The sequence below is a fragment of the Pteronotus mesoamericanus genome, unplaced genomic scaffold (genome assembly GCF_021234165.1).
Source record: "Pteronotus mesoamericanus isolate MK-2021 breed Mesoamerican mustached bat unplaced genomic scaffold, CSHL_Meso_final contig_46, whole genome shotgun sequence".
Taxonomy (NCBI): domain Eukaryota; kingdom Metazoa; phylum Chordata; class Mammalia; order Chiroptera; family Mormoopidae; genus Pteronotus; species Pteronotus mesoamericanus.
The window spans coordinates 4,525,010-4,669,188 of NW_026555170.1; positions in this window are offsets into that span (position 1 = coordinate 4,525,010).

A 144,179-nucleotide genomic window follows, 5' to 3' on the forward strand; every position below is an offset into this window, starting at 1 on the left:
ACATTTGGACATATTTTGTTTTCATTTTTGTTCAGTATAAAATATTTTCTAATTTCTTTCATAATTTCTTCTTTGGACCATGAGTTATTTTAACTTGTGTTTTAAGATTTCCAGATATTAGGGATTTCCTATATATATTTTCTGTTACTGACTTTTAATTTCAATCTTGTAAGAAAATATGCTCTTACGATTTAAATCTTTTTAAATTTGTTGAGACATTTATGGTTTCTCTTTATGAATGTCTCATAGGTTCTTGGAAATAATGTATGTTCTGATGATGTTAAAATGGAGTATTCTCTCATGTCAGTCAGATCAGCTTGGTAGGCAGTGCTGTGTGGATCTTCTGTATGTTCCTTGTTTCCTGTCAAGTGTTCAAGTCTCCAACTGCAATGTGGGTGTTTATTTCTTTTCAGTATTGTTATATTTTGTTTCAAATATTTTGAATATTTGTTACTGGGCACATACACACTTTGTATTTTAGGGTTCTTTTAATGAGTTGACTCTGCATTATGAGTTATTTTTTTATCCTCATAATATCTCTTCTTTTGAAGTCTACTTTTTCTTATATTTACAGAATCTTTCTAACTTTCTTATGAGTAATATTTGCAAGGACTATCTCTTTTCTAGATTTTACTTTTAAGTTACCTATTTATTCATATTAAAATGGGTTTCTTATAGAGAAAAAAATAGATCTTGCTCATTTTATTCAGTGTTCATCTCCCCTCTTTAATTAGGATGCTTATATCATTTACATTTAATGCAATTAACTAATTTGTTAAGTAGCTATGAATAGTTACACTGTTGTTAAAAAAAATTTTTCTATCTGTTATTTTACCTTTTTTCCTAACTTATTTTGCATTAATTAAGGAAATTTGGATTTTCCCATTCTTAGTCCTTGTTTGGTTTATTTATCATTCCTGTTTGTTTTATTTTTTTAAAGAGCTGCATACGTATTATAATATACATCTTTAACTTATAACAGTCTACCTCTAAATGATATTATACCATTTTACATATAAGAACAATTTTGTTTTCTAATTTAAAAAATGAGTTGACATTCACAAAAAGAAAAGTTTACTATAAGGTAAAGTTCAAGTTTTGTGTGACAAGTCCATAACGTATCTGAACTGAAATTTACATCTCAGCTTATTGGTACTGGCCTCATTTTCCTACTTGTCTTTTTTTTTAAATTTGTTCTATTATACTTTTTATTGAAATTTATTATGGTGACATTGTTCACAAAACCATACAGGTTTGAAATGTACAACTCAATACAACATCATCTGCATAGGTAACACATTATTGCTATCCTGTATGGATATACTTTTTGTCATATGGGTACTGGGATAAGGCAGTAATGATGTAATGACATAGACTTTTCAGTACCATAAGACAATTAATTAGACAGTAGGGTAGGAAAATAAGGATTCTGTTTAATATATTCATGTATCTACACAGCACAGTACAGGGTCAGGTGAGGTTCATCTGGAGTTCTGAAAATATATTTAACCAAAAGGTTAATGTATGACTGAAAGAGTGGCTTAGCATAACCTGAACAAACAACCAAGAGCTGTAGTACAGCATTAAATTGTCTGGATTGCCTTTGCTATATCTTTTTTGGGCAGGATCATTAAACTTACTATAATTTTATTTAAACATTTTCATATGTCTGGAAATATTTTATGAGAAGGGAGGTTAAACTTCTCAGGTAAAGAGTTTTAAAAGCTTCTTATATAAAACTATAAAATATGCTTCTTTGAGCTTAGATTTATTTATTCTCCCGTAATGCTGGAAGGAATCATCATGATCCTGAGCAATTTTGGGGAGACATGGTAAGTCATAGTGGCAAGCAAAAAGGGATGGAGTGCTAAGGCAAGGTTTAGAGGTAGAAGAGATCCCAAAGGCAGAAAGATGAGTTAGAACATTCTAAAGTGTTTTATACCGTATCTATGTATTTTCATCCAAAATGTTTTTACATTAGTTGCTATTTTTAATACAATTTTGTGAAGCTTGTTTTGTTCTGTGTTCGATTGGTTGTTGTTAAATGTAATGTTCAATTTCTTAATCTTTTTGGGGAGGTAGGTGGGCAAAACACATTTTTAAATGAAATACATGTGCTTTAATGAATGCCACTACATATATTTTTAAGTCTTAAAATTGAATTATCATAAGGAGAAGTCTGTTAACGTTCTAAGAAATACATTTGACCCTTAAAAATATTTTCTTTTCAAGGTCTTATTGATGAGTTTATTCAATATGATTTCTTTAGAGTTTTTATTTGCTCCAAAAGAATTGTTTTGATGAAACAGATAAGTCGCCTAGACATTTTTTTCCTTTCTACGACTAAGCTGCTTGTGACCCTCCATAAATTTGGGGTCCAAATTGTAGGTAAGCTTTCTTATGAAACTTCATCAAAGCATATTAATTTCATTGGACATGAGTAGCAAAAATTTAAATCTTTTATTGCTTGATTTTCATATTATATAATTTAGTGATTCATTTCATTTATTGAAGACCTAAAATGAACAATGTCCTATTGAGATAAAAGGATGAAAGAAACACAGTTCCTGACCACTCAATGCTTAATTTGAATAAAGCATTTAATTTGCTGCAGACTGAATATTTGTGCCCTGTCCCAAATCTGTATGTTGACACCCTAGTATGATAGTATTTGGGTATGAGACCTTTGGCATACCATTAGGCCATTAGTGTAAGGCCTTATAAAGGGATTAGGGCCATTAAAAAAAGACACATGAGAGCAAAAAACATATGACAGCATCTTCTCTCTCTCCTTCCCTCCTTCCTTCCCTCACTTTCTCTCTCCTTCCTTCCTACGTTCTCTCTTTCTGATGTGAGAATACAATGAGAAGATGGCCATCTACAAGCCAGAAAGTGGGCTCTCATCAGACACCAGATCTACTAGCACCTTGATCTTGGACTTCCCACCCTCCAAAACTATGAGATATAAATATCTGTTGTTGAAGCACCTAATCTATGGTATCTATCATAGCAGCCATAACTGACTAAGGCAGCAGCTAAGACATAAATGTGGAGAATGCAGTGGTTTTTGTAAGAGACTTGGAGACAGGAGAGAGGCCTTTAGGATTGTATCTTGAACAGAATACTAATGAAGGTCAGGGTTTTGATGACAATTTGCCTGTAAAGACAGTTTATTATGAGTTATAGCTTTATGAATAGAAGCAGGCCAGTAGAAATACAAATCATATTCTAGCAATAGCCAGTTGTTTGATTCTTCTTTGGTGATATTAAGTGTCTGAAATAAAGAAGTGAGGGTTAAAGCTAAAAAGCTATATTCACAAAATACTGGTTTTAGAAGGAGACCACAAGATTATGTAATCTATGCTAAATTTATAAATGAAGAAATTGAGAGACACAGTCGTTCGATGTCCAGTGCATAGCTCAGATTTTCTTGAATTCCATTTTGCCTCTGAAGAGTATGATGTTTAGGGGTCCTACTCTAGAGAGCCCTAATCATTTTTCCATGTGTTCACATTTGATTTGGTAAAAAATGGCCATCTCTGAAGGTTTTCTAGGAGGGAAGTAACATGATCAGAGTCACACTGAGAAAGATTTCCTCTGAAAGCTCTCAGAAAAATGGATTTGAGTATAGAGAGTTTGAGGAAAGAAAATAAGTTATGAGTTGATTTAACAGCTCAGGAGAGTACTAAGAATCCATACTATAATGATGACAACTGTAATGAGAAAGAGGAGATGGGAATATGTATACACATACACATATATATGCACACACATATATAAACACACATGTATATACATATATACACACACACACACGCAAGTGTTGCTTAGTACTATTAATTGAATGTGTGTCTAAAATCTTATTTGAAAACCCTAATCCCTAATGTGATGGTATTTGGAGGTGGGGCCTTTTTGTCCACAATGTAAAGATACCGAAAGAAGGCTGTTGTCTACCAACCATGAACAGGCCCTCACTGAATTTGTAGGCACCTTGATCCTGGACTTCCCAGTCTCCATAACTGCAAGAAATAAATGTTTGCTGTTTAAGTTACCCAGTATATGATAGTTTGTTTCAGCAACCCAAGCTGTCTTCTACTTAGGGTATAAGTGGGTAGATTAATTGTCTGAATGTGGGATACTAGAATGAAGAACCAGTAGACAATGACTTGGAAATTTGAAGTCATGGTGATCTACAGTAAGGCAGCATTATTGACAGAAATAGGCCAAGCCATCTCTCTCTCTCTCTCTCTCTCTGTCTCACACATACACACACACAAACACATACACGCACAATCACTCCCAAAAGCATTTTTTTCTACTATGGGGAAAGCATCTTTCAAAGAGCTGGATTAGCTGGTCAGGTTAGAAATTGGGACATGGAAACAATTCCTCTGGATCCATCACTCATGAGGGCCAGCCTGTGTGGAGGAGATATATCAGAGCAGTCAGGCACTCAGAGAAGGAAAGGCTGTCTCTCCCAAGCTATAGCACATAGCAAAATGAATGAGTGGAAAAGAGCCTATGCTGTATTCATATGTGTTAGGTTATAATTATTTTAAAAATTAGAGCTGAAAGAGACCTTGTAATCCAACCTTATATTTTCTATATTGGGAAGCAATACAAATATACCATTATATATACACACACACACACACACACACACACACACACATATATAAATGTATATATATGTATATATATATATACATTTATACATTAAAATGTTTGAGTTTGACTAGTCAATAGGGTGAAGAAAACTCACTTTAGAATTCGTGTATCCTGACTCTTTGGCCAGTTTTTTTTTTTTCCCATTCCTTTAAGGATTTTGGCTACAAACATACCAAAGTAAAAATTGTAAAATTTTAAAAACATGTTACAGGTTTAGGAAAGGATTTAAGAATTATGTTAGCTACTTGTGAACTGATTTCTAAGGGTACATTGTGAAACACATGCCTAACTCCCTTTTTCTATGGTTCAGGCCACTACTTTCTATTCACTGATCCTAGGAGCCTCTAGTTATTTTTGCTAAACTTCTTATTCTCTTAATTGAAAAGGATGAAAATAAATCATGGCTATAGTCAAAGAGGCTTGTATGTTCTCCTCATTCTTTCTACCTTAGAGACCAAAACTGATAAGAGATTCATTTTGCAATAAGGCTTTTCACTTCCTAGTTGTATGACTGTAGGCAAGTTACTCAACACACCCTGCCTGATTTTTCTTCAATTATAAAACTCATATGGTAATAGTAAGACCAAATTATGGGGTTGCTTTAAGACTGAAGTGAGTATTATATGTAAAACACTTAGAAAAATACATGGCACATAAAAAGCGTTCACTGTTTTTCTCAAAGTTAGCAAGTTGTTCTGATTTGAACAAAGCATGGCTCTCTCCTCATAGTGAACTATGCGTTATTTCTTATAGCTTTATGTATTATGTAGTTTCTTCATGAAACCTTTTTACCATTTTGATACCCATTCTTTCATCATTTTACTACTCATAGTCAACATTATCTGATAAAATACAAGTGCAAGCAAGAGGGGTAAAACTATATTTGCCATAATTATAATGTCCCTTTAAAAAAAATTCTCACCTGAGGATATGTTTATTTTTCAGAAAGGGGAAAAAGAGAGAGAGAGAGCGAGAGAGAGAGAGAAACATTGACATGAGAAAGAACCACAAGAGGATGCCCCAACCAACTGAGCCACCCAGCCAGGGCAATGGCCCTTTTTAAAGCTTTGTAAATGACAGAGTGAGGAAGCAGGGTAAATTGAATATATAGCAAATAAATATTGTCGCATTGGTGTGATTGCTCGTGTATGTTAGTCAATATAATTAAGACATATTTTCTAATTTTTTTTTCTTTTTCTTGGATTTTTGAGTTCACATAATTGAGACCTGGGAATATATTTAGTCTTCTAAATTCTAATGAGACCTGAATGTCTGATGTAATTATAAAATGAACTAGAGAGCTAGACCTCTTATGTGACTCACAATCCAAACTCTGCACTGATTGAGAACTAATGTTTCTTGAGTGGCATTCTAAAGATTTATTTATTTAATACTTATTTAATTAGCATGTCCCAATATGTAAAGATGAATGAATGGGTCTCCATTGAAAAAGCTGCAATAGTCTCCATTTACTATATGCAATGTTATTTTTCCATTTAGTCTGCATATGATTTAAATCTAAGTCAATATTACGGAGGCAAAACCTAGTAAACAGTAGAAGGTGGTTTAATGGTAGATTAATTGTATAGGGAAAACAAGCAAAATTATGCCTTGTTGTGTTCTTGTGTTCTTTGGGAATAACTGTGGGAGATTAATTAATATAAAGACTTGAGTTTCCTAGTGGTATATTGACCATAGCTAAGAATAATGACCTGTGACAGAAAATAATTGAAAATGATTGCAAAACCCATAAAACTGAGAAAAGTGAAGTTTCTGGTCCGGAGTTAGGACTACGGAGGAGGGTGGAACCAGGTGGATCATGCTTTTCAACTTTCAAAACCCAGTGATTTGATGGAGTTAATTATTCAGGAGAAAAACAAAATGATGGTATGTGAAAAGAACAAACGACAGAAAAAAAGCTCCTTTTTTGCAGGGGACGGTGTTTACCAATAGTTGCACATTTTGGAGGTAGAGTTGGATAGAACTAGTTTCTATTTATGTTGGCCTTGGGCAGCTGAACAGCAAGCCGTTTATGTACTAGTAAAACACACCATATACGTGTGTGCGCGCATGCAACATCCCGTCTCAAAAACTAACAAAAACAGATGTGCTTTAAAAAGTACTTGCATTTCTTTATCTTTTATACTTCTTGGAATACCTACCTTCTTCTACTCTCCCCACTTCATATCCCTTCTTCCTTCCCTTTCTTCCTTTTTGATATTCAGGTTGGAAACTAGTCTTTGTAAAATGAAAAGCCACTATGGTAATCATTCCACATGCATCGTCTCAGATCAATAGATTCAGACAATCTGCTGCCCTCTCGTGGCTACATAATCCACCTACCAATGCCCCAGTTTTAAGTCATTAATGGTTTTTGTCAGTTGAAAGGGTTTTGTCAGTCAGGCAAAATTGACATATCAAAATAAAAGTAACCTATTTTTTTACTACCTTATATTATTACACCATTACCTTCTAATTCAATTTGGTTCTAAAATATGTAAAAAATTATATAGTGTTTATAGTGTTAGTGATCAATCTAAAGACAATATGCCTTAATAGATTATGGAGTGATTACGTCTCCTGAAGAAATTTGGAAGTAATGGCTTTCACTTTCTCATGTGGGGTATTGGATAAGCTATTTTATGTTAAATGTTCAAACATAGAAATAAACATCACTTATCACATAGTAAAATAAGTAAAGTTATAAAAATAAGAAAGACATCAGGCAAAGTTTTGATCGAGGTGAGTTGTTTAAAAGCTTATCTTAATATAACACAATAATTGCAAAAAGAAGTTGTTTCAGGTAGAATTATTAATTATATCTTTTTAAATAGGTTTTAGAAATTTGGTTTTCTAAGAGATTCTAAATTTCAATACCAAGTAGTACATAAACCAATACATTCCTCTCTAAAGTCATTACACTATGTTTTATAGCCTTCTCTTTTATATCAAGATTCCGATGTTCATTTTGGTCAAAATAATAAAGCAAAAGCTAAAGCAAGGATAAAGAATCCTTTTATTAAATGTGACATGCATGCCTCTGATATTCCTCATTGGCACTGCCTTTTATTTTCAGTTTCTCATTACCATTTTAAATTAGGAGGAGAGATATTTAACTTACTCAATATAATGTTTAATGAAAACCAAAGAGCTAATTCAGAGTTGCACCATATACTCAGCTACTCTGAATGCTCAGCAAAGTTGATGTTTCCATTTAAGGGGAACATTTTTTTTTTTCTTTATTTGGGCTGTTGTTTAAAGACTACATTATGTAATTCAAATGTCTCTATTAAAATGATTCCTAATTAAAATATTTAAGAAGATGAGGAGACAGGAAAGAGGGATTAAATGTTAAAGTCCAGTGCTACTACAATGATGTTTGAGACATTGTCACCTGCAACACCCAAGGGACAGGTCAGGTTGTCCTTAAGGCCCAGCAAACAAGAACATTAAATCTTTGGAAAATGATTTGGTGTATGACTTTTTAAAAAAAAATCAAAGTCTTAATGAGAAAAATCAAAAACGAAGCAATTCCTAATACTTGAGTACCAGTCACAGTTTGAGCAGTATGGGTACCTTCTATTTACGTTATTTAGGATTTCCAAGGGTCTTAAACTAGCTGTCGGCCTAACGACAGCATATGATTAAACTGATTCTTTGGAGACAGAATACAGAATAATGACGGAGTAAGGAGAACATGGGCTGTTGCAAATATTTCTAAGCTAATGGCTATGATGTTTACTTAAGCATGAGTCACTGATTATTGATCACTGCATACAGCTCTTAACCAAAAATAAATGCCCTTTCACTTTGGGCCTTATTATTCTCACCTCTGGAATGTGAAAGATAACTGTCATAATATCTGAAAATGTGATTTTTTAAAATATTTCTAAATAAACCTAAAGTCTTCTTCAGAAATGAGTGAATATGGAAGACATCGTTTATCTAGATTAAAGTTATGTTACTATTCAATTACCATTTTAAGTTCTCTTACGACCTCTCTTCTTTACCATCTGAGGATACTTTAACCTAGAGGATAGAACAAAGGGGGTTGTCTTACGTTGTTTTGGAGAAAGATTAATTCTCTTTATTATATATCACACACACAGAAGTCCTCTTTATTAAATAAATAGATATGACTAGCCTTATATATGCAAAAACTAAGCTTTTCCTATCTGAAAGATGATTAGTCTGTGTGTAGTATATAAAATCTGATCCAACTGTTCACATAAAATAAGCTTATCTATTTTTTTAAGATTGTATTCATTTATTACATTAGCATTCAATTTCACTAACTGGATCTAAGTCCATTCCCAAACTAAAAGAAAATATTTTTCTTCACCAAGTATTTGTCTTGAAGAAACAAGCAAACAAAAAGACACTAAATTGGGAAAACTCTGGCCTGTAAACTCTATTCTCCCTCAGTAGACACCCCCAGTTCAAATCCGAACATAATACCAAAGATTCAAGCTTTGTATCTCTAAAATGAACTACATATATTTTTCCTCCACTACAAAGAAAATATTATTTCTGACCTCCTTTCCTCAGAGGTTCATGGGGCAAGAAAACAAGCAATTAAAAACAATCACATATGTAAAGTAGATGTTATATGAGTTGTCTCAGGTTAAGCAAGACACTAAATAACTGAAACTGGGAAGGTAGTTGCATTATAAAATTAAAACTTCCTCATTGCGTTGCTCACTTTTTAAATCTGTGAAATAAGAAAGATGGTTGGCCTTCATTACAAATTTACTGTGATTATTTGGAAATAAAAATTTAAATTATGAATCATGAAATACCTCCAATGCAAATATTTTAAAGTTACAGTATCGGGGAGCACTTTATGCAGCAAATCAGAATGAGTGTCTCAAAGGCAATATTTTTAAAAAAGCAATTAATTTGGAATAATTAGAAATATATATCAGTAGAAATATTGGACATGTTTATTATTCAATATGCATTGGAAATTAGTTATCAGATTTTTATTACTATTCCTTTATATGTTTGACTGATGTTATTTTCTATGAAATCATGAAAGAATGATGATTTGGTATCCAAAAGATTTAGCTGTAACTGTGCCATAGTAAGAAAACAAACAAGATCATCACTCTGCATTCCTCCCACCCCTTTCCTCCATCCCTTCTTCCTTTTTCTCCTTCCTGCTTCCCTCCATTTCAACCTTCTTTCCTTCTCTCATCCATTCTCTCTCCTTTTTTCCCTGTTATTTTCCTATCTCATGAAAAGCCATGTGCACAAGCGTGATGGATGCCTTCGTCCTGTGAATAAACTGGCAGCGTTGATGTACAGCTGTATGCAGACCACATCTTTCTTCTAAAGCTGCAAGGTACACATTTAAGCTCAAATCTCAGAGATTGCAGCACCTGGATTGCAGTACAAATTGGTATGACCAACCAGACCCAGCAACCATCGATCTTCATTCTTCCTGCCACGCTGTAAACTGAAACCTTTTGTAGTGAGAGGTAACTAAAATTCTGAAGTCGACTTGCAATAAAGGGAAGCAGCAAGTTTAAGACTGGACTGAAATATCTGACAGTTCTCTGAAACAAAACAAAAACAAAATGTACCCAGGTTTCTGTTACGCTGTATTTTGTTTCTTTTCTTGTTAAATAAGCACTGGCATATAACTCATTAGACACCTTATAGGCAGCCGCACAAAGAAGTGGGCAGTTCAATTTAGAGTAAGTGGGAGGTATATAATTCAGATTTTATGCTTCAGGATAAATCAGGCTTTAGCATATGAGATTTTTGCCATATACTTCAAGTATTCTTACTTCTCTAGCTGCTGGTTCAAATTTGAATTTAAACAGGCACATAAACAATAGGTGGAGGGGGGGAACTCTACGTTTTCTGTAGCAATTTTCATTAATAACAAAGCCTTGTTTGGGGCAGTAAACTGAGAGAACTTGTTTCCCTGATTCATTGCTTCAGTTTTGATGTGGACAGGAGGCTGAAATCAGAATATCCTCTGTTTAGACCCTTCCTAGGTAGTTCTAAAATATTTTTACTTATCTTTGGAGACAATAACTGTTGCTCAGAGAATGCATTTTTAAGAGAGAGGACTTCAACAGATTTTATCAGGCTTGGTATCTCATCATTTCTGCCCTGCCTGTGGCCTTTCCTAACACAGACAATATGCCCGAACCACACGATTGCATGTCTCCAAGAGAAAATTGACCTACGTCTGTTAAATGGGCAGACAGGGGATTAGAGATGGTTGTGGATTTTCCTTCTATCAGGAAAAACAAACCAACAAAAACTGGAGTGTTTCTTATTTGAGAATTACCTCTTCTCCTCTGAAGACGAGTAGAATGTTGTAGAATGTGGTTTCTACAGTTACCAAAATGAGGCTTACCACTAAGCATCAACAAGCAAAATAAAATAGCAACATACTATTTTTTGCCAACAAAATTTTGTAAAAAATTTACAAATGAATACCTAATTTACTCAGTGCTAATAATGATACGATGGTACTAGTGTTGCTATTAGCAGTTGACTACAGGCAAAAAGTGGTAGGGGCTGTTCTGCTATCTAAATACACACCTTTGGACTTGACACTTTGCAAGGCCTCTTATTAAGAGGTAGAGTATAGAGGATGGCCTTGAGACTTACTTTGACGAACAGAATGCAGTAGAAGTGATATTTGTGCGAAACATAAATGTAATTTTATTTCTTCATAGAAAATCCTGGAAGGCTTTCTCTCTCCCTCCCTGGGCACAGTAGAACATCACCTGCTACTACTTTCTCAGCTCACTAGTCATTCCCTTACTGAGGAATGAAGTCTTTCATTAAACTTCTCGTCATCTTTTTAATCTTGGTTAAGAATATTTGTTTCTCCCCTCAGAGAGGCTGATTTCTACAGCTTAATTTTATATATACCTTCCTTTCAGAACAAACATTTTGACCACACTTTATAATTTGTTCAGGGCCAGACAAGGATGGGGTAAGATAAGTGAGGTAATTGCCTGAGGTGCAAAATTTAAGGTGTGCCAAAAACACATTAGCAGGAAAAAGAATTTGATGCAATATTTTTTAAAATTAAAATTAATGCAAAAATTTATGATGAACCAAATATCAAATTCTTTTAAAAAGGCAGGATGAGTATGAGACCACATAACGTAGACTTTGGGCTAAGTACATTCCAGTCTTTTTTTTTTTTAAACTTTATTCTCACTCAAGGAAATTTTTTATTGCTTTTAGAGAAAGAGAAAGGGAGACAGAAAAGGAGAGAGAGAAGCACAGAAAGTTTGCCTCCTGGATATGCCCTGACCTGGGATGAACTCACAACCCTTCAGCTACAGGATGATGCTCCAACCAACTAAGCCACACTGGCTAGGGCTAAATCCTATGTCTTGATTTTGCCACTTTTACTTTTATTACCTTAAAAATTTTATTCTCCTCTCCAAATATTAGTTTCATTACCTATATAATGGAACTACTACTATTTTCATTTGGTCACTTAAAAGATGTTTTTGGAATTGTAATATAATGGTAATAAAAACAGGTATGGGCCTGGACACCAGGGAGCATACATTCCCATAGGAAAGATAGACATTAATCAAATAATCACAAACCCACATTTAAAAACACAACTGTGGTAAGTATATAATAGAGAAATTATACTTAAGCCATATTTTCCTGTGTACGTACCAATCTGAGATATACACACTAATATTTAAGTGAAATGGAGAGAAAAATAGCATCCCTAAAGAATTTCTTGACAAATAGTTGGATAAAGGTATATTTGAAGACATTGGGAGAGGTCAGCAATGTCGATTGCTCCATTGGATTTGGTGGCATAGAGGTCATTGGTTACTTTTTAGTGAGCTATGACTCTAGGTTTGACTTTAGAAAAAGGAGATGACAAATGGACTCATGATGTAGCAGTTCTTCTATTACGGAGAACATTTTTTCCTAAGGTACTAGATGGAGATAGGGTAGAAGACAGAAAGGAGGGAATTTTGTTGTTGTTTGCTGAAGAAAGAGACTTGATAATGTTTAAAAACCACTGCAGAAAATTTTTGATTTTGAGGGGAGGGATTAAACACACAACAGAGAGGAAAAATAATCAATGCAGTCAAGTGCCTCTACAGGTAGAAGAGAATGGGATGACAATGATCATCTGTAGATAGATAGAGAGGTAGTAAATCCCCAGTTATGATACAGAGAAAGATAGGATGGGTGCAAATATAGGTGATTTGAGTGTTGGGAAATGTTGAGACAGAACAAATTTCCTTTATAAAATTAGGTGTCTTTACCTCACTATGACTATCCTGTGATTGTGTGGAGAGGGAGCTCCGTTTCACTCCCTGCCCCCACCCCGTACAAGTATGGGATCCTCTGTATACTTTCTGCTAAGTGACTAGGGACTTCCTTTGTTCTTAGACTTGGTTTATGTGGAACTAGAAAAAATTCTCCCTATGAAGTAATCATGGTGGCAAAGGAAAATTCCTGGCATTTGTAATTGTACAATATTAGTTTCCAATTGCTGCTATAGTAATGTACTGCAGGCTTAAGACATTTATTATCCTATTGTTCTATAGAACAGAAGACTAACACATATCTCATTAGGCTAAGATCAAGGTGCTGGTGGGGTGTGTTTCTTTCTGGAGGCTCTGGGGAAGAATCTGTTTCCGTGCCTTTTCCAGCTTCTACAGATTGACTACTCTGCTTGTCTCATGGTTCCCTGTCCCCGTCTTCAAAACCAAGGAGTATTGACCTGGGATGTTTGAACACTTCCATATCTCTGGTTCTTCTACTAATTGTCTCATCTACTTTTAAGCATTCTTGTGATTACTTTGGGCCCACCTGAGTAATTCAGGATAATATTTCTACTTTAAGGTCAGACAATTAGTAACCGTAAACTTTTCTGCAACCTGAATTCTCCTTTTCCATGTAACATAACTTATTCATAGGTTTTGGGGATTAATATTTGACAATGCTTTTGGGCGTAGGGGTAGCAGTATACCTACTACAGTATCAAAATGGTAGATAGCCTGAGACTGGGTTCAGAATGTACAGTGCTCCCTTAGTGAGGTCTCCTAACCCAGGAGCTATGAAGACAGGATAGTCCCCAAATCCAAACTCTGATCCAATATTTATGAGCTTTTAAATGGCAACAATTGCAGCCTCCCTTTGGGTCTCTTAGGGAGCACTTCTTAAACCACATTCCTAACTTGAAATTCTAGTCTCCCACCACACTAATTTCAGAACTTCCAACCCTTCTATTTTACTCCAGAAGAAATCTTTGCCTTCTCAGGCGATGTCCATAGATTACAAATCAGACTAAATGGTACTTAAGTGATTAAAAAAAAACAAAACAAATACAAACAAACCAACAAATAAAAAAAAAAAATCTGTCCTTATTGCTTGAAATCTGGTGAGCACAGTCTTTGGAAAACCTGTGATTTGGGTGTCCAGAGCTTGTAAAAGAATAAGTAGGGGTAAGACATTGGCATTCTGATTCTCTCCTGGAAAAGTCATCATTTCTGACCCACATTGCTGGAATAAGTTAGATAGAATAGAATGAATAACTTCTGAAATAGCAAAAACAAACAAAACCCCAAATATAATCTGATCGATCCTCTGTTAAGGGCCTTTCCTCTCTTTTTGACATATATATGTAATATAAAAGATTTTTGAGGAAAGATTACAGACACCAGGAGGCTACTCAAAGTCATACTAAGGCTGAAATGACATTTTTTACAAATGCCAAAGACAAATTATAAGTAATTGAAGCAATGCTGTGCTCTAAAACTTACAATTCCCTTACAGGAAACAGGAACACTGGCAAATACTTCAACCTCTTGTGGAGTGTTAGACTAAATTATCCTTAGAAATCATTGATACATCACATTGAGGGAGAAGCGACATTTGCTCATCTACCTATTAAGCCACAGGCCTTGGACTAATGTTCCCTACATCCTGTGAAGCAGGACAGAGGGCTGATATGCTTGACTTTTAAATTAAAGAGATTCTTTAAAAGGAGAGACTATATAATGGAAAGAAGTTAGACTTGAGAATAGAACAAAAAAATGAGCTGTTAGCTTCTGGAAGCAACAACTGGAGACTGTCAGTGCTTGGCATTTGTGTATATGTTTCTGTTTAGAGTTTGAGAAACAAACGTGGCCAATAGACATCGGAATTGCCATCCAGGGCCAGAAGACAAGGTTTATTCATAGCTCTGTTATATTAAACATTAATTTTTAATATGAAAGAAATAATAATTTACTGAAAAACATTTCTTTAGGTTTAGTCTGATTCAGGTTTTGTGTCAAGAACCTAGAGATATAAAAAGACTGAAATATGTCTATGAAAGTTAAGAACCAGGGAGGATAAATTTGAAAATATAAAACATCATTGTAGGGAGATGTATATCAATGGATTTAAAAGATGAGGAGACACTGGTCAGGATGGATAAATAAGGATGGAGGTGATTCATTAGAAAAGGCAGAAGGGGGGTGCACTATACCCGTGTGCAACGAATTATGATAATGATGAGTGCATAAGATTCAAGGAGAATAGTGAAAGGAAGTATTGAACATGGAAAGACAGCAGGGACCAGAATGTGGAGAATATTCTAAGGCTTGTCATTTGTGTATCACTTTTTCCAACTTTAACTTATATGCATACTCATAAGGATATATGACTTATATGGATTGTTTGCTTTTATACAGAGTGGGCAAAAGTAGGTTTACAGTTGTGAGTATGCAAAACAGAGTTTATTCTTGTATTATTTATTTAGCTATTTCTGTATTATTTATTATTAACCTATTTGTGCCCACCCCTGTATTTTCTTTAAGCCAAACCAATTTTCAATTGCATAAATCTCATATTAGAACAATAAATAGAAAATGAGTACCTCTTTTTGTAAATGATAGATGGAAAGTAATATCTCAAAACTTAAAAAAAAATTGCTGTTAAAGGCTAACCAATACAGTTATCTGTTGATTAGAGTCTTAGGATTGTAGATGCCAATTCACTTAATTAGTGTAGGATTGTAAGAGGAGCCAATATTGTGGAGAGGATAATGAGGTCAATTTATAGTGTGATACTTTTGAAAGGACATTCAGAAACAAAGAAAAAGTTCAGAATGAAGGACCGGCCTAGACATTTAGGTCAGAATCATATCAATTTATAAGAGGAAGTTGACACTCCAAGAGTGAGTGACCATAAAGTTTTCTGAGATCCTAATTACTCAATGAGCAAATTAATAGATTTGTCTAGGTAATCAATATTATTGTATGGAGTAGAAAAAGCTAAGTATATTAGTTTTTCTTTTTTGCTTTTCTTCTTCTATTTTTCTTCCTTTGTTCTAATTCAGCAAGAACCAAAATTGTCTTTCATCATCCAAGGACAGAATGGATAAGATTTTTTTCCTTTGGGGTATGCCCTTCTAATTTTAAACTTGGACTTCATGCTGATAACTGTCTTTTCTCCTTTTCTTTCTTCCTTGATGCCCCAGTGTACATGGCTGGACTCTGGCCTTGTACTGTCATGAGCTCCCTGAGTTGCTCTGCCTTACCTACATGTGGTAATTGCAATGGATGTGCAGTTTCTACCCCCGCTTACTTCTGTAGGAACATCCTTGTATCTCCTTTGGGATGACCTTTGCCTGAATTACACTTATGGCCTCACACTCTCTGATAAATGTACTGATGCTAGATGGGATAAATATTAAAAAGTAATGGAATATGATAATATGATAAGGTAAATAATATTTTGTAGATTAGCAAAAGCAAGGATATTTTAACAGTGACTTCCTGGAGGCAGTATCTTTACTACTCTGATCTAACCTACCTTTGACACTAAATGCTAATGAATTTCAGTGAAATGTGTGAGAGGTCATGTTCTGTTCTTACAGTCCATGGTGGCAGAGAATTTTGGCCCAATTTGATACCCTTCTGAGGTTTAAGATTTTTCTGTTTGTTGAAGATAGACATTGGTGAGTGTGCCAGATCTGCTCGTGATACCCATCAACAGCTTGAGACCCACAACATAACAATGACAATGGAATGAAAGCTTGGTAAGTTGAGAAGGACAATTCAGGGAATGAATCTTTCAGGCTAAAGTCAAGATAACCAAAGAATGAATAAGGAGTATCATCAAGCATTCCAGAGGGCTTATAGCAGAGTAAGCATGCAACACACATTAGTATTTAGTAAATTATAGACCACTCTTATGGTAATAAAAGAGCTTGATACTGTAAGAATAGTCCAGATAAGAGTGCTAACATATATGAACTCTCCTTTACACTATTTCTTTTTTATACTCTGTATTACTTTAATTTTGAATTTGTTTTGCCCTCAGTTATAGTTTGCACTGTAAATGCTTCCAAACACTTTCCTTACCCTCAGTGAGAAGGCTCAATTGGTTGAGCATTGTCCTGTGGAGCGAAAGATACACTGGCTCATCTCTGGTCAGGGTACAGTCCTGGATTGTGGGCTTGGGCTCTCCCTCTCTCCTTCCCTTCTCCTGTCTCTAAAAATTTTTTAAAAAAATAACAAATAAACAAATAGACCATTTCTTCTTTGGACTATCTTTACCTCACATTCTAAGATACCCTTTCCAAAGGCACAGCTATGGTACCTAGTTTTGTGTTTATACCCTGCAGCATTTGGCCCAGTGCCCTGTGTATAGACTGTGGCCAATAAATTGTGGTATCTGGATGATTTAAGCAGTTACTTTTTGTAAAGTTCTAAAATGTCTAACAAAGCACACTAAGAAGTGATGTAGATGTGAGGGAATTAGTTTGACAATAGCCAAAGCCTGTAATAGATGATAGGCTTTAAAAAAAAGTGATGCCATTGAGTTTAGAATAAATTGGGGGAAATAATTCACCTTTATGATGGACTAAGACAGTTCTACTAATAAGACATGCAAATGTTGATAATATATCTTCTAAAATGTGATTGGGTTTGGGTCCTAGAGTTGGTCAATAAATCCATTTTGAACGAGGAATAACCATAAAAATTTAGCACACATAAACATATCTGTTGTTAAAAAAGATTAGCTCTGTGATTATGATTAATATAGTTAATTATTTGATTCCAGGTTTGGTGTTTTATCCCCATTATTACAGAATTAGCCAATGTATTTAATAAAATACTTAGAAAAATATTTTTTTTTATCCCATGCAATTATATGGCAACACAGTATCAAGAGTGGCAGTGCAGAGTTAAAAAATAAGAAGACTCTCCAAAATCAAGTGACGTAGAGTCTAGTTTCCCCTCTGTTACCAGGTATTGTGAGTTTTTAGGCAAATCATCTTTGGTCTGGGAGGATTTCAGATCTCATATCTCTAATTTAAAATTTTGAAAAGATTTATTGGGCTCCAAATTTATTCTAGGCATTTTTGAGGCAGGTAGGCATCAATATGAAAATTCTTTAGCCTTAAAAGCCCATATCTCATTTTATGTTTTGCTACCTATAACTGTGGTTTATAATATTCTAAACTGCTGAAGCTATGTTTCAAACATGTGTGACACAGAATCACAATATATAAACCAGATAAAAGCAGTGAGTCAGGGGTGGAAGACTTATTCTTCACCTATTTGACAATTTCCTCCAAACTTACTCCTATGGTACTCCCAAAGAGCTCTACGATATAGTCAATTATAACTTAATATGAACTTGACTGACCAAGACTATACTCATCAATATTTAACAGAGAGAAAAAAAGTAAATGAAGTAGATGTAATATGTAAAGACATACACTTTTCCTTTGCTCCAAATCTATCAATGTTTTCATACTTTGACTACATTTATTCTCATCTTCTTTTCCTCACTTTCAAGGTAGTACTTAATTTGGCTCTCTTTCCTGAGTTAATCCAATTTCCTATTACTCCTCAGCACACTGCTGAAATATTTAGACTGATTTTCTCTGCCTTAAGTATTCAGCACCGAGTCCTGCCACAATACATCTAATCAGATGAATCAATTGTTTCACTGCAGTCCACTCCATTCTATTCCTAATTCTTCGTTGTTGTTCAAAAACATTTGTTTCCATTTTCCCACCCCCACTTTCCCCCACCTCCCACCGTTAATCCTAGCCCCCTTTGGCTTTGTCCATGGGTCCTTTAAACATATTTCTTGACGATCCTTCTCCTTCTTTTTCAGGATCAAGTATCAGTTCCTTCTTGATGGAATTCTTCCAACTCTATTGTATTTAAGGACTTAGTGAATTAAGTACTAAACTGTATACAGCTTTGTCTTACTTGCTACTACTTTATGTATAGCTCTTTTCAGTCCCAAGCTATTTCCTTGATGACCATGTATAATCAACATGAGAAAAACCATTAATTTTTTCTCTCTTTTTAAAACAAATTCCTCCACATAATAAAAACCCTTTAGAATTGCTAGAGTTTACATAATGCTCAAGCCTCCATTTTTTGATAATGTTGATTTTCAGAGGTTTTCCAACTGGCTTGAAGTCATGAGGATCATGACATGACTTTAAAATACAGTATCTGCGTCAGCACTGTTCACATTATCTTCTGATTTTAATGTCATATTCTTTACTTCTTTCTGCAATATGAGCTAAACTAAGGTCTATAGAAAACTGGCAAGCTGTCGGCCCCAGAAATAGAGCTTGAATCCAAACTAGTCATGTGGACAGGAATCCATGTGTTTGGACTAGGAAAGTGAAGAAGAGGTGTACGAGGGATTGCGGATCTAGGGGAAAAAAGAAATCCAGAACTCAGACCCAGAATCTGCAATGCTGAGCTTATAGTGAAATAACTAATTTAAATCACCAGAGTCAATGTCTTATTTATACAGTTTCTCCATAATAATCAAAACTCCTCTGAGCACGTACTAAGCACTTGATGATATGTGGTTGCATTTTTAGAATCTTAAATTAAACCAGCCAATATTGTTTTTAATTTTTATATTTTCTATTATGTTTATCTTTTAATAAACTGTTTGTATTTTGAGCTTAAACATAGAAAATGGCATCATTATTTTATTAATTCTTCTACAAAGCAAATATTTTTATTCTCTCTGTTTGGCAAATAGCAGGCATAATTATTTTAGCACATTTTTATCCATGAAAACCTATGGACTGAATGCAATAAAGTAAAATCCTAAAGGCAATGAGGTGTGTTTATTTTTTTACATGCATGGATCATTGATCTGAAAATAAGTCTAGAATAAAAGAGTTTCAGAAACAGATATATGACTTGTTTAAATTTGTTAAAAATAAATCTTTAGGTAGTGAAGAGGCAGTGACTCTATAGCAAATTTAAGCAATAATATTATAATCTCTCATTAGCTTGCTTATTTTGAAAAATGTGATTTATTATTGAAAATATCTTACGTAGGATATTAATAATGGTTTTTTTTAGAAAAATAGCAGAACTTTTGTTTCTGAAACAATTTTGCAATATTATGGTAGAAGCATAGTTAAGAAATATGTTACTGATTATGGCAATTTCATTTCAGATCAAGGCTATGCAAGAATAGGAAAATGTGTTCCGTAACACATAGAAGATGTTTAAAAACCATGGTCAACCACCTAAGAGTTACAGCACTGACAGAAATTGGGGAAATCCCATCTTTAATAAACAAAAATAGTGGTGTATTTACAGGGTCTTTTAAAATGTAAAAGGCACTGTAGTGTTTTGTTTTTTTTTCACCTAAACCTTGTAAAAATCTGAGGTAATGCATTATCATACTTATTACAATAATACAGAAACTGAGGTTCAGCAACTGATTTAATTGATTTATTCAAAGCGTACTGAATTGCAGGCTTAGGCAAAGCAAATTCCAGTTTTCAACTCCCAATCATTTTGTTCTTCTGTCATAATAGTCTATGTCTAATGGGGCAGGATGTTGCAAATATAATCGGTTGAGGTCTTGTGCTCAGGAAGAACGTACCAAGAATTTTCTTGTTTTTAAAATAGATCCTCTGATTAACACCATGTTTTGGGATTACTATTTGCACTTATAGAATGTAACTTGTATTAAGCATAGGTGGCATGTGCCTTACATGATGACCCAAAAGGGAGTATGGGGAGTATTTATAGATGATTTCAGTTTGTGAAAACCCATTAAAATGTTCTCTTATATGTGCCTTTTTTTGGTATTTAAATTATGCTTTCATAAAACTTTAAAATGTCATTTAGTTTATCATGTTTGATAGGAAATGGGGTTTTTATAAACATTGTATTATGCAAATTTGGGGAATTGGAATTTCATAAGACATAAGACAGAAACAATATTTATTGCTTGGATATTTAATAGTAGAATGTATTTAAAATGCTTACATTTCTTATATGTCATCCCTTACAAGTCATACATGCATGCACACACACACACTCACAAAAATAATAAAAGGTATTACAGACAACAGCAAAAAATTTAGAATTGTTCTTGTAAGAACATATATCTATATATCATAAATATTCAAGATCAATGTAAAGAAATCAATGTTACATAGAAAATTCCCAAGTTGACCTACAAATACAAATTCAAGGGGCAATGTTAAGTTCCTAACCTGAAGCATGAGATAAAACGTTCTGAATAAACACCTTGAATGTTGTAATGGACACAGATGTTCTACATTTCAAATGATGATTTAAAATGCACTCACATCTTGCTGAGGTATTATCTATCACATATAAAAAATTTAAACAAAAATACCTTACCAAAAATACCTTTTGTGACAAATGTGATATCTATGTGAAAATTCAAGGTCTCAAGAAGATTTTGCTCAGTAATGAGATAGTTTGATACCATCTATTGATAAAAAGAAAAAGAAACTGTCTCAGGATTTGAAGTTCGATATTATCCAGCAAAAAAAGGTTGGGAAAAACTTTTAAATATGAAACTGATCTGAGATTTGACACTATAATTTTAATATCTATGTTACAACAAAAATTATCTTGCTTTGTATATTTTTTTGTGACATAGATGTGGTACTTGGGTTGATAATTTCACACGTGATGAAACATAGCATTTTATTTGAAATAAAAAAGATCAGGCAGAAATGAAGTTATGAAGCCACCCAGATTGGAAAGGAGGAATTAAAACTCGTTATTTGTAAATGGCATGAGAGGGTACATAGAAAACCCTATAATCTCCACCAAAAAACTACTTGACCTAATAAGTGAATTTGGCAAAATAGTAGGTGAGCCAATAAATGAATTTTGGCAAAATAATAGTGAATTTGACAAAGTCAGTTCAGAAATCGAAGGCATTTTTGCGCACCAACAATGAAATATCAGACACAGAAACTAGGGGGGAAAAATCCCATCTACTATAATAACAAGAAAAAATAAAGTACCCAGGAAAAAACTTAACCAAAGAGGTGAAAGACCTGTACTCAGAAAACTACAGAACATGGAAGAAAAAATTTAAGGAAGAAACAAATAAATGGAAGCATATACCCTGTGCGTGGATTGGAAGAATTAACATTATTAAAATATGCATACTATCCAAAGCAATCTATAGGCTTAACACAATCCCTATTAAAATACCAACGGCATATTTCACAGATCTAGAACAAATATTTCAAAAATTTATATGGAACCAAAAATGACCTCAAATAGCCTCAGCAAACTTGAGAAGAACAAAATAGAAGGATCACAATACCTGATATCAAACTATACTACAAGGCCACAGTAATCAAAACAGTCAGGTACTGGCATAAGAACAGACACATAGATCAATGGAACAGAAGAGAGAGACCAGAAATAAACCCATGTCTCTATGGTCAATTAACATTTAGAATTGAAGGTCAGGTAAAGTGCTTCTAAGACAAGGTAAAACTAAAGGAGTTCATCATCACCAAGCCATTATTATATATGTATTTACATATGAAATGTAAAGGGAACTATATAAGAAAAAGATCAAAACTATGAACATTAAAATGGCTATAAATTCACAACTATCAACAACTGAATCTAAAAAACTAAGCAAACAAGCAGAACAAGAACAGAATCATAGATATGGAGACCATTGGGAGGGTTATCAGCTGAGAGGGAGAAGGGGGATAATGGAGGAAAAGGTGCAGGGATTTAGAAGTACCAATTGGTAGGTACAATATAGACATGGGAATGTTAAGGATAGTATAGGGAATGGAGTAGCCAAAGAATTTATATGCATGACCCATGGACTTGAACTAAGCGGGGAGGAATTGCTGGAGGAAATAGGGGTACTGGGTGGAGGGGAGCAAAGGAGGAAAAATTGGGACAACTGTAATAGCATAATCAATAAAATATATTTATTTAAAAAGAAGCAACTGAAAGTATAAAAATAAATTTCATGCAGTTACAAAAAATGACAGTGATCTTTTGGGTAATTCTGTCCTTGTTTAGGGCTCTGGGAGAAAAACCTGCAGACTAAAAACAAGCAATGAACAAAGAAAGACTATTAATAATATGGAAGGATAGACCTTATTGTTATTATTCTGTCTTTTTGATCAATTTAAGGAGAGTGAATCTTTAGCGAGCTGTATACATGAATGAGCACTGGGAAGGAAGTGTGAAAACTTGATTATAGCTCTTGAGAACCTTCTTTACTCACTTCATAATGTAACAAATATCATTTAGGGTTAACCTATTCAACTGAAAACATGAAGGCAGTAAATAAAGAAAAGGCTGAAAATGGAACTGCCTTTTGATCCAATGATTCCCCTGCTGGAACTATACCCTAAGAATCCCAAAACACCAATTCAAAAGAACCTATGCACCCCAGTGTTCATAGCAGCACAATTTACAATAGCCAGGTGTTGGAAGCAACCTAAATGCCCATCAGTAGATGATTGGATCAAAAAGTTATGGTACATTTACACGATGGAATCCTACACAGCAGAAAGAAAAACAGAACTACTAAAATTCACAACAGCATGGATGGAACTGGAGAGCAATATGCTAAGCGAAATAAGCCAGGGGGCGAAAGGCAAATACTGTATGATCTCACCTATACGCGGAACCTAACCAACAATACAAGCAACAATGCAAGGAAAATAAGACCAGCAACACTGAAAGGAAAAGAAACCAACAGAGACAAGAGGGAAGGAGGGAGGGGGGGCAGGGAAAAGGAAGAGAAGGGGAAAGTCAAGGAACATATAGCAAGGACTCATGGACAAAACCAAAGGGGAAGAGCTGAGGGAGGGAGGGGGCAAGGGAAAGTGGTGGGAGGGAGGCAGAGACAAGTGTATTCAAAAAAATTTAAAAAATAAATAAATAAATAAATAAATAAAAGAAAAGGGACCACAGAATTGAAACGGCTTGATCAGCTTACTTTGTTCACTCTTTTACCCAATCACAAATTCCTTCTAAGAAATTATAGTCACTTAAAACTGTTGAGAACTTAAGATGTAATTATTGCTATTGAGGTTAGGTGGACAACAAAAGCAAAACATCTGAGTGCCTCTAAACAGCAGCAACCGTGGCACTGAATGGCAGCCACACTTGGTTCCTTATCATCTACAGGAAACTGATAGTGTTTGGATCTAATTTCAACTATTATATGTTCTGCTGGTTAATTTTTAAAAGTTATGTTTTTATTAATGTAAGATATGAAAAATAGAAAAGCTGGGTTTAGGGTATATGGAAACTCTCAGTGTATCTTTCAAAGTTTTTGTATATCTAAAACAGTTCTAAAATATAAAGTCTGTTATAAAATGGTGATGATAAAACACATATAAAGGACCGATATCTAAAATATACATAGAAGAATTAAAACTCAACAAAAGTAAACATACAACCTAATTAAAAAATAGCAAAGGATCTGAGCAGATACTTGATCAAAAATATACACAGATGACAAGCATATGAAAAGAAGTTCATCATAATTTTTCATCAGAGAATTGAAAATTAAAACAATGAAATGCTGCTACATTCTTAATAGAATGCCTAAAATCTAGAAAACTGGCAATATAAATGCTGACAAGGTTCCAGAGCAAAAGGAACTCTCTCATTCATCAATGGTGAGAATTCAGAATAAGTACAGCTCCTTGATATTTACCATATGAGTTGGCAACTAATGTTTAAATAAAAACCTGTACACAAATGTTCAAGTAACTTTATTGATAATTTAAAATTTTTGGAAGCATTCAATAGGTGAATGGACAAACTGCGATGCAATTACATCATGAAATATTCTTCAGCAATAAAAACAAATGAGCTATCAAGCCACCAAAAGATATGGAGGGACCTTAAATGTATATTGCTAAGTGGAAAGAATTTGGTTTCTGTGTGTGTGGGTGGGTATGGGTGCGTGTGTTTGAAAAGCCTACATATTTTGTAATTCAAACTATATAAAATTCTGGAAAAAGCTAACCTATGGAAACAGGAAAAAGGTCAGTGTTTGCCAGTAGTTTGTGTGGAGAGAAGGAGAAATGGAAAGGTGGAGTACAGGGGGACCAGGGATGTTTAGAGCTGTAACAATTCTCTGTATAATGTTATAATGGTGGATACATGCCTTTTATGATGCATCTATCAAAACCTATAGAATATACACAAAAAGTGAATCCTGTAACCTATGGACTTAGTTAATAATATGTCAATGTTAACAAATTATCTCACTAATGCTAAATGTCAAAAAGAAGAAACTGTATGTGTCTAGGGGGACAGGGTATATTGAAACTCTGTACTTACTACTCAAGAGTTTAGTAACGAAAAACTATCTCTAAATAACAAAGTCTATTAATTTAAAAAATTTTTAATTAGTAAGTTTATTCCACTATCAATTTCCTCTTCAAATACCATTGACTTCACAGTTGCACTCATATGGGACCTATTAACAAGTCTTAAGTGGAAGTTTTGGCTGAATATATTAAACATAAGCCTTAAGGTATGAATTGCTGAGGAAAATATTCTAAATTATGGACAAATATTTTTTGAATTAACAAAAGTTAAAGGGATTTCATGTCTCCCTTTTACACATCTCTCAAAACCAATTCCAGGGAAACATAAGTTAATATAAATGTAGTATTTAGAGAATACTGGCTTTCGAATCACGTTTATCTTGTTTGAAGGTGCTGAGATCTTTGTTATATATGTAGAAATCATACATTCTGCACTATTGGTTTCTTTATGTTTAACTATGTTAATGAAACCATTTGCACTTCCATCTAATTATAATCTTGAGGTTACAAATAAGCCTAATTCCCTACAATGCCTTCCTTCTACCAACATACCTAATGAAAAGTCTCATACATTAGTATGGAGCTATATAGTCCACCACTTTATAGTTAGGAAGAGATTATTTTTAATATGAGTGTATTTTACATTTACAAGAGTATATGGGGGGAATGAAAACACCCAATTGACAAATGCAACACACAGAAATATATCCATGAAATGACAACTTACTGTCTTAAAAAGTTTTAAGAGCTTGATTGTTTAGTGTAGAACATGAGGATTTTAGGAATTTAGAATAATGACTACTCACTGAAACTTAAAATACTTCAGTATAGGTTAACAGCAAAAGCAACTATCCAGCAAGAACCTGACATATCAACAAAAATGATACAAAGTAAAGTTAAAAACCCAAGTAGTGATCACAGTATTAGCAATTGCCATTTATTATTCACTTTTCTGAGAAACACTTTACATGCATTATATTTTTCAATCCTCACATAATGCCACGAAGCAGGTAATATTGCCTGGTTTTACAGATGATCACATAGGCAACATGTGAAGTTTCCGGCACAGACTAGAGATTCTTTGCTCTGCAGCTGGTAATGAGGGCCTCAGAGCTGGTATCTAGGAGGGTCCTAACTGCTGTATTGTTAGGGATGAGGGCATGAGCCATTCCAGAGAATGCATGCAAAGAACATATATAAATGAGTTTATAATTTAAATCAAGCAGATACAAGGGACTGAGTACCTTTCTGTTTGAGTGTAGAAATAGGGATTGTTTTGAAGGAGACTAAGTCTGACTTAAATGAACATTAGAAGACAATGCTAGCAGCTGAAAGCTATAACTGCTGCAACATTCTCCTTTAGCCTATTCAACCTGGTTAGCTGTGTTTTATTTCCTTCTTTCATCAGCTCTTTGGAGTGTAGCAAATAAAAGGAAAGACAAATGTTGTTGAAAGCCTTTCTAAACTTTTCTCATAACTACTTCCTCGCCTATATTCCAAATTCTGTCGAAATCTACATTCAAAACATCAATTCTTGTTTCCTTGGGTGACATCATTTTTCTCTATGTTTGAATGATCTAGGAAGTGCACCTGTGCTCAAAGAGCAACCTGTATAAGTCACCACATAGTAGTAATGCTAAGTTAAAATGTATCGAACGCTTAGATTTTGCTGGAGCTTCCAAGAATGATTTACATGAATAGTCTTATTTCATTCTCTTACCTCTTATTATTCTCATTTAATATTTAAAGTAAGCAAGGTACTGAATGTTCACATCTCTTGCTTTGAAGTCACACAGCTAGTAAGTAAAACTAGCATTCAAACCTAGTTTGCTTAATTCAGGAATTCACATGTTTAATTGATAAATCAACTCCCCCCATCCCCGCACTATTTTTTGTTGTTGTTTTTTTTACCTCTTACATGCCACTTGCCTGCAAAAGCTTGCTCCATTATGCCTGCAGCACTGAATCAGTTAAAATAGTGTTATCGAGTCTCCTAACTATGAATGCAGAAGAAAAATCTTAGGAGAGAACCTGCATTAGTTTTATTGATCTGCTTTTGCAGAATTGAAAACAAAAAGCCATCTTGAAGCACATCAATAGAATTATGGTTTCCCCTGTGAGAATTTACTGCATTGGCGTTCTGATTTGTTCTCTTCTAAAGAAGGCGCACAGAAAAAATTATTAGGTGCTAAAATAGGCTGGCCCTGATGAATTACTGACAGCTCCACATATCTTTCTAGTGTGTTGTTTTCCTCAACTCATGCTAACATTACTCATCCTGCACTTTAACAAATTATAAAAGGTTTATTCAGATTTACTTTTAAAAAAAGTTTGAGGCCCTAGGACATCAAAACAGCATAAAAATTATAAGTCATTAAGTCAGGCTCTGGGATTAATATATATTTTACAGTGTAGTTTTTCTTTTCTTTTGTCTTCTCTACCTAAAATTCATCTCTGTTCATGAAAACATTGGCTATGGCTGGTTACATATCCTAGTTATGCAGTGATGACATTGAGTTCATAATGGTGAAAAGTTAATGCTTTCAAGGAAGATTTTCTGGGATATAAAATTATACATGTATTATACATACCCAAACATGCATGTTTAATACATGTGTGCACTACAAAAAATTCATATTTGTGTAATGTGTGTGCATATATACATGCATAAAAAACACACATACACACACACTCAAGTGCATGAGATAAAGACAAGGGGAGAGAGAGGGATTTCAGAGCCTAATCTCATGCTTGCCACAGTCAAATGTTTTTATGCTGATCAGTTTTAGTCACATTTTGCTGAAAAATGAGTCTTAGGAAAGGTAACATTTCTAATTCCCACATGTTGAAATCAATCAGATCATCTTTAAAATGTACCTTTCTTAAAAAGATAAATAGCCCCTATATTCATAGCAACGAAAACAAGTTTGTATACTGTGTTTTTTCATTTTTTTGTTTTTGTTCTTGTGGTTTGCATTATATTTCTTTTAAAAAAAATTTATTTTGTTGAGTTTATTTGGGGGACATCGTTTGCAAAACCATACAGGCTTCAAGTGTATAACTCAATAGAACATCATCTGTGCACTGCATCGTGTGCCCTGCGCCTCAAGTAAAGTCTCTTCCCATCCCCATTTCTCCCCACTTTGCCCACCTCCACCCACTCCCATGCCTCTTTCTCTCTGGCTATCACCACACTGTTATTTCTGTCTATGTGTATACATGTATCCCTTCACTTCCTTCATCCAGTCCCTCAACGTGCCTCCCCACTGATACCTGTCAGTCTGTTCCCTGTATCCATGCCTCTGTTTCTATTTTGTCTGTGGAAATCTAGCCTTTTGTAAAAGCATGAGTGGCCCTAAAGATTATTATGCTGTGTGGTTTTTTTGTGTTGCTCTGCTCTGTCAAGGATACTTTGCAATTTGCTCTGTGGAAGAAGTCACTAGACTTCTTTGCAGACTGTTTGGGGCCTCTTAAGTCGCTTGGATTGAATGATCTACATACATGTGTGTCTACACAGCTTGACCAGCTTGACCAGCTACCTTGGGGCATTATTTTCCTAGCTAGATTCTGGAAATCATTTCCTCTGGGAGCAAAGTATTAGACTGAGGGGCAATGCAATCACTGACTTAGGACCACAGACATTCAAGTCAAGCAACACTCCTGTTCCCACTTGATGGGGCACAATATGCCAAAGAGAAGTAGAAGCAGCATCATTTCTTGCTTAGAAAGTATTTAAAGTTTTGACATTCTTTCTGAAATACATGTAGTTCTTGATGTCAAGTCACCCCCTCCATTTTAAGCATTAAAATAGAATTGGAAAACTTCCTTTGCTTAAACTTTTTCTATTGACTACAGTCAAATAGTACTTTTTAAGAAGATGCTGTGAAATTACAAGTCCTTCTATTTTGACCTTTTTGGTGAAGCAGTGATCTGATGCCACTGGGTAAGAGTAAAATTGTTTTATGCTTTGTGCTTTTAAAATGGGTAATAAACGACATGAGGTTGCCTTTATTAAATTACTTTTTTTTTTTTTTAACAAACACCATCTGTTTGGGCTTGGCAAGTCTCCCACAGGAAAACGGAAAAAAAAAAAGATATCCTGAAATAGAAAATAGAGTATAACTTTTTCCTTCATAATTGACCCTAGTAATTTACCTGAGGTTAGGTTATACTGGTTCAGAAACACAGCTCATAAATTTGCAGTACTTCATTTAATTTAGCTACTTAGTATAAAAGTTTGTACAGGTTTTTAAATTATTTGAAAAGCCATATCAACTCTATTATCTTATTTGCTTTTCCACACCGAGATGAGAAACTAATGACTTTAACGTTCTGTCCTCCCATTTTATAGATTAGGGAATGGCGGCAGAAATGTCACAGCTTTTTAAAGGACGGTATAGTTAGCAAATGTTATGGCTAATTCTCAAACTCAACTTTTCTGCCTACCCGTCTGATATTATTTCCATTGCACTCCAGTTTCTAAGCAAGCAAAAATGACATGAGCTTTCCTGGACACCGTAAAGACGTGTGTTTCCTTCAGTAACCTGAAGTGCTGAGTTGGGTGAAGTAATAAGCACCAACTACTCCACAACTATAAGCTGTGCAACACTTTTTGCAATTTACTAGGGTGCAAGAAGTGATGGTGAAGGGAAAATAGCTAAGATGGCTGCTTCCACAGAGAAACTATGTTGAGGCAACTTGATAGAAACAGTCCAATCACTTTGGAATGTTTGAGCAATAGTCTGGATAATGGCAGATGAGAAAGTTAACAAACGTAAAACCACAGCTGCCCGGGATTTTGATGACATGACTTCTTTTAGCATCATCAATTATTGGGGATGAGCAGACTTCAAATCTGAAAGAAATGAAGCGGAAGCCAAATGAAGAGTAGACAGAAGAACTGTTCAGATGAAATGAATATTCCATGGTGTTACCATGATTTTTGGTGACTGCTTGATAAATGTGTTACTTTTTAACTTTGTAAACAGTACAAAGTAATTGTCAATGGCTGTCTAAGGTGCTTACAGTGCAGTTATTTTTAACCAGAGTTCAACGTTGCAGGCGTGGAGGGTTTCTGTCCCAGGGTCTACAAAAATCTGATAGAGGTACAGTTAGAGCAGCCTTAAGTCAGGGATTCTGTGTCTTTGTGAGTAACTGTTGGGCCTCTGCTTTGCCTTGGGATACAACTAGAAAGTTCAAAGATCCATCGACACCAAATTGACATTGCACTGATTTCTAAAAATTATCTCTAAATTAAAATTGTGGCAATAGTTGAAATTAAAATTTCAATTTGCCTTTCTGCGTGCTGCTCCTGGAAGAATTCAGACATAACAACGATGGGGGTGCTGGTGACCAGGGCATGGAACATTCATAGGAAAGATTCTTTTTGTCTGTCTTTGCTGAACATCATCAGCTGGCTATGGTTCTAATTCTCTGGAGCATATAAAGTAATTTTTTAAAAGTCCTTTGCTCCTCTTCCTAAATTCCTTAATGAGCAATGCAGAGCTCTGTAATGTTGCTTGAAACAGTCCAAAAGGAAGTAAAATGGTTTATTGAGTACAATCTCAGCTTCAAGGACAAAAGTACATTAATTAATAGGAATATGTTTCAATGTTCACTTCTAAAATTTGCCATTTCATTTATGTCTTGGCCAAAGTACAAAGTGATGATAGTCTTAATTATTTAACTACAATGAGCAGCCATAAAGGGTCACTGATATCCTTATTTTTCCAAAAAGTAGATTATCCTAAATTTTTTCACTTGGCCCCTTTTACAAAGTGCTACCCTTCTTTTCGGCTGTTCATCCTCTGGTCCTTACTTCTCTATCCCCATCTCTCTTTTTTTCTTCTTCCTTCAATCTCCCTACCCTTCTCCCCTACATTTTCTCCCCTTCTGACCTTTCTTTTCTCTTTTATAGCTTTGTGATATTTATATTTGAGGATCTACAAAAGGAAATGTCATGTTTTAAAATAATTTCAATATGAACTGGTAAACGTATGGGAAGAATTTGGCCATGTGGCCATGTCAGGGCAAATGAACTTTATGAGCAAATGCATGGAGGTGGGATGAAATTCAATAGTTGCAGTAGTTCACTCTGTTCAGTTTTATTATAAATAAATGGAAAGAATGGTAAATGAAGATGTAAGGTCAGAATGAGATAAAAAAGAATTTTAAATGCTACAGTGAGTAATTTAAAGCTTACTCGTTAGGTAAAGGAAACAAATTTTTTTAAATAATTTTTTATTTTCCAATTGTAGTTGTCATGCAATACTATATTAGTTTCAGGTATACAAATCAGTAACTAGTCATTTATATACCATGTGTAGTTATTGCAATATTATTGACTATATTCTATATGCTGAACTTTACGTCCCCATGACTATTCCGTAACTACCAATTTGTACCTCTTGATCCATTCGCTTTTTCCATCCATCCACCTAACCCTCTTCCATCTGGTAACTGTCAAAATGTTCTGTCTATGAATTTGTTTCTGTTCTGTTTGTTTACTTTACTTTTTAGATTTCACATATAAGTGATATCACATGGCATTTGTCTTCCTCTGTCTGACTTATTTCATTCAGCACAATTCATTCTAGATCAGCAGCCCCCAACCTTTTTGCACATAGACTGGTTTCATGAAAGACAATTTTTCTATGGACCAGGGTCAGAGATGGTTTTATAGCCTGCCACCAGATGCAGCTTATTTGTCACTTACCACTCACTGACAGGGTTTTGATATGAGTGTGCAAACAATTAATTTATTAAAGTCTCTGCACAGTCAAACCCCTCTGCTCATGATAGTCTGTATTTGCAGTCACTCCCCAGTGCTGGCATCACTGCCTGAGCTCCACCAGACCATCAGGCACTAGATTTTCATGAGGAGAACACAACCTAGATCCTTCGCACACACAGTTCACAGTAGGGTTTGTGCTCCTGTGGAAATCTAATGCTGCTGATCTGACAGGAGGCAGAGCTCGGGCAATAATGCAAGTAATAGGGTGTGGCTGTAATAACAGATGAAGCTTTGCTTGCATGCCCACTGCTCAACTCATGCTGTGCATTTTGGTTCCTAACAGGCCATCGACAAATAATGGTTTGTGTTCAGGGGAGTTGAGGACCCCAGCTCTAGGTCCATCCATGTTTTGCAGATGGCAGTATTTAATTTTTATTTATTTTATATATTTCATTGTTTATATGCACCACTTCTTTATCAATTTATCCATTGATGGCTACTTAGGTTGCTTCCATAGCTTGGCTATTAAAAAATAATGCTGCACTGAACATACAGATGCACATATCTTTTTGATTTTGTCTTCTGATTTCCTCAAAGAAATACCCAGAAGTTGAACTGCTAGGTCCTTCATTGCCTTTTTGGTTTTATAGTCTGGTTTGTTTGTTTGTTTGTTTTCTGGTATAAGTATTGCTATACCAGCTTTTTCTTTGTTTTTATTTTCATAAAATATATTTTTTGATCCCTTTACATTCAGTCTGTGTGTGTCTTTCAATCTGAAGTGAGTCTCTTAAAGACAGCATATGTTTTCTAATCCATTCAACAATCCTGTGTGTTTTGATTGGAGCATTTACTCCATATACATTTAAGCAATTGTGGATAGATATGTAGTTATTGTCATTTTATTATTCATATTTTTAATCTTTTTTTCCTTCTTAAAGAAGTTTGCTTAACATTTTTTATAATACTGGTTTGGTGGTGATGAACTCCTTCAGTTTGTTGTTGTTGTTTTATTTTGGTCTGGGAAACTCTTTATCTATCCTTGGATTCTAAATGGTAGCTTTTCTCAGTAGAGTAATCTTGGTTGTAGATCCTTGCTTTTCATTACTTTGAATATTCCTTGAAACTCCCTTCTGACCTGCAAAGTTTCTGTTAAGAAATCAGCTGATAGTTTTATGGGAACTCCGTTGTAGGATAACTAGTTGCTTTGCTCCTAGTTATCCTTTTAAGATTCTCTCTTTTTGTTTAACCTTTGCCATTTTAACTATGATGTGTTTGGGCCTCTTTGGGTACATCTTGTTTGGGACTCTGTGCATCTTAAGCTTAGTGATATTTTCTGTCATTATTTCTTCAAATATTTTTTTCAAGTCTTTACTCTCTCTCTTCTCCTTCTGGTACTCCTATGCTGTGAATGTTGATGTGTTTGATGTTGTCCCGTACACTCATTAAACTATGCCCATTTTTAAAACTCTTTTTTTCTTTTTGATGTCCTGTGTGGGTGTTTTCTTCTACCTTATCTTCCAAATCACTGACTTGATCCTCTGCTTTATCAACTCTACTCTTGTTTCCCTGTAATGTATTATTTATTTGTCAGTGTATTCTTCAGTTCTGACAGGTTCTGCTTTACATTTTCAAGTACCATTTTTAAGTTTCTTATCTCTTTGTTAAAGTTCTTACCGAGTTCATCTACTCTTCCCCTAAGTTCATTGAATATTCTTATAAACAGTGTTTTGAACTTTGCAACTGGTAGATTGCTTGATTCCATTTTGTTTAGTCCTTTTTCTGGAGTTTTGTTATATTCTTTCATTGGGGACACACTTCTTTGTCTCCTCACTTTTTCTACCTCCCTATGTTTGCTTCTATGTAGAGCTGCTACATCTACCAGTCTTGGTAGAATGGTTTTATATAGTAGGTGTCTTGTAGAGCCCAATGGTGAAGCCTCCCTGGTCACTCGAGGTGGATGCTCCAAGTACATCCACCCCTATGTGAGTTGTGTGCACCTTCCTGTTTTAGTTGAGCCTTGATTGATGTTGGCATGTCAATGGGAGTAATTGATTCCCAGGCTGGTTGGTGTGAGGATTGGCTGAGACTATAGCAGAGGAGCTGCTATATGCAGGGGCAAACCCATGGACCAGGACTCACTTCAGTGGGGCTCTGGTGTCCTCTGAGTCCACCTTTTGAGGGTGCCACTTGTAGGATTAGATGGATGGTGCTTTGGTGTAGTCTGAATCTGTCCACCAGGTATGCTGACTCTGGAGCCTCTCAGGAGGTTCAGGCCAAGGCCAGCCACCACCTCTGCCTGGGGCCACTCACCATGAGCTATAAAGTGATATAGAGGTGGCTGCTACTTGTGCTGGGCTTGGAGGTACCAAAGTGAAGTTAAATTGCAAGACCAAAGCTGGCTTTTGTTAGTGTCAGGCCTGGGGCCACTTAGCAAGAGGTATAGGGCACATTGAGGCCAGATGTTGCCTGTGAACTTTTGAGACAGTTTAGGAAAATTTAAAGCATGAGCCAAGACAGGCCATTTGTATGGAAAGCCACTGGAAGCAGCTTCCATGGGCCTCAGAGTTGGGCAGTGTGGGAGTCTGAAGGAATCACAAGGGTGAAGCAAATGGTGTTAGCCAGGTTGATAGAAACTCAGATATGGTGCTACCTGTGCTTGCATGGTGAGGGCTCAGCAAAGGATCAATGGCTTCTGTCAGTACTTTTGTCTGGGAGAAAGCCACCCCTTCAGCTTCTGCCTTGAAGCCAGATAATTTAGGTCCTCTTTGCATTTTTCTGTCTCTGGTGCCTTTGGACCTGCTGCCCCAGCACTCGAGTTCAGAGGGAGTGAGTTCAAGAAAGTCGGTGTGTGGGCCCTTTAAGAAGAATGCTTGGATTCTCACCGACAGTGCACGAGAGTTCCCTTTTCTCCACACCCTCACCGACACTAGTGCTGATCTTGAACACTTGTGTGGAGTTAATGATGGACATTCTGAAAGGTGTGAGGTGATATCTCATTGCGGTTTTAACTTGCACTTCTCTGATGATTAATGATATTGCAGTGCCATTTACCATAGCTAAGATTTGGAAGCAGACCAAATGCTCATCAGTAGATGAGTGAACAAAAAAGCTGTGGTACATTTACACAAAAGAACACTACTCAGCTGTAAAAAGGAGGAAATCTTACCCTTTGTAACAGCATGCATAGACACAGAGAGCATAATGATAGGTGAAATAAGCCAGTCAGAGAAAGAAAAGTACCATATAATTTCACTCATATGTGAAATACAATGAATAAAATGAACTATCAAGCAAATGCATAGAGAGCAGTCTGACAGATGTTGGGAGAAGGGGGTTGGGAAGTTTGGAAGTTGAGAGGATTGAGAAAAAAAGAGAAAAAACCTGTAACACAGACAACAGTGTGCATATTGCTGGGAAAAGGAAGTGGGAAGGTAGAGGAGGGCCTGGGGGGATAAATGGTGATGGACAGAGACTTGAGTTGGGGTGGTGAACACAGAGTACAGTGTACAGATAATGTGTTGTGGAATTGTTCACATGAAACCTGTATAATTTTGTTAAGCAGTGTCACCCCAATAAATTCAATAAAAATGTAAAAAAAAGAGGAATGCCTTGAACTCTAGAATTCCTCCATCTCACTCAGTCACAAGCCCTATTGTTTTTCACAGCCAGAAGTTATGGGGTTTTCTCTTCCTGTTACTGGGACCCTGGGATGGGGAACCCGGTGGAGGGCTGGACACTTCATTCCTCGGTGGGATTGCCGCAGCAGAGATTTCCTTTCCATTTTTAACACATGGGTGGGAGAGTCTCCCCACTTTACATCTTCATTTCAACCCATCTCATGGTGACATCTTCTTTAAATCCTTAGATACAGGACTCCTGTTCAGCTACACACCAGGCAGTTGTCCGTAATGGCTGTTCTGTAGTTCAGCTGTAATTTTGAAGTGGTCATGGGAGGAGGTGAGTATAGCATTTATTCACTCTGACCAGACCCCCCTGGAATTGAATTTTTTGAGAATTTTGTGGCTCATGAATATTAATATGGCAGTGATGTTTAGGATGGCTTGAAATAGCTACTGTAATAAATCTTGTTAGATTAACAGAGTCCTCTTTTCCATTCAATGACTGTTGCACATTGGGTTTCCTGGGAAGCAGATTCAAAGATAAAGATTAGATTATTGGTGCAGCCACTGTGGAGTATGGAATTTCATCAAACAACTAAAAATGGAACTGCCTTTTGACCCAGTGATTCCACTGCAGGGATTATACCCTAAGAATCCTGAAATACCAATTCAAAAGAACTTATACATACTTGTGCTCATAGCAGCATTATTTATAATAGCCAAGTGCTGGAAACAGCCTAAGTGTCCATCAATAAATGAATGGGTCAAAAAACTGTGGTACATTTACACAATGGAATACTATGCAGCAGAAAGAAAGAAGGAACTCCTACCCTTCATGACAACATGTATGGAACTGGAGAGTGTTATGCTAAGTGAAATAAGTCAGGTGGTGAAAGAGAAATACCATGTGATGTCACCTATAAGAGGAACCTAATGAACAAAACAAACAAATGAGCAAAATAGAACCAGAAGCATGGAAACAAGGAACAGACTGACAGGGACCAGAGGGGAGGGGCGAGGAGGATAATGGTGGACAGAAAGGGAAGAGACTAATCAAGGAACATGTATAAAGGACCCACGGATGTGGACAACAGGGTGGGGGTTGACTGTGGGAGTTGGGGTGGGCTGGGCAGAAGAGAACAAAGGGAGAAAAATTTGGACAACTGTAATAGAACAACAAGAAAGTATTTAATAAAAAATAAATAAAAAAAATTTAAAAAAGATTAGCACACAGCACTTTATTAGGGAGTACTCTTTGGAAAGAGTGGGGAAGAGGTACAATAGCCTAGATAGAGAAGTGTCCAAAAAAAGATCTCAGCTGATTTGAAGGAAAGATCTCAAGTTGGTTGGCTCTTTAGAATTGGGCCAGTCATTGAATATGGGCTGCCCTGGGAAGAGGTCATTGTCTCAGGCTAGGTCACTCTTCAGTGGATGTGATTCCTTAAAAAGCTTGACAGCAGAGTGCTATCTGTCAATAGTACTCTCTAGCCAGAAGGACAATTTCTTCAGTTCTTGTAAAAAACCTGGACAGCTCTAATACAATTGACTTGTTTATCTCTCTTTTTAAATTTATTGATAAGAAAGAGAGAAAGAGACAGAGACAGAGAGATTTGTTGTTTCACTTATTTATGTATGCTTTGGTTGACTCTTGTATGTGTTCTGACTAGGGATTGAACCCTCAAGCTTGGCAAATCTGGATGACACTGAAACCAGCTTAACCACCCAGCCAGGGCACTTGTTTATCCCTTAATGTTCAAGGTATATTCCAATAGAACATTGAGTAATCCTCTCTCAGAACACTTATTACTTTCAATATTTATTATAGGCTTATTCCTTTATCTTTGCAACTAGAAGGTAAACTTTATGTGGGCAAGAATTTTATCTTAGGTATTTTTGTATTCATAGCAATTGTAGGAAATAGGTGTTCAAGAGATAATTTTTGAATGAAAGATAAAAAATTAACTGCTTTAATAAAATCTTGCATTCTCCAAATTTAGCGTGACAAATTGTTTAAAAAATACAAAGACAATTCAATGATGTTTTAATACCTCAAATTGACCGTAAGTGTCTCAAATCAAATACAGGGAAAATATTTCCTCTTAGGTGGATGACAGATTCCATCCCTGCAGTATTTGGAGACTATGCTCATTTTAGGCATCTGATAGGAACAAATAGGTTTGTTTGCTTTTTCCTGATCCTAAAACTGATGAGCACAATAATTCATTTATGAATCAGAGATTCCTGGCTTGTTAAATAAAAAGATAATTTTTTCCCTTTTTAAATCTAGTTTGGGGAAGTCTTGGTTTATTCAGGTTGTCTTGAAATGTACGTTGATATCTATCACATATTTCCTAATCTCTGAAGCTGGCACTATTTTTAAATTTGTTAACCATTGATGCCAGGGCACATACACTTCTGTCTTAAGATACTGCTAAATATTTAAGCTTATTGAATGAATGAGAGAAGTGCAAGAGTCCCATGCTGGAAATTATTTGAAGGCACAAATGATGGGAAGATATGATTCTTGTATTCTTGAGTTTACAATATTTTCCATAACATTTACAAGTTTAATCAATTTAGGAATAACCAGAAAGAAGTGTATAATGAGTACTAAGTAATTATGAATAATTAAGGGAGGGGTAACATAGAAATAAGGAATGATCAAAATGAGGATAGTTTATGCAAAAACGATGTGGTATATTAAAATAGGACCTCAACATTTTATAACTCTTCTTGAGAAGAAAGACAGAGTCTATATCTCCTTCCCTTGAATCTGAAAGGATTGTGACTACTTTGACCCAAGAGAGTACAACTAAGTGGTCATTGTGTGGCTTCAAATCTAGGTCAGAAAAGGTATTGCAGCTTCCATTGGGTTCTCCTGAAACACTTGCTCCACAATGGGCCTCTATCATAACCCAGCCACCGCACTGTGAGGAATCCAAACCACATGGAGAGACCATGTTTCAGTTCTCTGGTCAAAAATTCAGCCACATTTATGAATGAAAATGACGTTTTAGAAGTGTCAACTGCAGACAATTGAGTCTTTTCATTTGAGTCTTTCCAGCTGAGTCCCCAAACACTGGAAGGTAAAAATATCAATCCTACTGTTCCTTTGCATACACCTGACCTACTTGTTTTGTAATTATAATTAAATGGTTGTTGTTTTATGCCACTAGGTTTGTCATATACAATAAAGATAAGGGTAGCAAAACACATTTTGAGGAATTGTGTTTTTAAATGTAGTCTATTCTCATGTTCTCAAACATTATTTAAGTTGCTTTAACTATCCTGGAAATGCCATACATATTTAATTTCTGTTGTTCAGAGGAGCAGATGATTGCAATGGGGTGAGTTTCTCAGGCACAACTTCCTCATACTAGTAAACAACAAATGTGGCTATTAATATAAATAATCATAAATGCAATGACATTTTGAGAGCTTCCTTTGTGTCAGGTATTGTGCTAGCTATATTATATGTATTATTAATTTATTTTTAATCTTCATTTTATTCTTCTAAGGCAGGGACTATCATTATATTTTACATGTAAATATAATGAGGTTCAAATACTACATAAGCAATTGACCCAAGGACATTCCTTCTTTTCTTCAAGACAGCTGTGAAGTGAATCTGGGTTGAGTTGACACCAAAATCCATAGTCTTAACTGCAATGAAATAGGGCTTTTATACTTGAGGTGAAGTAGGAAAATACATAAGAGGAAGACAGCGTAAAATGGCTTCTTGTCATACTTCCACTGTATGGGAAAATAATGAGTGTGCCATAATATCTTACTAACTTTTAATACCTTAATGCAGAATTTGATGCAGGAAACTCTGGCTTGGCCCCTCCTCCATGATATATTGAAAGAGGAGAATCTTGAATTACTGTATGGGCTGCATAAATTCAAGAGGATGATCTGGAAAGAATTCAACCAAGCAGTGGCCCTTGAAAATAAAGATTTCTCATAAAGTAAAACGAATTATTGTCCTTGCCCACTGCACTAAAACTCTAATATGACAGTAACCAGAGAGCTGAAAAAAAATCATTTCAAGTAGCCCTGTTTTGTGGCTCTGGCCCCACAGATTGATTTTGTATGCAGGTTTAGCACTCGGCAGCTGCCAAAAGCCATCAGTGCAATAACCCATTCAGAGGAAAACAAAATTTGAAAAGAGGACAGCCGGCAAGGACATGCTGTAAAAGGCAAAGGACAGATATGAAAAAGATCTGGTGGCCCATGCTCTCGACCTGGACATTTATAATATCTAACAGTAGGAGAGAAGACTGAGGAAAGGCTAAATATCAAGTTTAAGTATATGAAACAGAGATCAACTACTCATCAACTCTTAAGCATTTCCATGAGAACTGAGGCTGAGAACTAGTTGAAATTATATTATCAAAGTAATAAATCCCTCTTAGTGCAGATCATGAGACTTTAGGAATTAAATATATTGAGAAATAATGAGATTCCAGGAAAATCTGAAGTCTGAACATAGCTTTCTTTTAGAGATGGCTTTAGTCTATGGGAGGGAAGCAATCGGTGATTGGGATGATTACTGGGGATAATTTTAACACCTTTTTCTTGCATGAAAATATTATAAAGTTATAGTGTTTAGGTATTTGGCAATTATGAAATACCTGTACAGAGAGGACTGAGTTTATCAAATATATGCCTCTCTGATTACTAGTAATGGCCCTTTGACACTGATTACTACAGGTGGAACTGATTTTCCCCCAGATCTTTTTACATTTTAGTTTAGGATAAGTGAAACAAAATGTGCTCATCCGGTGTCTGACAACTTGCTGAAGTGATAAGCTGAATGATTTAGAAGCCTCTCATCAGTGGCATTTGTTTCTTGTCTTTGTTAATATTATAAGTAGTTGTGATGCTAATCCCTATTCCACTGAATCGAAGCTGTTTTAATTTAGTATAACTTACTGTGGAAAGTATTTCAGCTGATTTGAACACTCAAAAAAGTTATGTTGTGCTGTTGAACAGGGAAACCATTCTTAACATCCTTACAGATTTCCTTTGGAAAGGGTTGAGTTCATAGGGAATTCCCTTTAAATACCCACTTCAGTCGCCTCTTGTTTCAAGTCAGTGCTTTGGAAACAAAGCTTAATAACATTTTCTTAAAAATTTAAGGATTCATAATTTATCTAGTAAAATTTCCTTCTGTGTTAAAATTCCACTAAGAAATATACTTTTTATAAAACCTTTGTCTGAAATTTATGTCTCTCCTTTTTCTTCCTGTTTCTTCCTCCCTTCTTCTCTCCCTCTCCTTCGCTCATTAGAAATAGAGAAAAATTTGTCCACCACGATTCCTATAAAATCTCATAGTTTATCTGAAAGGGGAACATACAAGTTACTTTGGAGGCTAAAGAAGCTGAGTTAGAGCTCTGTTGTCATAAACCTATTTCTCAACCCATATAAACTCCTGTTTAACATACATTCATTTGTATTACTACACTCTTCACCAAATACAACCACTTAGAAGATCAATCAATATTGAAGACTGTGCTTAGACAAAACATTTTATTTTATTCATCCACATGTGTCTCTACATTTGTATCCTTAAGTGAAAAACACCACAAAAACCTGAGTCTTGAAGGCAACTATGTGCTGACTAGGATTATGTTACAGAAATTCTGATACAACATGGGGGCGAGGGTTCTCAGTTCACACTTTGGGAACATCTGCACACTCAGCAACTGAAGGTTATGTGCCTTCTCATTACGTGTCTTCATTCGTCAGGCCATTCTGATCTGCAGTGTTCTCACCAATAATTTTTCTCTACACAAATGTCACCCAAACCAACAGTCCAACTCCTAGTTCATCCACTCCTAGAGTTCTTTCCTAATTAGCAAAATATCTATTAATATTCTCCTCCCCTGAACTTCTTCCAGTAAGCCCTTAAGTATCCAAAGTGCTACTTAGGTAAGTAAGTATACCAAATAATGTATTTCTGTTCTGTGAATTTCAAAATACACTCTTAAACTCATTGAGAGTTAATAATTTGCGTTAAACTTGGCTCGTATATTTACAGCAACTAGCATAATATTAAGTACTTAATGAACCCCTATCGATCAAATCACACAGTCAATTTCTATACTGAGTCCCCCAGTTGATCTTTGAGACAAAGATGATCTTGTGAGACAAAGAGTACTAGCATCACTTGGAGTTTCAGAAACTCAGTGTCAGAATTCAGATTCTAGGACTCCCTAAGACAAAATTGCAGCTAGGATTTATTGAACAGATTCTATCAGCCTCAATTTGTAGTTCTCTCTTTTTAACAAGCAAGCAGAAAAACAAACAAACAAACAAATACCACTATCTTTTCAGGCTTTCATACCTAAATTCTGACTGTAGCAGCCCAAACTTTCTAAAGAATTCTATTGAATGAGTTCAAAATTCCTATCATTAAATTAGCATCTGTAAACTTGGGGAATTATAATCTCTTCAATACAATATTACTCTTAACTTCTAAATTCTTTTGTGCCTTATATTGGAAGATTCTAAAGATTCATATTACTGTTTAAAAATCCTGGTACCAGGAGAGTTCTTGTAAAATAATCTCTGTCATTCAGGTTTTTTAATTGCATATAATTTATATCAGGACACAGCTGAATTACTGAATGAAGGCTGTCCCACTCAACTTCATGATCACCAGATTTGAAATTTTTAACATTTCATGTTTGATGACTGAATGTAAACTTCAGAAGGACACTCTCAGGTTCCACATTCCTCTACCTCCAGTGCATAAATAGTCCCTGAAACAACACAAACATTTGTTTCATAAGTGTGTTTATTTATGTTTCTTTGAGATTCCAATAATATTATGACTTTGTGATTTTGTTAGGCAAAGATGAAGCCAGTGAATCTTGAGAAAGAATGACCACCTATTCCCCCCACTTTAAGATTATCTCAGTAATATTTGCTACTTCAATTCTCTGCCAGTCTTGGGTATCGCCTTCAAACAAGTAACACTTTATAAAAATAATATAATTTGAGATTATTTTCAATCTTCTACAAGTCTAATTTTACATTTCATGTTAAAAGTTAGTTTTTTTAGTTAACTGCATTGTAATTTGTAATCTTCCACCAAATTTATTTTCCTTTTTGTTGACACCTGTACTATAGACTGATGCCAATAAGGGCCAACATATTTCAATTATTGTATAATAATGAAACTATGGTGAATACAAATGCCTTCACTGCTCTTGGTAAAACTTTATGGAACTTAACAGCTGCCTTTTAAGTTGCTCCACTTCAGAATTAATGACTTTGGTGTCAGAAGGCAATATTTTTTTCCTTTGCTCTAAACTCTTAATTGAGTAGGAAATTCATCACACCCAGGAGGACGTGTCAATGCAGGAGTATCAGCACTCCCCATTTTCTCCATTGCCCACTATGCCCAAGACATGTCAAATAAAAAATGTACTCTAGACTGAGAAAGTGCACTTACTATGCAACTGTAGTTTCAAACACATTTTCTAAAACTTCTATTACAACTAGATTTCTCTACCTAAGTTCTTCTTATTTCAAATTCTAGAGTTACCAGTCTGAAGAATGTACTGGGATTGTGTGTCATGGGTTTGAAATAAGAAAAATAATCAAACACCATGTGCCAAGGATTAGGAAAAGAAGTAAGCACATCTAATCACATTTTAATTTTTACTAGTGACCTTTAGAGATAGGTGTTATTTCCCCCTTTTTAAGTTTGTAAACTGAGGCTTAAATAACTTGACTTCCGTTGTGGAATTTTTGTGTCATAACTCATGCTGGAATTTGAAGCTAGTGTGTTTTACAGTAAATCTGTGCATCTTGTTCAGCAATACCATACTGTCTCTGTCTAGTCTGGGAAGTTATTTTACACATCACTAACAAAAGGATATATATATGTAAAGTTTATATATGAAGCTATATATAAATTTGCTCAATTACTTTATTGGAAAGGAAACTGGATAGACAATATTGTTAAAAGTGAAGGAACATTTTATTTTTATCTCTCAAAAAATAAAAATCACCCAACTTACAATGATTTGAGAGATTTTTGAGACTGGGAAAACATAGTCATATACTCAGTAGCTCAATCAGTAGATTGCTTGAGTGCCTACTAAGTGCCACCCTTGAAATGAGGCACGAGCCTTATAGTACGATATACTTAAAGCAGATATTTCTTCAGTGAAAATTATACAGAAGTCTTATAAAATGCACATTAGAGATTTAAACATAAGGACTGATAGGAATGCTGCATTAAAGCTTTTACTGCAATCTTACATAACATTATGGAGTTATGTATTGTTAGTGAGCAACCATACATTAACTATATCATGTAATGTCACTTCACTGAACTTATTGTGTCTTGCAATGTAATATTAATATTAACATATAATTTATTATTTATATTTGTGTATGTTTTCAGATTTCAAAATTTTTATTAAATCCACTTACTAATTCTAATATGACAATAGATTCTTTTGATTTTTAAAGTATAAAATGATGTCTGCTGTAGTGACAGTTTATTTATTTTTCAAGTATATATTATTGATTATGCTATTACGGTTGTCCTGTTTTTTTTCTCCGTCTTGTCCCCCTCCACCCTGCATTCCCCCTCCCACCAGCATTCCTTCCATCCCTTAGTTCATATTCATGGGTCATACATATAAGTTCTTTGGATTTTACATTTCCTATAATATTCTTAACTCCTCCTGTCTATTTTGTGCCTACCAGTTATGCTTCTTATTCCCTGTACCTTTTCCCGCATTTTCTCCTCTGCCCCTCCCCACTGATAACCCTCCATGTGATCTCCATTTTTGTGATTCTGTCCCTGTTCTAGTTGTCTGTTTAGTTTGTTTTCTGTTTTTGTTTTTTAGGTTCAGTTGTTGATAGCTGTGAATTTGTTGTCATTTTACTGTTCATTATTTATATCTTCTTCTTTTTTAGATAAGATGCTTTAACATTTCATATAATAAGGACTTAGTGATGATGAACTCCTTTAACATTACCTTATCTGGGAAGCACTTTATCTGCCTTTCCACTCTCAATGATAGCTTTGCTGTACATGATACAGTATTCTTGGGTGTACGTCTTGCTTTTCATGACTCTGAATACTTCTTTCCAGTCCCTTCTTGCCTGTAAGGTTTCTTTTGAGAAATCAGCTGATAGTCTTATGGGCACTCCTTGGTAGGTAACTTTCTCCTTTTCTCTTGCTACCTTTAAGACTCTCTCCTTATCTTTAATCTTGTGTAGTTTAATTATGATGTGCTTTGGTGTATTCCTTGTTGGAATCAATTTCTTTGAGACTCGCTGAGCTTCCTCCATTTCCTGGAAGTCTATTTCCTTCACTAGATTGGGGAAGTTCTTCATTATTTTTTCAAATAAGTTTTCAATTTCTTGCTCTTTCTCCTCTCCTTCTGGCACCCCTATGATTTGGAACTCTTAAAGTTGTCCCAGAGTTCCTCAGCCTCTCTTCATTTTTTTTTGAATTCTTGTTTCTTCCTTCTGTTCTGGTTGAATGTTTATTTCTTCCTTCTGTTCCAAATTATCAATTTGCGTCCCAGTTCCCTTCCCTTCACTGTTGGTTCCTTGTATAATTTTCTTTATTTCGCTTTGCATAGCCTTAACTTCTTCCTCTATTTTGCATCCATACTCAATCATTTTTTTGAGCATCCTGATTACTGGTGTTTTGAACTATACATCTGATATGTTGTCAGTCTCCTCGTTGCTTAGTTCTGTTTTTGGAGTTTTGATCTGTTCTTTCACTTGGGCCACATTTCTTTGTCTCAGGATACCTGTTACATAGTAACGGGCAGAGCCTTAGGTATTTTCCAGGGCGGGGCAACCCACTTTGCTGCATTGTGGTGCAGTCTGGATGAATGCCTGCTCTTTGACTCCTTGGTTGTCAGATCTCCACACAATTCAATTTTTTGGCAGTGCTGGTTGTTTTTTGTTTTTAAATTTGTTGTCCATTTTTTGGTTGTTCAAGGAAACAAAGCTTATATACCTATGCCTTCATCTTGGCTGGAAGTCTGTAATGACAATTTTAAGTCTTATATTTGAATTCTTGTACGTTTTGTTTTTATGCTTCTCTTGTCAGTAGGACATTCAGTATAATGTCCAATAAAAGGATAAGGGCAGACATCATTGTCTCATTTCTGATGACAGGAATAGAACTTTTAATATTTTGCCATTGATGTTTAATTCCACTGACCAGATAAAAAAAATAGTAAGTTAACCTATATTTCTAGTTTCCTGAGTTTTAATCATGAATAATTTTTCATTTTAATAATTTTTCTATCTATTCAGCTGATTCTATATTTTTTTCATTATTTTATTAATGTGAATGAACATGATACTTGGAACAAACTGAAATTCTTGTAGTTTAATTTTCTGGTGTTTGATTTGCCGATATTCAATTTATTTAAAAAATTTTAAAAATTGAATATACTTCACATAATGTTATGTACTTTAAAGTATACATGTTGGTTCAGTACATTTATGCATTTATAATATGATTGCCATTTTAGCAATAATTAGCACTTCTATCACATCACATAATTATCACTCTTTTAATGGTTAGAATAATCTTGTCTCTTAACAAGTTTGATGATTATAATACAACATTGATGTTTATATTGACCATAGTGTGCATTAGAGCCAAAGGACTGATTTACTACTCATTGCAAATGTGTACCCTTCCACAACATCTCTCCTATCCCTCCAAATCCCCAGCATCTAGTCAACACCATTTTATTCTCTGTCTGTATGAGTTTGGCTTTTTTGATTTCACACATAAGTGTTACCTGACTTATCTCACTTAGCATAATGTCCTCAAGATCAATCCAGGTTATCACAAATAGCAGGATGTCTCTCTTTTTCATTGCTGAATAATATTCGATTATATATATATAATATATACATAATGAATATCATAAAATATATGATATATCATATATAATATAAATCCAATATTTTTTATCCATTCATCCCTTGATGGACATTTAGGTTGTTTCCATACCTTGACTCTTATAAATAATGCTGCATTGAACTGAGAGTACGTATATCTGTTCGATAATCTGTTTTCATTTTCTTTGGGGATATACTCAGAAGTGAAATTGCTGTATCATATGGTAGTTTATTTTTTAATTTCTTGAGGAAACGAGCTTGTACCCTTGCCTCCTTCTAGCATTTAGTGACTTCAGTCCTGCCTGATAACAATATTAAAAACGGAGAGGGGTTTCGGGGTGGAGGGATTGAGTAAAAAAGAAAAAACTGCTCCCGGACCTGGTCAACAGCCTGGTGATTGCGATGGGGGAGCAGGTGGGTGCGATTGCAGTAGGTGGAAGAGGGTATAAGCAGGATAAATGGTAATGGGAAAAATATAGCAAAAAGAAATTTTAAAAAATAAAAAATAAACAAAAACATCACCGATCAACAACAGGTCAAGGACAGGCCTGACGCACAGTAAATGTTCGATAGCATTCATTCATCAATGCATTCAGTGAATGGTTGTTGAACGTAGCTTATATATCAGCACTATGGCTTGAAGAATGCCAACACTGATCACATTCAATTTCTGCTTCAAAGAAAGTGTCAAGTGGGGATATAAGCACAACATAACAACTAACATTTATGTAGGAACTGCAGTTTACAAAACACATTTACATATTTCTTTCATTTAAGCCTCACAACACCATTGTTGTGGAGAAAGCAGGTGTTTGGCCAGATGTAAACTTAGAGAGGTTAAGTAATTTGCCCAAATGGGACAACTATGTATCAAAGCCTGGCTTTCTGACTTTGAAACTTTTTTTTAGTCACACTAGACTGCATTCTCTTTGGACTTTGGAGGGATAAACTAGAGGAATGTTGAAATAAATTCTATGTCTAGAATACATTTGAAATCTTTATGAGTCATAGCTGTGGCATGAGAAACAAAATGAATCCCATGACACTCCGTTTTCTCAGGTTAGTTTATAATCCATAAAATGGATATCATGCATAAACAATTACCTTAGGGGGCATTGCAAAGATTAATGAGGTTATGCTTATGAAAAAATCTTTAAATTATATATAGAAAAGCATTATCTTCAGAAAAAGAACTACTTATGATCCATATTTTCTTATACACAAGTTTAAAATATGGCTTTATGAAAAGAAATCCATGGTTGCCTAATTTTAACTTTCAAACTTACTATTATTTAAAAAGTAGCACATTGCTTAATAATCTAAATATTGCTTAAATTTTATGACTAAAAAAGGAAGGACAAACATTTTTCAATGGAGTTCAGGTCTGTAGACCATCCATTCTACTATTAGGAGAATGAAAAAATTAAAAATCTCTAAGTTCTTAAACTCTGTAGTGGTTGGACTTTCGAAAGAAGAATATGAAAGATATCTGGAAGAATGTTTAAAATGACATTGAACAAAAGAATTAATGGAGAACTATTTTATTTCTAATTTCACCGGGGGAAATTAGATGGTTAAAAGAGATCATTTATATATTTGAGAAATAGCATTTGATTAATAAAAACTATAAAGTGACTAAGATATTAGTCTCCTTAGGAACATTAATTTTTATGACTATGCTTTTTTATTAGTAGATTTATGAAAAAGTGATAAAGCAATATTATTTATATAAAATACTTTTAACTAGAATGCTGCATAAAGTACATGGAAAACATTCACTAAAGTGATGCTTAATAAGGTTTAAAATAATAATGGAAGTACAAGTATTGGCTTTTAAGCTTACTAAAATGTGATTTCAAAAAACCCCCAAAAACCTGACTTAGTTACATATTCAGAATTGATGCTTCATATAGTCACTGAAGTTGACTTTTGCAAAATGCATGAAAATTAAGATAATGCAAAAAAAGATTATAGAATAGATGTTCAACATTAAGAAATTTTTTTTTACAAATTTAAGTTAACTTTTGAAGGCATTTCTTAATAAATATAAATTAATTTACCTCTCTTACAGTAGTTTTGTGAGATTTTCTGCTTGGGAAATATTGCTAGTCATTTTTCATTTCCATGCAGTTGCTTAAAGTTTAATAATATTTAATATTCTTAAATAATATTTTAGCAATGATAGTCAGATATTCAGAATGCATATTCCCCCAAATATTTCCTATCACTGTATTTTTTTATAATAGATGATGATGCAATACTATTCAAGTGAAATAGTTTTCTGTCATTTGAAATGGCAAAAAAGGAACTTGTAATGAAGAAAAAGGTGATGGTCAAGTTTATGTATCAACTTGATTAGGCTATTGTGCCCAGTTGTTTAATCAAAGACCAGACTAGATGTTACTATTTAGTCATTATTTAGACATTATCAACATTTAAATTAGTAAACTTTGAATAAAGTGAATTACCCTCCATAATGTGGGGGGTGTCATTCAGTCATTTTGAAGGATTCTTTTTCATCCTTACTTCAGGATATTTTTTTCATGCTTTTTAGAGCGAGAGGAAGGGGAAAAGAGAGAGACACCATTGTGAGACAGAAACATCGACTGGTTGCCTTCTCCTAGGCTCCCTGACCAGGAACTGAACCTGCAACCTGAGTATGTGCCTTGACAAGGAATTGAAGCCATGACCTTTCGATCTGCAGAGGATGTTACAACGAACTGAGCCACATGGGCCAGGGTCAGTTGAAGAGTTTAAGAAAAAAATACTGAGAAACCCCAAAAAGGAAGGAATTTTGCATCCAGGCTGCCTTCAGACTCAAAACTGAAATAACTCTTACCACAGCTTCTAGCCTGTGGGCCTCCCATACGAATGTCAAACTTGCCAGCCCTTAAAACCTCATGAGCCATTAAAAAAAATTATTTATTTTTAGAAAGAGGGGAAACAAGGGAGAAAGAGAGGGAGAGAAACATCAGTATGCAAGAGAAACATCATCGGTTGCCTCTTGTACGCCTCCAGCCTAGGCCCTGGCCTGCAACCCCGGCATGGACCCTGACTGGGAATTGAATCAGCGACCTTTCAGTTTGCAGGATGATGCCCAATCCACTGAGCCACACCAGTCAGGTCTCATGAGTCAACTTTTAAACACATACACATACATTTATATACATACATATATCCTCTTGGTTCAGTTTGGAACCCTGACTAATGCAGAAAACACCCATTCCCAATCCCCCTACAAAACAACAATGACCACTAAATTCTATAGAAATATTGCTTGCATAAGAACAAACAATACAACCTTAGACGGAATTAAAGAAACAGTAAAGAAAGGCACACAGCTGTTCTCCATTATTAAATTTTGTTTTTAACTGGAATAACCTTTTTAATATAATGTGCTTTAAAATTTTGCATGAAAAATTCATTAGATTTGCCTGGGTTGAAAACAACCACACTGTCAGTACTAAAAACTGTCCTAAGACTATAACTCAAAACAGGAAAAAATCCCATGTAAAAGGACTCATGGACAAAAAATGTGATGATTGCAGGGGGTGGGGTGGTGGGATGAAGATCTAAGGAGACTAAATGGCAATGGAAAAACAACAAAAATTATTAAATAATAAATAAATAATATATATTGGTAATGAGTTAGACACAGAGAACTATAAGAACCTTCGGAACAGAAAAGAGACTGAAAGTCAATGGCATTTGTATATGAGTAAGATTTGATATTACCTTCCAGGAAAGGGGATGATAAATCTATTCAACATGATTTCAGAGATAGATAGTTGGAATCCTGGAAACATTTATGTAAAATAGGTGATGTTCTAAGTAGAATGGATTTGAATTGGATTTTTTGACTTGAAGCTACTACATGGGTACAGCTTTCATTAACTAAATACTCCTTACTCTTCCACACTAAGGAGAAATATAAAAGTCTATAGACAGAACGTATTAGAAATACTTAATGGAGGATACAACTATAATTTCTGTAAGTTTCTGCCATGGCTCTCAAGATCAGTCTTTTTGTTCATTCATGAATATAACCACACAAGAACAAACTTGAGGAATGTTAAGCTTCTGTAGCCAATCAAATAAAATAATAATTTAGTTCATCACATGAACTTTACAACTGAAGAGATACTGCAAAAAAGATGATGATCAGATCAGTGAACATAAGAAAATGTGATCAGACTACAAATAAATTTGTTTTCTCATAAACACAGACATTTATTAGAATGTTTCTGGCTGTGAACACTTTATAACAGGTAAGAGGTTGAGGAACTGATATTTAAGGAGTCTTAAAATTTTCATTTCTCATAATTTATGTGCTGCTCATTTGCTTGTTTGGCTTCTTTCTTTAAGTCCCTTGCTTTGCTCTCTATCACGGATTTTTGTGTATACCGAATTCTGGTTGCATTTAGCAAATTATAGTCATTGGTGGGTGTGAAAAGGGAATAAATCAGGATATTGCTCCCCCTCTTTTTCTGTCTACAACAACATTTCTGGCAGCAACTCTGCGTCCATATTGGTTCTAGTTTCTGATAGGAAGCCATTGCGCCATTGTTCCTGCCGGCCAAGCACTCAGTTCTCGCACCCATGTAGCAACCCTACTTTCACGCTCAGATTGCGTCACTCCCTCTTATTGTTCCTTTTGTCTTAGGGATACTTGGTGTCCCTAAGTTGGTGTCTGTTGCTAATATCTGTGCTTCATGGTACTCAGTGTGGCTACTCAACTTTTTTTTTATCACTTCCTTAATCAATTCTTTATGTTAAATTTCTTCTGTATGAAACAACTAAGTGGATTTCTGTTTTCCTCACTACATATAGTTCTTAAAAGTGGTTACATAATTATATTATAAGAGAACAGAATGTCTCCTAAGCCACTTCACATACGTTCTAAAATGAAGGCAGAAAACTGAGCTTTCTGATTTCTCAACATCTCTCCAGGAAAGAATTACCATGACATGTTGCAACGCAAATAACTCATATTCTTATTATTCTTTATGACATTGTGCATTCCATCGCTTCTACAACAAACACCTTAACATGGCTCCCCCCAAATGCTTTTTTATTATTTCAGCTTTGAATAGGGGATTTGGAAATGTACTGTTTTTGAGGAGATGTAGTCACAGCTAGGACCTCTCTGTTTTTGCTACAGATCTTAGCTATTTTAAAACTAATTGTGTTTTTGGTGTAACAGATTATTTTGGAAATATCCCTAGGCTGAGTGTAAATGCCAGTGTTTAGGAGAAAATTTATAAAGACACTGTATCTTCCAGTGGAGTTCTGTTAAACAGTATTTCACTAGACACTAAGTGAATACATTGCAGATTCCCTTACCCTCAAGATCCTTGCTATAGGCCCATCTTGTATGTTAGACTGGAAAACAAATACCACATTCTAATAAAGTCACTTGAATTATCTCAAATTATTTTAATGGCTGACTTAGAGAATATATCTATAGAAAGATTTTTGTAAAGAATAATTGTGAAGTTCCAGAACTTATTACTCTGATCTGTATGTGACCGTTACTCAAATTTTAAACAGTAATATAGCTCACAATATCCTCAAGAGTGTCAGAAATCTGGTCACTGTGCTGAGCTGGACTTTGAGTGCAACCTGGTTAGACCCTAGGGAAAGAGTGAATATTAAAAGCACCATGCACTAAAAAAAAAGTCCACTGGGAGAGGAGCAACATTCTGTTCTGCCTGGATCGGAGCTCAGTGACCCAGATGTAGCAGAGTGACCTAAGAACTCCCAGACAATTCTCTAACTTCCAGAGTAAATGGCAGCTGGGACTTCATATTCAGAAAGTCATAGTTTACATGTGTGGAAAAATGCCAGAATGTTAGCAAATCATAAGGAATATAGGTATACTGAATGTCTTATACATATGTTTGAAAATTAAAATTTAAAACAAATTAATGTAGAGCACAAAAAGTAAGCATAATGTGTGTGTGTGTGTGGGTGTGTGTGTATATTTTATATATATATATATATAATAATGTGTTCATAACAATTTACCTCTGAGTTAGTCTTAGTATATTCTTAATATTTAAGAATTCTTTCAATCTGTTTATGACATATTCTCATGATATACAACTGAATGGAGTATATGTCAGAAAGCCATAAGTTGCTTCAAAGTGAAATTCAAAGAAAATAAAAGATCCCTCTTCATACTTTTATCCAAATAGTCAGGGTCTTTCTTCTTGTACTTATTATTGACTCTTTATTCAATACTAGAATTCTTCTCAACAAAGTATCTAAAAATCTCCAGACTTTTATTTAAAAAAGCAGTACTTCAAATATGATATTTCTTTTATTGCACAAAAAGAATCAATAAGAGTCAGCTCTTTAGGATTAGAAGATTCACCAAATACTGGAGGGATTTAAAGGATAGATTTTCTTCCATTCTGTCTGCCAGAAGGTCAGATTAAATTTGATGCCACACTTCTGTTTTTGTTGTTGTGGTTATCTTACAGCTTTCATGTAGTTGTACCTCAGAAGTGGAATTCCAAACAGCAAAGGGATCAGGGAAAAAAATCTTTCACAGGAGATCTAAAGGCTTCTATGAAGAAAGATTTCTCCCCACAATAAAAAATATAAAGTGACACTAGCAAAAGGGAGTCTTAGAAATTTTGGTTTTTGAGTTTTAAGCACCACAGGAAAAAATATTTTGTCAATCTTGATCTTAATTTAACAGGTAATATGCAGGTGGTATAGTAGGCATCACATATAAATAATATGTGGTGAACTACTTGTGGGTAATGAGGTCTCTCTCGACTACACTTGGGTTTGTAGCTTTCTAATTATATGCCAGAAATCACACACCTCAGTTGGAACTAATATTTGTTATTTTACTTATTATCACTGATAGTTAAGTAACTAAACCTTAAGGAGGAATTCACCTACATTTTTAAAAGTGAAATACAATTGTTATAGATTTTTTTTTTAATTTATAAAGACCAAGTAATGTATAATCAGATAATTTCCTGTTACAGGGTTTTATTTAGTGTTCAATTGACCACTTAGGAATTATATTTAGTGTGATATAAAAAGATTTCAACAACACGACTTAGATTTGACATAGTTTAAAACTTTATTTTTATAACAGCCATATGGCATGACTGTCCCTAGGGAAGTAGTTCTCTTTCTAATTCCTCTATAAATCACTATAGTTTAGTGATAATGAGATAATATTACTGTTCCAAGCACATTCAGCAAAAGTCAAGATGTCCTATTGACTCAAACAATAATACAATGGTATCTAGATTTGTCATTTGCCAAGGTCGACCTTGCTCTACACAACAGCAATGTTCTGAGTTCTTCATATAATGATAGCAAAATGTACCAGGGTTATTGTTTCCCTTGCCTCAAATCTCATGTGTCCAAAATGGAAGTGCTCTCTTTCTCTAAAAGTATTTCTTCTTCTGTAGCACAGTGACTAAGAACATGGATCCAGAACTACACTGCTGAATTAGAATTTGGCCCTGTCAAGAGCTAACCAAGTGACCTTGAGCAAATTAGTTAGCTTCTTTCCACTTCAATCTTTCATCCGTCAACCGGTAATGATGATATAAGCCACCTTGTAACCTTGTTATGAGAATTAAATTAGTTAATATATTTAAATCAGTTTGTTACCTAATGAATAATGGCTACACTGTCCATTTTGTTATTCAAGCCAGGAATCTTAGGGTCATTATATCTCTTTTACTTATGTAATCATGATCAAGTCTTACCCATTTTATTCTTTTCTTTTAAAAATCTATGAGATTTGTGTTTAAAACTTCTTTCCCCATTAACCTTAAACTTGGGCTATTGCAGTTGATGTCTCTGTGCCATCTTTTACATTCCTGGTAAAGTATTCATGGAATTTCCAAGTTTAAATCTGTTTACTGGTTCCCTGTTGATTGCTAAGGTGGTTGTCAAATTATTTGAAAACTCTTTACATCTCTATAAAAAGAAACATTTCATGGGAGTCCAATATATACAAAAAGATAAACATTGAAATCACCTAGTTGCAGTGGGAAGTGGGGATAGGATTCTTTCCATTAACTCTACATTTTTTGTCCTCTTGGTCTTAATACTAGGCTGTAGGCCTTGTAATCTTTGTACCTCTTCACATCCCCCCCCTCACTACTCTCCACAACTCATCTCACATCATCATATACTCTGTGAGTCCTTGAGTGGATTTGCAGTTCTATGTATAGTTTACATTATTTAATGCATACTTGCATTTCTACTACTTTATGACATTTACTCAATGCTTTCCTGTGTTGCTATTGTCTTTCCTTAACTGGACTCTGCACTGAAGAACATGCATTGAGTTTACTTTTGTATGTTCCTTGAAACTTCTGAAATACAATTTTGTACAGTAGTCGCTCCTTTTCTGTCGTTTTGCTTTCTGCAGTTTCAGTTGTCTACGCTCAACCACTGTCCATAAATAATATTACATGGCAAATTCCAGAAATAAACACCTGTTAAGCTTTAAACTGTTATCTATTCTGAGGAGCATAATAAAGCCTCGCGCCATTCTGCTGCATCCCACCTGGGACAGGAATCATTCCTTTGTCCAGCATATTCATGCTGCACATGATAACCACCTGTTTGTCGCTTAGTAGCCATTTCCCACATCAGCTGACCCAGTATTGTAGTGTTTGTGTTTAAGTACCCCTTACTTTACTTAATAATGGCCCCAAAATGCAAGAGTAGTGATTCTGGTCATTCAGATATGCCAAAGTGATGCTATAAAGTGCTTCCTTTCAGTGAAAAGGTGGGAGTTCAGTGCTATCCATGGTCTCAGGCATCCACTGAGGATCTTACAATGTGTCCCCTGGGAATACAAGGAGACTGCTGTACACAATAGATGCTTAATAATGTGTGAACAAGGGAGTAAGTATACTTCATGCCAAGAGCCATCCTCTTTTATTCCTCACAGCCTCTCTCATGTTTCTTAGCCAAAAAATGCCTTTCTAGAGTGGTTACCCACCTGACCTGCCCTTCATTCTTGGGCACTGAATTTATAGGAACTAACTTCAATCTAACATTAAACAGCTTAATACCTGGTGTATTAGCTTTCTATCACTGCTGTGAGAGATTACCACAAGCTTAGTTATAAATCTTTAGGTTAAAAGGCCAACACAAGGCTAAAGTCAAAGTGTCAGAAGGCTAAATCCTTCATGGAGGATCTAGGGCGGAGTCTATTTCTGCACTTTTTCTCTCGTCTAGAGGCCATCCACACCCGTTGGCTTGTGGCTCTTTCCCTCCATCTTGAACGCCAGCATTGGTGGGGAGTCCTCCCCAAATCTCACCGCTCTGATCTCTTCTGCCCACCTCTTCTATTTTGATAACTTTGGCCCATTGAGATAATCCAGGATACTCTCCTCATCCCGAACTCTTTAATTTAAGTGTACCTGCAAAGCTTCTTTTGTAACATAGATAAGATATTCACAGGTTCCAGGGGTTAGGACATAGATGTCTTTGGAGGTTACTATTTTCTTTACTACACCTGGGTTTATTTACTGGAATTACGTTGATGATAATATTTTGTATTCGCATAATATGTGTACCATTTTCAATTTCTTTTCTAGTTTTTTTAATATATGTAAACATTATTTGGCAAGATATTTTTCATGTAATTTTCCTTACACTGGTTTTACAAAATTTAATTTATATCTCTAACATCATATAGGTAATCTCAAATTTATATCTGAGTCTCCACTGTATCATAACTTGAAGGTGTAGCATATATTTTGCTCATTTCCAGTCAAATTAGTGAATGAAAAAAAAAACTGAGGTTCAAAGAGTTTATATGACTTACCCAAACCAGTGTTCAAAATTGTTGAAGCTATTGAACTCAAATCTTCTAAATTACCAACCAAAATTCTTTCCAATTACTCTAGTGATGACAATATACACGTACTAGTTGATCACATATCTTATCTTCTTCATAATGTTGTTATATGTATCATAAAAGGTATGCTTGTAAATATACTGGAAAATATGTAGCAATATGGATTGCATACCATTGTTGGGGTGATTTTTTATCCTCACTTGAAGATATGTTGTTATTGTTGTTGTGTTATTTTAGAGAGAGAGAGAGAGAGAAAGAAACATTGATGTGAGAGAGAAACATTGATCAGTTGCACCCCATCCATGCCTGGACCTGGGATGGAACCTACAACCAAGGTATGTGTCCTGACTGAGGATTGAACCTACAGTGTTTTTATGTACAGGATGATTCTCCAACCAATTTAGCCATCCATCCAGAGCTCTTGTGATAATTTTAATATACACTTTATAGAGTTAAAATTTTTCTCAGAAAGAAAATAAGGTGTTTGGCAAAGAAGGATATAGCAAAATCCTCAACGCAAAAATCATCCGTAGGTTGTTTCAGAATAAATCCTATTTTTATCAGCATTAAATGTACTGTATTGTTACATTTAGAAGTATTGTTACATTAAGAAGTAGTGTTATTTTAAGCATAAAATATCTGGTATAAATAAGTGAGTAATCAAGAAAATTGAGGAGTCAAAACTTTTATTCTGTTCTATCTAGTAATTTGGTGATGTGGAAAAAATAAATAATTTAATGTTGGGTAATGGTGTCTGAAGGGAGAATGTATATTGGAAAAATTGAGGATAAGATAATGTCAGTACCCTTACTGAAGCTGACAATTAGAAAGCAGGAAGCCTTTATATGAAGGATATTATTTGTATATGAAAAAAATTGCACATGTGTGTACACATCCCTGAATTCTGGGCTGAAGAAGCCATAATTTGAGGTGTAAAACTATGGAAATGCCTGGATTAAAATCACAAGGCCGTTGGTATTGGTGATTTATATATCACTTGGTGGAACCAAATACTGACTGCTTTATTTTGTCTCTGTTTCCATTTTAATCACTCAAAAAAAAATGGCACACTATGGAGAGGTGTGTGCTTTTTCTGAAGACAAATAAGACTAGCCTTCATTCTAGGAAGGAGTCTCTCTGGAGTTCTATTTAACCTTGTGTTTTTCATCAGGATGCTATTAGGGCCTAGGGTACAACAAATTGGGTATAATGACTCCAGGCTCTGCTGCTTACAGCAAGGAAATGCCTGTGTTAGCCTGTTGGGGAGGATAAAATGTCCTTGTCATTTAAATAAATGAAATAAAAGAAAAGACTAGAAAAGGAAAGAGAAATAATCCTCTTAATTTTGCATAATATGCCAATAAGACAGAATGATAGAGAAATATTCTAGAAATATTTCCAATCTTTTACACATGCATTCTCTGCCTGACTTTTATTGACTTTTCACCTTCAAGATTATTAAATTCTATTTAACTTGCTACCTAATTTTGCCAGTGCAAAAGAGTTCATTCTTAGATTTTCTGAGTGCCTAAAACTCTTAAGGAATATTGCATGTAATAAGTAAGAATATCTATTAAATATGTGTAATGAAAATCTATAGTTAAGTATGATACATAAAACATCTTTTTTTTCCCCTTTTGAAAGAAATAATCCAAGATTGACACAAAGTTGCTCCCCAAGGTTAACATTCAGGAAATTCTAACAGACTAACAGAGGACCCCATCAATGATAGTAGCCATAAGGATATTACTTTAATAGGATAACCATGATCGAAATGTCATTGTCTTAATAAGTTTAGAACAAACCAAGAAATTGCAAGCTTCATTCCTTCTATTTTTCACTTGTGCCTGGAGATGCCATAAAAATCTGTACAGATCTCTGGAGATCATTTTCAAGAAAAACTTAACACGGAGGGACACATATCAAGCAGAATTTAAGATCAGGAATGCAACTTTTATAAACTTAATAATGTCATCATTTGTTTGAAACCAAGTTGTTCAATTTCTGTTGCATAGATTTCATTCTGACCTTAATAAGAAAATAGCATATTCCTCTCTCTGCATGCGTTTTCTTCTCTGAAGCTATAATATAAAAAAACATAAATCAAAGTTGTTTTGACATATGAACAACACAATTTTGTAACAGGATAGAAATTTTTAAAAAAGACTGAATAGCTGATAAAAGATGAGTTGAACTAGAAGAATTGATGTTAGAGCTGAAGGCAGCGTTAGAGATTAGATGCTCATTGGCTTTTCAGCTAGCCTGGTGATCATTCTACATAAATGAAGTTTGTGATGTGTAATGAAAAGCTTTCTATCTTCACTGCAAGCAAATTAGCAGGTATTTTGTGGCAGGAATGTTAATGTTATCTTGCATTTGTTCCTGAGCAGGAACACATTAAGAGGTTTGAAAGAATTTCACTTTTATAACATCAGGTGCCGAAGGTATTAGAACAAGGTCACCTCTGTAAAGTAATGAGGGAAAATTAGGTTATAAACATGCAGTGCCTAAAAATATATTCCGTCTGCTCTGCAGAGTGAATGCAATATAAGATCGTCCCAAATTGCTAATTTTTCTTTACTCCTAATTGTACTCAGACCCTAAACTGAATCCAAAGAGTTAAATAATAAAGCAAGACAAGATAGAGGCTCATAATAGGCAACAAATCCAAATCAATTGTGTCTAAATATCTCTACATATACACAACCCTTTTTATAATTTATAAATCAGGACATTGGGAATGCTATGTGCAATATGCCTCAGAGGTCCACATTACCTTTTTGGGAGATATGCCATAGCAGAGAAGGGCAAATGAAAGAGAAAGATAAAACATTGCTTATTTTGGGTGATGTTAAAACATGAGAGAGTTGAGTGGTTGCTGGGAATACTATCAAGATAAAGTGGCAATAAAGTTCTTGAAAAGTGGGATGATAAGAACGTGCATGATCCTATTTCTTTAATGATTACATGTAAAGAGACAGGATAGGTAACAAGTATGCAGCAGGACCACCGGATCTGGATAATTGGGTCTCGGCCAGGATATCATCTTCTATGATGGACTATTAAGACACCAATGACATGAATTTCAAAATTTGAATGACATATTTCCAGCTTCTCCTGGACTAAAACCAGACATGCTGATATAGGTATTCATCCTATCCTAAATATTATTAACCCACTTGTCTAACTTCTTATCTCCTGGGCATGGTTTCTACATTATTATTCACCTCCACAACTAAATTAAAGCTTCTTGTGATCCACTTCATACTACCCAAGTATGGTGAGACTGTAGGGTGATTAAAATATAAGGAACCAACGCTGACCTCCATCTACAAAAATCCTTCAGAGTGATATGACAATTTAATTACTTAATTAAACAATTAACTTTAAGTAGAAAGGTGAAAGAAAGTGTGTGTGGAATAGGAGTTAATAAAATTTTGTTGAATTAAATATTCATTTTAGTAAGAATTTAAGTTTAATGAAAATGTGCTGCTGGTTATCATAGCCAGTTCTTGAAATCCATGGACCAGGGTCATTGTAGCCAGCCTGGAACTTGGTGTGTCTGGGATTTAGTAGATAAAAGTTGTTGGCCTAATGGAGACTTAAAGCATCTCATGTACACATTTTATTTTACAGGTAAAAATTCTGAACTTTGGAAAGAAAAAATGACTTCCCCAAATTCACAAGGTAATTGCTGGCAGTTATAAAGGACTTGAACCTATGTCTTTACATTCTTGTTGTTTTAAAAACAAAGCAAAACTAAATGAAACAAAAAAAACCCCCTATTTCTGTTATTGTCTAGTGCAGCATGCTTCTAAAAGCACTACTCAAGGTCAATTAAATTCAGAATCTTTGGGGTAGTGTATACCATGTATATTTTTATAGCTCTTCTCAAATAATATTGTATATGCAAATTCAAGACTGAGAAAAAGTCATTTGGAGATTCTATTAAAAAATGCTGCAATCTCTTTAGCCCAAGACTAGCGTAATTTTAAGAGGAAAAACATATCAGGGCCCATTTAACAATTAGCATAGAAAGTGCCCTGTGTATGTCTCCAATGTTTTTGACATTTATTCAGTTAACAGCAGGTCATGTATCAAGGAAAGAGCCAGTGTTAAGGTAAATGTAGACCTCATTTTTGAAGCACTCTTTAAAATGAGAAGTCTGGCAAGAAGAAAAATAAATCAATGTTTGTCTAAATGTTATAGAGTAATTTGGGAATTATTTGATCTCTCGTGATTAAAAGATCAGAAGATTAAAAAATAACCCTGAGGGTGTGCTTTAGGAATCATTCCCTCTGAAGATATATGGAAGATTTATGATTGAATTGAAATTATTTTTGATTGGAAATAACTCCAGCCCAGCAAGGTAGAAATGGTAGGAGGAACACTTTCAGAATATAGTCTTTATTCACATTCTAGAGGCTAACCATTTACCACTGAAAGAATAGAAACCATAATAAAGTAAAACAATAACTAATGGGAAGGTTAGCAATCAAACAAATAACTACTCTAACCAAGACATGTGAGGAATGGGATCAGACTACAAGGAAAATCAAGGTAGTGCTAGAACTCAAAGTCTTAGATCAGATTTAAATATGACAGAGGTTTGAAAAAGTTAAATAGCAAAAGAGATCATTTACAATCTAATGTTAAAATAGATGGTCAAGTATAAGGCACTTACATAGTCAAGTGAATGTTTAGAAAATAAGTATTTTGAGGGTTCAGAGGCAAAGAAAACAGAAGTTCACAAATGACTGTTCTAGAGAAAATCTAAATACATTAACATGGAGACTATAGATCCTTATTTATCTCTCTCATCTACTTTTTAAGTCTTATTGTTCAAAATTTCCCATTGAATGCAGTTCTTAATGCTGGATGTGAAAGAGTGAAAGGACATTAAATATTGAAATTGGAAATTGGCCACTCTGACCTAGCCCTTCCTAACCTTACACAAAAGAAAAGACGTACTTGTTTGCCTCTCTATTCATTATATTTACCAATATAATTTCCTTGACCCTTTTTTTTTTGACTAAAAACTTCCTAACTATATGAGATGACGGATGCTAACTAAGCTTATTATGATAATCATTTTATAATATATACAAGTCAAGCCATTATGCTGTATATTTTTAACTTATAGTGATGCATGTTAATTATATCTCAATAAAACTGGAAAAATATTTCCTCTGAAAGAAGAATAAATTATTGCAAACAGTTATAAATCTGATCATATTTTAGAAGTAGTTATTATTCAAAAGTTTCAGAATTTCAACTTTTAAAGAGGATTCCTATGGTGAATAGGAATGGTGAATAGTAAGAAATATAATGTGGTAGTATATTTATAGGCACGGCAATATATGGCTGTTTTCTTGCTTATTCATTTATGCAGTCTGTCCACAAAAGTGGGTTGAGCACAGTAAATAGGTACAACAGGCCCTTGAACAACATTATTTTTTATGACATTAAGTGAAGCTTATTGTACTACTATAAGCCAGGCATGACAATTGTTCTAGGGTAAAGGTGAAACTCTTTAGACTTGATTTCTCACTGAGCAAAGCAATAATATTATGACTGGGAAAAATATAGGCTCAAAACTAAAAACTATAAGTTATGCCATTATTGTCAGAGGAGAGCTTTAAAAAAATATTCAGCATCTTTCAAACCTTGTCCTCTTTTTGTTTCTTATTAGAGAAAATGGTAATCATCCATTTAGTTTAGTATGTCAGATATACAGAAAGCAACATTAATGTCCCATTGCACCTCAACCTTAATTCTTAGCCATTGGCAAGTTGTCCATAATCCATATTTAAATTTTCTTTCTATTCTTATGATTTAAGTCGATCTCATGTGTCTCCGAACAAGTTAAGCTGTTTTTCTCTCGCCTGCCTTTTTGTAGTAGCCACCTAACTAGTCTTCTTACATACACTTCAGTGAGACCATCCTTTCAAACCTCAAATCTGGTCATATCACCACTCTGCTTAAACTTTGTGAGGGAACAGTTTCTCTCTTTGCAGTGCATTATATCCCTAGCAACCAAGGCAGTGTCAGACACATAGAGGCTCAATAAATAATATCAACAAATAAATAAATGAGTTGTAAAGTTGGGGGAATATTTTAATAGATGAGTTTTCAAATATCACAAAACTTTACCCCAGCTGAGAGAGACTATTCTGCTCATCCTAGAGGATGCTGATCACACAAAAAGGCTTCAAGAACTTAGATAGCTGACAGAAAACCTATCAATGGCTTACCATGTGTCCTAAGAATTTATATTCATTAATTTTGCAAATATGTGAATTTGCAGATATATCTGTGAAGACTATATTTTCTACATAAACATTTATGCAAATTTTTATACCAAGTCGACCTAAAGGGAAATAATGAAAATTATGTCATAAAGAATGTCCTTGGTATAGTAAACCCCTTGTGAAACAAGAATGAAGTTTTTCTGTTTATAGTGTAGCAGTCATTTAAAGTTTTGGCTGTTTATATAAAATATCTCTTTCCCTCCCAAATAGTACCCAAACTTTCCTCAGTGAATCTCCCTTCTGCTACTGTCAGCCCTTTGATGGTTATTGATTCCCTTCCAATTTCAGGCATCAGGCAATGCGTTCTCTTGGCCAGAGTAGTTGTTTCAAAAAGGGGCACCTGACACAGTTTGAGCTCATGAGTCATAATCAGATATCTACTGGGAATATAGAACTTGAATTCAGGGGATATAAAGCTGAAACCGTTGCATCTACTTTGGCACCATGAAGGAATTCCTGTCAAAATGGAGCCAATACAAAGAACTGAGACCTAAGTGTCTGAGAGCGGTTAGGTCCTGGTGACATTATCTGAGGCCCAGGATCAAGGCAAGCCTCAAACCAGACTGTTCTGTATGTGAGCTAATAATGTCCTTTTTGAATAAACTACCTTGGGTTGATTTTCTGCCACTTGTAAACAAGAGAGCCCAAACTGATACTTATGGTATCACGTAACTTCCATATTCCCTGGGTGCCTGGGATGTAATGGTTCATCCTGGGCCCCTGGCTTCAGCCTTGAAATGTGAGAGAACGCCTTCTTGCCTGGGACAAGGCTTCCTAGTGAGCCTAGTTCAGATTGGCTAAAGAGGTATCTGAAGGCTGTAACCACAGAAATGAAACTAGCCTCTGTGTTATAGACTGTGCAGTAGGACTTACCTAGTTTCATTGATAATAGGCTGCACCTGTTACTAAGAAACGTATCATGGCCAAGGAGACTTTCAAAGTCAGCACCTTCACAAGATTAAAAAAAAAAAAGAAAAATCCAAACAGACAAAGCACAATTCTGATTTAAAAAATACCATTGACTTTATGACCTTTGTTGACTATACACTCAAGTTTGGGCCTCTGTGGACATTCAACAACTGTGTAAGAAACAGAAACAGATTTTAGGTGAAAGGATTTTAACATTTTACGATGTATTTTAGGTAAGAATCCAACCCCTCTTTCATTCTCAAATTTATTCTTTTCATTATTTCACTCACTGAATATTTTTTTTGTTCCTGTAGAGAAAGAGGGTCCTGCAGGGAGTAGTCCATATTGTGACATGAGGACCAGAAGAAGGTAAGAAATTGTATCACAGCTTCCTAGATAATCTTAGCCAGCTGCCTTTGATGCTCAAAATGGTGAAAAGATCAAGACAGCAGTTATGTGGCCATATTCACCTACAAGTGGTCATTTATATGTGAAATGGTGTCTAAAGAGGGCCCATTGATCAAAGGAATTTAGGACATGGGTGGATGAGGAGGAAACCTCTGGCTGGTAAAGAAGCAGAAGCCAGAACTTGGCTGTTTGTTGACTGCTCCATTGTGGTACGAATCTTTCTTAGACAGAGGCGTCCCTGCCCATACATCCTCCAGGCTGCTATGTGCATGATTGGCAAACCATGGATATGATCAGGGCAGTTCCCTACTCAAAGTGTTGGGCATTAATGGAATGATAGACACTATTGCTGCCCTCATGGGTCTTATTCTTAAAATATAAATGATAATTAAAAAGAACCTGAGCCATGGCCAAGTAAGAAAAGCAAGAAAAATGTGATATAAAATCACTAAAGTGGGTTTTCAGTTGAGAAATTTTTTATGAAAGTGGTTTGGTTTTAAAAAAGAGAAAGAGAAGTAAAGAAACGGACCTGGGAAATAGTATGGCTTGCCAGAGGGAGGAGTGGTAAGGGGAAGTGGGGGGGGTATAGGAGGGATAAATGGTGATGGAAGGAGACCGGACTTGGGGTGGTGAACACAGAATACAGTGAATAAATGATGTGCTATAGAATCGTGCTCCTGAAACCTGTATGATTTTGTTAACCAGTGTTGCCCCAATAAATTCCAAAACAAACAAATAAACTAACTAACTGTTACTTAAAGGAAAGGTAGGGATTAAATACCTTGAAAAGAGAGAAAAGCATTTCTGGTCGAATCCTTGCATAAACAAAGCTCTGGGGAAACAAGTAAAACACTTGTCAAATGGGGAAGGTAAGAAAAGAGTTTGTGAAATAATACCTCTTTACTGAGTCTCTAAAGAATCTTTTTATAAAGAAACACATACATGTTTTTCTGCTATAATTCAGCCTCATAACAATAATTTCTTGTAAGTAAATTACCTGAGGGAAAATATATGTTTTAATTCATTCTTGGATATTTTTAGAAATTAAAAAAAAATAGAGAGTTAACTTATCATTTTTGGTGTCTGCAAAACTTAGCATACCCATAGGAATTTCAATTATTCTATTAAATTACTCTATAATTGAACTAACATCTTCACTCTCAGTAAAACAGGTCTAATGTCCAAAGCAGTGTGTGAGCTATTGCTGATTGTCTTAATGGCTCCTATGTTTGCCTACATGCTCTTATACTAGTCTCCAACTAATTACTTTGTAAAGCACTTTGGGATAATTTGGTTGTGAGTAGTATTGTATAAAGCAAACACATTTCTTTTCTCAATCATTGGCTCATGTTGGGAGCTGAAGAACTAAAAGTGCTTTACTATTATTATTATCTGCATTAGCAGTAGATATTTTACATTAGTCATGAATGAATTTTCAGGCCCTTTTTTAGAATGATTTTTTAGAATATTTTCAGGTACAGGGGTCAAAGACCTTTCTAAGAAAGACAACTTGCAAGAACAAAGCATATCAAACAAACAAACAACAAACTTTCCACCTTATATAATTAATGGACATATTCCTGCTGAAATATCCATGACACAAAATATTCATTTCATAGTGGCGTTTTATTAATGAATATGAAATATTTTGTAAATATGTGTCCTTTTAATATCATTACATTATATGCAGCAGTCTTGTAAGGAAAGAAAAAGTCTTCCATCATAAAATAAATATGAACTAAGTAAATTTTCTGAAAATTATTTAAAAATTAATTATTACTGAACTGTGTCTCATCCTGTGCTTTCTTTAAGAATCAGTGGAAATGTTCCAGATTGATGCCAATCTCTTCACTGACAATCTTTTTTTCCACATGCTGGAAATGGGATTTAGAATGTGTGCCTAGAATTGGCTGTTATGCTCATACACAATGAAACACTTGTGTCCCTACAACTGTATGACATTTATGGAACCCATTCAGGTTCCAGGGCAGCCATGGTCTGCTACAATATTTTCTGTATGGCTGTTGCCTCGTAAAATTTGATGAAGGTCCTTTTACCACCTTTTCATTACTAATGTTCAATATTATGACTTTTACTTCAATTTACTGTGGAGAAATGATGATTCAGATTTGTAAGAAATACATGGAATGTTTCTTTGTCCATGTCTGAAAATAATCCTAGAGTTTGGGGAAATATTTAACTCCCTTAAAATTTTTGAGTGTTAAATTCATCACAATTTATTGATAAAGACTTGGTAATATTATCTTCCTGCAGACAAACCCAAGCTTCAAGTACTAAAGAAACAAGAGCAGAATGTAAATTGTGCTCTTTAAATGAAATGGCCATTAATTACACTCAGTGATCAAAATGCATATGCATATACATGTCTTCCTCATCTGGATGACAGATTTGAGAATCTCCATGCTCTGTGAGTCCATTTGGAGATGGAATTAACATTTTTGTTCCTTTGATAAACCACTAACTGCTTTAAATGAAGTTTAATGATCTTTAGTGAGTTATTAGTGGATTGTTCCATGGTGTAATGTTTAGATTAGTGAAATCTCATAACAGTATAGTAACTGTATCCAAAGGAATCTGGAAATTGATGAAAAAAAGAAAGTAGTTTCTTTATTCTTCCCAATGTGTCTCATTATATTCTTTTCTTTTTTAAATGTCCCTACTAGTAGTAAGAGAATACGAGCATATTATCTAAATTTCAAATGGGCTACTCCAAGTGAATTGTTTCAGGATATGTGCTTATGCTATTCCAGAGAATAATTATACAAAATTCTCGAGTGTCTTGTGTACTTGATGTTAAAAATCCCTTAAGGTTAAAAATTTTAAATGCAGTTTTATTTTATGAGGTTTTACATTTGTGGAGGTAAGGGAATTCTCAATGATGTTTCTCCTGCAGTGATCTGTATTTGGGCACATTACAAATATATAATAACTAGTACTGAGGGTCATTTATTGGCTTCAGATTGCAAACAAACCAACTGCTGACACCAGCCATGAGCAGTGTATATAGTTTGGAAATAAGGTGTCATCATGAGCCAGTAGAGTTATAATATATGTCACAATGAACTGCAGTCAGAGGGATTTACTTATAATGGCTGTGGTTTTCTTTGAATATCTTGATTTGGAAACATGAAATTTCAAGAGATATTTTTATTGCTATATAATGCTACAAATTTGGCTATTGATAAAAAACAAAACATACTATAAATTGGAGAGGAGAGTCAAAGTCAATGAATTAAAAGAGGAAGTCCAAGGATTCTTTCCTTAATTCATTATCCAATAGCCTAGAGACTAAACTGCAGTGCTGAGAGGCAGGTTGGGATTTTAACTCAGTATGCCAGTATGGCAAATGTCCAGACCATGATCACAAAACAGCTGTTTTCCTCCATAACAGGGTGAATTATAGTACACAGTGGAGCCAAGAAACCTCTTAGCATTTGTGCAAAAGGTTCTTCTGCCAGCCAGGGAGCATGCATCCGCAAGCATTGGCTTTGGAAGAGTTGGCATCTATTTAACTATCTGTCTGTGACACAAGTCTTTCCTATAAGAAGTTTTGTGAAGCTTTTCCTTAAGTATTTAAGATGGTGATGAAAAAGAGCATCATAAGTGAAAACATGGGTGGTATTTTCACAAAATGCCTTTATAAAGTACTGCTTGTTTCAGAATTCTTATTTATGTTATCTCAATGCAGTTCTGAAAGATATCATTAGTGCCTGCAATATTTTATATAGATTAGTATAATAAAATTAAAAAACTAGGAAACCATTAGCAGAGATCATTATCAAAGTCGTAAAATCTGGTGGCTACATAAAGTTGTATTTCATCTCTGAGAAGGAGACTTAATGACCTTCCAGAAATATTATGAAGATGCAGAGGTCATGCTGATCACATTCCAGAAACTTAAAAAAAAAATAGTCAAATTAAATAAGAGTTTTGGTTACTAATTGCAGCAAATTCCAAAGAATAGTTAAAATATAGACACAAATGTGAAGAAAATACTCCTTCTATATAGAAAAATCCATGAAGAAAAACTAAGAATCAAAGGAATCAAAGGTGGGCATGGTGTCTTTCCTTCTGGCAAAGTCTAGACTGAGAGCTACTGGAGCAGGGGCAATGGGCTGTATTTTATACCACGCTCACCGTAGCCAGTTTTACTTGACATTTAGAAGTATCTATATTTCTTTCTTATAACTTTTTTCATTTTGTGACATTGATAAGAAATCCCAAAACAAATACTCTACTAAAGGTAAAATGGACACAATAAACATTTTTCTTAATAGCCTTTTTCTCCTAAACTTATAATTCTCCGGGCCATCTGTGAAAATTTTCAAACACGTATATGTTGATTCCCACCCCCTGGACATTGTAAATCAGAAACTTTGGGATAGGGTGAGATTTCCATATTTTAAAAAGATCACAGAATTTTGAGAACTATGGCATTATATAATCCCAAAATTGCAAAGATATTGCATTTTCCTTAGAGAACTCAAGTTCCTTAAGGGTAAGAACTGGTTTTGTGTTCTAGAAGTTTGACCTCTGCAAGAATGTGTTGCAATTCCATTGAAGCCAAGCTACACACAGCAAAATGCAACTGCAGACAGCCTGGGGTCCCACTATCCTACATTTACTTTTAACCAAAATGCACTTTAAAACCAGCCTTGACTGCTCCACTGCACTCTCTCTGTTCTTCTGAGAGCCTGTTTACTTCAGTCTCTCAGTTCAGTGAATGAGTGATTTGCTTATCTTGGCTGGTCACTATATTTTCCTCCCGGAGTTATAGTATATTTTATCTTGCTTGACTAGATAATCTTTGCAATAATGTCTAGGTAATAGACTCCTTTGTTTAATGTTCATGGGTGCATATTAGAATCAAGGCCAAGACTTTTCACCTATTATTCATTACAGCACCTAGAACAGGTATAAGTGTAGTGACTTCAGTGGTGTTCCTCAAAATTTCATGTCCATCTAGAATCTCACAATGTGACTTTATTTTGAAATAAGATCTTTGAAGATATAATTAGTGAAGGATCTTAATATGAAATAATCCTGGATTTAGGGCAGGCTTTAAACCTGATGAGTGGTGATTTTATAAGAAGAGGAGAGGACACAGATATGGAGAAGATGAGGTGAGGACAGCAGCAGAGATTGGGGTGATGTGTCTGTAAGCTTACAATACTTTTCAAACAGTAAGTTGTGAATAATTAGCCTATATTTTAATGGTATTTGAGCAGTATTTTAACATATACTAAAATAAAATGTTACATAATTCAATATAATAGGAAATAGCAGTGTGTCACACATCTTTGAGACAAATGTGTGAAATCTTGGCTCAGGTATGTATGCACATGTGTGTGCAGAGTGTGTTGCAATGTGAAATTGTCTTACTTTGGGCAACAATGAAACAAAATACATTTGAAAGCTACTGGTCAGAGACATCTTACTCAAGTGATATACTGTGTTCATGAATTGAAAGAATATATGTTAAGATGTCACTTTTCCCAAACCAATATATAAATCAACACAATCCCACTCAAAATTTCAGCAGATTTTTTTAAATTAATTATTTTTTAAAAATACATTTGTCTCCACCTACCCCCACCACTTGCCCCTGACCCCTCCCCTTCTCCCTCCCTCAATCCCTCCCCACTTTGCTATGTGTTCCTTGTCTTGACCCTTCCCTTCCTTTTCCCTGCCCACCCCTCACTCCTTCCCTCTTGTCTCTGTTGGTTTCTTTTCTTTTCAGTGCTGCTGGTCTTATTTTCCTTGTATCTTTGTTTTGTTGGTTAGGTTCCACTTATAGGTGAGATCATATGGTATTCGTATTTCGCCCCCTGGCTTATTTTGCTTAGCATAATGCTTTCTAGTCCCATCCATGCTGTCTTGAAGTGTAGTAGCTCTTTTTTTCTTTCTCAGCAGATTTTTTGATAGATATTGACAAGCTGATAGTTAAAATGTATTTAGAAATGCCACAAATTTACAAAAGCCAAAATAATTTAGAAAAAGAACACATATAAAGGATTTAACCTATGTAGGAATTAGGTAATTCCGCCTATAACCATTTCCTCTCAGTAATCAAAAGAATGTGGTATTGAGAGTTTTTATTTTAAATGAATATTGATTTTTGTCAAATGCTTTTTTATACATATTGAAAATTTTATATATTTATCATAATTGTATAGGGAATTATATTGATTTTTAGAATGCTAAATCAACTTTGTATTCATGAGGTGTACCCCACATGGATTTAATGTACTATACTTTTGATAAAATGCTAGACTTAATTTGTTAAATTTTTTTATAAGGATTTTCACATCTGAGTTCATGAGGGATGTTGTAGTTTTTCTTTATTATTTTTGTCTGTGTTATTATCAGAGTAAAGCAGTACTCATAAAATGAGTTGAAAAGTTTTCCCTTTTCTGTTTTATGTTTTTGTGTAAGTTAGGTGTTAATTCCTCCTTAAATGATAGAGCCATGTTGTTCTGCAATTTTCTTTATGAGAAGATTTTAATTATGAATTTAAGTTTCATTAATAAATCTAGGTGTTATGTATATGTTGGTCTGCTTCTGGGATGACTATTCCATTCAGTTTTTCAGTTTGTCCATCTTTATACCAATGTCATAAGGTCTTACTATAGCTTTCTAAGAGTTTTTGACCTATAGCATTCTAAATTCTCAGTAGCAATCTTCTTCAGGAATCCCATGTGTATACCTGAATATTTGTATTTCCTGTGAATTTTAAAGTCATTTAATTTATTTTTCAAAAATAATTAATGAAATGTTTATTATTCATTTAACCTGTACTTTATTTTGTATAGATTTTTAACATTTTTAAGTGTTCTAATTCATGAATGTAGCACCTATCTCCATTTGTTCAGCTACTGTTGAATTTCTCTCAGTAACATTTTCTGTTTTTCATTGTTGAAGCAAATTACAACATGTATTAAATTTCTTTCTGGGTATTTAATATTTTTAGGATACTCATAAAAGTTTATTTTCTATTTGTTTATTGCTGGCATATAGTAATTTAAATTTTTTACATATTGAACTTATATTTTGCTATCTTGCACATTTTATCTTTAAAAAAATTTTATTCATACATTTCTTGGGCAGTTTTATTTATTTCTTTATAATTCTTATATTTTTTCATTTGCCTTTTTGAGTTGGTTAGTACTCCCAGGACAAATCTGATTATAAATGATGAAAGGCATTTCTTTCTCAGCAATTTTAGAAGGAATGCTGTCAGAAATTCTCCATTCTGTATGATATTTAATTATTGCTCAAATAATCTTGCCTAATTACATGTTTATAATTTTTGTTTTGTTCTAAATGGTACCTCTAAAATAAACTGCAGATATTTTCTCCCAAAAGAAAGGGTTATTCCTTTTATGTCTTGGGTAAACACGTACTGTCCTGGTCACCTCAGTCTGTTCAACGGTTAACATGAGAGGGAGTTGCAATGCAGTTTGGGTAAGACGGGCTCTATATCTGGATTGCTCCTGTATTTTTGTGTATTTTGATTTTGGGGCTCGGTGAATCTTAGCTCAGCTCTGATATGTTAGTATGATTCTGACCTTCAGAGATTTTAGTTAGATTTTTATCTTCTCACCCTATAGAGCTTCATCATTTGGACGTTTTGAAGTAAAAATTGACTGTGTGTTTCTGAAGTTGTCAATAGTATCACGCCATTCTCTATGAATGCCAAAATGATGGCTGCATTCCCTGCCCCCAACAATGGCCGCTGAGAGGACCAACCTTGGATTCCTAGCTTCAAACTGCACTCAGGATTGAAACACACTGCGTTATGCAAAGAAGCTGCAAACTCTGGGTCAGTCCAGCACCCCTTTTAGGGCTTTTTATCTCTTGCCTATTTTTTTTAGTTCTGTTTATTCTGACAGTTGTTTCCTGAGGATTCAAAGATTGGAGGATTTTTTATCCTGCCTTTTGAAAGCTTTCAATAGGGCACTTACAATGAATGAAACTAGCAGAGCTAGAAGTTGCTCTGGGTGAGTTAGTGACTGAGTAGTGAGCAGATGTGAAGGCCTAGCACATTATTCTATACTGCAGACTTTATAAACACTGTCCCACATGCCCTCCCCTGCTTTCTTCCAACAGGGTCAGTAATAGAACATCAAAACTATCAATGCTGCTCCATGAACAGGGATGTGGGCTGGATTGATTAGAAGTATTGAGAACAAACTGTCTGGATAAGGCATAGATCACCATAATGGTGGCTGTCAGGAGGGAGTGAGAGGTGGCCTGAGGACCGTAGGAATAAGAAATCAAGGTGGAGGCATAAAGGAACATAAAGGAGTGTCATGGCAGTGTGTTTTTAGCTATTGCATGTTGGAGAGTTGGCCAGATTAAGGAACTTTCGTGATACTCATTTTAAAAAGTGTTAACATGGAGAGGATGCAGAACTGAGGACTAAGCATTTTGACTTGAAAAATTTGTTTTGGTTTCAGTGACTCTATCTGGCACAAAGGACTCTCTCTGGCATGAATTGATGGAAGGAATAAAATTATGCTTTATATCATTATGACCTGAAAATATTTCCAAAGTACAGGGACAAGCTGGCTTCATAGTGTCACAAAAAGTTTTTACTAAAATGATAGTGACATGAACTCTTACCCTAACTCCCAAGGTCCTGTGTCCCTGTACAGGGCCTCAACAGAGAACTTGCAGCAATGTAGCCTAAAGACCATCAACTAGATCTCGGAAACTGTAGCACCCTCTGAATATGTAGCACTGGTGGGACAGGCACCACTGTGCTGACACAAATGAGTGGCTGACTGATTGGGAGGTAATCTGTGCACTCAAAATTGAGGTGCTGTGAGAAAGTATTTATTGCCAAGCCCTATAGATAATTGCTTCCAACAAAGAAGAAAATCTTCTGAACCACATACTTTTCCATTTCTTACAGGAAAATCAACTTCATTATAATCTTATGGGACCACCTTAGTAGATGTTTTATTGACTGAAACACTGTTATGTGGCATTTGACTGTAAGAAAAGTCAGAGTTGATATGTTTGAAATAGAGCCTAAAAAGACAATATTAAAGATTAATGAAACTAAAAACTGATTTTTGAAAACTATAGATAAAATAGCAAAACTTCAGCTAGATCAACCAAGAAAAAAGAGACCAGACTCAAATAAATAAAATTAGAAATAAAAGAGAAGACTTTAGAAATGACACCATGGAAATACAAAGGATCATAAGAAACTACTATGAACGATCAAATGCCAACAATTTGGACAGCCTATAAGAAATGGAGAAACCTTAGAAAACATCTAACCTAACAAGACTGAATCATAAAGAAACAGAAAATCTGAACAGATAAATTAGCAATAAGGAGATGGAATCAATTATCAAAAAATATCTCAACAAATTAAAATCTGAGATCAGATTGCTTGACAGGTTAATTCTACCATACATTTTAAGAACAATTTTTCTCAAACTCTTCCCAAGAAATTGAAGAGAAAGGAAGACTTCTGAACTTATTTTATGCGACCAGCATTACTTTGATACCAAAGCCAGACAAGGGCACCACAGGAAAAGAAAATCACATATCAATATCTCCAATGAACACAGATGTGAATATCTTCCACAAAATATTAGCACATTAATTGAAAAATATTTTTAAAGTATCATACAGCGTGATGAAGTAGGGTTTATCCAGGGATGCCAGGATGGTTCAAGATCTGCAAATCAGTCAATGTGATACACCACATTAACAAAATTAAAAATAAAATTTATATGATCATTTTAATAGATATGAAAAAAATCTGAAAAAATTCAACATTGTTTTAAATAAAACTCAACAAACTGGGTAAAGAGAATGAACCTCAAATAATAAAGGCCATATGTAACAAACCCATAGTAAACATACCCAATGATGAAAAGCTAAAAGCTTTTCCTATAAAATTGGGAATAACACAGGGATGTCCACTCCTATCACTTTTATTCAACATAGTAGTAGAAGTCCTGGCCAGTGCAATTAGGCAAGAAAAAGAAATAAAAAGCATGCAAATTGGATAGGAAAAAGTATAATCATCTCTATTTGAATCTGACATGATATATTTTTAAAAATCATCAAAACTGCACCGAAAGACTATTAGAACTAATAAGTGAATTCGGTAAAGATGTGGGATGAGAAATTTTTATTAAAAAGCCTCTTGTATTGCTATGCACCAACAGTAGAGTATCAGATTGGGAAGTTAAGAAAACAATCTGATTTACAATATTATGAAAAACAATAAAATATTTAACCAAGGATGTGAAAGATCTGTATGCTGAAAACTATGACATTGGTGAAAGTAATGGAAGAAGATGCAAATAAATGGAAAGATATCTGTGCTAATTAATATTGTTAAAAATGTTCATACTACCCAATAACCTAGAGATACAATGCTATTTTTATCAAAATTTCAATGACATTTTTCAAGGCATTAGGAAGAAATAACTCAAGTGTCTATGGAACCACAGAAGACCCCAAATAACCAAAGCAGTCTTTGTGAAAGAAGAACAAAGTTGGAGGCATCATTCTACCTGCTTTCAAATTATATTACATAGCTATAGTCATCAAAGCAGTATGATATTGGCATAAAACAGACATCAATGGAACATAATAGAGTCCACAAATAAACCCACTCATATATATGTCCAATTATTTTAGGACATTGGAGCCAAGAATATACAATGGGAAAAGACAGTCTCTTCAATAAATGTTGTTACAAAGCCTGGTTATCCACATGAAAAAAATGAAACTGGACCTTTTCCTACAGTATAACCCCAAATCAATTCAAAATGGATTAAATATTTGAACATAAAACCTTAAACTCTAAAACTTGTAGATGAAAACATGGGGTAAGTCCCTGACATCATTCTTAGCAATGACATTTTGGATTTGACATTAAAAGAAAAGGCAACAAAAGCAAAAATAAACAATCGGGACTATATCGAATCAAAAAGTTTCTGCTCAGCAAAAGACACCATCAACAATATGAAAAGGCAACCGATGGAATGGGAGGAAATATTTGCAAATTATATATCTGATAAGGGGTTAATATACAACTTAGTGGCAAAAAAAAAAATCCAATTTCAAAAAGGCAGAGGAACTGAATAGACATTATTCCAAACAGGACATACATAGGACAACAGGTACATGCAAGACAGGTACAGGTTCTGAAATGTGCTCAACATTACTAATTCGCAGGGAAATGAAGAACCAGTGTATTGCTCAGGACATTTTTGAAGAATACAATGTATCACTGCCATAGTTCTTTCTCTGACTGTGACAAAAAAACATTTCTGCCAAGGGAAAAGTACATTTATGTCCTCTCACAAGGCTCTCAGGTCTAGTACCTCATTATCTAAATCAAATGTATGTGGAGATAAGCAACCTTAGGTGCAGTTCTTTGATCACAAGGTTTCAGATAGTTTCTTTCGATCTGAAGATGTGGGAACTAAGACAAGTCACCTGTTTTATAGATCTGTAGATAGAATGGTGAGACAAATTTATAATAGGGAAACAAAAACAACCATTATATACCTTCCCTTTAAAAAAATGACATAACATTTGACTCTAAACTCTAGGGTCTTGGATTGGCCTTCTGAGTCTTCCTCTCTTTTCAATAGAAATAGCCTATGCATTGCACCTGAGTAAGTTTCCTCATATTGCTGTCTGCTCTTAGAAATTGAGGGACCAAAAACTTCATTTCACAGTATCTGTCCAATTTAAACCAAATTGGTGTTTTCCCCTCATACAATTACCTTTAAATTTCTGTGGTTTTCCTATGAATGTTACTATGATTCAATTTATTAGGCAAAAACTTTAGCCACAAATTTCATGGAGCTAAGCCTTTTTTTAAGTTGACAATGGGACACCATCTTTAAGATTCTTATAAGCAAATCCCATTTTTTAGTTGTAAACAATTTCATTTGGAGTTTATTTTTATTATTACATTATTGATTTTTCCACAGAGCATGTGAAATGAAGCATTTCAACCAAGATTCAGGTTCTAAAATAAAGAATTACAACTAAAAACTCATATAATATCAAATTATAAACTTTTATAGATTGCAGGAAAAAAACTATTTCTAAAATAAAACATTCTTTAAAAAAATTTTATAGATATTTTCAAGTAGTTCATAATTCATAATTATTGAGAGAATAGTATAACAAATCCACATGTACCAACTTAAACACTTAATGCTTAGGCATGACAAAGAGTTGAAAGTGTCTTGTAGCTGAGACATAAAGAAACTCCAGTCAAGCAGAGCTGATATATTCTTGTTTTTTTTTTAAAGGCCACATAATACAAAAGTTTTTGAAATATAAACAGAATACCCAGTATTTTTAATCATTTGTTAATATTCTTTTAGTTTAGTAAGGATCCTTTGTCAGTTGGGGGTTATAAAGTCATGCAGTATCATAATTTAATGAAATGACAGATAAAATTTTTGGTCAATTTTTAAACAAGATAGTTCTGACAGATAGTTACTTAGAAAATGGGATCACTTCAGAGTAAATCTCTTTAGCTTCCATTCTGTTTTAGACCATTATTATTTGCTTATTTCTTGATTATACCAATTATAAATTTTACAAGTTTATGTAATTGTTTTTATGGCCACAGAGGAAAATAAAAACATGCATAAGTAGCAAAATAAATGACTACCATTGTATTATGGGATGGTTATTGTATAATGATGCTTTGGGTGAGAGATTACAAATATGAGAAAAAGAAAGCTCATTATTTCCTGATTAGGTTCATGGACACCATTCTCTCCCCACCCCTTAACCCCCGCTTCATAAAGGAGGAACTCTGTACGGCATGCTTTTAACGTTTCTAGAGGACCTTTTACATGACTGAATATTTCTCTGAGACTCTGCCCTATGTCTTTCTGTGATCATAACCAATAATCTCACCTTTTCTCTCTGGATTGAATTTTGTTTGGAAACTCCTTTTTAATTTGAGAATATAGGATAAGCTGAAAATGGGAAGCAGTTTTGTGTTCAGGCACAACGAATCTTGGTTCCTTTTTTTATAAATTTTATTAAATTTATTGAGGTGAAATTGCTTAATAAAATTATATAAGTTTCAGGTGTACAGTTCTATAATACGTCCTCTGCATATTGCATTGTGTGTCACCACTCAATTCATGTCTCCTTCCATCACCATGTATCTGAACCCCCTTTACCCTTTTCAACCTCCCCCACTCTCTTGTCCCTCTGGTAACCACCATACTGTTAACCGTGTCCTGAGTTTTTGTTTGTCTTGTTTGTTTGTTGCTTTCAGTTTTATATCCCACATATCAGTGAAATCATACATTCTTGACTTTTTTGGTCTGATTTATTTTGTTTAACATGATATTCTCAAGATCTATCCATGTTGTCGCAAATGCCAGCATTTCATCTTTTCTTATTAGCTTCTTTATAGTCACCTATTTTTATTCCCTCACCTTTGCTAATAGACAGCTGGAAAGAGATCACCAGTGTCTCTAGCACTCTACCTTCACTGGATCCTTCAATTTATTAGCTGCATTTTCCACTATCTACATTACTATAGAAAAGAGTGCTGGTAAAATTGTCTGCATGACATAAAAGGCCCTATTCCTTCCAGTTTCTAATAATCCTTCCTTTCCTCTAAGTCCTCACCTACAAACTCCTTGAAGGCTGTTGGGTTTCCACTGGCAATCTCTTCACAGTCACTCTAACCCACCACCCACCTGTGAAGCCGCATGTTCTGAACTTTGTTTTAATGACGTTCTACTCCTAAGTAGCAGAATCTATTCTAGTTATCAATTTCTGCATAATTAGAAACCCTGTAATTACAGCCTCCAAGAAATGACAGCATTTGTTTTACACATGAATTTACATTTTGTCAGGGCTCAACAGGTCTTCTGTTTCACTCAGTGATATCTGGGCAGTTTAAAGGCTGGAGTCAGGAGAAGGCTTGTTCCTTTGCGTGTCTAGTGGTTGGTGATGTGTTTTTCTGGCACTTCAGCTAGGACCAAGCATCTACCTGTGTCCTAGGCTGTTTCATAATATGGAGAATATGTTTTAGTGATAAGCATCTTAAAGTGGGGAAGGGAAAATAGGTGTAAGTTGTATTACCAGTTATGACAGGGTCTTGAAAATCACAGTGCATCACTTCTGTCATATTCTGTACATTGAGGCAGCCACAAAGTGCAAGAAAAGGGTGAATGAACTCCACCTATTGATGATAAAAGGGTACATTCCTGGAAAAGTACATGAGCAAGGAAATATTACTGTAGCAATTTGTATTTTGAGAAAATACAATTTGTCTCACCCTCAGTGTGCCCATTGCTTATAATAGCTCCCTTACCTGTGTGGTAACTACTATACTGTTTTTATTTTTGTTCTCTTGTTTCTTTCTTTTTCATTTACCACACACATTATGTGCACTCTTAAAACATATTATTTACCTGTTTAAGATTTTAAATTTTATATGTTAAAGTATTCTTGATGTATCTTGACATTTGCTTTAGTAATTCAATATTTGTTTTGAGAGCATTCCAAGTTTATGGTGTAGTTGTAATTTATCCAGTTTTATAGTTCTAAAATGCTCATTTATACCAGTAACACAATTTAACTTATATTATTGATAAACATTTACATAATTTCCCTTTTTTTGCACTTATGAATAACATATGCATATTCTTTCACACATCTCCCAGGTACATATGAAAGCATTCTTCTAGGGTATAAATATATGAGTGAAATTGTTGGATCATAAATACATGTTCAAAGGTACTCGCTAATCACAACTTACTTTCCTTAGAGATGGCATTAATTTATGTGACTAGAGATGGTATTAATTTATGTAATTACAAATAGTGTAAAAGTTACTCTTTAGATCCATACCTGCCAATAAATCATAATGTCATACTCTTAATTTCTGCTAATCTGGTAGATTTGAGTGATATCTCATATTTATATTATCTGGTTAATGATGATTTTGAGTGCCTTTCTAAATATTATTTTCTAGCAGTTTGTTTATGCATCTCTTTTATATGTGTTTCTTATATATTCTTGGTATTTTTGTAATTGATAGATAAAAATTTAAAAAATATATTTTGTATATTACTTTTTTGTCCGTGTAAGTGTGATAAATATCTTTTGTTATTGAACTGTCTTTTCATTTTCTTTACTATGCTATTGATATATATAATTACATAATTCTAATTCCAAATTAATCTAATTAATCCTTTTTTATTGTTTGTGCTTATGATGTCTTTAAAAAAACAGTTTCTTGTCTCAAGCCCTTAAAGATATTGTCACATTGTATTTTCCCAAAGTTTTAAAGTCTTACTACATTTACCCATTTATCTGATGGGAGCTGATTTTTTAAAAATATGATGTTAGGAAAGTATGGTAGTTACTTTTATGTGTCAAATTGATTGGGCTAAAGGATGCCCAGATGCCTGGTAACGCTTTATTTCTGGACGTATCTGTGAGAGTGTTTATGGAAGCATTTGATTCAGTAGACCTAGTAAAGAGATATCCTCAGCAATGTGGCAGGGTATCATCCAATCTTCTGAAGGCCCAGATCAAACAAACAGGCAAGGTTAGGGCACATTTGTTCTCACTTCCTGAGTTAAAACATCCATCTTTTCCAGACATTGGACATGGAAACTCCTGGCTCTACGGCGTTTGGACTCAGTATAAATTATATCACCAGATTTTCTTGTTCTCAGCCTTATAGACAGCAACCATGTGAGCCAATTTCTATAATACATTTCTTCACATATAGATATGTTATTGATTCACTTTCTCTGGAATATCCTAATATAGAAAACATCCATATTCAGTTTTTTCCCTCCCAAGTGTTCTTAAAAAACATTCATGGAACAGCTTTGAGTACAGTATTTTTCTGTACAACCATTAGATTAAACATGTTAATTTGTATCATTCTCGTCATTTAAAAATTTACAGATTATTGAATTGATTAATCTATTAATTCCTAAAAAAGGTTAAAATCTCTCTCCCTAAAGGTTAGTTTCTCATTTTATGCTTTTAGTTTGGTTGCTTTTTGCTTTTTATATTTCAAAATTAAGTTATTAGGTACAACATTAAATTTGTTATAGCTTTCAAGTGAATTTAACCTTTCATCTAAATTGTATGTACTGTAGAAAACATCTCTCCCATATACATATATAAAAGTTTAAAATCCTCACTCATGACTATAAATATCACCTCTTTACAAATGACTCCTTCATCTGTATTCTAAATTCTGACCTCCCCCTAGAGATATGTTGCTGTAAAAATTTCAACAACTTGTGAGATGTTTTCATCATTCATTCCATTAGAATTTCAAATACAGTCTTCCCTTCAATTAAATAATCTTGTTCCTTCTTACATATGCTTCTCTATTTTTTGTTTTTTTTAATAGTGTCATTTTGTGCCAGATACCCATGCTTACAACATGACTTTTTCACTTTCCTTTGTCTTATATTTTTGTATGCAGTTTAGTTGTTATATACTGTTGATTCTACCTTTACAATGTAATTGTGATCAATTCATACACAAACCAACAGCAGCTGCAGGTTCTCGATACTCTCTTTTTGATCATTGCATATCAACCGGATTTTCCCACTTCTAGTATCAACTCCATCCTGTGTTTTTCATATATTAGCTCGCAGATCAAATTTTCTGAATAAATATTCATACTTTATAATGTCTATTTTTAAATGGTCTAATAACAGTTATTTCAAATACAGTATGTCTTCGGAACCTGATGGTCTTCTTGTACTGGATGCCTTCTACCTGTTTTCTGCACTACCCTGACCCACTCTCATTTTCACCTTGTTTTCGCCTGCAGCAAGAGGCTGAAGTGTCATGAACTACACTTACGTTCCACTTGCTCTTTATCCTTGCAGTCTTGGGCTGGCTGTGTTCTACTGAAAAAAGCCATAGCTCCCTTTTATGTGTTCTTCTCCACGCCATGTTCTCTTTCCAGTTTCCAGTAACAGTTTCTTCCCAGTACTCCTCCCAATATAAGGATAGAAGTACCCTCCTACCCCAACCCCCAATACTATCACAGGGGCATTACACATCTCTAGTGATTTTCTTACATGATATATTTATAGATAATTCCTTCATTAAGCTTCCTGTATTACACTACTTTTATTGTACCATGTTTTTCCTGACTAAAATTGCCAAGGCACTTGACACTTGACACTTACTACTAGATAAACTTGGGGAATTTGTTTAATGTTGAGTTTTATTTTGGCCATCTTATATGGGGACTAAATATCTAGAAAAGTTGTTGTGACATATATAATGCTCAATGAATAATATATTATTATTTATGAAAATAATTGAAACTCCTCAGCTTGGAATTAAAGACACATCAGAAGAGGAAGAAAGGCAAAAATATATTATCTTTTTCCACATAGCAGGCAGACAATTCTGAGACACGCTACACACATATCGAAAGATTTTCCAGTGGAATGGAGCCACAGCTGTCCATGGTAGAAACCAGCTCATTCAAGCACCCTTGAACGGGCTCTTCTCCTTTGCTTGTGTCACTATTGTTCTCCCACTCCTCTGTACTATTCATGTCCCCAAACAAATACTCAGTATTAGGATCCTTACTTTGAGCTCTTTTCTCAAGAGAATCTCTAGCTAACACAAAATTACTGGGATTAGTATTTGGGTATCAGGACTCTAATCACCAGCACATAGTGTCTGAGAATTGCTAGAACTAATATTTTAAACTCTACTACAAAAAGTATTTCTTGTTCTTTAAACTTTATCACCAACGTTTTATCAATATTTATCACTTACTTTTGGAACCAGAAGAAAATAAAAGCTGTAGATGTCTATATGTAGCAGTACTGACTCTGTGATAAGGATAAAAATATATAAAACTCGGTGGGAGACTATAGTAAATAAATTGTGAAATAGTTTGGTATTGGATGTTACTGTTTAATTCTGTTGATATAAACATAGTTGTTTCATTTGGAGATATCTAATTTGTGGTGGTATCACATCAGTTTTATATGATTTCATTTATTATGTGATACATTTTTTTATTGCTGTATAAATTTTTATACACAAAAAGCAGAGTACTCTAAATCAGAGCAAGAAATCCATAATAAAATATTACTCTTCTCAGAAGTTATACCTCATTTTTTCTAGTTTTCACTGGATTATGCTCTAATATGCATTCCGTGTAATTTAACAAATATTTACAAAGAGAGGGTACAGTGTAACTGAATGCTCCTACTTCAATAGTTCTTAATGTCTGAACTCAATAGCTGGTTTGTGAAGACTGAGCATCTGATCTTTTTTATAAAATATAAAATACAAGAAAAATGTAAAGCTCCAATAGGTCAAGGCCCAGTTTTCTTAAAATCTGGTGATGCAGTAACAATAGAATATCACTGTAACACAGAAAAAAACTTCTTTTACAATATCAAGTAGAATACAAGGATTTATATATTTCCCTCTCCAGCCTAATTGTTGAAATGCTCTGGAATCCTCCAGTATGGCAAATATCCCATTCAGCACATACTGATTTCTCACAAAACCATTAATGTATGCACATACGCAACTAAACATTCATTGAGAAACTATGTTTATTTACTCAGTTGTAGCCTTTTTGTATGTGTCTTTTTTCTCTTCTTGGTTGCTGGTTCAATAGTAAATCAGAGTGCAAGCAATCAGTAGTCTTTCCTACTGGTCTTCAGAACAGTGATTACCTCTCGAGGAGAAATGAAAATGTGATGGCTGGGAAAATAATGATTCAGTATTATCTGTAATACTTATTTTGTTTAAAAAATCTGAAGCAAATTTGGTAGAAGTTAATGTTCAAAAATTTAGCTTTGGGTATATGATGAGTATACATTAAGATATAAGCTAATTATGTGACAAATGAGTCCCAAATACAGAAGCTAAAAAGAAGGGAGAAGCTTATTTTCACTATACTTCATGACAGTGTAAAGGCAGACAGTTCTGCTTCACAAAGTCAAGAGGAAATCAGGCTTCCTTCTATTCTTCCAAGAGGAAAATAAGCTCCAACAACATCCAAATGGGTGTTTGCCTGAATTGTGTTGTTGGAGCATAGCGCATCAGCAATAGTTCTGTCTCTAGCCTGTGGGAAGCAAACTAGAGAGGCAGTGGAAAGTAGACAATTTTCTTTCAGGGTAATGATGTGGAGATTGTACATATCACTTCTCATATTCCATTCGCAAGGCTAAGTCCTTTTCCACATTCAGTGAGTGCAAGGAAACTATAAAATACAATTTTTAACTGAGCAGCTATGTGTACTGCTAAAGCTCTGAAAACAGGAGTTGGTTTCTATTAAAAAAAGAAAGGAGGTCAGAATAAAATCTAGAGGTTACTGCCTAATGCATAACTATTACATTGTTATTATGTTATATTATATGTTATACATTTCTCTCTGTTTTTCATGTTTGAAATTTAAAACTTGAAAACAAAAGAAAATAATTTGTTAATCATTTTGAGAGTGTGAATGAGTTTACTAAGAACCAATCTTGCCATCCAATATATTTTGTGTTTGTTGCTTTTTATTACTAAGATGATATAAGGAGTTAACAGTGTAGACATAATATATCTGATTTTTCATGAGGCATTAAACAAATTCTACTGCAATGTATTTTTTAAAATATGGAAGAGTGTAGACTGACTGAATTATGGGTTGATGTATTAAGAGCTAATGAATTACCACTCCCAAGTAAGTTGTTACTAGATCATGGTGAATCTAGAGGGCAGTTATTGGTAGTACTTTAGAGTTTCATCTTGAATTATTCAATAAATGTTGCAAGAGGTGAGGATAAAAAAGGCAAAGTTTTCTTTGAAAAGACAAATAAATGTTTGTGAAATTATATTTAGAAACATGAATTTAGGAAATTCCAGTTATTGATTCTACCTTGCTGTTGAGTTGAATAGAGACCAGGACTGTGATTCAGAACAAATGTGTATTATTACTATTTATTTGATCTGTGGAAAATTATTCTAATAACTTTAACACTTCTTTGACTCAGTCAAATCATTGTAAGGTAGAGATCATTAATGATTCTTAATTTTTAATAAAAATCAAAAGATGTTTTTATAATACAATTTTAAAAACAGTTTTAGATTGTTCAGAATAACAATAGATGTTTTATAGTTTTGCTTTCTCATTTCAAGATGCCAAATATGTAAATAAAACCTCTCAGAATTATAGGATTATCCTATAATTTCAGATATTGTTGTAGAAAAGGAGACACATCTCTAGCAATTCACATAAACTAGTCAGTAAAAGAAAGTAAAGAACAAAGGGTATTAAATCCATTAACACTGGGCTTTTTCCCCTAACAAGCTAAACACATACACACATGATGCACTTCAGACCTCTCATTGAAATTCAGATTTGAATAGTAAACAGTATAGAACAAACCAATGAAATCCATTCAGAGCAGAGAAAAACAAATAAACAAAACACCAGGCTCCAGCATTGTCAAAACTGTACTGCCGAGTTAAGAAGTCAGGGAAGAAAATTAAATTTCTCTAACACATGAATTAAATGAATAAAAACTCAATAAGAAGACAGAAGAAAAGTAACCCAGAATTCTTAAGCCAACCCTAAATTTTCCGTATAAAAGGGGGAGACAGTGTTCATCCGCAATTTTTATTTATTAATTCAAAAGACATTTGTTAAGCAACTACCAATGACTAGAAATAGCATTGGGACATTTGAAATACAGAGCTCCCTCTAATATGCAGCTCCTATTTTACTGGAAATGCAAATATATAAACAAATACAATGGGACAGAGTTTTTGATAAAGGATAAAGTACATAGGAAGCAATTTTTAGAAGTACCTAATCCATTCTGGGAGGCCTTGGGCAAGATTCTTGAAAGAGGTGACATCTATGTTAAATTGTGAAAGCGAAGAATGCATTGTTAGTCAGGTGAAGTGGTATAAGGTCATCAAGCAGGAAAAAAGTGCACAGACAGGAGGTGACAGCTGGGACCAGCTCAAGATGCAAAACTGAAATAATTCAATATGGTCAAAGCAGAGGATGGAAGCCTAGCAAGAACCCATAGATCATGATGTATATTATTCCGAGTACAGTGAAGTTGACGGCAAGTCCGGGGCATTTAAGGATCTTTAGCAGGGAATTGATCTTTTCAGATAATGCAGTGGTCACCATGTTGGAACAACTGAAATGAGGATTGCCCAGGAATTGCATGTAAATCTTACTTAGAATAAAAATAATATTAAGTAGAGGAGATGAAAGCTGTATTTTGGTACTACCTATGTTTTGATAATATGTATAATGTGAAGTTGGAAATCAAGGTGTTCATATGTATGGGTACTGCTAATACAGACGGTGAGGTGACGGAAAACATGGCACAATACTTCAAATTAGTAATCTTTTTTTCTAGGCCATCACCACCAGAAAAATAGCAATTCCACACATAAAATTTTGTGAAGTCATAACTGGTATCTATCAATCTAGAATAGTATTAAGGTTAATATGACACCAACTTGATTATGGGCAACTTGTTTACTGAGATAGATGTAGAGTATTGGTAACCTTACTACTGGGCCGATGTTATTAGATATACAAATACAACCTGCTCTTCCTATAAATTAGGTAAACTTCATGGTGCAGCCTACTCGTGCCTGTTTTGGGGCCAGTGATCTACAATGATAAGGATTTTGCAAATGTTGCTTTGGAATCTTGAATAAACGTTTCTGACCACCATATCTATGACAAGATTTTTGTTGTTAGAGCTGATTACTGATACTGCATGGATACCTCTAATATAAATTATGTTTAAAGACATTTTTTCAAAGAACTAGAAATAAACAACAAAAAAGTGCACAAAATAGTCTGTAAATTCATCTCAGCTTACTGAATTGCTTACAAGTCTATATCTTTCTCCCACATGAAGATCTTCACATGTGCCTTTCATTGTGCCTGGCCCACTTGCCTTCATCTCCTCTTCCCCTACCTGCATAATTATCCCAGGAAGCTTTGTTTTATCATCCAAGGCACAGTCAGATGCTTTTTCCGTCTCCCCTGTCTTCTGATTGGACTTGTTTCTCCCCCTTCTTTAGACCATGAACTTCTTAAGGCTTGTCCAGTGTTAAAGAAAGAATAACTAGAACATGCATGTGTTTGAATTTGATTAAAATATATATCCATTTATAATCAAGAATTGCCAGCAATGTTTCTCCTTTCCATGGTATTTGTCAAAGAAAAAACACAATTTGTCAACGTCTCAAAAACATGATGAGTGACTCAAATCCCAGACACTCTAACTACTGTTTCAGTAGTTTTAAGAAATATTTCTGTGCTTTGAAAGAAACATGCCAGATGAAATACACTATGGTTGACCAAAATATTTCAGAGAAATGATTTTAATTATTAGAATTCCTTGTTCTTCTTCCATCCACAAAAGATACACAAACTATTTTTGTTTAAGGCCTTATTATAATGATTTGAAGTGTTATCTGCCAACCTTTCTGGTTCTGTCTATACAGGACAGAGATCCATAGTGAAGCATCCTTTGTCTCTTCATTACCTGATAGGCTTCATGGTCTATACCTCAGAGATTGGGCTAAATCACATGGAACCTAAAACATACACTGAATTCTCCCTTTTAAGGGGCACTATATATTTTATTGTCATTTGTTTGCTTGTTTTAATTTTAGCTGTTGCTATTCTCTACATAATTTCCAGTGTTAACCTACTATTTTCAGTATTTTTGTGGCTATGCTATATAGATTTGATATTCAAAATAAGAGATACACAGCTTGCCTATCTTATAGAAAGAATTTAAGGAAAGCCTGATAGTCATACTCTAAAATTGCTGGTGGAAATCATTTAAATAGATGGTTTGCTTTCATAGCTCTATGGATTTTAAGAAATAAATCTCCGCTAAATGTGATACTATCTTTTCTTGGTCAGATGAAGGTATGTCTAGAAAGGATTTTTTGTGGAATAAAAGAGACTATGTTTCCTTTTTAGAAAGGGCCATTTTTTTTTCTTTTCAAGCATTTCTTTCTTTCTTTTTTTTTTAAATACATTTGTCTCTGCCTCCCCCCGCCACCACTTTCCCTTGCCCCCTCTCTCCTTCCCTCCCTCAGCTCTTCCCCTTTGGTTTTGTCCATGAGTCCTTGCTATATGTTCCTTGACTTTCCCCTTCCCTTCCCTTTCCCTGCCCCCACTCCCTCCTTCCCTCTTGTCTCTGTTGATTTCTTTTCCTTTCAGTGTTGATGGTCATATTTTCCTTGCATCTTTGTATTGCTGGTTAGGTTCCGCTTATAGGTGAGATCATATGGTATTTGTCTTTCGCCCCCTGGCTTATTTTGCTTAGCATAATGCTCTCCAGTTCCATCCATGCTGTTGCGAAGTTTAGTAGTTCTTTTTTTCTTTCTGCTGCGTAGTATTCCATTGTGTATATGTACCATGACTTTTTGATCCAATCATCTACTGATGGGCATTTAAGTTGCTTCCAACACTTGGCTATTGTAAATTGTGCTGCTATGAACATTGGGGTGCATAGGTTCTTTTGTATTGGCGTTTTGGTGTTCTTAGGGTATAGTCCCAGCAGGGGAATCACTGGATCAAAAGGAAGTTCCATTTTCAGCTTTTTGAGGGAATTCCACACTGCTTTCCACAGTGGCTGCACCAGTCTGCATTCCCATCAACAGTGGACTAGGGTTCCCTTTTCTCCACAGCCTCTCCAGCACCTGTTCTTTGTTGATCTGTTTATGATGGCCATTCTGACCGGTGTGAGGTGGTACCTCATGGTGGTTTTGATCTGCATTTCTCTGATGGCTAGTGATGCTGAGCATCCTTTCAAATGCCTCTAGGCCCTCTGTATCTCCTCCTTGGAAAAGCATCTGCCCAGGTCCTTTGACCATTTTTTGATTGGATCGTTTGTCTTCTTGGAGTGGAGTCAGGTGAGTTCTTTAGATATCTTGGAGATCAAACCTCTATCTGATGTATCATTAGCGAATATATTTTCCCAAATGGTTGGCTCCCTTTTCATTTTGTTGATGTTTTCTTTCGCCGTGCAGAAGCTTCTTATTTTGATGAGGTCCCACTTGTTTATTCTTTCCTTTATGTCCCTTGCTTTAGGAGACATATCAGTGAAAAAATTGCTGCGTGGGATATCTGAGAGTTTCCTGCCAATGTTCTCCTCTGGGACTTTTATGGTGTTGCGACTTATATTTAAGTCTTTTATCCATCTTGAGTTTATTTTTGTGTATGGTGTCAGCTGATGATCCAATTTCAATTTTTTGCATATAGCCATCCAGCTCTTTATATGGAACCATAAACGACCCCGAATAGCTGCAGCAATTTGGAGAAAGAAACACAAAGTAGGAGGGATCACAATACCGGACATCAAACTCTACTACAAAACCACTATACTCAAAACAATCTGGTACTGGCACAAGAACAGACCCATAGACCAGTGGAACAGAATAGAAAGCCCAGAAATAAGCCCAGGTCTGTATGGACGTCTAATATTTGACAAACGGGGCAGAAGCATAAAATGGAGCAATAATAGCCTCTTCAATAAAAAGGACTATTTTTAAATCAGCTTACAACCATTTTTAAAACTTCTGCCTAGAGTGTGCTGACATAGGAGCACAGGATATGTACATCGTTGCTAAGTGAGATTATCGAGTTGCCCCCATGCAATACTGACTTTCATGATTGCAAGCATTTTGGAGCAAGCTGAGTACTTTTTCATGAAAATATAGTTAATTCAGAATCATTAGCACTGGTTATCTCACACCATTTTATAAGCTTTATGCATATTTGCCATATTTTTCATTCCAATCAGTAATATCCAGATTTTCCCGTTGAGCTTACCACTTCACCATCCCTAATTATATAACTTTAAAAAAAAGGCTAAAAGTAAGCGAAGAAAAGAAAGTAGGCATTTAAGTGAAATAAAATCCGAGTATCCTGCAATCTTAAAGTCATATAAAAATGCCAACATGGATTTTGAGAACGAATTATTTGTTTCCTTTGCATGCAATGACTGGTAGCTTGTAAATATCTCTATTCCCCATGTATCCCCATCCTTCTGGAAAAATTGCCCTAGGTATTTGGATATGTGGGAATTTGAGGAGCTTAACCACAGATAGAATATTCCCTCCTATAGCATCTCTTGCATGCACTTACTTAGCACAATCTTACATGTGCTAAGTGATGCAGTGCCTTATGTCAAAGGATAATAATACAAATTTAGAGCTGAGCAGAGATATAATTTAAATAAGCAATCAAATTTAGTATTTTTTAAGGAAAAGAGAATCATGCTTCTGTCTAAAAACTAGTTCATCATGAAAAATGTGGGCTTTTTTACTTTACTCACATAAACAAATTTTATCATTCATAATAAAATATGCAGAAAATATATGATGAGAGCTGGTCCATTTTGAAAGAGCAATAAATAACCTAACATTGTGCAATAAAAAATGAGGACAGTTCATCAGGAAGAGGTACTTTCAAAGACATATTGTGGAGGGGGAAAACCAAAACAAAACAAAAAAAAAAAAACAAGCTTGTTTTCTACAGCCACTTCACATGCTACAGACTAATTTATTATTATATTATTTCCCTCTAGAATTTTGAAATAGTATGGTTGAAAAAGATATTATACTTATCGGGTGTTCGGAATCCTTAAATTTTCAGTGCTTTGCATTTTCAATTTTTTATATACTAAGAGGAATAAAATGTTCCAAGCTCTCTCCTTATTTTTATTTCTGTTCAGAGATGCTGCAGAAGCTGTTAGAAAGAGGATTATCCAAACATTTGTTGAATTTAAACCATGTGTACGGATAAAGAGATATATAATTCAAGAGGAAAGAACAATACCTCCTGTATGAATGTGTTTTTATCACTATAACTAATTCTATGCAATTATTATTATGCAGATGAGTTAGAATCAACTAAATATTGTGAGCTTCTAGCACATCATAATTAAATAAACACACTGTCCTTTGTGTTTCCAGGAAAGTGGCTGTGGAACTGCAGCCTTTGGCAGTTCTCCAGGGCTGGGAGGCATCTGTGGCAGGGTATTTTGTTCTCTGATGAATGAAAACTACATTTGACAAATGGTCTCACACTCTGAAATGTGAGGGGAAGAAAAATGGTATGGGTTAGTGTGCATTAGTTCAAATTAGTTCTTTGTTAAGCATTGATATGTTATTCCAGCAATATTTTCTTAACTATCCCAACTGTATAAGGAGGCACATGTTTATGATTGTTACACCCCATCTTGGGATATAACAAGAACACATTGCAAGAGCATGTCCAGATCAAAAGCATTTACTTGTGTATGAAGGTGCAACAATTGGGACAAAGTGTGAAGTCAGATAAAAAGAGATGAAGGTGGGACTGTGTTGGAAGTAGGAGGCAGGCTATAGTGTGGGGACAATTTTGTAGGGAAAGAACAGATTGATTTCCAAAGAGAGGCCAAGAATGTGACCAAAACATGTCAGTCTTCAGAGAGAAGGGAAGAGAGAACATTTTGAATAATGACCAAATAAACACATTAATGCAAGGCTGTTTGCTGTTTCTCAGTGATTTATGTAAGGAAACCTAAAATGCAACACAAATACAATAAGAATAACCCTAAGTACAGGGAATGGTAAATCCTCCACCTATTCTTCAATCTTCTTGCAACTTTGGTAATTTGTTCATTATTTAGAAGAGTTTCTTGACTTTGGTGATATTGATATTTTGGGCAAGATAATTCCTTTTTTGTGAGGGGCTACTCCATGTACTGTAGGATGAATAGTAGCATCTGTGGTGTCTACTCACTAGATGCCAGTAGCACACTCCCTAGTTTGAAAACAAAAAAACTCTGCAGACATTGCTGAATGTTCCCGGAAGATAACTGCACTCTCAGTTTCAGCTGACTCTTTATCTGTCTCAAATACGACGCCTTTCCTAAGACGAAAAGGCTTAAGGGCTTGTACGTCAGCTAATTGGTGATACTTCCATAGAGATGAGTCTTGAGCCTGTGTTCAACTCCACAGGAATCAAGACTCCAACCTGTGCTTCATTTTTTTTTTTCAAGTGGACGTCTCCAGAATTCCTTATGCCTGTGTTTCTACACTGTTAATCTGAAAACTATTCCACCATTCTGGTAAACAGATCACTCTCTTAGTCTTATCAGGTATTCTTTTTTCTTTCTTTCTCTTCAGGAATATAGTAGCTTTATTTATTTACTTATTTATTATTTTTTTGCCCTTATACTCCAATCTAATAGCCACCATTTAGATATTTAAAATGAATTTAGCTGACATTGCTGGTTTGTTTACCTAAAATTCAAAATAGGACATGTATTTCACAGGTACGACTGTGAGTAGAGTGCTATGCTTTCTCCAATAAGAAATACGGAGAGTTTTATTGTCAAGGGTCCAGTGAGGAATGAGGATATTTACATTTAGCCTGGCCAAGGCAAAGTCATAAAGCATTCAAGCAGAGATAGCATTAGGGTTTAAATACACCTTTTTGGAACTAGAAGTAAAAATATTTAACTTATTTATTAAGACAGATATACAGGAAGTAGCTTTTCACACAATTTTCCTGCAGTAGTGTTTTTGTTAGAAGGACTAGTGGGGAACCATATATGTGTTTTCATCATGAGCCCTAAACTTTATCATCTACAATTATTCCTTCTGTCCACTGAATGTACACTTTTTGAAACAACACCTGTTGGTCAAAGTAGATCTTCAGGGCATTTGTTGCCTAATTTAAAAAAGAATAGGTACAAGAAAAGGTTTGTTTCACATATTTTATCAGATTTATTGGTGTTTGTGTAAAACATCCAATAGGTTTCAAAACAACCATTGATACCACCTTATTTCCCCTGTATGTTCTATTCATGTCTCCCTCTCTACTTTGCTCTCCACTCACAATCAACTTCGTACTTAACTGAGTAATCAGATATAATAAAATGTGTAATCTCTTCATTTTCCCATCATAAAATTCTCAACTCACCTGCACCAGTAACCACTTACATTGTCTGGTTTTCCCTCTCTTAAATTGGATAAAGTATCCCTCTTCCAATTAAATGTGTCAGGTGTACCCTGAATTCCACCTTGTCAAAACATCACCTCTAGAATTACTCACCTCTCTCCTCTGCCTCTAGGGAGGTAAGGACAGCCTGAACTAAGATAATCTGTGGCATCACAAACAGTGCATGGATGAGAGATGTGGTGAACATCAGTAGGAATTAATTGCTCTCATTTGAAAAATAAAGTATACAGTGAAGATTGTAGCACATTTTTAAAAAAACAAATACAGAGATATGTAGATTGTACTGTAGGAAATAAGAGGAAGGACATTAATTGTAAGATTTTTGACTGATTCGCACAGTTGAAAATTGTTCCCTAACTTTCCCAGGTGGAGTATGGAGAAGCAGTTGTGCTGTTACTATGCACTTACGAGTTTTCTAACACATCCATAAATATTACAAGAATGTTATTTTTTAAATATATATATTATTGATTATACTATTACAGTTGTCCCATTTTTTCCTCCCCTTTATCCCCCTCCACCCTGCACCTCCCCTCCCTCCAGCATCCCCCCTTCCTTAGTTCATGTCCATGGTTTGTACATATAAGTTCTTTGGCTTCTCCATTTCCTATACTATTCTTAGCCTCCCCCTGTCTATTTTGTGCCTACAAATTATGCTTCTTATTCCCTATACCTTTCCACCTATTCTCCCCCTCCCCCCTCCCCACTGATAACTCTGTATGTGATCTCCATTTCTGTGATTCTGTTCCTGTTCAGTTGTTTGCTTAGATTTTGTTTTTGTTTTTTAGGTTCAGTTGATAGTTGTGAGTCTGTTGTCATTTTACTCTTTCTAGTTTTGATCTTCCTTTTCTTAGATAAGTCCCTTTAACATTTCATATAATAAGGGCTTGGTGAGGATGAACTCTTTTAACTACTTTATCTGTGTATTCTAAATGATAGCTTTGCCAGATAGAGTCATCTTGGGTGTAGATCCTTGCCTTTCATGACTTTGAATACTTCTTTCCAGCCCCTTCTTGCCTGTAAGATTTCTTTTGAGATATCAGCTGATAGTCTTATGGGAACTCCTTTATAGGTAATTCTCCTTTTCTCTTGCTTATTTTAAGACTCACTCCTTATCTTTAATCTTGGATAATTTAATTATGATGTGCCTTGGTGTGTTTCTTCTTGGATCCAACTTCCTTGGTACTCTCTGAGTGTCCTGGACTTGCATGTCTAGCTCCTTCACCAGATTGGGGAAGTTTTCCTTCATTATTTTTTCAAATACGTTTTCAATTTCTTGCTCTTCCTCTTCTCCTTCCTGTATCCCTATGATTCGAATGTTGGAACATTTAAAGTTGTCCCAGAGCTTCATCAGCCTCTCCTCATTTTTTTTTTTTTTTTGAATTCTTGTTTCTTCATTCTGTTCTGGTTGGATGTTTATTTCTTCTTTTTGTTCCAAATCATTGGTTTGAGTCCCAGTTTCCTTCCCTTCATTGTTGGTTCCCTGCATATTTTCCTTTCTTTCAATTTGCATAGGCTTCATTTTTTCCTTAATTTTGCAACCATATTCAATCATTTTTTGAGCATCCTGATTATCAGTGTTTTGAACTCTACGTCTGATAGGCTGACTCTCTCCTCATTGCTTAGTTCTTTTTCTGGAGTTTTAATCTGTCCTTTCATTTGGGCCATATTTCTTTGTTTCTGTGCACCTATTGCATTGTAAGGGTCAGAGCCTTAGGTAGTCACCAGGGCAGGGCAACCCACTTCTCTGTGTTGTGGCTCTGTATGTTGCAGAGGGGTCAAAGAGGGAACAATATGTCTTGCTTGGCTCTCACCCCACTTTCCATCACTTCTCTCTCTTCCCACAAGTGGATTGCACCCTATCGGCTGCTAATTCCCAGGTGGGTGGGCTTATGTATGTTCTAGGATCCCATGGGCCTATCCAATGGACTCTCCCATTAGACTGGGAGTTTCTCCTCCTGCTGCTGCAACTTCTATAGGTGTTGAGGCTTTAGTTTTCCATGCTGGAACCCTGAGCTGCATGGTCTGCCTTTCTCCCCCGTTGTTCCTCCCAGTTTATCTGCCTGTGAATGTGGGATATTCTGGTCTGCTAGCTGCCACTTCCCTGGCTTGGCCCACTAGCCGCCAACCTGTCAGGAATCCTCTCTGCCCAGGCTTCCCACTTCGGCCCCTCCTATCAGTCTGGATAAATGTTTCTTCTTCAACTCCTTGATTGTCAGACTTCCACACAGTTTGATTTTATGGCAGTTCTGGTTGTGTTTTGTTTTTAAATTGGTTGTTATCCTTCTTTTTGTTGTGTGAGGAATCGAAGCATATCTACCTATGCCTCCACCTTGGCTGGAAATCCCCTGATGTTATTTCTTTAAAAGTCTTTTTACCAGTCTTACCTTTGGCAGAATGTCTTTCATATTCTAGTTAAAATTTTGCTCTATGGATAACAGTGATTCATATATTTGCCTTGCTAATGGAGTCTTAGTGTTTTTCTCTTTATGGTGGTGGTGGTTCTAGTTTGTTGTGTTATGTTACCATGATGAGGACCTTGGAAGGAGAAATATTTTTTTAAAGTATAAGATGATCACATATGTTTGTAATTAAATTTCACATGTCTCAATGATTATTAATTCTTCCATTATAGAGCTTGATAATATTTTTTCCTCTCCTTATTGAATTTATTATATGAAGATATTAGACTTGTTTTCCATTTTCTTAGAGCTTTTTGTTGTTGTTGGGATAGAATTCACTTATCACTACATAACTTTTATTTAAGAAATTCAAAGTGGGTTTAATCTACTGGGTTCTCTGAAATTGATAGTTAGCTATGATCTCTTCTGATTTGAAGCATATAAATGGAACTTAAATCTGTTGGTTTCTACCAATTGTCAATGTCTATAGATTGAACAAGATTGAGGATATAACATTGCTTCTACATACACAAATGCACACACAAGATTATAAATTTTTACAAATTAAGAATGTCACAAAATGATGGAATTGACAATGGAGTACTTCTTAATAATATAATTATCTGTGTTCAGTTGTACCTAATGGGCTTGGAAAAGTGCAGTGGCAAAGGACCAATGAAAGACGTCAATGGAGGCAAACCAAAAATATTGTAATAAGTTAGTAGTGTAAAAAAATATCTAAAAATTCAGAATCTGCCCCTAAATGACCTATTTCTGTGGTTGAAAGGGCATATATTAGTTTCCTGGGACAGTATTGGTTTAAAATTGTATATGCATTTCTCTCACGAGCAGTGTCATATCAAATTATTGTCTGAGGTTTTGATTTAGAATATATACCTACTTTATCTCAAATGAACTCAAACTCAAATTTTAAATGTTTCTGTAATCAAACATGTTCTGAGTCTACATTTTAAACAATTAGAGGTAATTAAACACTTTAATAAAGCCCCCAAAATGTGGTGAACACACTCTATTTCTTACATTTCCTTATGCTATAACATCCATGTATGTTGTTCTCAATCTGAAACTTGAATATAAAACTGTGAACAATTCTCTCTGTAAAAATTATAGAAAAAAGTGAAATGAGTTGAGATATTCAAAATTCTTAAAGGAATGGGACAAGCTCTTAGGCTGGTCTAGAGTAGCAATCATCACATCATGGATAACAAAGTTTTATAGGTCTTATACTGCTTCCTAAACCTTTTTCTAAGCTTTTTACCTGTCCTTCACCTGTATGTTTAGGAAACTTACACATATTTATATATTTATATATAAATATGATTTATTATTTTTGAAGCCCTGAATGGTTCCAGTTTTGAAGCCCTGGGTTGTTTTAGTTTTTAAAATTAACTTCAATTTCTCTTTGAAACTTTTACAGTAATGAAGTGATCATTTGTGTCTTTGTAAACCTATGTTTTGTCTTAAATTTTGGCTTTTGGTTTGACACAGAAATTTCCTGGAATTAATCTCTAAACTATGAATCCCTTGAAAGTTTCCTCAAATACAGTGAATTATAACAATAATTTCAAATTATGCCACAACTCTAAATTTTCCAGTACTACAAACTATCAATTTAGTTATAATCACTTAAGAATTGCTGGAGTAATATGTTGAAAGAATCACATCTTTTAAATAACTGTATTTATTAAAATAAGGTAAATTTAATGTTTTAGTTTTTTTCTAACTCCTAAAAGATTTAGGGACTGTGGTTCTTGGTACTGATTGTTATGCAGAGTAAATCCTTGCACCACCAACTCCACATATAAAAAGTATCAACAATGGAAATCTTATTCATCTCCATTCTCAGTCTTCCTGTTAAAGTAGCATATGTTGCCCTTACAGTTTACCAAGCAAGGATTTTCACATATACCTATTGGTCTCAGGAATGCAACAAAAGAGAGGTTGACATGAAGCAGTGACATAGCAATGAAAAAATATAGATTTTTGTTTTTTTTATTTTTAAAACATGCTTATTCTATTACAGTTTTCTCAGTTTTTCCCCCTTTGCCCTCCTCCACTCATCCCACCCCATCCCGCCCCCGCCCCAGTCAATTCCCACTTTGTTGTCCGTGTCCATGGGGCGTTCACATGTGTTATTTGTCTAGTCCCTTCTCCTTCTGTCCACCAGGAAGACAATGGTGGAGAGAAAATATAGATTTTGTTTCCATAATCATCACTTGCTCATTTTGTCACTCAGGCATCACTCCTTCTCTATGACCCTGAGCTTTTCTATCCACAGAGTGCCTTGTTTAAAACAACATATCCAGGGGCTCCTCAGGAAATAGTGAAAGATGATAAACAGTAATGGTAAATCTGCCCTTAGTTATTGACTCCAGAATATGCTGTGTGATTGAATAAACAAAAGACTTTGAATTTAAGGATGAGGTTTTTTTTTCCCCAAGAAGTAGTCAGTATATTATTCTCTGTTTAATTATGAGTTGGACATAGAAGAAAATATACTCAGAGACAGTGGACATCTATATCTTTCTCTTCTGTGCTTACCATTTAAACTAGTCTTCATTCTCTTTTGCTGTTTCCTATGTTCTGTAAGAACAAGGCTTACGGAGAACAGCAAATGCAAAGTAAAATATACTGTAAATTTTCCTATATTGTAGAGTTATTCTGAAATTGTCTTTCTCTAATAATATTTTTGAACTTTTGTATAATTTTTATTTAATTTCTTTTCAGGTGTACTTTAAATGTGACACTATTTTACGAGTGTTTTTATTTATTTGTTTGTTTATTTTTGGCATTGATCTTTTGGATTACAAAATAGTGTTCTAAATGGCTTGAAAAGAAGAATACATCTTTCCCAAACAAGAACTAAGTTCATAATTTATTAATGTGATTGGTTTTTTCAGAAGTAAAGTTATTTTAAAGATAAGTTGCTAGGCAAGCCATTAAACATAGCACTTCTCTGAAATTTAGTCACATTTTAAAATAAATGTATTGACTTCAAAATTGTGAAAAGATTTAAATCTCTATTAAAGTAACCATCTGTAGAATTAAAAAAAATAACTGTTATTTTGCTGTTTTATGTGAAGCAATTCAATCTTTATATTCTCAGGTTATCAAGATAATGGTTTCCATCTTTTTAATTTATCTTGAATCTTACCTTTTATAAAGGAATTTATTATTTTCACAATAGTAGGGGAGACTCATTCTTTACCAAAATATAAGTATCTGATATTTATTGATATAAACATTAATTCCAGTTATTATTTCTCAGTATCTATGAAAAATAATTACCTCTCTATTCCACTGCCTTTTCCTTTTTGTTTTGTTTGATGCTAACTTTTGAATTTGGCATAGAATATGTTTTCTCATTTTAAAATCCATTTTGATGTTTCTTTATGGACTGCTATTACTTGTAAACAGAAACAGCATGTTGCAAGAATATTCAGCAGATAGTGAAAAGATCTGAAAGTCTTCCTTGAAAAGTCAATAGCTGAACTCAAAAATAGTTATATCCTGCATGTTACAAACATTTTTCCTATTTCTACTATACCTGAGAGAAGGTTTCATTTTATATGCATAGAACAAAGTGTATTTTATGCATTAAACCAACTTTATGACAGCAGTGATCTTTGTGGGCCTGAAAAAATCAATAAAATATTTATAAGAAAAAATAGCTACTGAGAACATGCAGTCCTGGTTATTATCCCAAGTTATAAGCAATGGCTTCAGCCATCTTCCAGTTGCAAAATACAATTTATTACTATAAAATCTTCTTCATCACAGAGCTGAGCTCTTTCCAAATTGATACAGGTTATTGCCCTGTGAGGAAGTAATGCCCATCTCCACTCAGAGCTCAAACGGTTAATGTTCAGCACTTGGGACCAATTTGGCTGACATTAAAGAGCCCCTGGAGTGGTAATGGCTCTTCTCTGGTGATCTTTCTCTCACTGCCCTTAAGTTCTAGAATGCCAGTAGTGCTTCAAATCTGAATTTATTTTGTCATTGGGTTTAATGCACCCCGTTGAATATTTAGATGAATCACTTTTCCATCAAACAAATTTGTCTTCTGAATATCAAGCACTTAAAAATAATGCTGATAAATAGGCAATGGATAAAACTGTGTTCTGCTTGATCAGAGTTTTTATGTTTTCCACTTATCCTGGAACCAAAAAGATTTGACTACTTCTTCAAGTCTATTTCGGACTTGACAAAAATGTAGTAGAAGCTGGAATATATAGACAAGATGGACATATTGACCTTGACTTTGCATGGCTGGGTTTGCATGACTGTCATGTATGGTCATACAGCCAGGCACTGCCTGCCTGTAAAGAACACTGGTCGCTTCTAGTTTGGGGGCAGGCTGCCCCCGTATTTGGATGGTGCACAGCACAGCTGGCACAACAGTACCTAGAGGCACTGGGATAGATAGATATGAAGCATGTAAAGAATTTGAGTAAATAGTCATTCTAAAGTTGCATAAAGTTTTAATAGACAATTCAATGAGTAAATCAGATGCTTGCCTGCTTTGAATTGTCGTCTTTTCTCAACGGCACCTGATCTTAGACTACAAAGCCCAGAATTGACTAGAGTTCCTCTAGTTCAGACTCCTTACTATATAAGAGTAAACTAAAACTCCTACTCATCGAGGATATGAACAAAGCCATATGGCTTGTTCATGATTGTCAAGGCTAGATCTAAAATCCAAGTCTATAGATTTTCTTTCCAGTGATAGGTTTTCAGAACTTTTTGCTAAATTTCTTTAGCTTATTAATATATTAACAGCCACCTCTCACCTGAAGATTATAAAAGACATCACAGGGAAGTGACCTGACAATAATAGAGTCATGGTTTCAGTCTCTTTTCAAGTTCATTTTGCTATAGGGATTCCATAATTTTGATCTTGGCTTGTTAACCTCATTAGCATTGATTCTCAACACCTGTGCCTGTGGTTAGTTGGGGACCTAGGGTATGTGACTTCTTTGTACCAGAATCCACCACCAGTAATCATTTCTCTCATGACCTAATAGAATATGAAGAGCCAGAAATAGTGAATCCAGAAGCAGGCATGGATGTTGAACAGGTTATTATAAAGATTTCCTATACATATATATTTCATAACACTTCATGCTACAGAGGTTTTGGACAATAGACGAAAGAATGGCAAAGTTAATTACTTCCTTTTTCTCTTTTTCCTAGTGAGGTTGATGGGGCTTTGTTTACTTTCCTAATGAGATGGTGATTTACATGTTCTAGAGAACCACTTACTCTTTGCCCTTAGTTGCATGAATTCAACCTTGCAAATCTGAATCCAAGGCATGCATGAGTCCAGAGCAGACCTGTGCAACTAGGCAAATCTTTTTACTATTGCTCTTCCTTGGAATGGTAATCCACATGCCGGGATTTGAAATGAGTTTAATACACATTTTCTTGATTAATGGAAAATGGCATAGTGTAGGAGACTGAAGCAGTTCATGCTTTGCCTGATTAATTAATAAGGGACTCTCTCTTCTCAGCTTCGACTCATTATGCTAATGAAGAGTCATCAATTAAGGCTTTCCCTTGATTATTGAATCTGTCAGGTAGCACTCAGTGGAAATGCTGTATTTCTTTGCTGTCTGGGTGGAATTTCCATTACAGGTTTTTATGAACTGCTTCTTCCATTAGCTGCTGTTTACTCTAGTTTCTCATAATTGTATCTTTCTTGACCTTAAGTTGGGTGACTGTGGAAAGCCTGGAATGAACTGGAAAATGTATATGGGTTAAGAAAAGTGTGATAACAGAAATACGGAGTCCAGCACAAATAATGTCCCTTTTTGATTGCAAAACCTTTTATTACACAATCAAAAGCATGTAATTCTTTAACAGAACAATATCACACTCAAGACACCATATGACATTTTAGATGAAATGTTCAAATTAAAACTATAAATTATTTCACTCATATTAATACCCTACCAACCACACTCAAGAAGGTGCTACTTCTTCTGGATTCTGAATACACACCATTCTTCATTTGGAACTCATTTATAATTATTAATGATATAGTAAAAAAAGAATGAATGAAAAATATGTTGAACTTTCTGAAGCAAGTCTTTGGCATTGTCATTAGATTAGATAAACAGATAAGAAATAAATAATCATTAATCATTTCTCATGCTACTATTCAAATTAAGCTTTAAGAGGAAGGGTTTTTCCTCAAGGAAATATCATGAAAACAAAAGAGTACACATTTAAATGTTTTATTCTTCTTCAGGTAAAGTTCTAATTTGTTTATAATTATTACTTGGATTTGGATCCACTTAAAGGTGTCTACATCTTCTGGGTTAGGTTTAGGAAATGGACATCTTTTTATATGTCTTAATGGCTTTTGCCCTTCAGCACTGTGTATGAGTCTTTGGTATGAATCAATTTTTGTCCACTCATGTTGCCTAATCCACTCATTAGGAAACACCTTACTTTAAGGTTAGTTAGTACTAGTTAATGACAGATTGGTCTCTCATATGAGGTCTCTCAAGAAAAAGTCCAGCTATTGTTAATATAACGATAATAGTTTGTGCAACATCGACATACCCTGGCAGCCACGGAGAGTGGACTGAAATGCACATGCATGAACAAGGATGACTTCACTGTACTAGTTGGTGGGGGTTGTAGATGCTGTTGAGTGATCATGTGTACTGTGTGGCCACTGCATTCAAAATTACTGAGTGAGTAGAGTAGTAAATCTGCATCAAATTTTGCATTAAGCTTGAACATTTCTCTGCGGAAACTATTCAAATATTTCAGGAACCCTCAGCTATGGGGAACTGGTGACTGGCAGCTTCATCAGGGCAATGTGCCTGCTCAGGCATCATGTCTTGTGCAGAGTTTTTAGTGAAACATCAAGTCTCCCAGGTGATTCAGCCCCACTACAGCTGAGATTTAGCAACCTGTTACTTCTGGCTTTTCCTAAAACTAAAATCATCTTTAAAAGGGAAGAGATTCAGACCATTGTTGAGATTCAGGAAAATATGATGGGGCAGCTGATAGAGGTTGAGAGAACTATATGAGGTCCCAAGGTGCCTACTTTGTAGGAGGCTGAGGTGTCATTGTCCTATGTGCAATGTTTCTTATATCTTGTTCAATAAATGTCTCTATTTCTCATATTCCGTGGCTGGATATCTACTGGACAGACCTTGTATACATGTTGTAAGTAGTAGAAGACCTGAGTACGGCACTCTTAACACTTATCCTGACCCCATTTTGGTAACTGATATCTGGGGAAGCAAAAATAATGAATTTGTTTAATTTTCTCATTTCACTTCATCTAAAGTAAAAGTTTTATGGTGCATCCTTGAGCATAAGAAATAAATATCTTTCACTTTTTTACCTAGTAGAGTTCTCTGTTTAATTAATCCATTAAAGTCTGTTTCTCTAACTGTAGAATGAGGAAGTAATATTTATTCATGGCTACTTTTCTGGAGAATTCGAATGTAAATAAATGGAAAAGTAAATGGGATACTCCACTACTTGCTTTTAGGAAACACTTTTATATTCTGGTGCTGGGAGTTTTAAAATTAGAGGATGGTATTTGATAGAGCTCATTGCTGAGGGTAGTGATGCTTAGTTACCTCTATCATTTATACTAAAGTTTATTTATTTCTCTTTTTAGAAAACACTCTTTTTCTCTGCTTTTAAGAATAATGTTTCCAATTCAATGGAACTCTAGACGTGTTGAGTCTTCATGTCACACCTTTAACTCTTTCTCAGTGTCCCAAACCTATAATAGCATTGAGGAAAGACTGATTCATACAGAGAACTAAGAATGCTGCTGAGCAGAGGCAGTACTGACTGCCTTAACATGGATCATCTCTATTACGTTCTCAGGAATGTCTTGGTGAGAATAAGTCTAAACCTAAGGATGGACTAGTAGGAATATGGTAGTCATCAGAGTTCGGTCCTGACATTGTAGAAATGCTACTCCTTTAGAGGATCAGCTACAAGCAGCAGGTTCTCCACATGCAGGCCTGCACAATGGCAACCACTCAGCCCTCGTAGCCAGTATTTTGTTTGATAGTCATGCTTGTATTTGCAAGAAAGAGTATGGAAAAATGGTAGGATAAACTGTAAAACAGAAAATGATGAAAGATCAAATCATTCAGATAAAGATAAAATGGCTTAGGCCCTATAAATTACAATGTGTGCATTGTCATCCTTTTAAATTTCTAATTGTTTCATTTTGTGTTTATATAACCATTATAACTGGGTAGGATGAGATTGGCTATAATATTTTTTTAGAATCAAATTACTCTGCATAGTTTTTTTTCTATTTAATAATTAAACTTTAATTTTTATTGTAGTAAATAACCTATTTCCAATTTTTCAACAAAGAATACATGTTCTTACATTCATTAAACTGGAAGTTATAGAACTGTTTATTTATAACACTGCAGTGTTCGTTGAGTGAGAGAAATGAGTATCATAGGTTTGAGGATATGAGATATGATTCTGTTATTAATAACTAAAGTCATGGTGGGTGTATAACATAATATTGTTGTGTTATGCTTGGTTTGAAATACAGAATAAATGTGTGATTAATTTTAATTATTTCTAGCAAAATAATTTCAGGGCCTGAATATATATGGAGTATACAGATCAACAGATAAATATTTTTCAGATGGATGATGATATGTGTTTAGTTAGTCACCAACAGTGAAACAAAAGGAAATATTATATAATCAGTTTAACAGACACATATTGCAAGCCAGCACTTTGTCATATTGGATGTCAATAGGTCACTTATTACTCTAATAAATTTTTTTGTTGATAAGAATTGAGCATTATGAGAGACACAGCATAGAGAGGTATTTAAATGAATACACAGATGCTGGAGCCAAAATGCTGGGTGTGAAACATAGCCCTTGTCCTTCCTGGCTGTGTGAACATGAGTAATCTATTTAACCTTTCCATGCTTCATTTTCCTCTTCCATAATAAAGTAATGCCTGCCCCATTCAGTTGTTGTGATGATTAAATGAATTAACAGATGGAAAGTTCCTAGAAGCATCTTAGCACTGATTTAATGCTATAAAAACATTTGCTATTATAATATAGGGCAAAATATTATATTGACAATTTTAACTAAATTTGAGAATCAGATAGAGGGGTATTTGTATTCTCTCTCTGGGGATACATTTATTATTTTTTTGTTTTTGTTTCTGGGTACATAATGACATTACTGAGCTTCAATTTTTCTTATCTTTAAACAGGTATACTGATAGGATGTACCTTATGTTTTGTGAAGATTAAATAAGGTAAGTTCTGATAAATAATCAATGCTTAATAAATATAATCATTTTTCATGTGTATTTAAAAATTGGATACCATTGCCATACTGATATAGTATATTGTACTTGGCCATATTTAGATATATTAAAATCTCCTTATTATAGATGGATAGGCTAGAAAGAGATAATGTAATATATTCCAGATTCAGTATATAAAATACATGGTTGAGCATCTACTTTTCAGTCCAGTGTTCTTTTCTCTTGCCACAACAAAAATCTTGAATTATATCAGAAAAATAAATACGAAAACCTGAATAGAAATGAACTATGTAGACACAGAAAATCCTTCCTAATGTTAAAAGACATGATTTTCTTAAATAGGAAAGTAACATTGCCTTTTGACTGATGTAATTATATCTAAGTTACAAAGTGATGAGAAATTAGAACATTATTGAAACAAACATTTACTCCATTTTCTGCCCCTTTTTGGCCAAATGCATATTATTCTATGAAATAAAATATAAAACCTCACAGCCTAATTTTAATTTCATAATCACCATTAACAAAATATGTATAAGCAAAGAGACAGTAACCAGGGAAAAGCATATATTTGTTCAAAAAAGGAAGAAGTATTTCTTCTAAATTTATAAAATGCAAATTATGAAATGACTGTACCTTCATTGTTTACTGTTGCTCTCTCCTTTGAACATATTTTATTTTTCCCTTGCCTACTTTTATATTTTCATATATATTTGGTTCCTCATGGGTTATGCAACCACTTTGGAGAAATTCAGAACTGAGTTAGAGATGACTACCTGCCCACCTGCCTACCAGTTTTTTGCTGGATGCAAAACTTAGATTATATTTTCAACTTCCTCTGTAGATTGATGTGACCACATAATCAAGCATTCTCTGAAGCAATGTGAGAGAAAGTGCTGTGTGCATTCTGGGCCCATCCTATAAAAATCACCCAAGAGCACGCCTTAATGCTTTTCTCGCCTTTCATTCTCCCCGAGCAGCAACTCCTAGAGTGCCCCTGTCCTACCCTCCAAGCTTTGTTATTGACTTTAAATGCTTCTAGGTAGTTACATGAGAATAATACTCTCTTGAATTATAGTATATTTAGTTCCGTTGTCTATAGTTCAGCTCATCCTAACCAGTAAAAAAAATGATATAGAAGTGCAGTGTTGCTGAAAAGGTTAAAATGTGATGTAAATTTTTTCTGTAACAACAAAAACAAATGAAAGTGACACTATATGGTGAGAAAAAAATAAATACAGCAAGTTGCAAAGGGAAGATTTGGGCTATATAGTGGCAAAGCATTTTGAACTCTACCTACAATTAATTGGAAGGTAGAACAAGTGCCTACTGGACCTGCTGCCCTAGGGGAAGGCAGAGAAAACGGCAGAATGTTAATAAATGTGTGACTAACTATTACTTGCTGCACTGAGCCATGTATTATGAGAAAAAAGCTGAGCTCAGGCAAGAATTAGCTGGTTTTAAAGAGAGATTGAAGAGAATAGAGAAAGCCAGTTTAAAAAAGCATTAGAGGGTTGGAAAACCCAAATGCTCTGAACCCTGAAAAAAATGAGAGATAAAACTGAAAAAGGCTCTGAGGACCAAAGGTGTTCGTAAGATAGTGTAGGCAAAGGGCTTCAGCTTGTGCAAAAATCGGCCTGAGAGGGGTTGTCTTCTCATTGACTCCTACCGTTTCATAGACTTAAAGGGATTTGAAAGGGAGATGGGGAGAGAGGAAGAAGAGTACATGCAGAGGAGGCGGAAGAACAAAGAAATGAAGCCAACTTAATAGAGCTGACAAAAACTACTCCTAGCAGACAAAAGCCATGGCTAGAAAAAACTCTGCAGCATTTACTGGAACACAGAAATAACTGCAACATAGAACCTATCAGAAGCATATATGTCTTTTAATTGAATTGTATTGCTTTGGAAACCACAAGCCTATAAAATTATTAACAATTCAGAAATTTCAATGATATGGATATAGGGATTTTAGCATTATTCTTGCAACTTTTCTCTAAGTCTGATATTATATTAAAATAAAAAAATTAAAAAGAAGTCCTTCTCTCATCCAATGAGAGAGAAAGAGAGAGACAGAGAGGAAGAGCAAGCTGTCTAAAATAGTGAAGTTTTCAAGAAGGATATTTTCCACCCACCTACTCCAGATGTGGTCATTAAAGACAGTGAAAAAGGAGGGACTTCTCAGCCATCAAAAAAGAATGAAAACTTGCCATTTGGACTTATAGGGTATTATGCTACGTGAAATAAGTCAAACAGAGAAAAACAAACACTGTATGATTTCACTATGTGTTCAACCTAAAAAAAAAATGAATACATAAAACAAAACAGACCCAGATACAGAGAGCAAATGGATGGTTACCAGAGGGGAGGTGGTTCGAGGGATGGCTGAAAAGAGTAAGGGGGCATAAGAGGTGCCAACTTCCAGTTATAAATCAATCAATTAAAGGGATGTAATGTACCGAACAGGGAAATCAGTTAATTTGTGGTGGCAGGTGATTAGTAGATACTGTAGTGATTACATCATAAAGAATACAAATATTGAATTATTATGTTGTATACCTGAGATTAATATTTATGTCAAGTATACTTTAATAACAATACAAATATATGCCATACAAATAGACCTCTAAATATACAAAGGGGGGAATTTTCAAAGGTCACAAGAGAGGACAGAGCCAAGGGCCACAAGATACATATACCAAAGAAGGAACATTCCCCCAGAGAGCAGACTCTGAGTTAATCAGAGACTTCTCCAGGTCCCTGGGAGGGGCTTTTTTGTATTGCCTGTCCTGTAGAATTTTATTCTGCCATGAGCTAGGGACTGTGATATGTTTCTCATTTTCTTTTTTTCTTAAACAGGAATTTTCATACAACCATCCTTCTGTTGCCCTAATGTTAAGCACGGGGAAACTGTATCTGTAACTTGTCTTTCAATCATAGGTCATTGGTATACAAAGAACCAAATTCAAACCTAACCAACTGTGCAGACTTCTGTAACTGGAGGGTCATTAAGTTGCCTCACTTGTGAAGGAGTATGTTCTCTATAGGAAAATTGTATACTCTGCATGGACAGAGGGTCCAACTTGGGGGGTGGCTATTTGCAGTCTTCTAAAAACACATTCTTTTTTCTGGATTACATTTTCCAACTTCTTTTCCTGAAAGATATGTGCATATGACTGTATTCTCTTGTATGTAATAGGAACCTCACACCCGCCCAGTCTCTCAACCATATTCCTCCATGCTTGTTTCCAATTCTGACTGAAAGGGAATGCAATCCCAAGGGCAACCTTGGAAACTGCATTCTGGAGTTAGAGAAGTTGCCCTCAGTTTTGATTCTCTATTGATTTTGGAGAGGATAGTACTCCCCCATACCCTGTAAATTTGGAAATTCCATGAACTACAGGAGTTAGAAATGACTTCTCATTGTTCTGATTTATTACCTATTTGGGTCCAGTTGTTTTCTTAGTCCATCCTACACTAATTGATGCAAAGAATAAAAATCTATAAAACCTAATTGTAACTGTAAAGATCTAAAAACATATTAATCTAAACTAATCTAATCAGGTTTAGGAATTAATTTTAAAACCTCAGGTTATCTCCAAAATGTTTCAGCATTTATATAGCGAATGACTTTAAAAATGATAAGTTGTCTCTATTTTCTAACACTTTACTGATAACACTTCAAACAGATCTTAAGTTTGTTTTTGTCCTAATTTAAAAAAAGCTAAAACATATCCCCAAGTTAATTTGTGAATATATCTAGAATAAGCAGGAAACACTAATAAGTAGGATAAGTAGAATAAGCAGGAAACACTATTGCTACTTGTCACCTTGCTGTGGTACCCTAGTATATTGAAGTGTTTGGAAGAGTTCTATAATCATGTCACTTGAAAATCAAATTTTTTCACTATTGAGTCTTCATGCTTTCAAACGAAAATTTTGTTCCTGTGATTCACAACATATATCATTACAATATATCCTTTTTGCAAATCAAAAAATATAATACAGATTTTATCACTTATTTTATCTAGAAGCACTTTGTACTTATAAATATGATTATAGAAAATCAACAACATGGAAAGGAAGTGTGTCCAGATATTAGATATTATCCCAATACAAAAATAAAATATCTTAATTAGTTTTATGTTAGCAGAATGTACTTTTTTTAAAAGTTTTTATTCTATTACAGTGGTCCCAATTTCCCCCCATTTGCCCTTCTCCATCCAGCCTACCCCCTGCTGCCACGGCCAGTCTCCACATCATTGTCCATGTCCGTGGGTCATTCATAAGTGTTCTTAGTCTCTTCCCTTTCTTTTCACCATTCCCCCTTCCCCCTTTTTCTCTGGCTGCTGTCAGTCTATTCCATGTTTTCATGCCTCTGGCTCTAATTTGCTCATTAGCTTATTTTATTAGATTATGTTTAGGTGAGGTCATATGGTATTTGTTTTTCACTGTCTGGCTTATTTCATTTAGCATAATAGTCTCCAGTCCCATCCATGCTGTCACAAAAGGTAGACATTCCTTCTTTTTCTCTGCAGTGTAGTATTCTGTTGTGTAAATGTACCACAGTTTTTTAAGCCACTCATTTACTGGCACCAATTCAAAAGAACTTATGCACCCCTCTGTTCACAGCAGCATCATTTATAATAGCCAAGTGCTGGAAACAGCCTAAGTGCCCATCAGAATTTACTTTTGTAATTTCAATTTCTGATATGATAAAATTGCTTTTGTTTTCATGGAAACTCTTTTTACATTTCTCATTGTATTTGTAGGTGATCTAAATTTGAATCACAGGTGTCTTTTTCTTTAACTCCTTTTATTTGTCTTGATACATCCAGGAAATTGAAAAGTAAAATAGGAAACATAATGTTCTGATAAAACAACAATAACAACAGGGCTTCTCATGCTAAAGTAAGTGCAAGCAGTAATTCTGCATTGCAGTTATGACAAAATCAATAAGTATAGAACTAGAAAACAAATGTATCTTGCTGGAGAGTTAATCAACTAGCAGTCTCAAGTAGTGGCCTTCTGTGAAATAGTGTCATTTTTATGAAGAACTTATTAACTTACATTTTATTTTTGAGTCAATGCATGTGAGAGCAATGCCATTGCTTAATAGTTATACTCTGCTAATTTCTACATAGATCGCATTCTAAAGGACATCCAAGAATGAGAGGACAAAATGGAGGAGGTCAAATTTTTCCAAAATAAAATATTTATTAAATTTTAGAATTAAAGCTGCTACTCTTCAAAACAATTCAAATGTGATTGTTATGTAATAAAATGGATGTTCCCAAGTTTTACATGCTCCCATTTAAAAGTAATAGAACTAATAATACATATTCTTCCTAAGAGGGTAAAAAGAAGAAAATGAAATTTACCCATAATTCTACTAAGGAATAATCACTTTTCTGTCTGTCTACCTACCTGTCTGTCTATCTATCATCTGTTGTCATCGTCATCTATCATTTATCTCACCTATCCTTTTACATTCTCTAAGCCTGTGTGTATACAAGTGACACGTGTTTCTTTCTCTTTCTTTATTTTTAATCAAATTGGATGATACTATTTGTGCAATTTTACATCCCCTTTATGCACTGCACAGAATTGTGAGCTTTACTGATATCATTAAATATTCTAATAAAATAGAATTTTAAGCAGCTTTATGGAATTCTTCATATAGATGTATACTATATATTGACTGGTTTACCTAGAGGCAAACATTTACTGTTTCCAGTTTTGTCTCTTGCTAATATCTTTTCTATAAACACCTCTTTCACACTTCTATGGCTTAGTATTTACTGCTTTATTTTTATAGACTCTTAGAGATGAAGTTCCTTCTTCACAAAGGAATATCTTCTTTTAAGGTTCTTGTTATTAACTGCTGAAGTGGTTTTAGTCTAGCAGTACTAATTTAATTTCAACCTCCAATGCTTTAGAGTACCTGTTCATGGTACACTAACCAACATTAAGTATTATTCTCATTATTAAAATATTTGAGAATTGAATAGTTAAACTGTATCTTATTATTAAATTGAATTTCTAACCCAGAGATTATAGTCGACGTGTATCCATATGTTTATCTGTCACTTGTATTCTTTACAATTTACATTAATGGTATAAACCACAATGATGTTAGAAGTCATACTGGACATTTTCCTCTTTATTAACTTTTTATAGTTCTATCATTAATAATTTTTTAAATATTTTATTTATTTATTTTGAGAGGAGAAGGGAGAGAGAATGTGAGGGAGAGAAACATCAGTGTGTGGTTGCCTCTCGCGTGTCCCCTACTGCATCCTGGCCCGCAACCCAGGTACGTGCCCTGACTGGGAATCAAACCAGCGACCCCTTGCTTCACAGGCCAACACTCAATCCACTGAGCCAGGGCATATCATTAATATTTTGTTGACAATCACTTTGAATCTTGGTTAATTTTCTGCTACTGCCACCTCTTGGAACAAATAGTTTTTTAAGTTTATTATCCACTATGAATAAGGGCTTCCTTATTCTCTATTCTAAGATAACTGCCCAGTTTCAGTATTTTACCTCTTATCCGCTGTATAAGGATTAAGCAAATAAATACATTGGTAATTTATCTATTGTATTCATTTCTACATAGATTTTGATCCTATTTCTTCCATATCATCATCTTTCAAATTGAAAGATTATCACCATGTAAATGTATTACATGATTGTACATGAGGTCCTAAGAGCATATCATTTTATATCAATTCGAGACAAAGTATTTTGGTTTATTTTGACACTGTCATTAAAATGCACAAAAATGTATTAAATATTTTGGATGTGTCTGTAGGGAGCCTGGGGGTGGGAGAAGGATGGCAAGCAACAATAAATAGCAATAACAATAAAATTTACTTTATTATTATCTTTCTTTTCTAGGTTATAGATAATTACATATAATATGGATTTTGTGGTTTTATAATCTTTTCTATAAACTTGCCTGCTCTAGACTTTTACTTCTACTTTTCTACTTATTTGCACTTAACTGTGAAATCTTATAATTTATTTCATCAGCATCTTCACTTATCAAAAGTTTTATGTTATTCAGTAACTTTAAGATTTCAAATCTTAGATGATTTATGGGTTGACAAGATTATGATACACCCTGATCTCCATACGTAATCCCAAGTAAAAGCAATAGAAAAATGATAAATAGCTCTGCCAGAGTTTGAATTTCTTCTAATTTTTTTCACAATCATTTCATAAACCTGAACTTATGCAATATATTTGAGGACTTTCAAAATAATTTTTGTAATATATTTTAAAAGTTTAACTAGGTTATGTTGAACCCTTTACCTATGGTCCTTTCTTCTCTCTAATAACGATGATAAATTAATCCAACACATTTTATTCAGATTGTGCCAAGGACTAGATATGTTGCTTTTTGTAAGATCCTACAAATACTTTTACAGCTCATCTGTGTCTGGTTCTTTTCCTTTTCTGGACACATTCTCAGTTCCCTGGAGTTAGGTACCAACAAGTGATTTGCTGTGTTCAAGATGTTTTGAGGTTTATGTTTTGCTTACCTCTTGCAGTTACTTTATCCTTTGAGTTATTAGTAAATTTTGATACTGGGTAAGATCTCTGATATTTAGAATCTTATTGAACTATCCTCTCCAGTGTGTGATCTCAGGTGAAAAACAAATAGTTGAATTCCATGGTCTAAGAGTATAGATATGTTTAGCTTTATTGGAAAATACTTATTTTCCAAAATGATTTTTATCAACTCACAGTCCCAGCGACAATCCACAAGAATTCCACTTGCTCCAAATTTTCAACAATATTTGGTTTGGTCAGTTAAAAAACAATTAGCCATTCTAGTGAGTTTACAATGGTATGGTGTTTGGGTTATAATTTACATTTTTTATACATTTATTTGTGATTTGGATACCTTCTGTTGACATTGAGTATGAAAACAAAAGGATGAAAGGAATACGGATCCTATAGTCACAATCATCCTGAGAGTGACTATAAATTAACCAATACTGTAATATTCCTGACACCTGGATTTCTCACTTCTTGAAATAATATATCACTTATTGTTAAAGCCATTTTAATTAGAATTCTGTAACTTGCAACTGATATCATTCTAATTGGTATAGCAATTGTTAAAGCATCATTTTAGCATTGTATTTATCTTTGGTGTCTAACCTAGTATCTAACACCAGAAGATTGTGTTTAAAATAACCAATAAATTAACTATTTTCACTGCTGTACATAAATAATCATGCTATTCTATTAATGGATATACAAAAAAAAGGCATTTTTATTTCTTTTGTTCCCAGAAGCATTCAATAATCCATAGGGAAAAGGGTGGCTTATTCTATTTAATGTCTCTAAGATTAAATACTTTTCTGTTATCAAGATGATTGAAAAATCAATCTGTGATTCACAATATATATGTAATTCTATTTTTAGAATTATATTAATGAAGATGACATATTAGGATTTTTATCTAAGGATTTGCATAGCAAATCTTTACATTCTTTGTGGCTGTGAAAACTGATTTTCCAGGTTTTCAAAAACAATATAATAAAATATCACATTTCTAGATGAATTTATTTTGTATGAAAAATGAAACAGTATGCTACATTAAAAATGATCTGGGGTGGCTTTATATTAACTTTCTAGTAGATGGCCAAACTTAAATCTTGGAGAATACTTGATTATAAAGAATAAAGGATGAAGAACTTTATAAGACTCTGTACTCAGAACTGTCTTTGCCCTTGTCTACTGTATAGTATTATTGTCAAAGCAATTAGATGAATATTTAGCTTAAAACTGAATAATATCATTGGGTCTACTGTTTACATAAAATGCTGAGCAAAGCAGGGAAAAAAACCTCAAGATTTCACCCAAAAAGCTTTCTCATACCAATATTAGAAGGGTGGACTTATCCAGAGTTTAGTGAAGAGGATGCCCAAGGCATAAGGAAAAGGTCCTGTGCATTGTATGACTCAGTTCTATGTTTATTCAGAAGTGTTAAAAAAATAAAGACAAAAACTTGGTTTCATACTATAATTACTAATGACATGTGTTATGTGACACCCTCCTGTTAAATTTGGCATTGTATCTTATCCTGGATTAGGAAATTTATTTCTTGGATGCATTTCATTTATTTTGTATTGGATGTAATATTTATCTTCTCAAAAGCACTTGGAAAGAGGTAATTTGTATGATGATTAGGAGCATCAGGAGAATAATTTTTCCAAATAACTTTGTTTTGGTAGTAAGTGTTAATCAGTCATAAAGTTTTAAATTCATGCTTCTTAAAGCTTAGAGAATCATCTATGGGAGAAACAACAACAATGAAATTGGCCATCTCTTCCATAAGAAGATTGGGATCTAAACCTTAATAGCGCAAGATATTAATGGATCTTTTAAAAAGTCAATTATTTTTAAAGCTTAGGGAACCATCTTGTAATACTTTGGAAAAGAGGGAGATTATATCGTGGACATTTCATTTTTTTAAATTTTTTTTTGCAACCTGCTAATGTTTTCTCCTTCTCTCTGTTTCTCTAGTTCAAATAGTAAATAGACAACAAGGATATTAGCTGAATTATCATAAAAAGCATAAGAAATTACTTATGAGTTTTTTACTCATTTTTTGTTTTGTTTTAAAAGTTAAGAGTTTGTAACAAACATTTTGTATGATACTGTGTGATTTCTGATTGCTAAGTGAATATAAAACACGTCAAAACTGAGTTATCATGCTGACATTGTTTACATTATCTACACATTATCATTGCCGTTTACCTGTTCCCACATGAGGTTGGAAACTTCCAATTGTAATTGAAATCATTATATTTAACATAATAATTAAAATTATTCATACCTAAACTTCTCACCCAGTAAACATTAGTTTATATATATATATAGTATTTACTATATAAAAATACCAAACTTTTACATATATCTTATATTTTTATGTATATAATCACTCTTAACCATTTCTTAATTTCTTTATTTTTAATTTGGAATAAAAATGGTTTGAAACTGAAAAGAATTGAATTAATCGAGTTCCTTCTCATTTGATCTCATATAATGATCTGAAATTAAATTTAAAACTGCAAAGATATAGCACTACATATCATATAGATATTAAATGATAATAAGGGAAGGCTTAATACCAATAAATTTGACAACTAGATGTAATACATGTTTTTTTAAATACAACTTAAAAAAACTAACACAAAATGAAAGAGAAAATCATAATAGTTCTAAATCTATAATAAAAACTAAATTATCAAAAAGCTTTTCACAAATAACTGTAGGCCTAGATGCTTTTGCTGATAAACTATACCAGACAGTCAAGGAATAAATAATATTAACTTTACACCATATTTTTCAGAAAATAGAGAGGATGGGAACACTTTCCAATTCATTTTATGAGGATAATGAAGCTTTAATATCAAAATTTGAGAAAGCTATTGTAAACTTAAGACTATACAAAGACATAGTGTCCAGCAACCAGAACACTTCCTTTCTGTTACATAAATACTAATATAAATTTTTACTGAATATATACTTCCATGCCTTATGACATGATTAAAATTATTTTTAAATCCTCTGATATACTGCTATTCAATATATTAAAAATTTATGAAGAGGAAAAATAAAATTGTTATAACCTTACATAAAAGTGCAAATTTTCTATTCATTTTTCTGCTGTTTTAAGTGAGCACTGAACATTTGCAACTCTCTAATCTTAGGAAAACAAGAGAAGAGATATATAAACCAATTATTATATAATGTCATTATTTTAATGTTTTAAAATATATAATCAGGTACCACTTTTCTGAAAGGTAAATTGCTGATCACCTTGACCATTTAGAGAATTACTTCTTGCAGGACAGGACCACTTAGTGTAGTTATGGAGAGCTAAGAAAAGCTGTGTAGAATGCCATGTTTATGGTATGTTCATTGATGTCGTAATGGAAGAAAAGTTTATTTCATATCATAAATAAGTATATTGAGGATCTGCTATATAGAAATGATCAGTTGAAAGTAGTGAAATTGATATGTTTATTAAAGTTTCTAAATCTTGTGTATGTCAGTATGCACTGTGAATCACCAAGAAGGAGGTAAGATATTCAATTAAGGGCAATCAATATTTGATTGTGCAGTTTTTCAATGCACAAAATTGTTCAGCTAAATTTGTAAAAGGATGCTGAAATCCATTTGGGTTCCACTTTGCAATGCATACACAGTGTCTGTTTTATTATTTTTCTAATTAGTTCAAAATTTTCAGCTTTGCTGACTCAAGTGGGGACATTTTTTTTCTAATTGGTTAATACAGAATATTTTTCCAGTCTTAGTGAGCTACAATTGACACTGTAATAACTTAAGGAGTATAATATGATGTGTTGCACCAGGGAGGACCCAAAATAAACTGGAATTATCTTCTGGAAGACGTGACCCTTATAGTACAGGCTTCCCTTGTTAGGTGAGTGTTCTAGGAACCCATCTGTACCAGTGTACCAGCTGACGTTCTGAAAGGCAGTGTTCGGTCTCAGTGAAATTTTTTGGAGACTTTTAATGCTTTTGTCCATTTCATGATGGCTGATTTACGAGCACAGCTGCCCACACCACACTTAGTGTTAAGTAGTTTTTGACTAAAAAAGGGATCATACTTATGCCCTCCCACCCTTATTCACCTGATCTTGCCCCCAGAGACTTTTTGTTTGTTTGTTTCCCTAGATGAAAAAATCCTCAAAGGGAAATATTTTACTAATGTGGAAGAGATTAAACAAAAAACAGCAGAACCACTAAAAGAAATCAAAATCAACAAGTTAAAAAACTGTTTGAGCAGTGGAAAAAAATGTCTCAATAGGTGTATTGCATCAAACGGACAGTACTTTGAAGGTGACTGAAGTTTAAACATGTAAGAACAAATACACAATTTTTTATAAATCCCAGGTTTTTGGATTTGCCCCTTGTGTACATATATTGCAAATATATTGCAAAATGTTTACCACAATAAATTTAGTTAACATCCATCACCTCATATAGTTACAAATTATTTTCCTTTGATGAGATCTTTTAAGACCTATTCTCTTAGAAACTTTTTCAAAATATGTAACCCAGTTTTGTTAACAGTTGTACCATTCTTACATTACATCACCATAATTTATTCATCTTATATAGGTGCACTGTTCTAGTCATTGTAACAGGTGTGAGATAATATCTCATTGTGGTTTTGTTTGCATTTCCCTGAAAATTAGTTATGTTGAGCACCTTTTCCTGTACTTATTGACCATTTGTATGTCTTTGGAAAAATGTCTATTTAGTGCCTCTGCCCAGTTTTTAATCATATTTTTTTTGCTATTGAATTGTATGAGTTCTATATAAATGTTGGATATTAACCTCTTATCTGATACATGGTTTGCATATATTTTCTCCCATTCTGTAGGTTGCTTTTTCATTTTTTTGATCATTTTCTTTGCTGTCTAGAGGTGTTTTAGTTTAATGTAGTTACACTTGTTTATTTTAGCTTTTATTGTCTAGAGTATGCTTTTGAACAGAATGTTAACTATGATTTTCACCTGTTGGCAGATAATTAGGTTGTTTTCATGTTTTGGCTATTGTGAATAATACTGCAGTGAACATGGGGGTGCAATAGACATCTCTTTGATATAGTGATTTTATTTCCTTTGGATAGATACCAAGAATTGGAATTGCTGGATCATATGATAGCTATATTTTTAAATTTTTAAGAAACCTCCCGGTTTCTGGTAAAGATGGAGGCATAGGTAAACACACTTTGCCTCTTCACGCAATCGCAGAAAGTATTACAACTTGACCTCAGAACACCCAGAACCCCCAGGAAATCAAACTGTGTGGAAGTATGACAACCAAGGATTTAAATAAGCCACATTCATTCAGATGGGTAGGAAGGCCAGAGACTTGGAGACCGGTGGAGAGGGATGGAGATGGTGGAGACGAAGTGTGGCTCCGAGAGGTGGCAGCAGTGGAAGGGGTGGTCCCATATTCACGTGTGGTAGATAAAAATTAGGAGGGATGCCTTGGGAGTGAGTGTTCCCAGACCCAAGCCAGACTGCACAGCCCAGGGTTCCAGCACCAGGAAGATAAATCTCCATAACTTCTGGCTGTAAAAACCAGTGGAGGTTGGGGCAGCGGAGGAAACTGCCAGATTTTCAGGAGATTCCACTTACAGGGCCTGTATGGACTTAGAAAGCATGCAAACCCAGCCCCTCTGGGATTCAATAAGAGGGCAACAGCTGGAAGGGCATGAGTTACATACAGGGAGTAAGTGAATTGACTGGAAAGGGGGAGTAAGTGAAGTAACTGGAAACAAGGTGAGTGTAGAGCAAACCTCCAGAAGCCAGGCAACAACACTGTCACCTGTCCGAACCCACTCCACCCCCCAACAAAAGAGCCACAAAGGGTCTAGCAGGTTTCCCCACCGTGGCAATTACCTAAGGCTCTGCCCCACACAATTTACAGGTATCTTTTCTATGATAGGCCATGCTGCTAATACTGGGAGTCAAAGCACTCTAACTAATACACAGAAACAAACACAGGGAGGCTTCCAAGTTGAGGAGACAAATAAATATGACCCAAATGAAAGAACAGAACAAAACCCCAGGCGGGGGGGAACTAAACAGAATGGAGATAGCCAATCTGTTAGATTCAAAGTTCAAAACACTGGTGATCAGGATGCTGAAAGAACTCATTGAGTACAGCAACAAAATAAAAAAGACCCAAGAAGAAATGAAGGTTACACTAGGTAAAATAAGAAAAAACCTACAGGGAACCAACAATGAAGGGGAGGAATTAAGCCAGTATTCAAATAAATGAGCTGGAACACAAGAAAGAAATAAGCATTCAACCAAAACAGCAAGAAGAAAAAAGAATTTAAAAAAATGAAAATAGTCTAAGGAGCCTCTGGTACATCTCTGAATCATAGGGATGCCAGAAGAATAAGAGGAAGAGCAAGAAATTGAAAACTTATTTGAAAAAATAATGAAAGAAAACTTCCCTAATTTGGTGAAACAGAAATACAAGTCCAGGAAGCACAGAGAACCCCAAACAAGTTGGACCTAAAGAGGATCATACCAAGACATGTCAATTAAAATGCCAAAGGTTGAAGATAAAGAAAGAATCTTAAAAGCAGCAAGAGAAAAGAGAGTTACCTACAAAGGAGTTCTCATAAAACTGTCATCTGATTTCTCTAAAGGAACTTTGTGGGCAAGAAGGGGTTGACAGGAAGTATTCCAAGTGATCAAAAGCAAGGACTTACAACCTCAATTACTCCATCCAACAAAGAGCTATCATTTAGAATGGAAGAGCAAAGTGATTCCCAGACAAAGTAAAGCTAAAGGAATTCCTCATTACCAAGCCATTATTACATGAAATGTTAAAGTGACTTATTTAAGAAAAAGAAGATCAAAACTATGAGCATTAAAATATCGACAAATTCACAACTACCAACAATTGAATATATATATATATATATATATATATATATATATAAATAAACAAAAACAACAACAAAAAACTAAGCAAACAACCAGAACAGGAACAGAATCATAGATATGGAGATCATTTGAAGAATTATCAGCTAGGAGAGGGAGAGGAGAAAATGGGGGAAAAGGTACAGGGATTAAAAAGCATAATTGGTAGTTACAAAGTAGACAGAGGGGTTGCTAAGAATAGTAAAGGAAATGGAAAATCCAGAGAACTTATAAGTACAAACCATGGACATGAACTAAGGAGGCCATTGCTGAAGGGAATGAGGTTAACCAGCAGAGGGAGACAAAAGGGGAAAATTGGGACAACTGTAATAGCATAATCAATAGATTATATTTCAAAAAGAAAGCTTTCTATTGTTTTGCACGGTGGCTGTACCAATTGACATTGCTGCCAATAGTGTGCCAGGATGCCATTTTCTGTACATCCTCGCCAACATTTATCTATTGTCTTTTGATAGTAGCGATCCAAACAGATGTGAGGTGATATGATATCTTATTGTGGTTTTGATTTGCATTTCCCTGATGGCCTCCATGCAGCTCAGAGGGAAAAAATATATAAATATATGTATTGTGTGCTTTTTGCAAGGCTTATGGCTGTGGAAAATGTAAACAAAGCAGACATTTCATCTCCCCTTAGGGAGTTACAATCTCTATGTTGTTGAATAAAATTTAAGGTAGTCGAGCATTAAACTATGAAAAAATGATAGATATTTTGAATAAAGGAATGGACGCTAAAAGTATTAACTGAATGAATTTTACCTGGAGAAGTCTCATTTTCTTTTTCTTTCTTGTCTGAGTCACATACAGATTCACCCAACACTTGAAGGGTTAGAGAGCCTAATGAACATAGAACCAATCCATGGTGAGATACCTTCATCTATAGGAGTGCAACCATTCTGTCATCTCTCATTGAATTATACTCGATAACTATAGATTGGGGTGGATAGAACTGGATGATATGACTTGTGGCAAAGAAGAAAAAACTTGTGGAAGATTCCTTTTTCTGCAGCTTTGTCAGATTTACACAGATTATCTTGTCCTCACCTATAGAATTTTCTTCTGTGAGTATGAATTTTCATCATTTTATTACAGACCAATCATCACCTTATTGAGAAACTTATAGAATGTGCCTTTATTTTGTGAACAGTATTATAATCACAAAATTATCTTGTGTTATTTAAATCTTTGTTGTTGTTGTCAATTTTCATGGTGGTTGCAATTTAACTTATTGATCTTTCTGAATTGGTTTTCATGTAAGAGGTTATGTATACTTTATTTACATAAGCAATTTTCTTTTTTCTCTTGTTTTTCCACAAAACATTCGTTTAATGAGAACAGACATCTTTATTAGCTCCCCTTTTCATTCTTTCATTTTCCAGATGCTATTCTTTTTCATTTTCCATGTTAAATTGTATGAATAATTAAAGTTGGGCTTTTAATTTTCTTTTCTGGGCATGATTCCATTGTTTTATTTTATGAATACTCATAGTGGTAAATATGGGCCAAATATCTTTAGAGTCTAAAAACTAAAATGAGACAAATATTATCCATCTCGTGCTCTAATCAAGCATTGAAGTCTAGCAATTTGCTCCCTCCTTCTAGCAGTCTGCTGCATGTCAGGCATATTATAAATGTGCTCTCTCCTTTTTCATCTTTGATGACTCTGTCTTTCAAATGAAAACCAAAGTATTTATTTTATAGTTTCAGCAAATGGTGTATTCTTTATTAGATTCACTAAAATTTTGACAGTGTTGAATCACATGATGATAATTTCTATATAAAGTATAAATATAGTGCATCTGTTTAAATAAGTTCAAATCCTTTGATTCTATAAAAAATGTTCAAAACACTCTGAAGTATCCCAAATGCAATATTTTCAATTTGAACTCACAAACATTATTAATTACTACTGTTTTAATATTTAAATTAGTGTTCACTCTTTATATTTATTAATCACAGATGAAGTAAATTTAAATTTAGTTGAAAGATCATAAAATTATCTGCCATGATATCCATACATGAAAATCAGTGCACGCCTTCAGTGGGGCGGTGAAACGCTGAATACTATTGCATACACAGGGGAAATTAATAGTCGATCAGAATTTGAAACAGTTGTGAAGATATGGAGCATTTTAAGAGGTAGGAAACAGATGACTTGAGTGACAAATTGTATATAAAATACAACTTTTAAAATATTTAGTAATGATCGTTTACCGCAGTCAGAGCAGCAACACTCTCTTATTATATCTAATGATCTGAAATATATCACCAGCTTTGATTTTTTTCTAATAGATGTTTTTTCTTCTTGATATTTTACCTTCTGTGAGTTTTAATAAATGTATAAATGCACATACACAGTCTTGAAATAGAATGCAGAATAGCTTCTCTGCCCTAAAAAGCCTATGTTCTCTGTCTATTCATCCCCTCTTCCCTGCTAACCCCAGGAAACCACTTTTTCTGTCTCCATATTTTTGCTTTTCCAGAATATAATATACTTGTATTCATTCAGTGTGTACCTTTTTTCAGATTGGCTTCTTTCACTCGGTAATATGCATTTAATATTCTTTCATGTCTTTTGATGGCTTAAAAAAACATTCCTTTTTAACACTGAATAATACCTATTGTCTGGCTGTACTACAATTTATTTAGCCATTCCCCTACTGAAAGACATCTTGGTTGTCCAAGTTTTGGCAGTTATTAACAAGGTTGCTATAAACATCTTTCTGTGTGGACGTACATTTTCAACACGTTTGGGTAAATGCTAAGCAGCACAACTGCTGAATTACATTGCAAGAGTATGTTGAGTTTTGCAAGAAATAGCTTAACTATCTTCCAAAGTGGCTGTACAATTTTCCATTCTACTAGCAATGAAAGAAAGTTTCTGTTTCTCCACATTTTGACCATCATTTGGTGTTGTCAGTGTTCTAAGATTTTAGCCATTCTAACTAGTACATAGTGTTATGTCATTGTTCTTTAAATTGCCCTTTCCTCATAGCATATGATGTGGAGTATCTTTTCATACGCTATTTTGCTAACTCTGTGTCTTATTTGGTCAGATGTTTGTTAAAGTCTGTCTCATATTTTTAATTATTTTGTTTTCTTATTGATAAGTTTTAAGAATTCTATATATATTTAGATAACAGCTTTTTTTCCAAACCTCTTAAAATGCTTTCTCTCAGTGTATTCATATGGTTTGTACTTCCATTCTCTTTGTAATGTACTTCAAAAGTAGAAAATTTAATTTTTTAAATTTGAATTCTTTCTCTTTTTTTTCATTTTTCCCATTGCTTTATTGTTGTTCAAGTATAGTTATCTCCATTTTTGTTCCACCACTTTCCCCTACCCCACTCACCCTGCATCTGTCCCCTCTTTGGCTTTGTCCATGGGTTCTTTATATACGTTCCTTGATCTGACCCTTCCCCTTCTTTCCCCGTTACCTCAGTCCCTCCTTCCCTCTCATTACTGTTGCTTTCTTTTTCCTTTCAATGTTGATGGTTATATTTCTCTTGCATGTTTGTTTTGTTGATTAGGTTGCAGTTATAAGCAAGATCATATGATACTTGTCTTTCACCTCCTGGCTTATTTCACTTAGCATAATGCTCTCCAGTTCCATCCATTTTGTCACAAAGGGTAGTAGCTCTTTCTTTCTTTCTTCTGCATAGTATTCCATTGTGTAAATGTAGCATAGTTTTTTGACCCACTCATTTATTGGTGGGCACTTAGGTTGATTCCAGCATTTGGCTATTGTAAATTGTGGGGCTATGAACATTGGGGTGCATAAGTTCTTTTGAATTGGTGTTTTGGGATTCTTAGGGTATAACCCCACCAGTGGAATTGCTGGGTCAAAAGGCAGTTCCATTTTTAGCTTTCTGAGGAAATTCCAAACTTTTTCACAGTGGCTATTCCGGTCTGCATTCCCACCAACAGTGCACTAGGGTTCCCTTTTCTCCACAACCTTGCCAGCACGTGTTGTTTGTTGATTTATGATGGCCATTCTGACTGATGTGAAGAGGTATCTCATTTGGTTTTAATTTGCATTTCTCTGATGCCAGTGATGCTGAACATCTTTTCATATGTCTCTGGGCCCTGTGTATGTCCTCCTTGGAGAAGTGTCTGTTCAGGACCTTTGCCCATTTTTTAATTGGATTGTTTGTCATCCTGGAGTGGAGTCATGTGAGTTCTTTATATGTTTTGGAAATCAAACCCATGTCCAAGGTATCATTGGGAAATATATTTTCCCATACAGTTGGTTCCCTTTTCATTTTGCTGATGTTTTCTTTAGCCATGCAGAAGCTTCTTATTTTGATGAAGTCTCATTTGTTTATTCTTTCCTTTATTTCCCTTGCTCTAGGGGACATATCAGTAAAAATATTGCTGCATGGAATATCTGAGAGTTTCCTGCCTATGTTCTTCTCTAGGACTTTTATGGTGTCATGACTTATATTTAAGTGTTTTATCCATCTTGAGTTTATTTTTATGTATGGTATAAGGTGGTGGTTGAATTTCAATTTTTTGCATGTAGCCATCCACCTCTCCCAACACCATTTGTTGAAGAGACTATTTGTACTCCACTTTATGCTTCTGCTCCCTTTTTACAATATTGGTTGACCATAGAGACATGGGTTTATTTCTGGGCTCTCTATTCTGTTCCATTGATCTATGTGTTTGTTCTTATGGCGGTACCAGACTGTTTTGATTACAGTGGCCTTGTAATATAGTTTTATGTCAGGTATTGTGATCCCTCCTACATTGTTCTTCTTTCTTAAAATTGCTGCAGCTATTCTGGGTCACTTATGGTGCCACAGAAATTTTTGAAATGTTTGTTCTATATCTGTGAAATACGTAATTGGTATTTTAATAAGGACTGCATTGAACCTTTAAATTGCTTTGGGTAGGAAGGACATTTTGATGATGTTAATTCTTCCAATCCAAGAACAGGGTATATATTCGATTTATTTGTGTCTTCCTTAATTTCTTTCTTCAATGTTGTTTAGTTTTCTGTGTGCAGGTCTTTTACCTCCTTGGTTAAGTTTATTCCTAGGTACTTTATTTTTCTTGTTGCTCTAGCAAATGAGATTTTTTTCCTTATTTCTGAATCTGATATTTCATTGTTGGTGTACAAAAATTCCTTCAATTTCTGAATATTGACCCTGTATACCTCTGTTTTGCCAAATTCACTTATTAGGTCAAATAGTTTTCTGGTAGAGTCTATCAGGTTTTCTATGTACACTATCATGTCATCTGCAAACAATGACAGTTTTACTTCCTCTTTCCCAATTTGGATATCTTTTATTTCTTTTTCTTGTCTGATCATGGTGCCTAAGACTTCCAATACTATGTTGAATAGGAGTGGTAAAAGTGGACATCCTTGCCCTGTGCCTGATCTTAATGGGAAAGCTTTTACTTTTTGCCTCTTCAGTGTGATCTTGGCTGTACGTTTTTCATATATAGCCTTTATTATGTTAAGTTATGCCCCCTTTATTCCCACTTTGCTGAGTGTTTTTATCATAAATGGGCGCTGTACCTTTTCAAATGCTTTTTCCACATCTATTGAGATGATCATGTGGTTTTTGTCTTTCCTTTTGTTTATATGATGTATTATGTTTATTGATTTGTGAATATTAAACCATCCTTGCATCCCTGGGATGAATCCCACTTGATGATGGCGGATAATTTTTGTAATGTATTGCTGGATGTGGTTTCCCGATATCTTGTTGAAGATTTTAGCGTCTATGTTCATCAGTAATATTGGCCTGTAGTTTTCTTTCTCTGTTGTGTGTTTATCTTCTTTTAGGATTAGGATGATGCTGACCTCATAAAAAGAATTTGAGAATCTTCTCTCTTCTTGGATTTTTTGGAATAGTCTGAGAAGGAGAGGGGTTAGCTCTTCCTTAAATGTTTTGTAAAATTCTCCTGTGAAGCCATCTTGTCCGGGGCTTTTGTGTGTCTGGAGTTTTTTGAAGACCACTTCAACTTCACCAGCTGTTATTGGTCTGTTCAGCCTTTCTTCTTCTTCTTCATTCAGTGTTGGAAGGTTATATTTTTCTAGAAATTTGTCCATTTCATCGAGGTTTTCAAATTTCTTGGCATATAATTGTTCCTAGTAGTTTCTTACAATCCTTTGTATTTCTGTGGTATCAGCTGTTATTTCTTCTCTTTATTTCTGATATTATTTATTTGAGTCCTCTCCCTGTATTTCTTGATGAGTCTGCTTAAAGGCTTATCTATTTCGTTTATCTTTTCAAAGAACCAGCTCCTGGATTTGTTGATCCTTTGAATTGTTCTTTTAGTCTCTATTGCATTCGTTTCTGCTCTGATCTTGATTATTTCCTTTCTTCTACTTGCTCTAGGCTTTGTTTGCTGTTGTTTCTCAAGTTCTCAAAGCTGTAGGGTTAGGTCGTTTATTTGAAATGTTTCTGTCCAAGTTGGTCCGAAGGTTGTGGGTTATTGTTAAGCTGAAATGTTTCTACTTTTTTTTGAGTTAGATCTGCATTGTTATGAAGTTCACTCTCAGGACTGCTTTTGCTGTGTCCAATAGGTTTTGGATTGATGTGGGTTCATATTCATTTGTTTCCAGAAAATTTTTGATTTCTTCTTTGATCTTATTATTGACCCATTCATTGTTTAGTAGCATGTCATTCAATCTCCATGAATTTGTATATTTCTGAGTTTTTTCCTTGAGATTGGTTTCTAGTTTCAGGCCCTTTTGGTGTGAGAAAATGTTTGTTATGATATCAATATTATTGAATTTGTTGAGGCTTGTTTTGTGTCCTATCATGTTGTCTGTCTTTGAAAACGTTCCATGTGCATTTGAAAAGAATGTGTATTTTGCTTCTTTGTGATGAAAGTTTCTATGTATATAAGTTAAGTCCATTTAATCTAAGGTGTCCATAAGTCCTGCAATATCCTTGATGGTATTTTGTTTGGAAGATCTGTCCATTGTTGTCAGTGGGGTGTTAAAACTTCCTACTATCATTGTGTTGCTGTCTATATCTATTTTGAAGTCCTCCAAAATTTTCCTTATATAGTTGGGTGCTCCTGTGTTAGGTGCATATACGTTTATAAGGTTTATGTCTTCTTCATGGATTTTTCCTTTGAATATTATCAAGTGTCCTTCTGGGTCTCTTTTTATGGCCTTTGTTTTGAAATCTATTTTGTCTGATATGAGCATTGCTACCCCGGCTTTTTTTCCTGTCCATTTGCTTAGAATTTTATTTTTTCTAACCCTTTACTTTCAGACTGTGTAGGTCTTTTGTTCTGAGGTGGGTCTCTTATAGGCAGCATATGTGTGGGTCGTTTTTTCTTATCCATTCAGCTACCCTATGTCTTTTGACTGGAGAATTTAATCCATTTACATTTAAGGTTATTATTATTATTTATTTATTTGTTTACTTTGAAGGTGACTGCAGTTTATTTTTTCTTTTTTTAAACTTTTAAATCATGTTTATTCTATTACAGTTGTCTCAATATTTTGCCTCCTTAACCCCCTCCACCCACCCCACCCCCACCTCACAGTCAAATCTCACTCTGTTGGCCATGTCCATGGGTCATTCATACATGTTCTTTGTCTATTCCCTTCCCCTTCTTCCCACCACTGTCCTCTTTCCCCTCTGGTCACTTTGACTCTGCTCCATGTTTCTGTGCCTGTGGTTTACTTTGTTGAATAAAGTTCACTTATAGGTGAGATCACATGGTATTTGTCTTTCACCAACTTGCTTATTTCACTTAGCTTAATATTTTCCAGTTCTATCCATGTTGTTGCAAAAGGTAGGAGTTCCATCTCTCTCTTTCTTCTTTCCTTCCTTCCTTTCCTAAATGCAAATTGATTTCATTTATTTTTTAAATGTTAAAGTTAATTATAAAATATTAAAAAATTTAAAACCACTATAAAGTCCCAGCAATTAAACCAACATGACACCAGCACAGAAATAATCAAGTAGATCAATGAAATATAATGAGCTTTCTAGAGACAAATATATATATCTATCTAACAATGTAATATATGATTAAGTTGATATTTCAAATCAATGGGTAAAATAAGGCTTGGTCAACAAATAAGGTGCAAGGACCACTATTACTTGAAATAAAACAAATATAGAGCCCTATTCCACACATTATACAAGAAATATTCAGGTGACTTAAAAATCAATATGTGAAATCTTAGGAGTTTTAGGAGAAAATACAAAATAATATTTTTCTTACCCTGAAGTAACATATTCAAACCCAGAAGCTATAAAGTAAAATATTGACAATATGACTATATTAAACATTTAAGACTGTACAGTAATATACATATAAAAAAGTTAAAGGACAAGAAATAGAATAGGAAACTATTTGCCACACATCTAAACACAGATTAATGGTTTGTTTTTCAGGGGTTTTTTTAGGGAAAACATTCTACAAACATTTAATTAAAAAATGGATAAAGAATACCAAAAAGTCATTTAAACTTTTTAAAAATAATAGAAGTAGGCAAGAAATATACACAAACAGGTTTAGTTTAAAAAAAAATAATAAAGGAAAAATTAAAAGAACACATCATTGCCACAATGAGATTAATACATATTAAAAAAATATTGGTAATAGCAAGTATTGGTGCCTGTGAAAGGAACTGGGTATTCATAGAATCTTTTTCTTCATCTTCTTAAAGCACTTCCTTTAGCATATCTTGCAATGCTGGTTTAATGAAAGTGTATTCTTTTAGACTTCTTTTTTCTGGGAAACCCCTTATTTCACCTTCCATTTTAATTGAGAGCCTTGCTGGGTAGAGCAGTCTTGGTTGCAGGCCTTTGCTTCTCTTTACTTGGAATATTTCTTGCCATTCCCTTCTGGCTTGCAGTGTTTCTGTTGAGAAGTCAGCTGCTAGCCATATTGGGGTTCCCTTACATGTTACTACCTCTTTCTCCCTTGTTGCCTTTAGGATCCTCTGTTTGCCTGTGATATTTGCCATTTTAATGATGATGTGTCTTGGAGTGGGCCTCATTGGGATCTTCTTGAATGGCACCCTCTGTGCTTCCTGGACTTGTGTGACTTTTTCTCTTCTCCAAATAGGGAAGTTTTCCATCATTACTTTTTAAAACAGGTTCTCTATCCCTTCCTCATCCTCTTCTCTTTCTGATATCCCTATTATACGGATGTTACTACGTTTCAGGTTGTCCTGCATTTCCCTAAATACCTCTTCATTCTTTTTTAGTCTTTTTTAAAATTCTTGCTCTTACCTACCTTGTCCTCCAGCAGGCTGATTGATCCTCTGCTTCATCTAGGCTGCTTTTGATTCCTTCTACTGTGTTCTTCAATTCAGAAGTTGTATTCATTTCCTTTTGTCTCTTCTTGATAGTTTCTATGTCCTTTTCATGCCAATATAGTTTACAGTAAGTCCCTTGTAGTTTCCCTCTAGTTCTTGATAATTCTTCCTGAGCTCATGGAGCTTCCTTATAACCATTATTTTGTGCTCAATATGTGATAGTTTACTTGCTTCTGTTTCATATGGCACTCTTTCTAAAAATTCCTCCTTCCCTTTTGATTGGAAGTTATTTCTTTATATTCCCATTATTTGAGAGACTCTTCTTGTTTGCTTCTGCTACTTAAATTGATCTGTTTTGACTACCTGACTGTGTGGTGTAAACATCTATGGTAGGAGACCTGTGAGATTCAGTAGTGCAGCTGCTTGATCTCCTGAACTTGATGTTCTTGGGATACCTTTTATTCTATTCATGTTGGCTCTCTGGAATTAATTGGGTTTTTGGGTTTTGATTGTTGTTTGGCCATTCTTTGGTGGGTCCTTCATTCCAGGTGGTTGACTAAGGGTCACTCTGCCCACAAGTTCTTGCATGTTGTTATGCAGTTGCTACCATAACAAAACCACAAAGCCCAGGAAACAAACCCACATCTGCAAAAATAACTCCCTCCCACAGTCCTACCATCAACAGCAAATGAAACAGTATTAATAATGTTGTAAAAAGATTAAGGCTATTATAAGAAAGGAGAGAAATTAACTATAGTATAAAATCTAGTGATTTAATATGCACAAACTTGATGGATGAGAAATGAATGTTAAGAAAGTATGTAATAAAGAAAATATCACAAATCATGGGGAAGACCACAGCGGATTTTGTCTTGGTAGCCTCTAGTATTTAATGCTGATTTATATTTCTGGATTCACCTCTGATGATGTGAGATGTTGACCCAGTCTGACCTTAGGCAGTCTGTTTGAGACTTCCAGGGATCTACTCTATGTGGTTGTCTCCTTCAGTGGTTAATCTAGTTACTCTGCACTCAGTGGTCAGGCTTAAGCACCATGGTGGGAGGAAGAGTCCTTCCTGGAGTCAGTATTATTGTTTCCTCTCAGGGTGTTTAGAGGGGAGTGGTCTGCCTGAGCAAGGTGGCTGCTGTTGTTTGGGGGATGAGTCAGCACCGGAATCCCAGTGACTATTTTCTCAGTTCTCTCCCCAAAGCCTCCATCTGCAGTCTCTCCTCAGGTGCCTCTAGCCCACTCAGTCCCTGCCTTTGCTGGAGCCCAGGGTAAGTGGCTGCAAATGAAAATTTATGCATTGGCCCTTTAAATGGCTCTTTGTGTCTCTAGCCACCTACCTCTGGCATAGAGTAACCCTGCCACTTTTCACAGCTGGTTGTTGTCTGTGGACTTTTTGGGCTTTGGTGTTGTAGACTGGAGATCCATGCTTATGGTTTAGACCCTACTCTTCTCAGGGGGATCCTATTGGCTGCCTACGTATCCCTCTGGCACTGCCGCCCGTGAGTGCCCAGCTAGCCTTTTCAAGTCTCCACTGCTCCTTACCAGTCAGATTGTGCTCAAGCTGATTCTTCTCTTGAGGTTATAAGGCCTCTCTCTCATTATTCAGTTGTTTGTTCCACATGATTTCTCCACAATTTAGTTGTAATTCCAGATTGGTCCTGCGAGTAGGTCAGTGTGACTTCCATTCACTCCTCTGCCATCTTGCTGCTCCCAGATCACTTCTGACATGTCAGCACAATCATAAAATTTAATTTTAATGATAAACTTTGATTTTATTGTATTTTCCCTTTCAATTTTATCTTGTGTTGGTTTCAGTGTATATCTTAGTGGTTAGACAATCATATACTTTACGTACTGTTCTCCTCAATATTTTTAGTACCCCAACTGGCACCATACATAGTTATTACAATATTATTTACTATATTCCCTATACTTTACATACACCCTCATGACTATTTTTAACTACTAATTAGTACTTCTTAATCCCTTCACTTCTTTTACCCAGTCCCCTAACCCCCTTCTCTTCCAGAAACCACCAGTTCTCTCTCTGTATCTATGAATCTGTTTTAATTTTCTTTGCTTATTTACTTTGTTCTTTCAATTCCATATACAAGTGAAATCATGTGATATTTGTCTTTCTTTGACTGACTTATTTCACTGAGCATAATAGTCTTTAGGTTCATCCATACTGTTGCACATGGTAAGATTTCATTCTTTTTTATGGAGAAGTAATATTCCATTTTATATATATACTACTGCTTTTTTAAACACTCATGTATTCATGGGCACTTTGCTTGCTTCCTAAACTTGGCTGTTGTAAATAATACTGTAATTAATATGGTGCATATATACTTGCAAATTAGTGTTTTGGGTATCTTCAGGTAAATCCCCAAAAGTGGAATTGCTCGGTCATAAGACAGAACCACTTTTAATTTTTTGAGGAAACACCATGCTTTATTCCACAGTGGCTACACCAATCTGCATTCTGACTGACAGTGCATGAGAGTTCCCTTAGCTTCACATTTTCTCCAGTACTTGTCATTTGTGGATTTATTGATGACAGCCATTTTGACAGGTGTGAAGTAATATCTCTTGTTGATTTTAATTTCCATTTCTATGACGGTGACATTTGATCAACCTCAAACCTAAATGGAAGCATAAAGAAGACTCAAATTAACAATTCAGTATAATTTAATATACTTTTACTGTATTTCTATGTGTTATTTGAGAGTTATAATTCAAGGAATAGATTCTGAATTACTTGAACAATATTCCGGGTCCTACCTTAAAATTAATTTTATCTTTTTAAAATTTTGGAAAAAGGTTAAACATAAAATTAGCTGATATTACATATTTACCTTTTAAAATCAATTTTACTGGTATCATTTGCATAGAATAAAATACATCCATTTTAATTGTACAATTCAATCAATATTGATACACCCATTTAATCACCACCTCAATCAATATTGATAAATTCCACCACCCAAGAAAGCTTCATGTTTTTCCAAAACAGTCTGATACCCTTTTTCTACTTCTTTTTTGCCCTCAAAAAACATTCATCTGATTTCTATCACTATAGATTAGTTTACCTATTCTAAATATCACCAATATAAAATCATAATTTTGTGATTTGTGTTGGTTATTGTTGCTTAGCATAATGTTTTGAAGATTCATTTATATTTTTGAATACACTAAAGGAGTGTTCCTTTTAATTGCTGACTAATATAAATATATCACAATTTGATTTTCCACACCTCTCTTCTGTTTCATCTAGTTTTATATTTTTCCCTCAAATCTCTCACTTCTCTATCGTATCTTAAAATGAACATATTTAAAACTTGATTTCGGATCTTTCAGAAATTTCAAAAATTTTTCCAATTTCTCATGCAAAAATATTTGAATTACTTTTTGATTCATCTTACTCTTTCACTCCTCTGATAAATTTCCAACTGTAGACTAAACCCCTTAATCTGTTTTAAACATGGGCTCTGGTTCTCCATATCCATTGTTATAATTTTAAATTTAACTGCTAACATTTGCCCAAGATTTTTTAACTTTTGCATAACCCATTTCCTCAAATAGTGTTGTGGTCTCTAATCATTTCTTTCCCCAATTACCAGTGTGTTTGTAACCATAAAAGCCTTCCCTGATTACAATCTTTTAATTATAGAAGAAAATGAATATCATGAATAAAGTATATATGACTCTTATTTACCTCAGTAGCATTGTGAACACTTATCCTTCTTCACTAAACTTTTGTTCCAATACCTTCAGTATCTTCCTACCTTAGGGCCTTTGGACAAGTTCCCTATTCTATATGCATAATTCCTACTCACATTTTTAATTTCTACTAAAATTATTTTATCAGAGAGACCTTTCTCAAGTTAATAGGTTATATGAGCTTCTTTTATTAAAAATCACATGTCATTCTGCATCTTCCCATTTTTTTCAAACTCTCTTTACCATTGTCCAATCAAAGTATCTGCTTAATTCAAATATCTTTATATACTTTTATCTCTAAAGGAAGATGATATATTTATTTTATTCATTTCTGTAATTATAGCATTTAATAAAGTACTGAAGTATTTTAGGTGCTTAATAACTGTTTGTTAAATGAACTGTGTTGGAAATAAGTATTTTTCAATTGGATATATCAATTATCTGGACTAAGAGATCATGGTAAAAGAGAGAAGGTGAGACCTGGGGAGATATGGAGAAAAATACAGAGAGAATTGAATTTATGGAGGTGGAGAAGTGAATTTTCTTTTGCCTTTAAAAAAATTTGCACTCATTTTTTACTACAATCAGAGGAGGAGATACTCCAAAACAACTACATCAAAACACCCCAAAAATCTTTGTCCTAATAAAAATTAAGTAATAATTTTATGTGATATTTAAAGAATAATAATATGAGACTTTATAAAATTATGAAATAATAATTTATGTCCGAAATAACACAGACAGTATTTTATTTTGAATAGTAAAACTAAAGAAGCCTGGCACATGTGCTATTTTTTAAATTTTTAAAAATATGTTTATTGATTTTAGAGAAAGAGGAAGAGAAAGAGAGACGGAAACATGGATGTGAAAGAGAAACATTGATCGGTTGCCTCCAAAATGAGACCTGACTGGAGATCAGACCCACAACCTAGGTATGTGCCCTTATGGAGAATTAAACCCTAAAGCTTTTGGTGTATGGATGATGCTCCAACCAGCTGCCACACCAGACAGGGCACATGTGCTATTTTGATGTGTATTTCTGATAAACAGTGTCACTTTAAGAAGCATTTAAGTTTTTTATATAAGTTATCTGGACTTACTTAAACATCTCCCAGGATCAGTTTCTTAATTTGTTTAAGGTAATATTTATTGCGTAGGATTAATATGAAGATTAGATGAGGCAATATATAATCATTAAGCCCACACTATTGGGATTTTCACATATGTGCTTGGAAACTCTAGGTTGCTAATGCTGCCATTGTATTATTATAGATGTTCTTATTACATCATCATCACTGCATTTATCACTAGAAGAACATTTGGCTAAGGGAGAAGAAATTGTGTCCTTTCTCAATAATGGAAAAGAGAATCTTTGGACAAATACATTAACTTCAAATTCAATGCTATTATCTTTAAAAAGGGATAATAGTATTTGCTTCATCAACAGAAAAGGTCTTTTTGAGACCCAAATAAAATAAATGAATGTGAAGTCAGTGTGAACTTGGAAAGTTACTATTGTTAAGATTAGACCATAATTTGGAAGAACTTATTTGAAGCGAAGTTCTAATGAAGACAAGTTTCTACGTTTAATTCTTTTATGCAAAATTTTGTTCTATAACCTGCTCTTCTGTTGTATGGGGAAAACAATAGCCATTTTACACATGGATATGGCGGAAGTAAATGAGACAGTAAGAGACACTTAAACATCAGTGCTCACAGGAACCAAGACTACTCAAAGAACAAGAGAATTAGGTTTCATTTCATCTGTGGTCCAAGCTATATGCATACAGAAGGGAATGGTGGGCTTCATTTCACCATTGCCACAGCCACTTCTATTTGCTTATAGAGCGGTTAGAGGCAGGCACAATGGGGACTGACTGGTTCTGGGTATAAGGGAGTGAGGTATCCCTTTACGAGGCACAGCTAAATCCACAGTGCAGGGAGAGACAAGAGGTGTTAACTGCTATGCACCCAGGTGATCTGACTGTTAGCCAGACAATTGACTGCTTCCTCTATGCGAATTAATTTTCAATGGAGATTTCTAGTAGGCATGTGGGGTCTTAGAGTTTCAGTCTGCAATTTAAAAGAGATTGTCAACTTACTGATTTTAAATGAGAAGGGTCTAATCATTTTTAGAGCAGTACCCACCACCCATTGCTGTGACAAGACTCACTGCCATTGTAATTATGCATATGTTAGGAAAATACGATGGAACCTTGGTTCGTGAATCTAATTCATTCCGGAAAACTGTTGAGAATCTTGCTTTTCAAAAACCGAGTCTCCTTTATTTGTCACTTGAGAGATGCTGTACTGATTCTACAGGTATCAGCATGAAAGGGTTATTGGGTAGGGAATCGAGACCCAAAGTCTTGTTAGACAACCAGGACATTTTTTCCATGAACGATGTGGTTGAGAACCAAATTGTTTGAGAACCAGAACATTTGAGAACTGAAGTTTGACTGTACCTGCCTACTCTGAGGGGAAAAGTGTAAAGAACCCATTCTATAGATGTTGTGGGTCAAGGCCAGGACTATAGGTACTTTTTGAGGATATATTTAAAGCTTCATATGAACTTTAATTCCTGTCCCAGAAAGCTTCTGAGAACAAAGGTATCAATATTCACAGTGTTATTTATAAAACATTTAGAATGTGCCAGGGCCACGGCTATAAATGTTTCATGAATTTTATGATTTATAAAAACTGATGAGTCATTATTGTATAATTTTTACAGAAATATATATGAGGCTTAGTTAAGTTTAATAATTTGCCCGAAATTAACAGTGAAAAACAGGTGGGGCCAAAATTTGAACTCAAGAAACCTTACTTCAAGATTCCTTTCCCTTGTGTATGACTGGTAAAAAAGGACTTAAAAGGGCATGAAAGGTAATTCACCTTAAGGAAGGACAAAAGTGGACTGGGATCAACATTAGGATTTAGCTGTATCCTAATCTAGACATATCTTAAATGACAATTTAAGTAAGTTACAAAACATTTACATAATAGAATAGCATACCTACTCTGTATGTATTGATATGGCTCAATATGTAAACTATGTTTTTCAACAACAAAAAAATACATGATGCACTTTCTCTTAAAATTTCTATAAAGTGCAGAATATTTCTGTGCATTTCATACATGAAACTGATGTGATTACCTGTGTGGAGCGACACTGAGTATGCAATAGTGATGGGGTAGAGAATGCTGGCTTTTCTCAGATTATTTTTATGCTAAAATAGTTTAATTTAAAAATAGCTCAACAAAGAAAGCTGTATCTTAAGATTGAGAGAGCACTTTAAACCTTATCTCAGAGTGGTCTACATTTTTCAGAAAAGTTTGTGTTTTATGTCTGAGAGAAGATAGTAATACAGGCAGAAACAGTATTGATTTATGCATACTGCTCTCCCCTTAGTATTCTAGATAATCTCCCAGTTTATTTTATCTTTGTCAGCAGAAAGTATGATTAGCATTTGGTCAAGGTATTATTTTTCATCTAGAAATTGAAAATGTGAATTCTTTAAAAAGGGAAAGGACAGAGCATTCACCTATTTTGCTCAAACAATTTACACCTTAAAAGTGGCAAAGAGGCCAAATTGATAATGCTGAACTGGTATGTCAAAATAATTAAGCTTTAATCTCTTATTCAAAGATTTCAGCTAAGGGGTTACAAAGAATCAAGAAAACTTTTTATTTTTAGTCAGTCTTGGATGATTAGTGACTTTGTTTGTGGAAAGATCATTTTCCAAGTACAGCAGTGCAGCATTAGAGTAAAATACGGGGAAAAGATTAAGGAGTTTAATTTACTTGCCATGCTATAACTATGTTTATTAAAACACTAAGAATTACAGCCAAACTTTATCATTTGTTAATATTACTTTTGCCTCAATGGGGGTTATATTGAGAAAACAATATTCTAGACATAAAGGCCACTACCAACCTATATTTCTATACACATTTTTTTAAAAACTTTCTTCTAAAATAACCTCCAGGATACTTGAAATGAAATCTATTTCTTTGTTGGAATTTAAATCCTCCCCCTCCCTCAATAAGCTTTCTATCCCTGGTTTATTATTGCAATGTCATTCAAATGAAGACACATTCAGAATACTGATGCCTTAAGAAATGCTTTATATCATAAGGAATAGGATAAGGGGAGCGAGCATTATATCTCAACAAATGTTTTGTCTGTATAATGCCACACTTTGAATCTTCTGGTTTTATCATGAGATTAGTTGAATTCAGGAAATATATGCAGAAACTATATTAAATTTAGAGAATTCCTGTCAAATAAAAGAAAAAAATATCTTTTCCCAAAATAGAATTGAAGATTTTATAAAGAGAGCAATGATTTTAGCTTAATAGTTCTTACAACTTTGCCTATTTTAGTAGACAGAGCTGTCTTTTTCAGAATCAATAGGTAATGCTTGGCTTCCAAGCGTGAAAGTCAACAAAAAGTTGGTTTTGAAAGGGCTGAAATATGCAAAATAAATACCAAGGAAATATAGGCAGTTTTCTGAGTATTTGTTATGACAGTGGTATATTATTTAATAATACCTTATGATAGAAATCATTTTTGCTATGAGAAAAATAGTATGATATTCAGAAAGGACAAGAACATATTTATCAGGGTCAGATTAATATCTGGTAGGGTTTCCTAAGAGAATAAAGAAAAAAAATGTACTAAAAAGTTGGACAAAAACATATGCTGTTACCCCAAAGAGCAGCTTGTTTTACCAGCCTGCACTTCTGGTCTATGTCCTGTTAGGTAGGATCCATAATGTTTTAGCTATACTGAGAATTTTATATCATGTAGAAATTGTATGAGGCACACATCTTTTAATGAATTAACTACTGTTTCTTAGAATTTTTAGAATTTTTTCCAAGTACCCACATGGACTATTTTACAAACTATAAAGAAACATGCAGCATAAACTGACAAAAATAAGACTAAGGTATGGAATGTTGCTTAAATGTTTAAGGAATGTTGCTTAAATTGTCTGTTTCAATTATTTACTAGATTAATAAATAATTATTTGGGATCAAACAGATACAGAAATTAACTTTAAACAAACAAAAAATGGCTGATTTTTATGTTATAAGTATACCAGAAAGATTCGTAAATATTACTAAACTCACATCATTCAATAAGACCAATTTAGTGTATACCATCTGTCATCTTAGCTCAATATAATTCTTAAAAATACACTTATAAAATGTAACACTACATAACTCATTTTTATTAAATGATATCAATACATTTTAAAAAATTCAGTCATAACTGATGGGATAAGTATAGAACTCTCCCCATAACACTTTTCAAGGATCACCATTTTTTCTTTATAATTTTTTTATTATGTCAGTATCTCTAAATAACGTAGTTATATTACTTTTTCTCTTTTTAAATCAAATATAAACACCTATTAACTCATTATTATTATATTTTTCCCTCAGTGGTTTTCCTGATCTCCAATTCTATCATTGATAATGTTTAATAATTTAAGTAATATATTTTAAAATTTCCCTGCTAATGTCTATTGGGTTGGCTGAAAAGTTTCATTTGGTTTTTCAATAAGATGGCTATAGTAGTGCTTAGTTGTCTTTAACTTTACTCAAAACAACTTTGCTAGATTATATTGTGACAGGTGTCATATAAACATGCATTTTAAAAAAGCTTATCAAAATTGGCAAATATTTGCATAGCTATTTTAATATTGAAGATGGAAGAAAATATGCAACATTTTCAGCTTATTATGCTTTATTATTTCAAGAAAGGCAAAAACACAATTGAAACACAAAAAGAGATTTGTTCAGTGTGTGGAGAAGGTGCTGTGACTACTTGAATAGTGTCAAAAGTGGTTTGCAAAGTTTTGTGCTGGAGATTTCTCACTGGCCAATGTTCCACAGTCAGGTAGACCAGTTGAAGTTGATAGCAATCAAATTGAGACATTAATTGAGAACACTCAACATTATACCAGGTGGGAGATAGCTGACATACTCAAAACATCCAAATCAATAAAGTTATTGGTAAAAATGAAAAATGTGTCTTTTGGTTTATAAAAGCTAAGTGGATGTTTTGGCTAACCCAATAATTTTTATTTAAAAAATTTAAATTCACATACATAACATTCACTTTTCTTGATATATAGTTTCATGAGTTTTGACAAATGCATGGTAGTTTTGTAACCACCACCAAGGGCAAAATACAGGGTGATTCCAATACTCAGAATTTTCCCCAGTGCTGCCCCTTGGTTTTCAACCCCTTTCCCCATCCTTAAAACCTGGTATCTACCATCTTTTCTCATTCTTTATACTTTTCCTTTTTCTAGTATGCCATACAAATGGGATCATGAAGTATGTAGCCTTTTGAGTCTGGCTTCTTTCCCTTATTATAATGCATTTGAGACATGTATGTACTGTTGATTATATCAATAATGGGTTCCTTCTCTTTGCTGAGTAATGTTGCATTGTATGGATTCATCACAGTCTGTTTATTTTTTAACAAGATGAAGAACATTTAGGATGATTCCAGTTTGTTGTAACATACAAATAAATTATTATAAACATTCATATATGGAGATTTTTATGAATATAAGTTTTATTTCTCTTGGGGAAATCTTAGGAGGGAAATTTGGGGGTCATATAGTAAATACATATTTAATGTTACAGGAAAATGCAATACTCTTGACTGTATCACCAGCAATGCATGAAACTTATGATTTCTCTGCATACCTGTCAGCACATGTGGCTTTATCAGGTTCTTGTTGTAGTTGTTGTTTGCCAATCTAACAGATGTGCAGTTGTACCGCTCTATGGTTTTAATTCACATTACTGTTAATGACTAATGATATTGAACATCTTTTCATATACTTATTTATCACTCATATATCTTCTTTGGTGAAGTGTCTTTTCAAATATTTTCCTCATTTTTTAATTTCAGTTATTTTCTTATTTTTGAGTTTTGAGACTTCTTTATATTCAATGGATCCAACTTTCCTATGAAACATTATGCAAGTTTATAGTTGCTCTTTTAATTATTTTAATGTTATCATTCAAAGAAAAATATTTTCATTGATATTATATTAAGAAGTCTGACTATTCCGAGGGTCACCAAAATGATCTCCTATGTTTCCCTTTAGAAGTTTTAGAGTTTTATATTTAGGTTTATGATCATTTTGAGTTAATTATCACATAAGATGAGAGGTCTTGTCAAAGCTTCATTTCCTTTTTTTTCTTTTTTGTTCTTAAAGTGGATATGCCAGTGTCTCAGCAGCTTTTGTTAAAAGACTTGTTTTCTCCAATAACTTGTCTTTGCAAATTTGACAAAAATCAATGACCATAATTGTGTTATCTATTTCTGGATTTTCTGTTTTGTTCATTTGATCTTTATGTCTGTCCTCTCACTGATACCAGACTCTCTTGATTAACTCTCTTGATTATATCAGAGAGTATCAGCCTCCCAACTTTACTCTTGTTCTCAAAATTGTTTTTTTATTCTAATTCTTTTTCTTTTTTATATAAAATTTAGAATCATTCTGTCAATACTTATAGTAATTCTACTGTGACTTCAGTTACAATTATATTAAATCTACAGATCAATTTTAATAAAAACTAACATCTTAAGAAAATTGAGTTTTCTGATCTATGAACATGGTATATCTCCCTTTTTATTTAGGTCTTCTTTGCTATCTTTATTGATGTTTTGTAATTTTCAACCTACATATTCCATGCATATTTCTAAAATTTATACCTATTTTATTATTTTTGGTGCTACTTTAAATGGTAATTTTAAAATTTTGGCTACTAGCTTTTTATTACTAATATATAGATATACAATGGATTTTTGTATATTGACTTTGTATCCAGTGATGGTGTTATACTTGCTTATTATTTCTGAAGACTTTTAGTGTATAATTTAAGTAGTTTATGGCATAGACAATCATATTATCTGAGAACAGAGACACTTGAAAAAAGTCCTGAGAAAAGTGTATTGACAAAAAAACTAAAACCCCACACTAAAAGACCAAACTATAGCTGTAAAACAATTTCAAGGCTGCAAAATTGCATAAGAAAGAATTTGGCCAAAAAAGGGGCATATGCTATCTGATATTTACTTCAGACATTGTTATGCAGGATAAAGGAAAAGCAATAATCATATAGAATGAGCTGCTAGGTTCATTGTTCTTCTCTGGAAGCAAAATGAAAGCTTAGTCCAGACTTCCCCCAGAGTCAGAGTAACAGGAAAGCACAGCATCTGCCCTACAGGATTTTATTATGTTCTTGTCTGGGCTTGCTGTTTTTCCTATTTATGTTTTCTTTTGTGAGTGATAATATAGAGGGAAGAAACTTCTTAATCATACCACTTGTTAATGTAGCTTTTCTTTCATCTTGAAAACATTATACTAAGTAGGATTCTTGATTGAAAACTAGAAAACTGACTAGCTAACTTCAGCATGAATAGAAATATTGGACTAATATAGCTCACAAAGTTATTTGAATGACTAGTAACTCATAATCTGAAACTATGCAGGAAGCAAAAGGAACCGGGCAGATGGAAACACAGCCAATGTCACTGGAATTCATTGGTTGGAAAGCTACCATAGCCTTAAATTGGATACTGAAACTAGCCCCATTACCACTGGACAACACGTATACTGTTGATATTGCTGCTATTGGATAATAGATACCGCTAATGGAATGACTAGTGAAGTTGTTGATTTATTATTACATTCCCTCAAGAGTAAAACTAACAAATTTCTCAAATGAAATAGAAAGTTGAGATGCTGCAAGAAAACAAAACAAAAGAAAAAGGCACACAAATATACACTATAATATACACTAATTTTTTCTATGTACCCTCTGGCATGCTTCTAATTTAGACTGATTTCTTTGTAAGTTTACGATTGTCACCCAAGAATGTTTTATTACATTTAGAGATTATGTCTGCTTCTTTCATTGATATTATAGAATACACATTCTTTCATTACTCTTAATGTTTGGCTAAGGTACATTGTCAAATATCTCTTATACTATACATGATTGATAGTGATTTCCTGTGCTTTAAGGTAGGTTAAGTTTCCCCAAATTGGTAAGTTTCTTCCTTTCGGTTGGGAGGGCTGACACAGCATTTCCTTTAATGACATGTGGGTAAGGAGCAAATAGAAAAACTAGCTTTCACTCTAGTTTCAAAAAAATAGATAAAAATTGAATTAAAACTCTGTCATGTTAATACCCTCACTAGAATTCTTAGTTCTCCATGGTCAATTGTTCAATTGACTTAAAGGAAAGGTCTTCAGCTTTGATCTGAGTGACCAGTATCTGTCAATGAGGATTTACATGTGGGCAGACAGTGAGGGAGGCCTAGTTTTGCAATGATATAGAAAGGCTTCAAGTTATTAAAATAACTTTAGTCCCAGACAGTGTAACCACTTGTTTCTAGGCTTGTACCCAGTTTGAATCTCTCATTTTCCACTGAAGAGCAGTGCTCCAAGTCTATTGTTGTCTTCACTTGTTCCTTTTGGAGGACTGTGGCTATCTTTACTCCGTTCATTTGTTAAGATCATATCTACTGGTTTTCCTATGCCCAATGCTTGAATGTGTTTTGTTTTATTATAAAAATATGTACCAGTTATTTCAGTGGGCTGTTGGTAAGGAAGCAAAAACATGTGTGCGAAGTTCACCATTTTAAATAAAAAAAAATGTAGAGGAGTTCTGAACTGGACTTGTAACCACCCTTTAATAAGAAATTACTGAAAATCTTTGGGCAGGTTTGACAAGAAAATATTCTCCAATAGATGAACTTTCTTCTATTTTTATGTTACATTAAGTTTTTCTCTCTTATTTTTCAGCTTTCCCAACTGTCAAAATTATTATGTTGATTATGTTCATTTCTTCTATCAGAATTCCTATTACTAATTGCATAAACATTTAATTTTTTTCTAGTTATTTTTTTCTTAATGTTCTCATTTCAAATAACAGATTTGCTTGTTAGTTATCTCAAAATATCCCCACTTCTATAGAATGGAATAGTGTGATTAGTCAAACTACTTAAGGCAGAAAGTTAGCTTGATACAGAAAGATAAACTTGAGAGGTTGCATTACTAGCCATTATTGCATATGTTTTTTTCTTCAAACCATTTTAATTGTTTTAAAAGAGTTAATTTTTCTAACCAGTTTTCTGTCTAAATAATGAGATAATAGTTTAAGGAGATGGAAGACTTCAATCCATAGATTCCTATATTTTCAGAACTGGAAAGAACAAGGCTGTTGTAGCTCTAGCTTAGCCTTACCTTTCCATACATGCTAAAAAAAAGTCTTAGATGTTAAATGATAACTTTAATGTTAGTAAGTTCAATAAATAGAAAAACTATAATTAGGCCCCAGTTTTCTCATTCTTATACCCATTGTTTTCCTAAAATTTCTATCATCTTTATCTTCCTTTAGCATACTACAACCAAAATAAGCAAACAAAAAATCCTTACACTTTTAGCCTCATCTGGCCATTGCTGTATTCTGTGTTGATGTACGATGCCTGATCTACTAACTGTCTGAGAGAAGGTGACTAATTTCAGGCCTGTGTCACATGCCATGTGGCCAGTAGTATGTAAAACGCTAATTTACATTTACACAATATAATTCTGATGTAGTGGTTTTATGAATGACACTAGAAGCTCTGTCATGTTTACATGTTTTAGATTTTATGAATGTCATTTGCAAATGTTTGAGCATAAAATAACTAAATACCTTCTGTCAGGACGCTCAAAACCTTATGTATATGTAATAATTACAAGAGTATAAAAATATAAAAAGCTATCACTTACTAAAGTAAATATAGAGAAAAAAGTTTAGAATAGTGTAACATAAATGTAAAGAGGATTAATTGTAAGTTCAAAAAAAAAAAGGGACTGCAAATATAATTAAATTCAAAGATAAACACAAATCAAGCCAAACACATTTGTCTTTGGGAAAGGAATTATAAAAATGTTTGACAGTAAAATGAAACTGCTTATAAGTCATTTCAAAATAATGATACACCCTGGATGATTTTATTGGTTTTAAGTTTTAAAGCTCTTACCCAGTGCCTTGTATGAGCTTTCTTGTAAAGTTATAATCTAATTATGACGTGACCAAATATTAAAGAGCTGCTGTGAATCTACTGCTGCCTCCAAATGTTACCTCTGATGTTTAAACCTCTTATAATGAAAATTGCATGCACTATCAACAGAAAAAGATTAAATACTACGGTTCAGTGATGTGAAACAGAGATTAGTTTTTCTCCCTGTTAAGATTATGACTGGATTATTGTGAACTCAGTACTTGTTCCAAAATTTTTTCTTTCTTTTTTAATATATACATTGCAATAATTGAATAGACAAGGTTATTCCTGAAAGTTAAAGGATATTTTGAAACCATTAGAAATAGTTCTGTATCCTTCCTTCTACTCTAAATGCCCCTTTATCGCAATCCCAACTCTGTTGTTACTTTATACTGTACAGTGCTCCAGGGAAAGACACAAATTTTTCAACTCCAGAAACTTATTAGAATGCTATCTATTTCTGTTTAGGCACGTTGATGTGTGTGTGTGTGTGGCAGGGGGGTGTTTGAGTAACTGATAAAGGAAGAGGGAAATCCAAGATCTGGCTCGTTACTAAGTCACAGCCCACAGGAAAGCTGTTTTATGGCCCCTCATTGTCTCTGACCCATTTATTCTTCTACTTTCTATATCCTTTTTTAGAACGCCACACTTTCGTATTCTACTCAGGCCACTCATTAGTTTTCCTCTAGAAAACACCTGTCCATGCTATAAAATACACCATCATCCCATATTTTCCTTTTTATCTCTAGTAACTGAGATTTAACTGGATACAATAGCACTGGATTGAAAATGTACACGTGAACAAATCTATGATTTCTAACTCCCATTTTTTTATGTAGGACAAATTTGCACAGCACCCCAGATCCAAATACAAGCATAGACAGGTAAATCTCCCAGAAGATCCCCCTATATTTTTTTAATTTCCATTTTACCTTTGAAATAAGAAAGGTATATATACTTCTGTTTATCTTTTTTGGAATTTGTCCCTAATGTTTTCATGTGTGTAATTTCATATTTGTATCTTTTGTTTTTCAATATTATCCTAGGCAATGTATTTAATTGTTATACAAAATGAAACATATAAATGTTGATAATTTACTTATGCCAGCTCATGGTAACTAATCTATTTATTTTCTAACATCCTCATATCCGCTTTCAGAATTTTGTTACTTGTATATTTATTTGGAAAGACTTATGAATAAATATGAAAGAGACTGACATTTATAGAACAGAGGATTTTCATACTGCCCATCTCCCTGGCTGCATATTTTCAAATTTTATGCCTCATCCGCTAAAATTTATCCCCTCACAAACCCTAATTGTGCAAGTGCGTAAATGATGTGTTTCTGTAACCAGGTGTGCCAAAGAAGACTATGGAGATACTCCTGTTAAGTAATCCTCCCGCTAGAAGAAATACTGATTAACATTGATTCTCAGATGTTGGCCAGTTGTCTGGCTTAGAAACCAAATAGTTCAAGATTGTTCCAAAATGTTTTCATTTGAAGCATGGTGTGTTAATACCATATTGAGCTTTGGGAATCGTATGAGCCCCTTCTATGCTAATAAATACTGGGAAGCATTATCCTTTGCAGACTTCGGGAATCCTTACATGTAGGCTGCTCTATCCTGCTTAGATATCCTTGCTTTCCTTCTGCTGGTGCTGAAAAATGGATAATCTAAATCATATTTTTGGCTTAATAATAATAAATTAATTACTTCACATAATCAAAGGAAGATATTTACTTGTTAATTGGTTGATTGATTGATTTCATGTGGAACTGCCCTGAG